Genomic DNA, 137,009 nt, shown 5'->3' with positions numbered 1-137,009 from the left:
GGCGGCGCTTGGCCACGCTGACGATGCAATGAAGATCGCTGAGGTCAATGCGGAGAAGGTGGAGATTCTCTCAAACGAAGTTGTGCGTTTGAAAGGATTGCTTGATTCGAGTGCAGCAAGCGAGGAGAGTAAAAACCGTGAAACTGAGGTTCTTGTCAAGAATCTGGAGTCTGAAGTTTCATCTCTGAAAGGCAAACTTGAGGAGGCAAAAATCATTGAGGGGAGGTTGGCTGAGGCGGAAAAATTGATTGAGGAGCTTAAGTCAGAGATAGCTGATGCACAGAAGGCTGAGACAGACATCCGTCAGCAGTTGGAAGAATGGAAAGAGAAGGCAGGATCACTTGAAATGAAATTGGAGGAAGTTACTTTATCTGAGAAGTTCAAAAGTGACTCTCTTGCATCTACAACTGAAGAGTTGGACAAGATCCAGTCTATTTTGCAGGATAGAGAATCAGAGATTGAAGTTCTCAAGGGAAAGACAACTGCCTTGGAGATTGAGGTGGCAAGACTTCTAACAGATTTAAATGATACCAATGAGCACTTGGATGCGTCACAGCAAGAGGTGTTTGGACTGCAGACAACAATAGATGTTCTGAGGAACAAGCTTGAGGCTGCGGAACAAGCTGCTTCAGAGGCTTTGAACAATGAGAAGACTGCGAACACGAAGATTGAAGGTCTGACCGATGAGAAAGCCAAGCTAATTAGGGAGCTGAATGATGCTAGAGATAGAGAAGAGAAAGAGAAGAGGGCAGTGGAGGATCTTACTGCTGCATTGAATGAGGCATCTTGCGAAGCACAGGAAGCACACAAGAGGTTTCAGGAGAAAGAAGATGATTACGAGCATGCTCTTGCGCAGATTGGTGATCTGAAGATGGCTTTAAAGAGTACCAAAGAGAGTTATGAAGTAATGTTTGATGAAGCGAGCCAGGACATCGCTTGCCTAAGGAAAACCGTTGAGAAACTGGAGGCTGAGGTGAGCAAGTACAGAGAAGAATGTGAATCTAAGGAGCTTGACATTATCACGGCAAGCAAGCAGTCTGAGCAAGAAATTCAAGCTCTTAAAGTAGAAGCAGACCAGGTAGTTGCGTCACTGCGAGGCGCAGAGCACGAGCTTCAAGTTGTCAACGAGGAGAAAGAGAGGCTTCAAGAGAAACTGTTGTACATGAAATCAGCGGTTGCTGAAGCCAACGAGGCTGTACAGGAGGCAAAGACCGAGAAGGAGAGGCTTCAAGAGAAACTGATGTACACAGAGTCAGTGGTTGCTGAAGCCAACATGGCTGCGCAAGAGGCTAAAACCGAGCTAGAGAGGCTTCAAGAGAAACTGACGTACACGGAATCTGCGGTTGCTGAAGCCGACAAGGCTGTCCAAGAGGCGAAGGCTGAGAGTTTGCAACTGAAGGAGAGGTTACTTGACAAAGAGAATGCATTGCAGAGCATAACCCAAGAGAATGATGAATTCAGGATGCGAGAAGCTGACGCCATGAAGAAAATAGATGAATTGTCCGCTTTGCTTGCTGAAGCCATGACAAAGAAGCATCCTGAAGAGGAAGAGAAACTAGTGGTCGTTGATGAGGCGCACAATTCTGTGCGCGAAGAAGATGCCCCTTCAGTTGCCGAAAATGAAGACACGGAAGGAGGTTACGGTAAAAAACTGAAGCTGGACATCAATGCTGTCGATGGGGACTCTAATGGGGACATGCATCATGAAGAGAAAGATGGCGCTGGGGTTGGGAAAGAGTCAGTGAAAACTGAGTTCACCTTACAGGAGAGCACGAAAGTTGTCGAGAAGAGAACAGCGACAGACAAAAAACAAGAAACTGAATCATCCAATGATGAATTAGACTCCAAGGAGGAGGATAGCGGCACTGAGAATGCAAATGGGACGACAGTATCAGACGATATGAGTAAAGTGGCAATGTCTCTGACAAAACCGCAGCAGCAACAGAAAAAGAATAAGCCTCTGCTAAAGAAGTTTGGGAGCTTACTGAAAAAGAAAAACAGCAAGTAGCCGAGCACGCCTGTACTATTAGTGTTATTTCGGTATGTCTTTGTTTTTTGATTGACGAGGTATTGTACCTGTGGTGATTGCAGAAGTTTGTGGGTGTCTTGAGTTTCCTTTTTTTCTCTCTCTTTTTTACTTGGAACTCTCGTTGTTGCCCTATGGTGTTGGCTGTTATCTACACGTTTGTGGCAGTACCCTTGTGTGTAAATGGAGTTCCTCCAAATCAGAATGGCTATTCGTTTCTGAAACTGTGCAGCTCCTCCTGATAGTTCATGTAATGTAATGTAGTTGTACCAGTGAACAGGATTTGATTTTATTAACTCTTTTTGCAGAGAATGTTTGTTTTCATGCAGTTGATATCATAAGGTTGTGCCAGCCATTGAAATGACATGAGTTGGCTTATTATTATCTTGGTGTGGTTGCAGCCTCCTAATCTCGTTTGGTTGCTTAAGAAGGTGGCATCGATCGATCAAATCAGGTGCACAAAAGGTAGGGCAGAGCAGGTGTGACTCGATTGGAATCATTAGGCATGGAGGTTGGTTATCTTACCACACTGTCGGCAGAAGTATCATATCATGTCTGGCCATTGTTTGTTTAATCTGAGCTCTTGTCCGATGCATTATGAGCTTGTGCATGTCCTGACGCACGCCATTGATTGGCTCTCTCTGCCATGAGCTGTTCCAACTGCATACAACATGGTTCATCATGTGAATTTGTGTGTTTTAGATGGTTGGAGTCACAGAGGAATCATGCATGGGCTTGCCTTGCGCCCCTGCGCTTTGTTTGGGCACCTGTTCTTGTCCGTGCGTCGTCTCGTGCAACACCGATGATTTTTCGACAGAAACATCTCAACCGGAGGGGAGGAGCTGTTGCCTGAGACGTCGCTGGCAGAGGCACTGTGTTGGCAATAGCATGAATCGTACGAATTGATCAGGGAGAAGGGAGGGCCCCGGCCTAGATACCCCGATGCTGATGGTGACCGGCAATCTGAAAAAATATGGCATCGCCAACCGTTTTGACAGACTCGTGGGATCATCTGGATTCTGGAATATAATCTTCATACCTTGTACTGCCATGTCCAGGTACAGACAGGGTGTGTGGCCATTGTAATTGTAATCACCTACTCCTGACTCTTGAGTTGAGTGCAGCATTCAAGCTCTCATCCGGGATTTTGAAGACTTTTCCCACGTAACTTCACTTCACCAGCAGAAAAGCAGAGAGAAACGATGGTTCAGTTGCAGAGGTTTCTACTTTTACAGGAGATATATAGGTAAGTTCCTGTGTCCTGACACGAAGCTTTAGCACTTGGTAGATCATCGTGCACATGTCTGTATAGTGTATAACGTGGTCTGGTCCACTTCAGTCGCAGGTGCCACATTGGCATCAAGTGGGCACATTTTATTTAGCAGCCATGGAGGCGACCCCCCAAAAAAGAAAGGAATGGTGCGGGCCATTGCTGATAGGATAGCAGACAACTGATCAACTGTATTTGGAGTTTTGTCTTGTACCCATCTCTGGACGGGTCTAAAGTTAAAGCTAGCGACTCCTAAGGTGACTGTACCTATCGTTGGCGTCTCGTCGATGGCCTTCCAACCTTGAGGCTAATCTAGCTCCCAACCCTACTGCTTTTCACCCCACTCGCCAACCACCTCCACAATCCAAGAGAACTCTCGTGTCCGTAGCTCGATCGCCGCCCCCATCCCTCCCCAAAATCCAGATCTGGTCCACTGCCTCGATCTGCCCCATGAGTTTGAATCTTGGAGCTCCGAGAGAAGAAGACGAGGACAAGGAAAACAATAGGGGGGCAGGGTGGCATGACATCTACCGCGGCTCAGATCTGCAGGGTAAGGATCCCACGACGAATATCCCTTTGAAGTCTGTAGTTGTGGGCACTGTTTCACCCAATGGCTCTCGCTCTAATGACCGATTGTCGCTACGGCCCGTGCCTAAGAAGGTATGTGTAGGACAACGAGCCATCTCCGATGCGACCGCCAAGGAGGACTTTCGCCATGCCGGTCGGATAGTCATCATTTTCTAGGAGGACAGTAGACTCAACCAGGACATTTGGTCCTGACTCGGGGCATCGATAACGCATCGGTAGGTACTCGAGGATTCTACCAGTGAGGTAGAGTGGCATGTTGTGAAACGGCCGCATTGGTGGTGCAAGACTCACCCCATGATGCCTCGTCGGGCATGGGATTTGGAGGAAAGGTGTGGTACTCCTGCTCTGCATGACACCTATTTGAAGTAGCTCTGGGGCCGCTGCTTCAACTGCCTGGCCTGTGACCACCGCTCTGCTCAATATTGGAACCCATCGAAGTGCTGGGAGTGCAGCAGGTAGAGCCACTGGGTGGCGAGGTGCCCACAGCGCGCTCTGGTTAAGGTGCTCAAGCACTAGGTGGCTCCTTCTTTCAGGTTGGCCGCTGCGGCTTCTGCTCCGATGGCCCTCCCCGAAGATCCATGCCCTCCGCCCAGATCTAGAGGCCTTCATGCTTCCAATGTCTGAAGAAATCAGGGAGCGTGTTTTCCTCTTTGAGCGCTCGGCCTTGCTAGTCTGGATTGGTCGCAATCACCCCGCGACGGAGCCTTACCACATCATCGACGCGTTCAGGGCTGAGTTCAGCGTCCACCTCATGGACAACCAGGTCACCAAATACCACCCTAAAGGTTTCATGGTGTTGATCTCCGACCCGGCGGCCTTCGAGAGGGCCAGCTTGCGCTCTAGCTTCATCTCCATCGACCGAGAATTTTGGCTCCGGCGCTAGTCCGTGCGTAGCCAGTCCAATGGGGCCGCTCTGGGGTCCACGTCACGCTCACCCTGGAGGGGCTGCCAGTGCATTTGTGGACCGAGGAGATTGTGGTGATGATCATTGGTCGTACATGTGCGATGCGCTTTGCTGAGGAAGCTTCCTGTCGTCAGAACAAGACACACGAGTTCACGCTCTATGCCTGGTCACCAGACTCGAGCGCCATTCCAAAGGCAGTGCAGGTCACTATCATGGAGCCGGAGCTGGAGGGACCTGTCTCGCATGTCCACATCCCTTTACCGTAGACCTACATTGAATGGGTCGAGCCGTGGGTGTTGAAGCGGGGTCACATGTACAAGGTGCTAGTTCACTTGGTGTGCCTCAAAGACCAACAGCCAACCGAAATTGTAATCAACCCCAGGAGATGGATCTTCATTTGGCGCCAGGGCATCTAGGATGGAGATGTGCCGATGGAGGTTGTCTAATCCAGAAGCTCGTGCAGCTCTTTTGATCGGCCTCATCTCTCGTGCCACAGCGATGACGAAGACGAAGATGGAGGCGGGGGAGGGCATTTGGATGAAGGCGATGGGCGCCCTCGCTTGGAGCACCGAATGGGCTGGTTTGGTCGCCTCCACTGGGGTAGCAACCATGGCAGTAGCTCGTCCTCCAGACGTGATCATAGTGGCTACAACGACACCAACAGACGCCATGGCACTACAGTGCCATCCACAGATAACTTGCTGCGGCAGGCTCGTGGCAACTTCGTTGACAGGACAATGCTCATCCCCTTTTATCCAAAATGGCTAGCCCTTGGCAAGCCCACTCATGCAAAGCCCCCAACCATGAGGGAGACTTTTGTTGCATGCTCCTGAGCTGCACTCATGATGCCTGAGCCTGATCCGTTGGTACAGGAGATCTGGCCTTTCGCACTGGTTGCCCCTGCGCAATCACAAGGGGGCTTCATGGAGGATGATCCGATGTCTGTCGAAGCCACTCTTGCATGTGGCGTCTTGCTACACAATATCCCACTCCTGCCTGAGGCTATGAATGGAATTTCCATGCAAGGTAGCCCGGTGTCTCTCCCCGCGCCGATGGCTACTAAGCCAATTGACATTGATCGCTTCATCAATGACATAGCTATGACAACCGATGGAGGCCTCCTTTCCATGCCCAAGAAGATCAAAAACTAAGATCTGAAGCTGGTTAAGGAAGACATGGTACGACATAGTGGCAAGATTGCTGACAAGAAGAGGACCCAAGGAGACAAGTCCTCTGAGGAATTGGCCATTGATGTGCTTGCGAGGAAGTTAGGAGCATTACCTCCGACTAGCTGCAACAATGCTCAGACCAAAGAAAGATTGATTAGGATGTTTTAGGGCCCCCTCCTGGCTATGGCTCTTGATGCAATTGAGAGTCTCATCAAGGCGATGAACATAGATATGACTGCTCTGCCAAAGGGGGGGGGGGCACAAGAAGAGGGTCGAGATGTATGAGTGATGCTTTCGCAGTGGATGGTCATAAAGCACGATCAGAGTATGCAACTCAGCATGTTTAGTTCAGTCAAGCTCTGTAATATGTCTAGTTCCACCTAGTTGGAGGTTTTCACTCCTAGGCAAATAAGTGTTGCTAAACTCGGCACGGATCTGCTGTCCATCTTGTGGGAGAGGATGACAGCGATTTTGATGCCCCTTCTGGTCTGGCTCTTGCCACTTTGGTTTGACAACGGCATTCTTGTCGTCTGTGCAGCTGCCATATGCATGCCAGTTGCATGTGCCCCCGGGTTTCCAACCCCCGGTCTTCATGTCTGTTCACATCTGAGTCTCGTTTGGTGCAAGTCTATGTGTCGTCTACCTACATGGTTAGTTAGGCATGGCTGCTGTATGTAAAGTGTTCTCTATCCATGATAACCAATGTGTTAAAGCTCTTATGTTGGAATGTTCGTGGTTTAAACGCGACCATAAGGAGGGATGTAGTACATGAAATGGTAAGTGATGTTTGGGCTTCAGTTGTTTGCCTACATGAGACTAAGTTGGGCCATTTTGATGATGACATTGTGGCCTAATCTTTGGGAAGGAGGTTTGCTGCAAATTACTCATATGCGCCGATAGATGATACTTGTGGTGGCGTCCTAATCTACCAAGACTGCCAACACTTTGACTGTGACTACAAGATTATTGGATGATGGAACTGGGTGGAGTCTGACAACTATGTATAGTCCTTAAGGCGATGCGAACAAAGTGAGATTCATGGATGAGCTTAAGGAAGTCAAGAGGGTTGTGGGAACTCAATGGTTAATTGCTGGAGATTTCAACTTAATCTACAGGGTAGCAGATAATAACAACTCAAAGCTTAATAGAGGGGTAATGAATAGGTTCAGGGCCACCATCGATGAGCTACACTAGAAGGAAATAGATCTATAGGGCCGCAAATACACTTGGACAAACGGGCAAGACATCCCTACCATGTCTCGGATTGATAGAGTCTTCTGTTCTAGCGAATGGGGCCTGCTTTTCCCCCCTCATCCACTTTAACTGTTGCGGCTTCTACTCTGTCAGACCATTGTCCACTAGTTCTACATGGTAACCCAGGTTACAGAAAGCATCTTAGTTTCAGGTTTGAGTCCTTCTGGATTGCAAAGTCGGGGTTTCATGACGTTATGCTGGAAAGGAACATGCCAATCCATTCTGCAGATTCCATGCAATCCTTCCGCATCAGGCTCTCGCGCACGTTTAAGGCTCTCAGGACCTAGAACAGAACCAATATCGGCAACATTAAGCTACAAATGGAGATTCCTAAGTGTGTGCTTCTCTTACTGGATGTTGTGCAGGAGTCTAGGAACCTCACAACTATGGAAACACAGCTCAGAGATAGAGTGAGATGCAAATTCCCGGATCTGGTGGCCATTTAGAAGATTTAAGTGCGGCAATGCACTAGATTGACCCGTATTAGAACTGCGGACACAAGCACCAAGTTATTTTACCTGCATGCCAATGGAATGAGGAGGAAAAATTACATCCATTTGCTGCAAACAAATAGGGGGTCATGGTCACGCATGAGGAAAAAGAGGAAGAAATCCATAGACATTTCAGCATGTTATTGGGCACTTCTTTCAGGCGGGTTAGGGCTATAAATTGGAGTAGTCTTCAATTTCAAAGACCGAACCTTGTTGATTTGGACATAGATATTGATGAGGAGGGGATTAAGCAAGATGTTATGGGGTTACCAAAAGAGAAGGCGCTGGGTTCGGACGGCTTCATGGGGTGCTTCTTTGCATCTTGCTAGAACATCATCAAGAGTGAATTGGTAAAGACCATTACGTAGCTTGCAAACCTAAGAGGCCAGCGGTTGAACTTGCTAAACTCAGCCAATATCGTTCTCTTGTCCAAAAAAGAGCAATCGGGGTCTGTTGTAGATTTCAGACCTATTAGCCTATTACATAGCTTTGCAAAGATCTTCTCCAAGATCTTATCTAACTGGTTGGCGCCACATTTGCATAGCATTGTTTCTAATTGCCAAAGCGTCTATATCCGCGGGAGGAGCATACATGATACTTTCCTCCACATGCAGTTCCTCATAAAAGGACCTTCATAAGAAATGGAGACCAGCACTCTTCCTCAAGCTGGATATTAGTAAGGCCTTTGATTCTGTGCTTTAGCTGTGCCTCATCGAAATCTTATAGCAAGTTGGTTTTGAACTGAGGTGGAGAGATTGGATTTGTCTCCTCTTGGGAACTACCTCCTCAAGGGTTCTTCTCAATGGTGCGTCAGGTAAGCCATTTCAACACAAAAGAGGACTCCAGCAGGGGGATCCTCTCTCACTAATATTGTTTGCGATAGCGATGAGACCCCTTCATAGAATCTTGAGCTTAGCAAAAGAAAGGAATCTCCATGCTTCGGTTCATCCAAATTCCAACGTTCTCCAATCTGCACTTTATGTGGATGGTGATGCCTTAGTGATCAAGCCAAGGGTGCAGGAGCTAAGGACTGTTAAAGAGATCCTACAGATTTTCGTTGAGGCATTGGGTCTTCACACAAACATTCATAAGTCTGAACGTTATCCGATTAGATGCAATGGTATTGACTTGGATGAGATCTTGCAAGCTTTCCCAGTCAAAATTAAGTGTTTCCCATATATATACCTCGACCTGCCTTTGCACTTACGATAACTCCGTAAGGTTGATTACCAATCTCCAATCGATAAGCTAGCTGCAAGATTGCCTGGATGGTGGGGCAAATTCCTTACAAGAGCGGGGAGGATTGAACTGACGAACTCGATGCTAACTTCTACTGCCATCTACCATGCCACAGTTTTCAAGCTTCCAAAATAGCTTATTAAGATGATCGACAAGATCCAGAAGCGCTTCATTTGGTATGGAGGTGATGTTCCGGAGGGAAGAGGCTATAATTTGGTTAACTAGGAGGTCATGTGCAGGTCAAAATCTCTTGGCGGTGATGGCATCGTGGACTTAGATTGCTTTTGTTGGGCGCTCAGAATGCAATGGCCATGGCATTCATGGAGCAATCCAGATCACCCATGGAGCTCCTTCTCGGTTCAGTTGGATGGAAATGAAAGAGAGCTATTCGCAGCTTCAACAACTATTCAGCTTGGAGATGGAAACAGGGCAAGGTTCTGGATAGATAAGTGGTTAGGCCAGTACACGCTAGCACATCTTGCGCCAAATCTCTACAATATCACCATGCACAAAACCATTCTGTGAGTCAGGAGCTAACCATTCTGTGAGTATAAGGCACATCTAGAATTTTCAGCAATTGAAGGAATTTATTGATGTATGGTCTGTGTTAGAGGAGATTGCTTTATAGCCGGGGTAGCAGGACATGGTCACCTGGCGATGGTTTCCAAGTCGAATATACACGGCGAAATTTGCTTATGAGGCTCAATTCATTGGTGTGAGTCTACCGTTTCGGGACACATTCTTCTGGAGGGGGGAATGTTGAGCCCAAGGTTCGTTTCTTTACGTGGACGGCCATGCACTGCAAATTTCTCACGGCCGACAACTTGGAATCGAGAGGAATGGACAATTGAGTGGTATGTCCGTTGTGTCATCAGGAGACTAAAACAGCGGAACACCTCCTCCTTCACTACTCTTATGCCAAGCTTCTAACCGCCTAGGTATGGATGTGGTGCCATATTGTAGGGAACTATGAGCTGGAGCAGTAGGAATCTCTCACAGATTGGATGCATAGGTGTGCTGGTGTGCAGTAGCTGGAACAAGCAATGAGCGCAATGGGAAGACTGGTAAAATACTTTATGCTTGGTGGAACTTATGGAAAGAGCGAAATCGTCGCGTTTTCGAAGGGCACGAAGAAGTTTATATGAGTGTTGCACTCAGGACCATGAAGGAGATCAGGATCTGGCGTACAGCTATGTCCAGTGACGTTTAGTAAATCTGGTTTGTTCTTGCTTCATTTTTCTTGTGGCGGCTCTTGCTTCTTAAGTCTCTTTTATAATATTTCTGTAGGCAGCTCCTAGCTGTTAAAACTTGATACTAAAGTCTTTCCTTCGTTTCTAAAATGAATTGGTAGAGTACCTGCCCTTTGCTTAAAAGAAAGTTTTGTTTTGTACTATCTGCTTCCGAGTTGTTGGCCTGCAGTGGAGTATGTGAAGCAACCGCGACGCCGACAGCAATGCAGCAGCAGCAGCTGAAATTGATGCTATTCCATCTTTGCTCAACATGCACAACCATCTCTGAAACTGAACCTTCGTTCACATTGACATTCCCAGGGCCAGTAGTATTATTCAGCTTGAGTAGCCAGTGACTCTCTCTCCTCCCTTCAATCTGAATGCAATTCCTTTAGAAAAGCTAAGGCAACCCGAAAGATTAGGTTAGGTTAGGTTAGGTTCGGTTGGTAACATGCACTCATCACTCACTAGCTAGCCATGCATGCGTCTTCATTTCCTTTATATATATGCACGTATCATTTTCCCCTTTTGAGAGCATCATTTCGTTTCACCCCATCCCTTCTGACCACTTGCTTTCTTAATCATATTTTCTTTTTCTTTGGCTGGATCGATCTGAGTGACAGTTGAAGATGATACAACAGGCTTGCTTGCTTGGTTGGTTGTAACCGCAACGTACGTATAGGACAGACAGATTCTGTAGGTGTAGCATTAGCTGAATGAGGTAATCAGTAGCACTGGTTGTATGTGCTAGCGCCTAAAACACGAGTTCGGCGTTCGCAGTAACGAGCCTAAAAGAAATAGAGTAAGTGTAAGCTACTAATAAATATAACGTGACTGTTTCGAAATCAATAAGAATTGCTAGCTCGGCTGAAACGGGAATGGAGAAGGCCTGGGAATCTTTGTGTACTGAGTACTACTAAAGTAACTAAACAAGTGGTATGATGTTGTGCATGTGCTTGCTTAACAAACCTAGCAATTCTTATCTTGTGAGCATCATATCTGCACCTCCGACAAGAGGAACAGGAATGTCTCTCTCACATCAGAGTTACCGCAAATGTTGTCCTTTTTGACTCCATTCCCCGGTCGGATCTGAACAAGGCTGAGACAGGACACGGGTAGCCTTTTCTCATAGAACCACGCAGGCGAAGGCCTCCCTTTTTGAGTTACCTGCTGCCCTGAGATTGAAGGGACGCAGGGCAGGCGCCGGCAGTCGGCCGCACAGCACGGGGTTCTCCCGGCACAAGTCATGCGCCAGCCTGCCCAGCTTGTCAAGGTCACACGAAAATGGCTCACGGGCGGGCAATTTGCTCTACCCAAACAGCTAGCGATTTTCCACAAAAAAATCCACTTCTCGACTAAGGTACAACACATGTTTTGGGGCACCCCTAGCGGCTTTTTGGGGTCGCCGAGGCACCCAAGGTGACTCGACCGTTCAAGTACATATTTCCCGTTTTGGGTCATTTCCACGAGGCATGTTAAGTCTCTAGGTGTGAGCTACAACACACATTTTTGGATGACCAAGAAAAAAGGCCGTTCAAATCGAAGCTACCTAGGCCCAAGCAAGTACCATGCATGGGCCTAAAAAACTTTTCTTCTGGACAAATTAAAGGGAGATCCAGTCCACCCAGCTGGGACAAAACAAGGAAGGAAGGAAACACCCAGCATGCTTGACTGAACACGAGAGAGATGAACTCAGAGAGGTTGTAGTGTAGTGGGCTGCCATTTCAGGTGCTCCAGCTCAACTGAACAGCGCTGCACGTCCGTTGCATTCCCACACTAACAAATGATGGATCGATTGATTGTCTGTGTCTCTCAACATGCATGCGCTGCACGACCACCACCTCGGCTCCAGTCCATCGATCCCTTGTTATATTATTATAGCTGCTAGCTTCTTCTTCCTCCTCCTCCTCCCATAGCTTGTTTTATCGTCAACATCCCTCTCTTCCGATTGCAAACCTGAAACCAGTCTGCCTCTCATTTGCTCACTTCAACGTTGCTTGCTCGTTAACTCTCTCCGCTCCGCCGCTGTACAACAATGCTGGCTTCCAAGCCCAAGTAAGCTCCCTGTTTCTTTCTTTCCTTGCTAATAATTACGACTTCTCCTCTGCATTCATTTCCAGATGAGAACCTTTACAGTACATCATGATACTAAATGGTGGAGGGTATCATTGTTGTGATCCAACCGTTCATTTTAGTAGGTATTATTGTAATTATCTTAGTACCCTTAGGGGTAATTACGTCATTGACTGACCGGACTTCGGACCTTCGTCACCTATATCAGCCGACGGAGGGTGAAAACCCTAATAAATGAAATGAACATAACAAGTGAAAGCTTATTCGAGGAATAAACTAACATTTTAACATTCCCTAATTAAACATATAATTTACAAGTTTATTATGGTTTTTTTTTCCAATCTTACCCTTATGATACCCATGATACTCTTTTATGATACCTATGATACTGGTGGGCGATAGAGTATCATTGGATCAATCTAAACCACCGGATAAAGGAAATGGACGGCATGCACTCATTTAGGTGTACCGTAAAAGTCTTCTTCCAGATTGCTTGCTAGCTCTTATGCATGCTGATGAATTTCTACGTATCATCATAACTTTTATTTTTTTGCTAATGAAAACTTGTGCTTGCGGTTTCGGATTCAACCACCGTGCCAAGACCTGATATATATAGAAATGACACTCGATGGCAAAACACTAAATCAATTGCATGATACGTATAACACTAATAGACGGTACGTGTGTTACTGAAAATTAAGCAGGCCTGCTGCTAAACTCTCTGAAGCTTCCAACCACAAAGAAGCATCCAACCGCAGGGCTACGTCGGCACCTCGAGTTGGCAGGCCAGTAAAACCTGCAGCAGGAGGAGCAGGACCGAGCAACACTTCCCCACTGCACCGTGCCTGCATCCCGCTCGACAAGTCCATCGACCTGCCAACAAAGCCATTGCCAGGAGCAGGAGAACGCCGGTCCTTCAAGGCCGCTGCAGCCCGAACCTCGAGTGAGGTAATAAGAGAATTAACGGAAGTCTCAAGTTCTACATTCACTTATGTTATGTACCACCTGATGCTAATCCGTTTCACGTCTTGCTTTCAGAAACAGCCAAGGACTGCAAAGACATCGGAACTGCAGGCGCAGCTGGATCTTGTGCAGGAGGACCTAAAGAATGCGAGGGGGCACCTGGCCTCCATTGAGCAGGACAAAGCCCAGGCCTTCGAGGACCTGGCGCTCGCCAAGATGCTCGCCGATGACGCCCACGGGAAGCTCGAGGAGTCGCTCGTCGCGCAACGGCGGGCCGAGGAGGCGCTGGAGCTCGAGAAGTTCAAGTCCACCGAGCGCGAGCAGTCCAGCATCGAGATGGCGCACAAGATGGAAGAGGAGTGGAGGAGGAAGTACGACAACGTCAAGAAACGGCACGCCGAGGACGTTGCCTCTCTCATCGCGGTGGCCAGGGAGCTTGAAAGCGTTAAGGATGAACTGGCAGCGACGGTGCAAGCCAAGAACTCAGCTCTCAGTCATGCTGATGAGGTGCAGAAGATTGCGAACGACAACGCGAAGAAGGTGGAGATCCTGATGGCTGAACTGGCCAGGCTGAAGTCTCATCATGGCACTGAACTGGAGATCAAAGCGAAAGAAGCCACAGAAATCATCAAGAAGCTGGAGCGCGAAGCCTCTGAGTTAAGAGCTGAGCTCCACAAGGCAAAGGCGTTCGCGGAGAAGCTTGTCAAAGCAGAAGAACTGGTAGAGGGGCTCAAAGTTGACATCGCATACGCCAAGAGGGCGGAAGTGGATGCCAACCAGTCGGCACAAGAGTGGAAGAAGAAGGCGGAGTCGCTGGAAACTCGCCTTGAAGAAGTCTCACTGTTGAACAAATGCAACGAGGAGTCACTCGCGTCCTTGACAAACAGCTTTGAGGATTGCACGTCCATGCTCCAAGATAAACAATCACAAGTCCTCCATCTCAAAGAGAAGGTTGCATCCTTGGAGAAGGAAGCAAGTGGATACAAGGACGGTTTCCTTGAGACGAGCATGCAGCTCGACAAAGCAAGCAAGGAAGCATCTGAACTAGAGGAGACCATTGATAGGTTGAAGTCTGAACATCAGCTGCTGCATGAGGCACATCAACAGATTGTTGTAACCGAGAAGACAGCGAGTGCGCAGGTTTCCCATCTCACTGAAGACAAGAAAAAACTGCTCCAAGAGCTCGATAACACCAGAGAAGAGAGGGATAACGTCAAGAAGGCTGTCGGAGATTTAGCGGCTGCGCTACGTGAAGTATCATCAGAGGCAAGAGAGGCCAAGGAAAGAGTCCTTGCAAAACAGGCAGAGCTAGACAATGCACAGCTTCAGATATCAGAACTGAAGGAGGCAATGAAGAATGCAGAGGACAGGCACCAGTTAATGCTAGATGAGTCAAACTATGAGACTGCCTGCCTCAGGAAAACAGTTGAGAAAATGGGTTCAGAGGTCAAGGCATCAAAGGATGGATGGATATCCAAAGAGGCCGGGTTTGTCGATATGCTCAAGAGATCGGATGATGGAATGAGCTCTATCAATACAGAGATGAACAGGCTGACAGAGTCGCAGAGAATTGCAGAGAAGGAAGTGCAGGAGCTCAAGGCAGACAAAACCCAGTTGCTTAATAAGCTGCAAGAATTTGAATTTAAGGCGATAAATACTAGCTCGAGAGCTGAAGAAGCAATGGCAGAAAGCTCGCAACTCAAAGACCGGCTGTCCTTTAAGGAGAAGGAGGTGCTTTCTCTGAATCATGAAGTCACCGACCTGCGACTTAGAGAGCAAGCCGCATTAGAAAAAGCTAATGAGCTCTCAAAGTTGTTTGCAGAGGTGACAGCGAGAAAAGCAGAAGAGGAAGAGGCAGCAAAAAACACCGAGAAGTCCAAGTCCCTGGTCACCAAGCTGGAAATGGACAAGGTGCTAGAATCGTTGAAAGCCGCAGAGTGTGAAGCCAAGGCTGCAAAGGACGACAAGGTGCAACTGCACAACAAGCTGAGGCTACTCGAGTCCAAGATCACCGAGGCCAACCTGATTTCAGAAGAGGCAAAGATCACCAGCCTGAGGCTGAAGGAGATGCTGGAAGACAAGGACAACGAGCTCGCGAGCATTGCACAGGAGAACAACGATATGCGGGCAAGAGAAGCGGCTGCTCAAGCAAAGATCGATGAACTCGCCACGCAGCTTGCAGAGGCCACAGCCAGGAAAGGAGGAGGGTTGAATGGAGTCGTTGCAGCCAGGAGCCCAGAGAAGCAGCCCAGTGTGCTTCTGAAGCTGATGTGCTCGCCCATGCATAATGTTCGAGATGATGAACCTTGCAAGAACAGTGATCAGAGCATCCAAATGGAGGACATTAAGCATGTCGAAGTGGAGATAGTCAAGCAGGTGAAGCATGAAAAGGAGAGTGTATCAGCAGTGGACGCCAACTCTTTGGAGAACAGCAAGATCATAGAGGATGACCTGGCAAAGGAGAGGGACGATGATTCCGAGTCAAGTGACGACGACATTGAGTCACCGGGGGACGATGGACTTGTAGATCAAATGAATGGACTGCTGATCCATGGTCCGACATCATCATTCAACCAGGAGGAGCACATCCATAAGAAGAAGAAGGCTTTGCTGAAGAAATTTGGGAGCCTACTGAAGAAGAAAGCTCACTTCACCAAGCTGAGCAATCATTCCTAGCTACCAGTCCTAAGGTGACTTCAGTGAATGCCTTTCTTTTTCCTAATGAGCCATGAGTATGTGATTCAGGCTATTGGCGTTTGAACGATTTTTTGGGTTGTAGCAAGTGCTGCTGTCATTCTTGTAAACCATAAAAAGGGCACATGAGTAGTTGTATTTTCCAGAGATGCAAGAAAGCTACTTGCATCCCTGCCAATTAGTTTCTTCTGCGCCATTCAGCAATCATTCTTTTGTTGTTAATGTCAACTCAATTATTATCAGAGTTTGTACCGTTGCTGAATCATGTTCTGGATTGCTGTGACAATATCCATCTGAATGCTAAGGTCCTACGTATCTCTGGGTCCCTGACGTAGTCCTTCGTACTTACGTTGTTGAATCATAAAGTTGACTTACTGGTGCCTCTTGCAAGGGGGGTGCGACTCTATATAGTACAAAATGTATCATTAGGAAGTGTTGCCATCTAGCTAAAACGTCTTATACAAAGGATGAAATTTCAGTAACCAATAGTCCAATATCTAAAACGGATTCCTCCAGTACCATAGGTGTTAACCCAAGGGGCTTCAAGGTAGTAAGATTCACCAGGTAGCTACGTACACACACAGAGAAGTGAAAGGAAGGGAACTATGTACAGGGGTGGAAGAAGGTAGAGCTTGAGGTGACGGATTATCATGGCATGTATGGCCACATGCTGTCGCTGTTCTGGTCCGTCTGGCACTTGGTGTCGTTGAGGAACCGTTCTCCAGCATCCATTCCAGTCAAAGATTTCTGCATCCTCTACATCGCAATCAGGCAGCCCTCGACAAGCTGAAGAAATGCTAACAATCACTCATCATCTGGCCGCTGCGTTGGAGGCACACGAGACGAGATATGGAGATGGATGGAACGTCCCTGTCTCTCCAGCATAGACATTTGCTTGAACTGAAGAAGATTGAGATGCACCGGAAGATAAGTCTTCTTGAAGATCCTCAGTGGATCATGGGTGTCCATAGTTTCTCCTCCTGTTTATAGTACCTGCTGTATTCACGTACTGATCCTCAATCTTCCTGAATACCACCATATCAGGATTAAGAGATGTTAGGTACAGTCTACACAAAATTAGGACTGCTATATATCAATGCTTAATTATTGTAGGTTGTCAGTCAAACAACAGACCAGTAAGCAACAAAGCAAGCAGACGACCTGGACCAAGGAGGCACATCGCCATCATTCCCATCCTACGCTTTTCGCTATATTTTTCGTTCTCTTTTGCAAGTGCTCTCTGGTTTGATTTCTCCACAATAACAAAAGAAACCAAGAGAAAAGTAACAAGGTCGTAACAAGCATGATGATGAGACCATGATAGCCACCTGCTAGTGCCAGATCAACAGATTTGCTTGTGCTGCAGGCCTCCCTGAGTGGAGTTCGTTTCAGATTTTACTGACCAGATCGAGCAGCAAGTCTACCCTCCTCCACTCACGAGGAGCCAAATTGCTTGTTTCCAAGTCAACGGTACAACAAAGATAATATTCGATCTCATCAAATTTAAGTAGAATATGCCACATCATTTAAGTTCCATGCTAGACTGCAGAAATGTCTACGCAAGTGCCGAAATTTTCGGCTGACTTAGAGAGCTCCTTGTTCTACACGCGGTAACGCCACAATACAAGCATTACCATCCACCGGATTTTCTTATATAATCGAGCAAAGCAATCAGATGCCTTTGTCATATTCTTTTTCTGAGGATACAACTTCTAATCCTAATAAAACTAGGACATGAGCATGAAGCACATGGCTGGTTGATAATCAAGAATAGTCTAGAGAATACTTCAAGCATATCCATAACATTCTCAATGCTTGTAACTCAACTAGGATAAAAGGCATGCAGCGCATGCTTGCTAATCGGAAAAGAAAAAAAAACCTTCAAAGTTCATATTTCATACAGACAAAAAAACAAATATCAACAGAAAAAGGCACTTCAGGAAATTATCCTGACTTATTCCAGCTAACTGGAGGAGCACAGACAGTAGCAAACCGAAAAGGCACTTCATGAAAATATCCAGAATTGATAGGCCTCAATACAAACCAGACACAGCATGGAAGTGCACGTCAACAGCAATAACATGGAGAAAGTGCATAATATTTATGAGTTTAAAGTATTCCTTTCTAGACCTAGCTAAGCTAACTAAAGCATATACTTTTCCATTCCAGTGGGTAGAATGGTGAAGTGGTGTAACACCAAACATTAGATATTTAGATCTTAGGACTGACGTCTGCAATTACACTACAAAGTATATAGACATCAGCAGAATGATCTGAACAGCATAACTAAAACTACAAACACTGAACAGTGGAAAGGTCATGTTCGTACAGCATTGGTTTCTTGGGATGGCACATCATGGATATAAAATGCCATCACAAAGTGCCTAATGCGAGAACATGGCACGGAAGAACTTCGACCATGACACTAAAACAACTCACACAGGAACCATCAATAGATATACAAAGATCCAAAACTTTCAGTCTTGAATCTTAATTATAAGTAGCCATTTAAGTATCACAATTGTGCAAGGATTTCGCTTGGTAACTGCTCTAGATTCAGTAGCAAGCAAGCCATAGAGTCCAGTCTACATAAACATTTATAGATGCAGGAGGAAATACCTCAAGCCTTTTAACCGGAGTTATCTGAATTGACTTGGCAGATAGAAACCATGCATATATTCACACAACGACAAATTAAAAAAATGAAACAGAGCAGTAACAAATTCGCCACTGATTTCTACAATAGTAATTTTATAGGACATTTGTGCAAAAGTGATGATTACTTAGAAGGAGATGCAGTGCACATATAATACTAGTTGCTTACAGGAGAACAATAAGAACCACGCTTTAATTATTCCCTCTTTAGCATTGCATACCGAGGGGGTCCAGCAGAATAAGTCATATATTAATTTCTAAACAGAGGACACAAGCAAACTATAATATAGCACACAGCACATAACTATAAGATCATTTAGACAAAATGAGAATCCACACTTGGAAAAAAAATGTGTTTTGAGAACTCATGGCATAGTGTGCATCATAACCTAGAAGACCATTCCGATAGCCTGAGTTCCTACTAGGAAAAAGACTTGAACTTGGGGACTCCCATCATAGCGTGCACCAAAGGACACCACTTGAAGAAAAATCAAACAATCCGGATAATTTTTGGGCATTGAAAACTTCAAACATAAGCTATATAAGTAGTAGTATCTCCAATCATGATGTTGCATAAACTTATGGGTTCATCACCCATTGACAAGGTAAGGAAGAAAATAAGCTCACAATGTATACAAAGTCTGTACCAATATGAATAGATCTCGTTTTATATCCTGACAAGGGAATGGACCAATATTATCCTATTAAGTCAAAATTGTGATATCATAGGCAGTAACTAGGAGCCAGTTGTTTCTATGTCAAATTTACAGCAGGAATCCTGTGAAGCTTTCTGTCCAGTTCAAACACTAAAGGTCATGTAGAACTGCATATGGCCAGTTTGGAGATCAGAAAATGCCATTGCCACAGTGCCAAAATAAGCCAAAAAGCAACCTTTATCTTCCATGTGAGCACAATTAGCACATGATATGCTGTGAGTAACTAATAGTCACAATAATGATGCACCAATCTTAACACTAAGCTCTTCCTACAGTTCATGGTGTGAATGACAACATTTGTTGATAGTGATTCTCCGACCAGCTGATGTCTAGGAAGTTTATCTTCTTAGTCAAAAAGGAAAGAAAAAGGAACAGGGAAAATCATTCCATGCATTGAGAGATAGACCAAGAACAAATATCAGTTCGAGATTTGTCAGAAAGAGCTAATCTTTCTTGAACTACGGGTGTACAATTACAGGTTTCCAAGCTTAGTCACTCGATAATCTAAACTAGAACATGCCCAGTTTTACCTGTCCAACTTTTGCAGCTAAGAGAAGTGAATGAATTAAAATTTTCCCCAGTTATACAAATACAAATATATAACCAATATCCTTTACCGAGACATTACAGACAGACAGACTGACTAATCAATCACACAAGCAGTAAGTAACAGCAACAAATATGGGTGTCCAAAGTTACAACCCACCTGTGTCCTCCTGCCAACTCTGGCCGACGACCCAACTGACCTCACCGTGGCTACGCCCCTACCGTCAAATGTTACACAGCCGCCTTCACAGGGACAGCTGCTGCCGGACAGCCACCATGGCTACATATCTCTCCACCTTGGGCTCAGGATAGGCAAGAACCCTGATGGAGAAAGAAGGCCGGAGGGCGACTGCGGGAACCAGAGCCCCGGCGACGGCGGCGGCATGGGGCCTGGCCCAAGGATGCCAGTCCCCGGCAGCGGCGACAGCGCAGGGAAGTTGGGCGTGAACGGCGGCGGGTGCTGGAACCCTGGGGAGAGAAGCGGGTATGGCGACCTGGGCGTCGGCGAGAGGAGGTTCAGAAAGCCGCTTGGGGAAGGGAGTATCCCTGGAGACGGCACCGGCGGCGGAGGCGGGTGATGAGGGTGGTGCGGAGGAGGCGCCTGTCCCGCAGCTGCAGCCGCAGCCGCTGCGGCGGCCGCGGCGCCCGGCGGGGTGGCGCTGAAGAGGGAGTTTTCGAGGATGCGCATGTAGGCGGAGACCGGGGAGTCGGCCCAGGCGGGGCCGGGCGCGGGCATGTGCTGCTGCGGCTGAGGCGGCGGCGGGCGGTAGAAGACGGGATTGTTGTGGTTAGTGTTGGGGACGGTGTGGTGGGGGTGGACTGGCGGGGGGCGCGCGACGGGCGTGGCGATGGGGGGCGGGCGGATCCTCTGGAGACGCATGGAGGGGGGCTTGGGCTGCGACTGCAGCGGCGGTGGCGGGCGGTGTGATTGATGGTACTGAGGCGGCGGAGGGGACGGGGATGGGGTGCCGGCGGTGAGCTGCTGGACGATGTCGCGGAACTGGTTCTTGCTGATGTTGTAGACCTGTGGCTGCGGCTGGGGCGGGCGGGCGGCGGGCTGGGGCTGCGGCGGCGGAGGGGGCGTGGCCTTGCGGATGGAGCGGCCGAGCTTGTTGACGCCAAGGTGCGGGTTTTGGCTGGCAGCGGAGGTGCTACTGGTGCTGCTGTTGCTGGTGGTGCGATCCATGGAGTCGGATCGAGATCAGGGCGAGGTGGAGCTGATTGGGTAGTCAACTTTGAGGGAAGGAGGAGGACATGGGCGGGGCTGATTGGGTGTGGGTAAGCGGCGGAGGGGACGACGGGACGCACACGGAAGGGGAAGACGCAAGTGGAGCACTGGAGTGTGATGTGAATTCAGCTGCCTGCGCCTGCGCTTGACTTAGAGCAACTCCCAAAGCCACGTTATCCCATTCAGGGTTCAACTTATCGATTGGGGTTCGGTTACTCAGCCCATCCGGTAACCAAACATTCATGATTATCATGATAACCGTTTAAAATTTGATTAAAATTTGATTAAAATTTATTTGCTAAAATTTGAAATTTGGTTAAAAATTTATCAGCATCGCCTCTAGGTAACCGGTCGAATCGAACCGATTACCGAGTGAAATTTGGTTCAATTTTTTGAATTCAAATTCGGTTACTGTTCGGTTTCTAAAACCGGATCGGAGCAGTAAGCTCGGTAACCGCGAATTTTGACCAGTTACCGTCGATAAATTGAATAAGTGAATCAGAGAGTCTTTACTAATATGTTTACCTTTCTATTTGATATTTTTTTAGACATGCAGTTATTGGTTGGGTACTTACTTTCTCGGTATGACTTTCCAAGAATGCAGCAATGAGCGCTTTGTAGAATCATACTCTAATTGGTTTGATAAGATTGAAAGTAACTTGCATGTAATGCATATAATTTCTTACAGTTTATATAGAAGTTATGTGCACAGATTTATAACTTAATATATAAGCTATTTGTTATACAAACTATAAGTTGTGTCAACGGAATATGATATATTAATTCAGAAAAACTGCATATATCATCATACATAATTTGAAAACACTATAACTTTAGAAATATCCGTTGAAAAAATAACCGTAAGAAATATAGCTGTTACAAAAATATAATCGTTACGAATATATTGTTAGTTATAGAATACTATTAAAAATGTGTGAGAGAGTATGATGAAGAGTGAAATATGGATGTGTTGTTGGAGTAGTGGAGTAATATGGAGGGAGAATCTTTATTGATGGAAATTCATATGAGGGATATGGAGGGTGAAATATGAATGTGATGTTGGAGTTACTCTTAGATGGCAGAGGTGACGGATCGAGTGGCCACCTGTTGCTGCTGCAGCATTGGCTATCTCGCTATTTAACTTTTTGTCACTCTACCAGAGTGATAATTCCTCGTTGAGGATGACAAATAGGCCTCCTTGAGTCTATGGTAGTGGGTTGAGTGGCAAATTTTTCACTCTACCGGATGACAGAGTGGCAAAAAATCAAATACTCTCGCTGCAAGGGGGAGTCATCAATTACCGACCGACTGACTGACTGCCTGTTGAGAACACTTGTCTTCTCACTCATGTGCACACACACATCCAGGTTTTCATTTCCCGTATGATGACGGTGCTGCCAGGAAGCTTGATGCCATGATGATGATGACGAGGATGACGACAGAGACTAATTATCATCATCGGCAATGTGAGAGTATGAGGATGGGTGTAATGTTGTTGTGTATATTGTATTGAGTTTTGAGAGCTGAATATAGAGAGTACAAATGGGTTAGATATCAAGCAACATTAGAGATAGAATATGGTAGAATCTAATCCTAACCTTCTATAATAAATAAATCCTTGTGTATCCTATACCATATACTTTAATATTCCCCATAGTCGCAATAGGAGCGACGCAGATGATGATACTGGAGAGAAAGACAAATAACATCCCCCGTAGTCGAAACAACTCAATGCAAATGCTATGACTGGAGAAACCGACGAGTTGCTCATGCAGATGGTAGCCATTTGTGTCGAAGTCAAGGTAGATGAGAGCAAGGCGAGTAGTCGTGGTCAAGGATGCCGCGTGTGAGATAGTCGCGATCGACGTAGTCGTAATCAGGGTTGTCGGGTTGAGGGAACTGCACTTGAAGCCATGGGCGCCATGGAGACGGGAGCAGGGAGGCCCGAGGGAAGAAGATTGTGACGTAGACGAGACAATTATTGAGGAAGAGGGTGATGCCAAAGTCAATGCACTCGAGGTTGTCAAGGATGACACGTGCATCGAGTTTGCCAAGCTCGAGAATGCATCGGGGACGAAGGCACGTACCGGTGTTGCCAGTACCGAACGCACGAAGGTAGGCAGCCCAACCATGCGCCAATATCCGAGGGACCAACAGAGGAGGCCTCCGAGACGGTTGCGGTGCATAGAGCGGTGAGGAGGAAAGTGCCGATGTAGCCCGCGGTTGCCGGAGTAGATGAAGTGGTCGTGGAGGAGACTACGACGTTGGCGACAAGGTTATGATGAACGAAGGCAATGGAGGGAGACGGAACCAGCAGCCTGGAGCGGCGACGTTGATGACTGAGAAAGAGTGGCGGTGGTGTTCCAAGAGACACGCGTGGTCAGCTAATCAAACCGAGGGCGCGCAAGATGGTCGTGGCGAAGGCGTCCTGAGTGGTGAAGGCGATGATGAACCGGTGTGGAGCACCATGCGAACGGAGTGGCGGGGCAGCGACACGTAAGGGCATCCCTTGGAGCGTCGCGCGCCTAGTCGTGGTCGAGGGTGCTAGCCAAGGACAATTGTGGTCGAGCGACATGGTCAGGGTCGATGGTCCAGCGCGTGGTCATGGTCGGGCGGTGTGATCATGCACGTGGAGACAGAGTGGTCGAGCGCGTGGAGTCGTGGATGAAGACCACAAGTAGGTCACGGGTAGACGTGCGCAAGAGCGTGTGGTCGAGGTGGGCAGGTGGCGACCTTGCGAATGGAGACATGCGAACAAGCAATGTGGTGACAAAGACGCGCACACGGGCTTGCACCGCAGCAGGGAGTCCAGGAACGTGGACGGACGACGTGCAGGAGACAGGTGCCATGGTCAATAACGTGCGTGTGGAGGGTGACAGTGCATGGAGCTGGGCACGGGACAACGTGGATGGGCGAGGATGTGCAATGTGGTCGAGGACGTCGAGCGCACGCGCGAGGACGTCCAGACGCATGGACGTGTTGCACGTTGCACGGGAGCTGTGAAGGCGTGGCACATAGTGGACCACTGCACGATGCGTGGAGACGGGGCAGCGTGAGGAGACGGGCGATGCGCGAAGTGACGACGCGTGAATGGAGGGAGCCGGTGTTGTCATGCCGAGGTCGGAGACGCGTGAGGACTACAGAGGGTGACGGGCGATGCAAACCAATCGTAGATCAGAAAAATCAAGAGAAACGCCGATTAACGATCGGCGAGAGAGAGAAACTCGATCAAGAGATAAAAAAAGACTCTCTAAGGTGGTCGATCAATATGATCGGTGACGCGAACCCTAGGTACGAACAGCACTGCCCTCGATGAAGATCATGAAGATCGATCTCCTCAGGGGCGCGTGGTGCGGAAGCTGGTGGTGTCTAGAGTTTGTGGCTTAGGTTTAGAACCTAAACTCGTAATAACATGTGAGAGTATGAGGATTAGTGAAATATTATCATGTATATTGTATTGAGTCTCGATGACTAAATAAATAGACTATATATAACTTAGATATCAAGTAATTCTAAAGATATGATAAAATCTAATTCTAGCCTACTATAACAAATAGATCTTTATACATCTTATACTATATACTCTAACAAGCAACAACAAGTATTGCGGAAATGCTTACTGCTACTACGTACTCCACTATGGATGGTATCCCACTATCCCTACCGCATCTGGTATCTACACTGCATTGTTGAGGTGCACTGCTGCTGATGGATTTGCTGGATTCTCCACGACGACACATCGCACTCATAATCATACACATCGCACTCATAATCATCAGCAGTGGATACATGCTATTTAGTGCCGGTATCCATGTGGGGCCTTACAAGGAGAGCAGACTAACCACAACAGGTACAGCGACCGCACGGATTAATTCTACGGCGATTGCGCACCATGCATCTGTATATTCTCACTGTACAATTGCGTGTGTACTCGCTTGCTGCATACATCTGCATCCCGGCGAAGGGAGGGCGGCTCGAGAAGAAGAACCGTGCGCGTTTAGCGGCCACTTGTTGCCCGTCCCTGCCTTATATACTTATTATAGTATATAATTAGCTTCAACTCGCTAGCTCAATGCCAAATTGCCAATCGATCATCCATCTGGTTTGTAAAATCTCATTTCATGGTTTCAAGGTTCAATTTTGCTTTGCTATAGCCCACTCTCAGACGCAGATTCTTGTTTCTTCAAAAATGAAGTCATAATTTGATGGAGAGGAGATACCGAAAGTGGTGTTAGCAAATGGAAGTATGCGTTGCCACTCATGGTTTTATGCAAATTTATTTTTAAATTATCATTTTTAGGGTTTCATGGTCAAATTTTGGGACGATTTTGGTTTCTTAAAAAGCAAAGTAATAAGTTTAGGGAGCACTGCCGGATTTGGTCATAGATGCAAATGCCTTGCTGCTCAAGGTTTGACGGAAATTTATTTGTAAAATTTCATTGTACATTTTCTGGTTCAAATTTGCCTTGATATGCTCATGGTTTGATGGCAATTTCAGCTTCCTACAACGAAATCATAATTTTAGGGCGAACCCACCAATATCTTTCACAGATGCAAGTACACCTTGATGCTAAGAGTTTATGCAATTTTATTTGTAAATTTTCAGTCTATGTTTTCATCATGAATTTTCCCTTGCTATATTGAAGTCCATTTCAGTTTCATATAATTAATGAATTTATAATTTTAGAGGAAAACTACCAATTTCTTTCCCAAGTTGCAAGTACGGATTGATGTTTTTCAGGTTCAAATTTGCCTTGCTACTTACAGTTTGAGGCCAATTTTGATTTCCTAAAAGAATAACATAATGTATAGTTTAAAACTACCAAACCTATTCCCAGATGTAAGTAAACCTTTGTCACTCATGGTTTGATGCAGTTCTATTTGTAAAATTTCGCTCCATGGTTTCATGGTCAGTATTTGCCTTGCTATAAGCCCACGCCCCACAGTTTAAAGCCAACATTTGTTTCCCAAAATGGAAGTCTTAATTCTTGGGGAACATTACCAAGACTATTTCTGGATGCAAGAATGCCTTGTCGTGATATGATACAAGTTCATTTGAAAACTTTTACTTTATATTTTCAGGGTAAAATTTGTCTCGCTACAGTTTGAGCCCAATTTTTCGGTTTTGTAAAGTGATGTCATGTCACACCTGATTGTTAAAAAACAAACAAGATGTATTTTATATGTATATCAGGATCAAGTTTCCATACATACAGTAATTTTATAAATGATAACATAACAGTGTAATTAAATAACGATAATATCCATTACAAAAGGACCCGCAGTTCTTAAAGAAAACACTAAGATAGCTTCCAGCGGCAGTAGGTCTTCCATCCATCCACAGGCGTTGTCCGGGGGAGCACCAGCCTATGACATGGTCTTCAGGTCGACGTCTTCCTTCGCCTAGAACTCGGCTCCATCATCCGAAAGGTCTTCGAAAACTTTATCTTCTGAGCAGCATCAAGAAGTTGGGAGAAAGCAAACGTGAGTACATAGAGTACTCAGCAAGTGTGAAAAAATATGTTATGAAAGAAGACAAGAAAAAGCTTGACTCGGGCTGACTGCAACTATGCCAAACTAATCTATGAACCAAAATACATAGCACCCTATTTACTAGGTGATGACTCCAACATTAAAGGAGACAACTCATCAGATTCTATCTGACTATCAGGCTCACCAGATATCCCATATCCAGCTACCGACTTATTGGGGTTCCACCACCCGACTACCCAAAACCAATCATTCAAGACGCCCACTAATTATGAAGAAGTCCAAACCCGCTCTTAACCGTGAGCACGGTTAGTCGATCAGTTTTACACTCTGCAGAGTTTGCACACTTTACCCACGAGTCGTGATTCCCGTTTTGCTTTACACTTTTAGGGTGTAAAGTCGAGGTCTCACTACAAGGCCTTTATAAAGCGCCTCCAAATCCGTATGCACCCACTAAGGTTTCACTGCTAACAGAGATTTTATCCACTGCAGAGGCCCCCTCTTGTGCCACATAACTGTCCACTGGTGCGTACAGATATAAGTCTCATGGTTGCGTTGTTATGCCGGGTAACATGCTTCACAAACTGATCCTTAGGATCCCCCACAGGAACAACCACAAACTTACTGTACAACACCACCTCAAACTAACCATCCAGTTGGGATCCCTATACCATGTTACTACAAGATTACCATACTCAAATTTTTGTTGTATAAACATTAGTGTAGATTAACCCTTACCCCTACCATAATAGCACTAGCATATATATCCTTTATTTTCCATAACTCGTCACCGACGATAAGGATAGTCAAACAAAATCTAGTAAAACTCTAACTATATGATTCCATATTAGACCAGTATGCATCTAGAAAAATAAAAGCTACACTTTTCTACAATAGGGTCAAAGTGATCAAGAACACTTGCATTCAAATGCGGGTTGATCAAATTCCTCGAACGTCTAGTCCTGCAAGTTAACACACTACTCGTCTCCTAAAGCAATCACGCACACCAAAAATAAACAAATATAACATCTAATAATAGTACATAAAACAGTAGCAATGCACTATAAATGTTACTAATGGATAGTACACGCTGCTACGATCGCGGGAGCGCAAGAATCGTCTAAATCGGAGCTCGTATGAAAAAGTTGTTAAGGTTTTAAGCTACATAGGCTTTTCTGAAAAGGTACAAGGGCTAAATTATAAAAATAGAAAGCTTCAGGGGCTTATTTGTAAAATTTAGAGACATATTTGTAATTATACAAAAGTTTAGGGGCTAAAAGTAAATACAGTACTACCAGGGGCATATTTGTGAAAATAGAAAAATTTGGGAGCTTAAATGTAAAATTACCTGATTTCAGAGAATAAGGGGATTATTTTTTTGCTAAAAACCCTATTTATTGCGTCACGCTGACCTCATCCTGCTGACCGGCCTCAGGTGGCTAACGTGGTGGCTTACGCGGCTACTGACTCGGCTCAGGAGCTGACGTGGCGCCTACGGGGCCGCTGACTGGGACAGTGGACCGGCGCCGTGGACTGGGTCCACTGGTCCATGGTAGACCGAAGGGGTATGGGTTTGATTGATCTAATCTGGGTCATCGATGGACGATCTAACAGCTCACAGCGGTTGGGGAGAGACTAGCAGCCAGTGGTGATAGAGAAGCGGTGGCGCCGCCTCGAGTCTCGCCGAAGCTTCGCCGGAAGAACGCAAAATCGAGCTACAGCCTACCAAATACTGTGTGAGACGGCGCAATCGAACGAGAAGGAGGCGGGAAGTCTCACCGAGGGCTTCATGGTGGCCGGAGAGGTCTCTGCGATGGTTGGCGACGGAGAGATGCGACGGCAGAGGTTGGAGCTCGACGGGATCTCGGCTACGGTGACGAAGCAGTGAAATTGGCGGGCGAAGAAGCTTCCACGGGGTCCTGCGGTGTCGAAACGATGATCAATTGGCCACAGGATGCAGCGGTTAGGGCTGTCGATGGCGAGGTGGTAGCGGAGCTTACCGGTGCTCGGTAGGAAGGCTCGTGCAGCGGCGGAACGGCGACAATAAGCGGCGAAACGGGGTCCCCATGCTTCGATGAAGCTAATGGCGGTCTCGGGTGCGTCGGGGAGGGTTCGGACGTGGCAGAACAGTGCTCGGCGAGCTTGGCGACAGCAATGGCGGCTCGGTGATTGGTGAGGGAGTGCAGGATGAGGGAGGCATGGGGCTGCAAGCACATCTAAATAGGGGAGATGACGCTCTGGCCATTGCGAGCGGTTGCGGACTTGAGCGCAGGTGCAATGCGGAAGAAGGTGCTGACAGGCGGGGTCCGACTATCAGAGAGGGGGGGGGGGATCGAGCTGGGCTACGCTGGCCGCGAGCTGGGCTGCGAGCTGAAGAAACTGACCGGCCGGCAAAAAAAAAAAACGGACGTCACATGTCATAATTTTAGGGGGGAAACAAAATTATCAGTCCAAGATGCAAGTATGGCTTGCTGCTCATGGTTTATGCAATTTTATTTGCAAAATGCTTCGTTTTTCAGGCCAAAATTTGCCTTGGTTCAGCTCATGGTTTTATTTTGATTTCGAATTCCTAAAGGGAAAATTAGTTAAAATTGTTCCCGAATGCAAGTATGGCTCGCCACTCATATTTGATGCAATTTTGTTTGTAAAGTTTCACTTCATGGTTTCCGGGTCATTTTGTTTGGAAAGTCATAACTCTACAGGAAAACGAACCAAATTCTTTTAGGATGCTAGTATGCTTAGCTGCTCATGGTTTAGTGCAATTTTAATGATAAATTTCACTTTATGTTTCTAGGGTCATAGCTCACGCTCCAGGACCATTTTTTTTTAATTTTCTAAGACAATCTTATATTTACTAATTGGAGGTTCTTTTTATGCCTCCACATTAATTCTAAGAAAATTCTAGAAATTCTTATAAAAAAGCAAAACATCTAACCGTCGAATTAATCGATTGACTAACCGTAATCATTGATCAACAACTAGACGAAACAATATAAAAGGTTAAAAAACAAATCATAGAGTCCAGCCTCAAGACTACTTCTTGCCTTGACAAATCATAGAGTCCAGCCCCAAGACTACTTCTTACCTTGTCTTTCCTTTCCTCTTTTTTTTGATATCATTTGTCCAACAAATTTACATTAGCAAACTCCAACTTAGTCATGTTAGAAATCAACACACTTTTCTAAATCAATTATAATCAAACATTACAAAACTAAAACAACAGAACGCAAACATATTACGGATTATCACACAAAAACAATATCAAAGAATTTATAAATGTATTTAAAAATAATAATATGAGATACGGTGACGACATTAAAAATAATAATAATTTCAAAAAATCAAGAAACAAGTAAAAATCAATTTGCATAACACATAAAATGAAAATTATAAATTAGATCTATTCACAAATAATAAACATGATTCCAATATTAGAAACAAAAAAATTACATTTATATTTTACATTCTAATATTTAAATATAAATAGTTAATGTATCTTAGCATACAGTTATTATTAACATAAATATCTATAATTCAGCCGTAAGCTAAATTTCTAGCCTGTGCAGTCGCACGGGTTAATGTGCTAGTATTATAATGTTATGGTAAAGCTACCAAAATTATTACTAGATGCAAATATGTCTTGTCCTTCATGGTTTGATGTGATTATATTTGTAAAATTTCGTTTCATGCTTTGAGGGTCAAATTTTTGTTTTGCTATAGCTCACGGTTTGATGCAAATTTTTATTATTTAAAAGGATGCGATAATTTTTGAGGAGAACACCAAAGCTTTCTCCCATACGCCTTGCCGCTCAAGGTTTGACAAAATTTTCTTGTAACTCAAGATTTTGATTCATGGTTTCAGGGTCAAGTTTTGCTTTGCTATTGCTCACGCTTTGAGACCAATTTTGATATGAGCACGGTCGTGATCGATCTTTGATGTGGTCTCCACGATAAGACCGAACTCTGTAAAGTGCAGGACAGATGAAATGACGTTTTAAACAGGGTTAGATAGACTGATGGCACCATGCAATGCATAACAAGATGTCTGCGTGAGCATGCAACCCACACGGTCAAATCCCTATTTTTCTTCCCCTTCTTCTCTCTTTCTCTCTCTTCTTCCTCTCTCTTCCATCTCTCCCGTCCCCTTCCCGTGACCCCACCGCCTGCCAGCGCCGCGCCGTGCTATCGCATTGCCGCACCGGCAGACCTCGCGCCCCATGCTGTTGTCTCGCGCCCCTCGCCGCCTCGTCCCTCATGCCCGCCTTATAAAAGGAGATGAATAGGGCAGACTCCCCTCATCCTCACCTCCATCCGCTCTTTCCCTCCGAGCACCCCGCCGCCTCCCTCCGAGCACTCCACCGCCTCCCTCCGAAGGCCACCGCCGCCGGTGAGCCCCCCTGACCCTCTTCTCTCTCTCCCCCCCTCTCTCTCCCCCTCCCCCGGGGGACGTACCTGGCCTTCCGTCTCCGGCCACCGCCCTCCCAACGCCAGACCGCCGCCTCCCCGCGGCAGGCCGTCGTTTTCTCGTTGCTGCCCAGCTGCCCCCATCGCCTGCCAGCCAGATCCGGCCGGCGAAGCCCGCCGCCATCCTCCGCCAGTGCGCCGCCGCCGCCCGATCGCCCTCGCTCTCCCTCTCACCCCTCCCCCTCGTCCTCCCCGCTGGGAAGACCCAGGCTGAGCCGACCCTCCTCTCCTCTCTCTCTTTTATCTCCCTCTCTCTCCGCAGCTGGCAGCTGGGTCCCCCGAGCTGTCGTAGCTGAGCCCAAAACCGAGCCACCGAGCTGCCGCTAACCCCACTCCCCCCCCCCCCCCCGAGCCTGAGCCTGAGCCAAGCCTGAGCCGCGAGGCGAGCCTGAGCCCAAGCCAAGCCCTGAACCAACCCAAATAGAATATTCCAGGAATATTCTCTTCTTTTTCTTTTTCTAAATTTCTCTCCCGGTAAAACTTCTGAAGCCCATTTCTCCTCCGTCCTAACTCCATTTTCAACGATTCTGCCACCAATATTCATCTAAATTCGAGATCTACCTAATCATGTCAATTTCATAATTTTGGTAAATTTTTTAGTCATTGTTTTAACCGTTTGATTGATTATGTGCGTCTTTGTCGTTGTTGCGATTATTAGAGGAAGGAGCATTCAAGGAAGACCCCGAGGATTTGGAGTTTGAAGAAGGAGCTGACAAGGGTTTCAACGAAGGCAAGTCCTACAACCGTTGATCATATTGACCCTATGTTTTTAAATACAACCCGTAAAGCCGTTGTTTCAAACAATAGGATTATGCATGATTAAGTTAATAGTGGTGATTTTAAAGAAATGCTAGAATAGTTATGACCTAGCTTATTTATACTATGCCTTGTTATTATTACCTTTATTCTGTTGAAAACCTAAAAGGTTCTCAACATCAACTATAATGATTGTTTAGATAAATATTTGTTTACTAATATGCTTAGGATTGTTTTACTCAAAAGAAAGAACTAAATTATTTACATATGTTAATCATGCTTTTCAAAAATATGAAGTGATGTGTGCTTGGTGCGTGTGTGTAAAACTTGTGTTCTTGAAAAAACTCTAGAGTAGTGTTGACGAGGGTGAGTAAGGTACCCATAAAGGTGAGAACTATTTTGGAGCAAGGTTCGTCTTTGTGGTGTTTTTGTTGGGAGACTCTTGCCTCGGTCATATAAGAGCCGGTTCGCTGTGACATCTCACCTAGTATCCATTCATACAACCACATGGCCTGAATGAGCAGGACTTAACCTAACCCTTCTGACTTAGTTCGGTACCCACTCGGAAGCCGGTAGTGGCAATGGGGACCAGGAGAAGATTTGGGTGGTGCGTAGCCTAAGGTCCGTCTGGTGATATTGTTAAGGCTACGTCAAAGCCTTGAGATTGCTAAGTGGTCATTCCTGTGGATCTTCTAAGGCCCGTGGTATCTTAGTGCCCCATGGGTGGATATTGTGACTACGTTGTGAGGTCGATGTGTCTCGTTATGACAGCTCCACCAGTTGTTAAGGTGAGAGTCTATGCATATCTTGTGGGTAAAGTGTACAACCTCTGTAGAGTGTTAAACCTATTCGGATAGTCGTGTCCTCGGTCGAGGATATGCTATTGTTTGATCACAATGATTAGCTTTTCGGCGTGAGTACCTCCTTAGTGTGTGAGTGGGCAACGTGCCCGTGTTTCTGAAAAGAAGGGTTTTGGCTTTGTGCCCTAAAACTACTGGACTATGTGTCCGCCGGTAAAAGACTTGTGGAAACTAGCGGGATGAAAGTATCTCCCCGAGGACCGTCAACCCTTATAAGCTCAATTTATGTGTTCTCTTCGAAAATATTTTTATTAAAGATAGTCTTTGCAAAATAAACCTTGCATCAACAAAACTAGCTTTCCGCGAAACTAAAAGACTCTATAGTCTTATTCTTATGTAAGCATCTAAATTTACCTTTTGAGATAGAGCTTGCTGAGTACCTTATGTACTTACACTTGCTAATTGTGAACCCAGATGATTCAGAGGTCGACTTCGTTGAAAGAGAAGCTGAAGATTAGAGATGGTTTCGTCTGCACTCAAGCTGTCTGTAGGGTATGGATCGCTTTTGCGTTGTTTTCGTTGTGGTATGAGGATTTGTTTATTTATGTCTGCGGGCCTTTATTATAATGAACCCTATTATCATTCGTAATCGATATATATCTGTGATATCTATTTCTATTAGAATTCGTACGTATCAGCTACTGATCCAGAACTGATATGAGCTATACGAGATGACCAAAGGAGAGTCCGACAACACAATTAAGAGCCAGTTTAACGCGATCCAGGAAAAGAAGCGCAAGAAAACAAACAAGAGTCAAGAGATCGACCATCGGAACACTTCGCTTTTGTCCTATCTGTCGATCCATCTCTTCGATTTCTCCTCCTCCTGCTGCTGCCTGTCCTCCTGTTTCTATTCTTGGAGCGGAGAGAGAGAATTATTTTGATCCAATAGCGTTTCTGTTGCTTTTGCTCGACCGGGTCTGAATAAAATGGAAAAGGACTGCACAACACAAAATATTACGTCGATTACACGGAGGGCAAGCATAAATAGTCCATGGTCCAAAGAGACAAGAATAACTAAGGCAATTCACGCATTCGGCAGATGTACTTGAGAAAGTGAAATAAACAACCAAGCGACATAAACTAAGGTATTGCTTGAATTACTGCTGCACCTAGGAGTATTTTTCTTTCTTTCTCACAAGCGTGGTAAATACCTTTTTCCCTACTTGTGTGGGTTGAGGCTGATTTACCAAGACAAGGCTCCAATTTATCAGGAAAAAAAAAATCAGACAGTGAAACAACACAGTACCAGAGAATACCACAGCATACTGTTCAGTAGCCTGAAATATGTTTAATTCAGAAGAATTGAATTTGTAGGAGAGACAATGTGCCACTTGTTGTGGAAGCAAATTCTACACTATTCTATAGTGTCCACTCTCTTTGTTTTCTCTTCAGCTGAATAAGATCTCATGATGATCTTTTAATTTGCTTTCGGATAGTGTCAGGGGGTGACAACCATTGCAGCTGGTCAGGGAGTGATTCGCTTATTCCTCGTCCTCCTCGTTGAAGCGCAGATGCCTCCCCTCCGGCACTGGCAGGCCCCTGAGCACCAAGGCTCCAAGCTCCGCCCTGGCCTCAGCTGCATCCACCACCTCCTCCCTCTCGATCTCGTCGTCGCTGTTGTAGATGAACCGGGTGTGCCACCCCTCGAACTGCGGCAGCCCAGCATTCTCCTCGTCATCAAACACAGTCATCCTGCTCATGTCCTCGCACAGATCATCGAAGCAGTCATCATCACTGTCTTCCCACCGCTCCTCCTCCTCCTCGGTGTGCTCTCCCAGTTCCTCCTCGTCCTCTTCAGTGTGCTCTCCCAATTCCTCCACGGCGAGGTCCTCTTCGTCACCCTTCTCCGAGCTGGCATGGACCTGAATGGACCACGCCGAGGAGCTGTCGTCCTCAGGCGATGATGACTTGTCCATGTAGCTACCGCTGATGCTGTCCTGGAGCGAGAGGGATGACGAGACGGCCGACCCATTGGACGCATCGGATTTCCCAGGGGACTCGTCGAACACCAGCGCATGGTTCAGCTGGCACTCGCCGAGATTGTCTTCAGGCGGCGGCACCGGCAGTGAAGCTGCAATGACCTGCACACGAAGGGGAGCAAAGCAGCTCAGGACCAAGTTGTTATTGCCTGATTAGAGTTTGCAATTCTGAACAGAGTTGGCATGGCATTCAGGCTAGATGCAGCTAATAATGCAGGGATCAGTTATTACAAGTTGCAGATACGGTCTGACAATGCAACAAGAAATTGCAGCAAATGTATCATATGCCAAGCTATCTAATTGCAGTAGGAATCCCATAACAAGTATGCAAAAATCTTTGCATCAAACTGACCACACACCAGGTGAAGCCTAAAGATATATCAGATTCTACACAACTTCTGCATCATTGCGTCAAATTCAGAAGAAGAAAAAAGAGAGATCTTTCTTGATTGAAATTGGAAATATACTACTGGGAACAGATATATCTTGGGTCACAGATGCACCACCCATGATGAATGGAAAACTAAAAAGATTTCAGCTTTGGGTCCTTGTTGAATGGACAATTAAATTACCTGCAGCTTAGGAAGCAGCGATTCCTCGTTCTCGAGGACGCAGGGCATCAGCGTCGATCCATCGGGCATCAGGAGGCCTTCCCTGACTGCGGAGACGGGCCCGATCTGCGGCGTGTTGGCCGGCGTGGGCGAGAGAAGCTGGGCCGGCGACCTGGAGACGCCGAGCAGGGCCTGGATGCACGCGGGCCTGACGATAGCTGCGGCGGCACAGCCCTGCTCCTCCTCCTGGAGCTTGTGAAGGAGGGCCTTGACCTGGCCGCGCAGGAGCGCCTCGCCGGAGCCGGGTGTGCGGCGGGGGGCTGCCCCTGCCCTGCGGCGGTTCTTGGCTGCGGTGGAGGCTGGGGTCTTGTCGTGGAGGCCGACGATGGGGGAGTCGTTGGTGATGTCGTGCAGGGCGGCGGGGTTCTTTGCCCGGGAGAAGTGGGCGGCGGCGCTCTTCTCTGGGGAAGGGAAAATTGAAGATGGCATCGTTAGGGAACAAAGACAAGAAGGCGCCAAGAGCGAGCCCATTGCAGGGTGAGGTGAGAAGTAGAAGACTCACGTGCGGATGGGGCGGCGAGCGAGCGGGTGATCCTCCTGGTGGACAGCGGCGTCTCCATGGGTTTCTTGCGGATCGAGGAGAAGGAGACGATGGATGGGGAGGGGAGGCGAAGAGGGTGGAGCTTTAAAGGGTTGGAATGGGACGAATTTGTGGCAGTACAACGGTCGGTAATATGACCGTTGTTCCGACGGTGGCAGCCGCCTCCACCGCTTCTCTTTCTCTACGACTACTAGCCGTTGGTTGACTTCGTGTGGGCCCTGCGGGTCAGGGAGAGGGGCCTTCTGCCTCTTCGTTTGCATTGCAGGCCTGAGTGCAATCTCTGTAAATTTGTGTTCTAAGCTAGTGTGTGTAAAAGTGAAACAAAACCTGTATGTATGTATGCATGCATGCATGTAATCACTGATTGATTTGAGTGCGTCTCTACATATACAACCTCGATCGTGCAATTTAATTCATTCTCTAATGGCGACGACATCGATCACACCTCATCTCCCCGGCCATATTAGTCTGCACGTAGGGCTCCGATGGGCCACGTGGTCGGCCGGTCGGCCTCGGCCTTGGCCTTGTTCCCGCGGCGGCGGCGCGGCGTGACGCGCTTCGACTCGCCCCACATGTGGAAGTCGTCGCTGTCGGAGCCTTCCACGTCGCACTCGGGGAAGATGGTGCCGTTGTACCGATACCTGTCGTGGCAGACGGTGTAGATGAGGTATCGGCGTCGGAAGCGGCGCATTGCGGCGCGCTTGCCCGGGGTCATCACGGCGCACTCCGCAGTCATCACCGCCACCTCGCACTCGGCATTCGCGGGGCCGTCGCTGTTGTTCTCAGCGGGGCAGCCGCGGAGGATGAGGTGGGAGAAGTCGGCGGCGAAGGGCGCGTAGGCGTAGTCGACCTTGTACCTGCCGCCGTCGGTGGCCCATGCGGATCCGTCCCAGACTGTGGCGTACACGGACATGGGCTTGGCCGGGAAGTCGCCGCCCATGGCCGGCACACGGACCACCTCGCGGATGGGCGTCCCGTCGACGTAGAAGATGATGGCGGTGGCGGTCCAGGCGACGGCATAGGCGTGCGGCCGGAGGGTGGGGTCGAAGGGGAGGAGGTACCGTTCCTCACGGCCGCGCGCGGTGCTGCCGTTGCCGTAGATATTGGTCTGGACGCGCCACTCGTGGCCGCGGCGGTTGCCCAGCAGCTCGAAGTCCACCTCGTCGTGGTTGCGCGGGAACACGTCGCCGTTCGACAGCTGCATATGCATCCATCCATACATACGCCGCAGTGTTTGGTTAATCAAGCTAGTGATCGTATTTGAAACCAAAACAAATCAAACCAATTAATGGAGACAGCTGACACAAACAATATCAACAATAATTCAGCTGCCACACACGTACTTGGCTAGTTTACCAGATATACTGTATATCTATTGTGGGCTAAGTTGCACTGTAGTTCACTGTTACACCACTCTATAGTTACGATTAAAAACAGTATAGTTACGACTTATAAGATATATCAGTTACTGTAAACTGATATGGTTGTAACTTGTTACCTTATTTAATTATAATTATACACTCTTTTGTCATATTATCGTAATTAGGTCACCTCTGCGCACACCCTCAGTTACAATCCAAAAAACAGTATAGTTGCTATCGTAACTGATTTTTTATCATATGATCGTAACTCAACTATCTGTGCTGTTATAACTGACTATTTTCTTAGTCGTAACTGTGATCACAACTAGATCACCTCTGCGCACACCCTAGTTACGATCAAAAAACAGTACAGTTGCTATCATAACTGATTTTTTTGTTATGTTATCGTAACTTAACTATTTGTGATGTCGTAACTTACCATTTTCTTAATCGTAACTGGGGTGACGTAACATTAAACTACAATACTTCTCGTAATTATACACTTTTTATCGTATTCTCGTAACTCACCTGTATGTGTTGTGTGTGTGTATATATATATATATCCTACGATGGGGATGCGGCTCCCCACGTAGCTATCCTCCTCACCCTCAGCATCTTCCCTTTCCGTCCGCTCTTGTTTTTGAGAGGGGTTTATGGCTCGAGCCCCACCGCCGTTTGCCCCACCAGTAGTTGCTCACAATGTCACCGACCTTGTTACTAAGGGTAAGTGTATATTTTTTATGGATCAAATGGATGTTAGTGGTGAGGAAGAAATAAAAATTAGAAGTATTGGTAAATAAGAAAGCTCATTTCGTGAGATGGCACACAAAGAATTAACTTATTTTTCGATGATAAATAAGAAATTCTCTCTATGTATATAGGGCATCAGCAACGACACGACACTTATTTGGTAGCTTAAGGATATGTACATGGATGCATACAAAGGCCGGAGACTAGAGTTATGTAGGCGCCGTCGTCGCCGCCCCATTTTGTCTTTGATCATGAAGCTACTACCTATCGTCTATGTGACGGGTGCATGTCTCCTACCCATTCCACTGACATTATATTGAAAATCATGGCAATTGCAATGGACATCGTCATTCAATACATATGATGTTTTTTTTTCTTTGAATAACAACGTAACCACTCAAAACTAATTAACCATCAACTACTCATAACCACTAAGGCAATGATGCACTAGTTAGTAATATTTAACCTGGCAAAGCAAGATATGACATGTTGACGTACGTATATATGGCTGGAGGGCCAAAATTCTCAACCCAAGTGCGAGCCATCCATGTCGAGTTTGTATACCTGCGTTTCTTAAAAATTCTAAAAAGAACTAGATGCAAAAAATTGAGAAAAAATACAATCATTTGTTAGCTGTTAAAAAAGGTTAAAAGTTCGCATGCAAAAAAAACTATGTAAAGTTCTCTTTTTTAAAGCTCACAACTGATCATATTTTCCCCAAATTTTTGCAAGTGATCCTATTTCATCATATTCTACACCTAGGAATATTTTTGACATTTTTTGTGAACTCACAAATATACAAACTTGAAATGGATGCGCAGGCACTTAAGCTGAGAAGTACATTTCACTGGCTAGGTAATCATCCGTCCATCCATATTGCCGGGCAGGCAGGTGAGGTGACTACGACACAGGGGGGGCAGTGAAGAAATTGTCAGAGACAACGTTTTTTTTTTTTTTTTTGTTAGGACGGTGCGTTGAAGCGATCGATTCCTTCCTCCATGAAGGAAGAAAGGAGACTGAAATTTCGTTCCATGCGCGCATCTTGTAGCCGTATAGGTTGCTTTCTGGTCGCCAATTTCTATGGCTCATCGTGCAATTCATTCGTGGGCAACCAAAAGGAAGAAAACAAAAAACGAGCAAATGGCCGGGTGCCATTTCAAAAAGGCTTGTTTAGGATTTGGCTTGTTGAGGATTTGTATTCATTGACAAGTATGGTCTTCTTCTTCTTCTTTGGCGGGATCGGAGTAAACAATTATAGCAAATGGCCGCCAAAATTCACACAAAAAAACTTTGGAATATATATGCATGTGGACGAAGAAAATTAACGTTGAGCATGCTCTTCATGCAGTTAAGCAATGGAATGGAACAGGGGCGGTTGAAATTACTACTCGTATAAGAGAGAAATTAACGTACGTAGAAGGCGACAACAACACCAGCGGTGTAGTCGTCGGGCAGCTTGATGGAAGCGCTGAAGAATCCGTGGTGGTACGCCGACTTGGATACGAACCCAGAGCCTGATGGATCGATATGCATTTCCATCGATCAGGAATTACGTACTACTTATGCATAGATATATAGTGATGATGATGAAGAAGAGGAGGAAGAAACTTTTAAAAGCTACTGCAGAAAGAATATATAATCCCTACACAGTGCTCTAATTATAATTACCGGTGCGGCCGTCGAGTTTGAGGCGGACGGCGCGGCCGTCCGGCGACCGGACGAGGTTGTCTCCGCCAAACAGCGGCATGTACCCGGCTTGGAACGGCACCGGCAACGTTTCCAGCGCTGCGGCCGCTGCCCAGCTGCTGAGCATCAGTACAACAAGAGCAGCACTTGCCATGGCTGCTACCTAGCTAGCTAGCAAGGTAGCGCGTGCGTACTACAGTATATCTGTCGAAGCTCCTCACAGATCCCTCGCTTTAATTTCTTTCTGCGAGCTGAACTGAGGTGCACCTATCTGTGTTGGTGTCGTGTGTGTATCTCTCTTGTCTTGCTGTCTCTTTTAATTTTCGTGTGATGATGATGTGTCCGTTGGCGTGGGATAGGGGGAAATGGCTTCTGTGGTTAGAAAGGGGATGGGATGGCCAAGGACGGACGGCGTCGGCCTCCTCCAATCCACTCAACACAAAATTTCCATGCATCCAATTCAGCACAAAAGTTTTTTTTTTGTGGAAGAATTCAGCACAAAAGTTTGACAGCTAACATATCAACATTTAGCTGTTGAGGTATATATTGGCAGCAGGGCTCGAATGCTCCACCGATTACGATGCTAGTGTCCGGAAATTGAAGGGAAGTGGTAGCTACTCCACGGACAGATCAACGACTCATTCTTGGTTTCTTGTTAATCAAAAATCAGTGACATCGATCGATCAGGTTGAGTTATCAGAGCGAGCTGGAGGTTAATATGTCAACACATTACACATACAAAGAAATTAAAGAATATTGGGATCTCATACAATTCAAAGACGGAGTAGTACTACATAATATGTTGTCTTCTGCAGAGTAGACCGACCGAGCACTGGTGCGCGTGTGCATTCTAAGACCATCTCCAACAGCTACCTCAAATTTTCATCCCCAAAACACTATTACAGCATCTCTTATTTTTTCTACTATAACAACACTGTAGCACTGAATAGAGTAGCTACTGAAGATGAATTTCTAATGCTACAGTAGACCGCAAAACACTGTAGCACTGAAAAAGTGGAAACGTGAAATTTGAGGACTCTCTTGGAGATGGCCTAAGCTTGAAAAGTATTTCCATATTTCTACGTCGATCGTCAGCAATATATATAAAATGCATCCTGATCTATTCAATTATCCTATCCTATGGTTGTCAGCAATACTATTGCTCTAGTCTGAAGAACTGACTGACTCTCGTCTGTGTTTGGGTGTGGTGATCACTTTCTTGCATTGTCACCGTGCTTGATTATATAGTCCGTGCATGATTACGATGTTTCACCCTCCGATGAGATCTCCTTGTTATCTATCTAATCTAGCTAGCAGCTACCTTTTGTTCGATCAGATGCGACGATCACGCAAAGCCATACGATGATCACCTCGATATGAAGTAGTAGTGTCTGTCATCTGTTCATGAGTTGGTTAATGTTTGTTTCCACGCACACCCACACCCATCCATTGTATAGGTAGAAATAATAATGATATCATGAATTCTGTTATTTCTATTAAAGATATAGAAATAGATCGACTTACAGTTACGGCTAAAAAACTTAATTCAAAAGGTAATGCTAAGTCTCTTCTTTGCCCTGATAATATTGAGAATGAAGATGATATTGATGCCCTTGATGCACACCTCACTCACATATGTCGTGATTTAACTGAGGTCCTTAATGATGAGGGTCTAGATCAAATATGTTATGATCTAGACGCTATGCCAAGAAAGAAAAAGTCTAATTCTATAAGAAAGCAGGGCAAAATAGAACGCACTAGCAAAAAGCCAATCACCCTTTCGAAATTAGTTATCCAATGAAAGGACTATTCTGGAATAGCAGAGGTCTGAGAGACTTGGCTAAACATAATTTTATCTCGAATACGGTAAAATAACACCACCTAGATTTCCTGCTATTATGGAGATAGGAAGAAGTGTTTTCCATGATTCAACACTTCGACACCTATGTGGTGGGCTTGAGTTCTTGTGGCATACTATGCCTCCGCGAGGACGATCTGGTGGAATTCTCATCGGAGTTAATACATCTATATTTAATATTAGCTCTATCGTTGAAGGAGATTTCTATTCTAAGTTCCTTCTGAAAAATAAAGAGGATGGTTTCACATGGGCTCTATACGCGGTCTATGGACCAGCCCAAGATGAGTTCAAATCTGAATTCTTAATAGAAATGGCTAATGTTTGTAGTGCTGAAACTCACCCAATTTTGATCGGGGGGATTTCAATATTATGCGCAGACCGGAGGATAAAAATGATGACAATTTTGATTCACGTTGGCCCCGTTTATTCAATGCTGTAATTGAAACATTGGATTTACGGGAGATCAAGATGAAAGGGCGCCAGTATACATGGGCTAATGATCTTGATCCTCCAACCTTCGAGAAACTTGATGGGTTCTGATGAGTACTGAGTGGGAAGATAAATATCCGATGGTCTCTGTTGAGGCTATGGATAGGGCAAGATCGGATCATACTCTGTTATTGCTCAATACAGGAGCTTCCTCTCATTACGGAGGTCGACCTCCGTTCAAATTCGAATTAGGAAAGTTAATTAGAGAGGACTTCTATGAGATGGTTGCTAATATTTGGCAAAAGGACCATCGGGGAAACAAAGCCATTGAGATATGGCAAAATAAAATTAGAGCCCTCATGCAATATTTGAGGGGTTGAGCCAAACACACTGCTGGAATCTTGAAGAAAGAAAAGAAGCAGCTGACCAATAAAATTGATGAGCTCGATAAGAAGGCAGAAACAACACCCTTATCACCAAATGAGGTGGCTCTCAAACATTACCTCAATGAGAGGCTCGCACATCTACTACGAGAAGAAGAGCTCAAATAGTATCAGCGTGCCAAAGTGAAATAGCTACTTGAGGGTGACAATAATACCAAATATTTTCAATTGTTAGCTAGTGGTAAACACCGGAAACAATGGATATACAAATTAGAGGATGAGAATGGCTCCCATATCAGGGAACCTAGACTCAAAAAGCATATCACCAAATAATACAAGGGTTTATTCGGCAAGCCGGAGTTTAATACTTTTGCTTTGGATGAATCAATTACAAATGACATACCCCAAGTGAGTGAACAAGAAAATGCAATACTCACTGCACACTTCGCTGAAGACAAGGTGCGACAAGCAGTCTTCCAGATGGAGCATAATAAAGCTTCTGACCCAGATGGCTTCCCGACTGAATTTTATTAATTATTTTGGGAGGTGATCAAGGGTGAACTCCTGAATCTATTCGCTGATTTTCATCAAGGGCGACTGGCTATATATAGCCTTAATTTCGGCGTTATCACTCTTATCCTAAAAAAAAAAAGGAAGCGCTGAAAATTCAAGAGTACCGCCCTATTTATCTGTTAAATATCAGCTTTAAGATATCCACCAAAGTTAGCACTAACAGAATAAGTACTGTTACGAAGAAAATTATAAGGCCCACACAAACCGCTTTTATGCCGGGTAGCAACATAATGGAGGGAGTAATAATTTTACATGAAACAATCCATGAATTGCACAAGAAGAAGCAAAACGGCATAATTTTGAAGATTGACTTCGAAAAAGCCTATGATAAGATTAAATGGTCCTTCTTACAATAATCTCTTCGAATGAAGGGTTTCTCGATACAATGGTGTGGATGGATCCAGGATTTTATTTCAAGGGATCATGTTGGAATCAAGATAAATGATGACATTGCTCCCTATTTTCAAACAAATAAAGGATCGAGACAATGAGATCCTCTTTCCCCTATCTTTTTTAATATTGTAGCAGATATGCTTATATATTAATATCAAGAGCCAAAAGTGATGGTCAAATAACAGGTGTGGTTTCACATTTGGTAGATGATGGGCTGTCAATTTTGCAATATGCAGATGACACTATCATTTTTATGGACCATAATATGGAATACACAAAGAACATTAAACTACTTCTATGTGTTTTCGAACAACTTGGGATTGAAAATAAACTTCCATAAAAATGAGTTGTTTTGTTATGGAGAAGCAAAGGAATGTGAAGAACAATATGCACAGTTATTTGGGTGTGATATTGGTACATAACCATTTAAATATCTTGGCATTCCAATGCATCATAGAAAGCTTCGAAATAGCGACTGGAAGGGGGTGGAGAAAAGATTTGAGCGTAAATTGAGCAGTTGGAAAGGGAAGATGATGTCAGCTGGGTGCAGATTAGTCCTCCTTAACAATTTTGAGCAGCCTTCCAGTGTTTATGATGTCCTTCTTCGAGATCCCTCGTGGTGTCCTAAAGAGACTGGATTATTTACGATCTAGATTCTTTTGGCAAGGGGGTAATCACAAAAACAAATATCAATTAATTCGTTGGAATATACTTTGTCAACCAAAGGACCTGGGTGGTTTGGGAATTACTAACCTCTCGGTCAACAATATTTGCCTCCTCAGCAAATGGCTGTTCAAGCTCTTTAATGAGGATGGGGTTTGGCAAAAACTGCTCAAAAAAAAAGTATATTGGTTCTAAGGCACTCACACAAGCACAAGGCAAAACAGATGATTCTCATTTCTGATATGGCCTTATGAAGATTAAAAAATAATTCTTAAAATGGGGTTCCTTTCAGGTACAGGATGGAAAACTAGACTCGATTCTGGAATGATATCTGATTGGACAATAGTTCATTCAGCACGCAATTTCCAATTCTTTATAAGGTTGTGCGGCATAAGCAGGCCACAATCGCGGAAGTAATGCGAAGCATACCGCTTAACTTATCTTTCCGGCGACCAATTGTGGGTGATAAACTAATTGAATGGCAAATATTATAATCTCACAATTAGTCCACATAAACCTCTCTAATGAGAAAGATAACTTCTGGTGGGTTCTTAATGGAAGTGGATTATATACAGTCCAATCCATATATAAGCAAATGATGCATCAACCCATTACGAACTCCCACAAGTGGTTATGGCAGCTGAAACTCTCTTTAAAAATAAATATTTCCTATGTTATATAGGCCGTGTGTTATTTTGACCAAAGATAATTTGGCAAAAAGAAAGTGGGAGGGTAATCTAAAGTGCTGCTTTTGTAATCACAATAAAAGTATACAACACCTCTTTTAGGAATGTCCCATAGCTAATACCATTTGTCACATTGTCACAATAGCCTTGGAAATAAAAAGACCAAGGAACATATCTCATATTGTGGGCAATTGGCTACAGGAGTTGGTATCAAAGATAAAGAAAAGAATTTTGGTCGAGGTTGTCGCTATTTTTTGGGCTATTTAGCTTTGTCGCAATGATATTGTGTTTAATAAAAAAAACAAATATGTCATTAATGCAGGTTATATTCAGGGGAACCTACTGGCTAAGGTTTTAAAAATTACTAAAAAGGAGGACCAAAGGGAAGATATTTTGAAGTTGTGTCACACTCTGGAGGTGGTGGCAATGGACATCTTTGCAAAGCGTGGACGGCGTTGTAGCTATAGAATACATGTATGACATAATTTACCATGCTTTGCTTTCGATTTGTTGCAGACTGCTAGCCAAAACTTTATAATAATAATATAGGCTATATACATCTCAGATGAAAAGGCCGGAACGATTTTCATTTTCTAAAAAATCAGGGAAGCCATGGAGAGTGAAGTTTCCTTCCTGCAGTGCAGCATAGAGAACAGAACTGAACCCAGGGACTGCATGCTTTTACTTAGGTTTAATTTTGTGTGTGTTATATACGTGCGCAGCGGATAAGATGTTACCGATGGAATTAATGCATGTATGCATTGTATTGCAAGCTGGGCTCTAGTGCATAGCTCATCTTCTGTATACATGTCCGTCCTTTTCGTCCTCCAAACCTCTCTCTCTCTCTCTCTCTCTCTCTCTCTCTCTCTCTCTCTCTCTCTCTCTCTCTCCCTCTCCTGCTTACATCTTGTGTGTGTATGCGCATATCTATCTAACAGTTGTGGTCACGAATCAGCTTCGGTTTCAGCTTCAGCGGCCCTACCCCGGCCCTACCGGGAATCCAGGGAAAGTATTGGATGAACCTTTTTTCTCGTACAAAGTAAGTTTTCTTGCACAAACCAAGTATTGGTGTTGTCTTGTTGTGCTATATAACTTGCAAGGCAAACAAAAATATTTGGATAATAATTAGTGCTGCTGTGTAGAGTTGGGATATGATAGGAGAAGAAAAGGAAGATGTAAATGGGCCGAGTGAGCCGAACTAACTAAAGCCCAGTTGCGAATACTAAATATGCCGGACACCTCTACATTAGAAACGGAGCCCAATTTGGCCTAGTAACTGTACAAACTTACCAAGCTGAGATTAGCCTGTTATGATGGATCAGAGAGAGGTAAAATGGTTGGGCTCGGCCTAGAACATAAGGTATCTATGTTAGGTGGGGCAGGGGCATGTCGATATATACACGGCAAAAACAAGAACTTTTTTTATTTTTATATTATTAAATAAAAATTGTAAATATATGCGTCTGTTTAAAAAATTATAAATCTAGAACGCCCTTCCAATGAACGACAGCTTTAAAATAAAAAATTACGTTATAATGCTCTCAAAATTCAAAACAATATCGAAATAGTCATGAAAAAATTTGATTTTTTTTACAAAGGAAGCTATTATATAGCTCTCCAAAAAAATTTAACTTAAAATATTACTTGTGCGATGAGAAACAAAAAGGACACCTTTTTTATTTCTCATTGTACAATCATATTTTTTGTCTGAAATTTTTTTAAGAGCTAGATGATAGAATTCTCAGCATCACATAATATTTTTATAAATTTTCATGACTATTTCGATAGTGTTTTAAATTTCTAAGCAGCAAAATAAGCTAGCTTATTTCACATAATATTTTTATATTATATGGCTCAGGTTTGGCATAGCTTATTTTGCTGCCTTCTCCTTTTCAAAAGCTATAAGCGGAAACAAACAGGCTGGCTTATTACTGACTTTTGAAAGGTTGAAAAGGTCGATTCTGATGAAATGAACTAAAAGCTGGTAAGCTGGCTAAGAGTGGCTTTTTTGAAAAGCTGATGTGATGAGAACCTAAAAATTTCTCATAAAACCAATAGCTTTTGGTATAAGTCAAAAGTAGCTTCCAACAAAATCCACTTTTCAGCAAAAATCTATAAATTTCAAATGTACCAAACAGGGCAATAATAATGGATTAGGAAACCGAGGTAACTAAATGGAGAACCAAACGTGTTGAACCTAGTAGTGGCACTTGGCAACGTCCCAAAAGGCACGGTGGGCTAAATCCAAACCTAAAATGAATCGAGAATAGCCCAATTGATTAGAAATATTTGTGGTGGAATTTGCTCATCTGAATTCAAGTTATAGACTTAATATGGATGCTCACATTTATAATATATATAACAGGACCTTGATGTCTTAAAGTCCTGTTATGGTGTGAAGGCCGGAACCCTGTTGCGAATAGACCGGCCGGAGCAGCTGTTGACCGGAGTTGGACCACTAGCTAGAGTACGAGCTATAGTATATTGGAAGCTTCTACTTGAAAGGGTGGATCGAAACATACGTCAGAGTGACACATGCATGGCTCAGCTAGGAATCAATCAATCAATCAATCATTGGGCATAGGATAGGACACGACTGCAGCCTCTCCGATCTATCCAGTCTGCAGGTAGGGTCAAACAAGTCTCCAGCCTTGGCATGCGTTCAGATAATGGCGCTGACCGACGCTCAACAACCTCGATCGAGTGCTAGCCACATCGCTTCTGATTGATACAGTACCTTTGTTGAACTACTCGTATATACTCCATATAGCTAATAATTGGCCAGCCAATCAGGCAGGCAGAGAGACAGAGATAGAGTTACTTGAGGAGGAGGTACAGGTCTGTGCTTTACATGAGTCAGTCATCACTAGCTGCTACTCCAGTTTGCATCGCAACCTCACAAGAGAAGAGAGCAGATTCTGTGAGCACCACAGGCAGAGCACAAGATGCTGCGCTGCTTTCCTCATGCATGTTGCAGTTGGAGAATCTTGCTGGTTTCTGTAGCTAGTATCTTCCGGAAAAGATTCAGGGCACGGGGAAGAAAGAAAGATGATATTCATGCATGCATCACCAATCATCCTTAGCTGTGCGGCGACCGATGCATCCGTCCTTAATTTCCTTTGCCAAAAAGGTTGAAGATGGATCACCATATCGATCGGGATCGAAACCTCAATAAGCAGCCGTGCAGGTGATGGAATCGAATGTACGTTGGTGCCTGCAGCCTGGATTCTATCTACAACCTACCGGTAGGGCCATACACTGTTAGCGACCTTCGCGGCCTCAACGACCAGTCCGTGCATGTCAAACCTCCTCCTCCTCCTCCTCCCGAATAGCTAGCTGCTCGTTAGTTAGGATTAGCTGACTCAATCCATGTTGTACATGTATAAATACTTCACTCCCTCATCAATATCGGAAGGGACTGATACGATGCAGGCAGCATGAACAAGGAAACCTCTCCTCTCCTATCACACACAAACGGATCGGACTCAGAGTTTAGTCTGGTTTGTACGAATTAAGGACCACCAAGCGGACTCAGAATGCTGCAGACAAGTAAATTCAGTACTAGATCTGCATCGATACTGGTTTGTCGACAGGGAGGGAGGGAGAGCCCCGGAACTGAACACTCCATCGCAGGAATTCAGTACTAGTACTCCTACGGTCGGTGGCAGCTACTCTAGCATGTCGTACTAGCTGCTGCATGGCAGGTGCAACAGCTGCAGGTTGAATTGACGATGGCGCGCGGCATGGCGGACACGTCCGATTTCGCTCCCTACTCCCTAGCATGCAGCTGACGCAGAGCAGACACAGACAGCCATGCCACATGACCCATCACCGGTCTGCAGCTCCACTGCTGCATGCACTTCTGCTTCCACAGTAAATCCACACTAATCATGCGTTGTAGCAGTGCTGCCGTGCTACAACTATACAAAGTACATATCGTAATGCGATTTCTTAATTTATCAGCACCGTACCACTCCGGTTGTGTTGTGTGTCGGTTGAGGATATAAAGGCTTGGAGATGGATCGAAGGAGACGCACCAATCAGACAAGTGCGTGCGTGTTTAGCCAGAAAAAGAGCCTCTGCTCTGCTGTGGTGGCATTCCTCCAAAGAAGACGACGCATGGGCATTCAGCCTCAGCGGCAAAAGTAACGACCACAGTTTTGGCTATTTATTCCCTGTGTGTGTATGTAGGTATCTGAACCGCACTTTCTCCATCACAAAGGGAGGGCCAACACCAACGGATATATTCTCTTCTTCTCAAGCGGTCTGAATGAACTGCCTCCTCGATCGTCCGTCAGACTACTCCAATACGTACGTACTACAGTACGTAGTAGAGTACTACTGTAGTACGTGTTTCAGCTTCTGGTTTCTCAAAAAAAAAAAACTCACAAAACTCACGGCCATAATTCCAATAGCTAGGAATAATAATATCAAAGGAATAACAATATCATTAGTGAGGTACTGGAGCTAGCTACCTCGAATTGATACATGAGCATGCAATTACTAGTGTCACCCACAAATTAAATTAAAAGCGATGGAGGTGATGAGCAGAGCAGAGCAGAAAGCAACGGCAATACCGCGGCAGGGGAGGACATGACCGGACTGAGAAAACCAACAGCGGGAGGGTAGGAGATCGAGTTGACGCAGGCAAGACCGCGGCGACCAACAGCTAGCCACAACCCACAGGTGGGAGGCCGCCCAGTCTGGTGTGAACCGGGGAAAGATTGGCACGACCGTTTGGCCCTTCAATTAATAGCCTACTTCCACATATCTTTGTGTTTTAAACTACTCCACAAAAAGATTACCAGTAAATAGTTCCAGCGGCAACAGAGCCGGATTGAAAGAATCTCCATGGCTTTTCTCCAATCAGGGCTAGTCCTAATATATACATAAACTAACATGACGTCTCACATCATTTTCATATATAAACAACAAGTTGTACTTCTTTGGTTAAAAAATCAAAAGTATCACATAATAACTACTCCCTTCGGTCATAAATAAGTATCACATTTTTAAATTTTAGCTATAAATTAATCTTTATATATTGAATTTGGATATTTAAAAATAATACAAGTAAATTTATCTAAAAATAATTACATAATAGTATAATTTTGTTATATTCTATAAATCACGAGTTGATTTCCCGCGTCACCTACTTACCCCTTCCCATAATTTTCTCTTATCTAACACTAGTATAGTACCCATGCGTTACAACAGTATCTAAATATTTTGAACGCATGTACTACTATAACGATAGTATATCGCTAAAAAAATGTGATGTGCAAATATACTTAGTCAAAGATAACATACATCATAGTAATATTCTCAATTATTTTGCTTTAAACATGATAGTAAAGTATCCGTGCATTACCATAGTTTCCAAATCTTAGCTTCAATATCTATTTTGTTCCTCACATTACGAATAAAATATGGTGTTGTTGAAAACAATACATAAGTTCGGTCAAAAATAAATAAATAAATAAATTGAGAAGATAATATTCATAAAATTAAAAAAATAAAGAATACCCTGCATGCCTAAAATCTAAAACTATAAATACTTATCCAATACCACTTGTTAATACTTATCCAATACCACTTGTTAGACTCGTCACATCATCTTTTTTCTAGATAGATAAACTAGTGTCTAGTACGGTACGGTAGCTCACCTTTCCATCCCCTATTTCACCTCTCCCCTTTGTACCACCATTTTCGACATGACGCTACAAAATTATGGGACTTCTAACCTGAATGAGAGCAATCAGGACGAATGCAGTCGGGTCATGCGTTCTAGGTGTCATTGATCTATTTCACTGGGATTGGGACAAGAAACGACAAGAAACACCGAAGTTGTAATTGGCACAAATATCTTGAGCCTGCAGTAATTGGTGAAAAATTCTATTAATGCAGAGACATTGGAAGAAATGAATAATGAGGATGAAGGATGTTAAGCACACATAAATTAAATATAACCATGTTAAGTTGCCCAACTATCTGTTCCAACGTGTGTGCGAGACAGAACATCAGGAGTCAAAAATAAAAATGTGCTTGGTTCATAAAATTGAAGGATATAATTAAAAACTCAACTGATATGATCCCACGCCATTGGATCTGGTTGTTCTCCAACTTCCCCGCTGCACAGAAACAACACAAATGGCCAGCGTTCCAGATAAATTAGCATTTAAGATTTGGTATAATTTTGTTAGAATATATAGACTTAGCCTATTATATTTGTATAATTTTAAATAAATCTTAAATACTCAATCATCACATACTTAGTATTTATGGATGAGAGTACTTAGAAGAACACGTACGCTCACTCGTCTCACTAGGGGGCGTACGACACCTGCATAAATGGTCCGTCAAAATAGGGTTTAGTTACTTGCGTAGGTCCGGATTTATTTTGCGCTTTTATTGTTTTTGTTGTGTAGGCAAACGGATAAATATATCTAAATCATGTATCTGTCAGCCATCGTACAAAGGTGAGACACGAGTTACATATTCGTAATTAGTGTTTTACCAATTTCTCTATGCTACGTCATCACACGTAGACTACTCTATCCCGCTGCGCCAACGTGTACCGACAAACGGGAGAGCAGGTCTCCAGAACCTGTTACTTGGGATCGTACACTGAGAGAGGGCGAATAAGATTTTTGAGAAACGCTCGTCACGATTGCCCATGATCTGTTTCCTCTGCATCATTATGTGCTACTTCATCTACATTGCCACCGTTGTTGCCGTCTGCTACATCGAGATCAACTTCGGCTACTTCATCTTCATCATCACCTACTACATTAATCATGGGGGCTTCTGCATCTTACGTCGTCATCAGGTAAGTACACTACAATCCTACTCGAGTGTTTAATCAAGTGAACTAGTCGATATACCACTCGAGTGTTTTAGTCGATACATTTCTCGAGTGAGCTAGTCAAGATCCTTCTCGAGTATTTAGTCGAGGCTGATTAGGGTTGGTCAAATTCTAGTCGATTCTACTCGAATCTTGTCAGGGGTCGTCTGATCTAATAGATAATTGATTATTTGCATCTATTCATATTCATGTTATATAAGAAATTGAATTAAATTAAATCTAAAAGTGCTATTATTATGTGTGAGTAGCAGTTCAACTACACACACATTTGGACCTAGAAGAACTGGAGCGCGACCCCGAGCACGTCGTCGTATTTGGGGTCAATAGCCCCTGGTGGTCCTGTCACGGGGAGCGGCTCGATGTGGCGACCCTCGAGCTTCTACTTCATGATGGTGAACATTGCTACCGTGGCCACCATCGTCACGATTAACTACCCGTAGCACCCCCGTGTCTACTTGGACCCCATCTCCAAAGCTCTGGGGCAGCATTTGATCTACCAGTCTCCATTCAGTCCCAGAGCGGATTGTTCTCGTCGTTTAATGTGAGCTACATAAGCCGCTGAAATGGATCATCATTAACAATCGACCTGATGCCTATATCCAAATTATTCTGTATTCTCATGTTGTAAGACATATACCAACTTATGGAGTTTCTTGTAGCTTAAGCAGTTGCGAACTTTCGTGTGGATAAATACAAATATACGCTAGTTCCTCTCACACCTACTAGTTGAAACGTACTGAGACACTAGGCGCCTGGCAAGCATCGTTAATGTAGGTATAGACGAACCAAACATAGACCGCAATTGCTGCAAGTAGGTAATGTGATATAACATTTGGAAAAGTAGATAAAGTGATGCAATAGTTAGATATGTCAACGCAATTCGGACCAGGTTGAATCCTGCCATCACAAGCCATCCATGAAACGAGCGAACCAACTAACGACAGAGACTTTGTCCGATATATTTCAACCTCAATCGCTAGTAAATGCTCGATAACCGAGCGAATCAAAAACTAAATTGTCCTAATCAACCACACAATGAACTACCGGCCTCCTAAGAACGATTGCCGAACGAATTACATGAAAAATCGCTAGTTAATGGGCGGTTACTGAACAAGGATCTTCAAAAATCGCTCGGCGTCAGGCGCTCCGCGTTGCTATTCCAAGGTGGACAGTAACCCCTCAGATGCGGTCGATTACCGACACTAATCGCTCGATAAACAAAGCTTCAACGTCGGATTTCCACCGGACTGTCGCAGATTTGGCCGGCTGGGCGACGATTCTTAGATTTTTGCTGTGGACGAACGCGAAGGGAAAGTGAGCTATGCAACGACGCAAGCTGAAGCCGGCTGTCCTTATCCATTTGAGCTGGGCCGAAACGAGCTGATTTCACTATGCATTCGACCTGTTTCGGCCTTTTTATGAACTTTTAATGTTTGAGTAGCTATTTGGTGATGCAAAAGACATTTATTTTTGAAAATTCTTTTCACAGATATTCTTAGAATTACCTCTAGTTTTTTATGAAATTTTTTCTGAGTTTTTTCAAAATTGATTTAAAATTTTTAATTCAAATTTGGTTACCGAGCGCATTATCAAACCGAGGCGGACCGGTAAGGTCGGTTACCGCGCATTTCGAGCGGTAACCGATGCATTTTTGAACCTTGACTGCGGCATCACACCTGACATATTCGTTTGATGCCACTCCTATATTTGGTTGGAGGGTTATCTCTAGAGAGGAGATGATCATCTGGTTTTTTAATGTATTTGGTTCGAGGGATATACTTGAATAGGAGATGACTATCTAGTTTTTTTTATGTGTTTGGTTGGAGAGCAAGCTGAATGAGATGTCCATCTAAAAAGAATATTTTTCTCGGATACTGAATAAGCATATTCGCAAAAACTACTAGACAGAGTCATCTATGTTCTGGATGAGTTTCTGTCCCTACTGATGTGATATATTCTGGTTGATTAGAGTATATTCATTTTTTGTTAGCATGCTTTAAATGATCACTACGTAAAAAACAGATAAAGGAGACACTACATAAGTGACGGGTCATACGACCCGTCACTAATGCCAGTCAATGGTGATGGGTGAAAACTTGATCAGTCACTAATGATGACTCATCACTCACAGGTCATTGTAGGTCAGTCATTGGTGACGTGTCTCGTAGGCCTGTCATAAGTGACGGGTCAAGTTATGACCCGTCACTAATGATGATATTCAGAAATATAGAAAATGATCCAAACATTGTATTTTTTTTCTTATTTTTTCTCACTTCAGAAGCACTAAAATATGAATCATTGTACATTTTTGCTCAAGTTTGATGTAAGGGGTAACGGCTATAGACACAAACACTTGTTCCGAAAACGGTGCAGAAACTTTCGGAAGCAAGAATTCAATCTTCCAAGCAGTTTTTGGTCTCAAAAAATTCATTGAACCCAACAAAGTATGGGAGAAACGGATGTAACTTTTTCTGTAAATATCCGTAGAGTAAAAAAAAACGTCAAAATCGGAGTACGTATGCAAAAGTTATAGTCATTTAATCGAAGGCACTCCGAGTCAACTGGTTTTTATGTCTATTGTAAAATTATGACCCTCGGCAAAATAGTTGAAATGATCTTTTATCCGAGTCCCTTCAGGACGCACACGAGGTTTAGGTTGTTAGGCAGCTACGTGCGCGAGGGGCCTTCGCGAGTTCGATTCCTACGGAACGCACATTCTAAAAATAGCCTGGAAAATAGGTAGAGACACGTGACGAGTGACGATATGCTTAGTTGGATTGTCTTGGATGAAAAATATATATTTTGACTTTTTTTCGAGTCCAAAAAGCGCAAAAACCGTATATCAGTTATAAATAACAGGTCACAGTTGTGACCCGTCACCAATGATCTTATTAGTAACGGATACTTACCCGTCACTTATTACATATCATCAATAACACGTTCGGGGTGACGGGTGCGAGACCCGTCATTGAAAATGGTTATGACCCGTCTCCTTTGTCCATTTTTCACGTAGTGGATATTATATTCTAAACTGTTTATTTGATTTATGATGAATTGTATATTGTATTTATTATAATTAAATGAACAAAATAAGATATAGCATACTTATATTTTGATAAAAAAGTAAATAAACGACAAGCAAATCTTATAAAATTTTAACTAATCCATACAAGTTATATGTATCGAATCTAATAAAAAATTGAATCGCTGTATCTATATTACTGAATAAAAAATTAAATAGTTATAACCAATAAAATATAGATGAACATATCTAATCCAACCTTATCATGCATGTTTATGTTTTCGACAGTTAGGTAATACTCAGGTATTATCCTGTGATCCATGTTTATGTTTTCAACACTTAGCTAGTACAGTACTATATTCAAAACCACACTTGTCCTGTGACGGGAGGGAGCAGTACACCAGACTGCGCTTTTAGGGCAGGTGGATAGGATAGGCTGTAAAAACTGATGCACATGCAGGCAGGTGGCAACCATCCTTCCACGCATCATCTCTTTGTTCTCTCTCCATGAATACTAGTAAAACGGGAGCAACCACCATCCTGGCTGGCGCTGCCCACGGACGGAGGAGAGAGAAACAATCAAACAGACAGCGCTTCTTTCTGCTGTTCTGGCTGCCCACGCGGTTCCGTTAGCGGTGGCGTTTGGTGGAACAAACTCCGACGACCTCTCTCTGTGTGTCTCTCTCGTCCCTCCCGCGGCCACGGCGACGGGACGGACTCCAACGACCACCACCACCACACATACGGCAACACAACAGCAGGGGTCTCTCCTCTTACGGTTTGGTTTCCTTTTCCCCATAACAACCCAACCCAACCCCGGCTGCTTTGCTTCTTTGGTTGCTCCAACCTCCCCCACAAATACTAACAACCACCCACGTCGTCCCCCCCGTTCCGTCCCGTCCCGTCCCGTCCCGTTCCCTCCTCCCCCCCCCCCACCCCTCCTTCCGGCGCCGGCCGACCTCTCGCCGGCCACCACTGCCCCGCCCGCCGGTGGGACCCACCGCCCTCCCCATTGCTGGCCCTCCTCCTCCCTGTCCGGCGCCGCGCGGGAAACTAACACGATAGAAAGGCTTCCTGTTTGTGGCGCGTCGGATCCCCGGCCCTCCAGCTCGTCGGGGCCTCCAGAGGGGAATGTGGGACCCGTGCCGCCGGGGATTTCTCTAGTTCGACTCGGCCGCCCAGCGACATGGTGAGTCCTCCCTCCCTCCCTCTCTCTTGGCACATACAGTTCTAGATCTGCCTGCCTCTGCTGCAATTCCCTCCTCCACACACCCGTTCCTGTTTCGCGCGCCTTTTCTCATCTTTCTTTCTTTGCCGCCGTAATCAATTGCTACTACCACGTCCTCATGAATGATTACTGTTCGATTCGTCTCCTCTCTCCCTGCTTTTTCTTCCACAAACTCATTTTTTTAGTGAATTTTCTCTCCAGCTCCCACCATATTTAATACGTAGTGACCTCAAATCGCAACAATTTCGAAACTTTTCATGATTACTCCTCAATTAGTGCTGTTAATTGCTTATACTCGTCCGTCGATACTTTTTCCTACCCAATTCGGCAATTTCGTTGATTTGCCGCGGTCACGGTGAATTCCCGGCCCGTCAATGTTGGAAAAGTAGGAGCTTTTTACCTTTCCTTTTTTTTCTTTTTTGTTCCATATTTACGTCGTCAAATCCGGCCTGCGTTAGAAATGGATTTACGCGGACAAGGAGAACAAGTCAACACGTCCTAGATTTTGCCCCCATTGGCCAGCACCTGTCGTAACATGGAATTTCCACCCCCTCTCCGGTACGGCGATCGCTCTCTCTCCTCTTCTATTCTTTTCCTTTCTTTTGGATTTCCTATGTATATACTCCTGCTCAATTACTAGCTAGTAGTAGTACAAGTTAAGGTTGTCCTATTCTTGCCGTGTGGGGTTCAAGTTCAACCCATCCATCGTGTTTCTGCGGCACCTTGAACCTTCCTTTTAGACAATTTCTTCTCCTTCAGCTCAATGGTCATAACGCATGTGCGTATTGCCCGCTTTGACCGCTTCTGCTTGGAAGATTTCTCTTCTTTTCTTCTCCTTTTCTTTCTTCGCAAAGGGCCGACAAGCCGCCTTTTTCTATGTGTTTTCATGATCCTGAATCCATCCCTGTTCTTGCTTGCCAACGTTTGGGTTAACGACGTGGAATCAGATTTTGTGTATTAAGCGGCACCTGGCAATGTTATGAATTATGAGTTATATACAAGTAGGACTTTTTGGTCGTCTGCTGGAAAGAAAAAACCTAATAGGGATAGCTGCAAAATCCGATGGCCGACTGATTGTGACTTATGGCCGTGGTAGGGAAACAACTCCGAGAATATCAATGTGCCGTGTTTGATTACAATACCAGCTTTGTTGACTTGGTTGCGAGTTACTGCTCGTTTGGTACTACCTGAGACCAGTTTGTGGCATCCAAACTGTTGGTGCTCATTGAGTCTGCTGTCTTTGTTAGTCAATGCCTACTTGCGATGCTGCAATAGATGGTGCTCTTGTTCAAATCCAAAATTGACGCGTTCAGCTATGTCACAGGTGGAAGGTAGGAGCTACCTCCCTGCAGAGGTCAGGAATGGCCTTGAGACCCTGAAGCGGCGGAGGCTCGAGAGAATGCGTTTGAGTGCTCAGAACAAAGCAGGTGACAATCCTGCGGTGCCTGCAAGAAGCGGTGGGGATGCGTTGCGGAGCCCTGCAAACTGCGGGGTAAGATTGCATTCGAAAAACGGTACAGGCTTATCGGGACATGTTCAGGACAAGGATCCTTTTGCAAAGCGCAAGGTGGAAAAGTTCGATATGTCCAACCTCGAATGGATAGATAGGATACCAGAGTGTCCTGTTTATTGTCCCACCAAGGAGGAATTTGAGGATCCCATTGCTTATATACAGAAGATTGCGCCTGAGGCTGCAAAATATGGTACAGCTCCCTTTTAGCATCACCTCTTTCATAATAATGTATTACTCATTGTTCTAACGGCCTCACTAGACTATTGCTTTTTTGAATAATGACCATTGCATTGCTACTATATCAGGTATTTGCAAAATTGTGTCTCCTGTAAGCGCTTCTGTTCCTGCTGGTGTCGTGCTGATGAAGGAGCAGTCCAATTTTAAGTTCATGACTAGAGTTCAGCCCCTTCGTCTTGCCGAATGGGCTGAAGACGATACAGTCACTTTCTTTATGAGCGGAAGGTATGCCCACTGTCTATTTCCCTTACTGGTTTAGCTTATGTTCCTAATCTCATCATGAATGGCATGACTCTGCAGAAAGTACTCATTCCGAGACTATGAGAAAACGGCCAACAAAGTGTTCTGTAAGAAATATTCCAGCGCAAGTTGTCTCCCAGCTAGGTACGTGGAGGAGGAATTCTGGCGTGAAATTGCTTTTGGAAAGATGGATTTCGTAGAATATGCCTGCGATGTTGATGGGAGTGCCTTCTCTTCTTCTCCTCATGATCAACTTGGGAAAAGCAACTGGAACCTCAAGGTGAATACTCTAGCGCCCTCACTCGCTTTGTGTGTGTGTGGTTGTTGTGTGTTATTTTTGCTACATAGTCCTTATCGATGTTCTTTTACCCACCTATAGAATTTTTCACGGCTCCCCAATTCTGTTCTGAGACTTCTTCAGACGCCAATTCCAGTAAGTAATTTAATTGTTCCATATTTGTGTTGTATATTCTTTACCATGGCACACGTGTCTAAATACTCTGATTCAAAACAGGGAGTAACAGATCCAATGCTTTATATTGGGATGCTCTTCAGCATGTTTGCATGGCATGTGGAAGATCACTATTTGTACAGGTAAAAATTCCGAGTCTCGTTGAGAATGATTGCCTAATTGTTTTTATGGCTGACATTTTGATCATTTGACCAGCATCAATTACCATCATTGTGGAGCATTTAAGACATGGTATGGGATACCAGGCGATGCGGCTCCTGGGTTTGAAAGGGTTGCTAGCCAGTATGTATATAACAAGGACATTATGATTGGTGATGGAGAGGATGCAGCATTTGATGTTCTACTGGGGAAGACGACGATGTTCCCTCCAAATATCTTGCTAGACCACAATGTTCCTGTATATAAAGCTGTGCAAAAACCTGGAGAGTTTGTTATTACTTTCCCTCGTTCTTACCACGCGGGCTTCAGCCACGGTATGTCTGACAATTTTTTTAAAAAAATCTTTGCTGCATTATGTATCTATACATTCTAAGAATGTGTGAATTATTCAGGCTTTAATTGTGGAGAGGCTGTTAACTTTGCTATTGGTGATTGGTTTCCTCTTGGTTCTCTGGCTAGCAAGCGCTACGCACTTCTGAACAGAACTCCATTGCTTGCACATGAGGAGCTACTTTGTCAGTCTGCTGTGCTTCTGTCCCAAAAACAGTTGAGCTGTGATCCAAAATCCTTGGATAAGTCGGAACATCCATACTCCCAATATTGTGTGAAATCCTGCTTTGTGCGGTTGATGCGATTTCATCGACGTGCACGAGGCCTCCTTGCTAAAATGGGTTCTCAGATATGCTATAAGCCAAAAACATATTCAAATCTATCCTGTAGCATGTGCCGGCGTGATTGCTACATTACACATGTGCTGTGCGGGTGTAACTTTGATCCTGTCTGCCTACATCACGGTAATCAATGCTAAAAATTGCTGCTTTTATAGCTTTCTGTTTATTTTTTTTTTGGCTAACAGTTTGTTTCAATTGGAATGCAGAGCAAGAACTGCGGAGCTGTCCTTGTAAGTCTAACCGCATTGTCTATGTTAGAGAGGACATACTGGAGCTAGAGGCACTATCAAGAAAATTTGAGCAGGATATCTGCTTGGATAAGGAAAGAAGTTACACTGTCTCATATGAGGCTGAGATTTCTGATATTAATGTCGAGCATGTCCCAAAATTTGGGACTACACTGGATTTCAGCAACAAAAAAGCTGTCGTTTCGGTCTCAGTTACTGCTGATGATGGAATGATTTCTCCTGTGGCATCAATTTTGACATCTTCTATGCATCATGAGGAACCCAGGCCAGCACAAGCAAGGGTGAGTTTACTAGGCTTATATTGAAACATCTTTCCAATTGCTATCTTCAGTAAAGTAATATTCTTACTCTTTGAGGTTCATACCACACAAACTGATCAGATTTACTCCACTGCCAAGCAGGCCATAATCACATCAATGACCAAAGGAAGTTACACTGTGGATGAGGCTTCATCTGGCATGGATGATGCTTGTAATGAACTCGGATCGTGTAATGCTTCAGCCATGGAATGCAGTGACAATTCCGAATCTGAATCTGAAATCTTCCGAGTCAAGCGCAGGTCCACCATGCTTGACAAGCCTGCTTGTGACACAAAGACACCAAACTTGTCCGAACAGCAGGTATGTTGCAATTTCATCCCATGGACTCTAGAATTTGAATTGGAAGTGAGGAAACCAATTTGTTTCAGTAGCTACATTTTTCTACTTTTGCCATGGGTTACAAATTTTTTCAGGTAGTTTATAGGTTCTGTTTGGAAAAGTATAAAGCATGGTGAACTGTTGGTTTAGTGAAGTGTGATGCCTTGACTACCTCGATGATGTGTCATACAGGCATGACCAGTTTATATATATATATATATAAAATAATAATAATAATAATAATAATAATAATGGAATCAGTCATATTATATATCATTTAGCACAGTTTCCAGTTGTAGCAATTCACCACCTAAGTTCTTTAAAGCCCAAAGTTCGTAACCCAAGACAAGTTTGGAATTTGGACTGACGAACTTGAATAGGAAGGATGCCAATTGAACCCACAATATTCTAACGTGTTTCATTTTCCTGCTTTCCATATAGTGCGCACTTTGTTTGTAATGTAAATACTGACTTAGTTTCATCAGGTTCTGAGGCGGCTGAAGAAGGTTCGTCCTGAAGTACAACGGGTCAGTAAGAGACCGGAAGAATCTGACAATTCTGATAATTGTTCAGCTCGTTCTGTCCGTATGAGCCAGAAGAGCTCAAATTCTGCTTCTTCTGATGAAGAAAGAGAGGACACGATTCCCATTTCTTGGAGGATAAGGCGACGCCAGTTGGAAGCTCAGCACGATGAGACTAGTCACGGTCCAAAGCCGAAGTTGTATCCAACTTCCAGCAGTTGTAATCGTGAAGAGTTTGTGGAGACGACTAGAGATGCAGCAGCAGAGGTCCGTCCAAAACGAGTGAAAATCCGGCTACCTTCTAGTGCAAATAGACAGGCAGAACAGCGCAGCTCCTGGCAGAGATTTGCAAGGGATGACAAGTTTTCGCTTGGTTGTCCGCGTACATTTTAGGGTAATCGCTGACCCACAGGTGCTAACCTCAAGAGATGAATTCTTCGTGTTAGGTGTGTTCTTAACTACACTGAGAGCTGGGACCAATCAGGCGTGTGGCAAGGCTGATTAGCACAGGTGCTGACCGACTTTAGAATTGGCAGCAGAGGAGGTGGTTGGCTAATCGATTCTTTGTGCAACAGGGCCTCCAATTTGAGGCCTAGGTGCACGCTTGCTTAGAAGACAGACACGTGTGACAATATTCTTGTTGCTGGAGGTTTTCTCGGTCACTGCCGCTCGCTCTTTGATGCCTGCCTGTGCAAGAGAACCCCGGGCTACCCTTACTTGATTCCTCTGCTAGTGTTTAGCATTAGCCTAGCTGTATTTCTCTCTCTGTACGCCCTTTACTTTTTGTTATTTCTTGTCAACAACCTTAGCTGCTACACTACGGCTAACTGTATTCTTTTGTTACCTTAACCTGCTCCTTCATATTCAATCCAATATTGAATTATTTTTCGGATGTTTGGTATCATGGTATTGTGATGTTCTGGTGGTACTGCTGATCTTTGCTGTGGACAATTGTGGCTTGGGACAGTTGGGACCTGTTTGGAAAGCTGAAAAAGGTAGCTTACGAGGAAATGAATAAAAAATGAGAAGCTGGTTGAGATGAGTTTTTCTGTTTTTTGTGTGCCAAGAAACTAAAAATTGATTATAAAAATCAACAATAAAATGTCAAAAGCCAGGAGACAGGAAAACTAAAAGGCATTAGGAAGGATACTGATAAATAGGAATGCGAGTCAGTTGTTTGGGCCAAGATGCCAAGGCCTATGAAAAGAGAAGGATGGGCTCACCTCAATGCACAAATGCAAAATATAGGCCCAGCCCAACACACACATCTGCACCTTAATATCAGCATCTTCTCCAGTTGGTCAGGCAGAGGCGAAGGCTCCAGACAGGCTCTCTGGGAGTCCTACTCTACTACTGTACTGCACCATGATAGATGCAGGCGGCAACTCCCGTCTCCGTCTCCTGCCCCTCACAGCCCTCCGCCTCCTCCTCCTGCTGCTGCTGCTTAATATTCATTTCTTCTTTTTTTTCCCGGAACACTCAAATTTTGATGGAATTTTCTGTTACAATTTGGGCATGAAATTATGAATGCGGGTGATCACAAGCACAGAAATTATCAGTACTAGTTACTCTTGACGGTCAGCTGTTTATGCCAAGCCGATGAAAAGAAAACAACGAGGGCGCAGCTCAATTATGAAATGGAAATAAGAGAGGCCCCTTGCACCATCAATCTTGTTGACAGGCCTCAAGACTATGGCCGCGGCAGCTTGCTCCTTCCCTGCAAATGCAAAGCCCTCACCAGCGCAGCCGCCACAACCTCTTCAGCCCTGGAATCCCTCCCCGTTTCGTCAGTCTCGCTCCCTCTTTGCCAGATTGGGGATTGCTTACTTGTTCGACTGCTACCTTGTCTGCTCGTGCGCATACGGCCGCGCGACTGGCCCAACACTCTGCTTGCGCCAAGCGCCAAAGATTGCTTCATTTTCTGTTTACCAACACCAATGTCTGCATAATCTTGGAGTGGACTCTGTAGCTGAAGCGGAATCTCTTGTCCTGGAAAGCCTTAGCAGGTTGTTTATTGAGCCCTGGTTGATCATTTTGCAAAGAATGTGGCTAAAGGGTATGTCCGTTGCAGCCATGTCCGTAGCGTGTTGCCGACAATAGGAGGCAAGCAAGGAGCAACCAGCAGATTTGACAAATGGCAATATCTTCATTCTGGGTTTACGGTTTGGCTGTCGGTGTCCGATGCTAGTAGCAACAATTACATTAATCTGATCGACCTAGAGACCTCGAGAGCTTCTCATCTCCTGGGGTGTGTTATCCAGATGAAGCTTCTGTCAGAGAGGAAGCCCGAATAAGTGCAGTTCTGGAAGTGCAAAGGCGGACGTAGTGGTGAAGCTGGGTGGATGGGACACGCGAGCTGTTGCGCAGGGCTGCCTTGTCGCCCTCAAGCACCTAACCTTAGCAGATGACAAGCTAGCAGGTACATATATATGAAAGATTACCATGCCATAATAATAATATAATTAGCTGGATTAGATGAACATAACTTACATCGTATCAACAACAGCAAGGCTGTCCACGAGCCAGGGACAGCAGGGAAGATGCGGAGACTTAACACGGAGCCATCTCGTGCTACCAAATGATGAAGCAAACGTTAGATTTTGAAGTGTTGTAATCCGTATATAACATAACCACACCATGGGCGTACTGGGAGGCACCTTCTTATAATCTCCCAAAACTTTCAACTTACTCTCTTCTTAATGTATGGGCAGCGCTCCTGCCATTGCCATGTTTCGTCAAAAAACAACAGCAGCAGCAGCAAGGCTATAACATCTAATCTAGACAAAACTATGTACCAATGGCATGCTGGTTTGCTGTGATGGCAGGAAAGAAGAGCATGTACATCAATGAGGCTAGGCTGCGGAGGCGTTTGGCCGAGCCTCCTGGCTGGCTGGGACCCTGATTCATCGGACAGGGCCCCACCCACCCGGATCATGCAGTGGACTCAGCTAGCTTCTTTTGTTAGCCTCACTTGAGATAATAATCCTCTATATTCGTCATTTTCATTCTTGTCATGCTCTTTGTTTGAGGTGTATTAGTTGTTGTAACCTGTGACGGTGATGCTTCGCCTACGCTACGGCTGCAGCACACAAGGCAGCCAGTAAGCAAGAGACGGGCTACGGTACAAAAAATATCCATATTGCACGGCCCAAACTCAAAAGGATAATATATAGTATATAAGACCAACATTAACAATATCCAACTCGATCTTTCAAAAGGGTGAACGGGAAGGTAACAATATGGGGACTCTTTTTTTTTTTTCCTGATAATCATTGATTCCACAAGCACGGGATAGCTGCATAGCTTCCATTTTGCAATAAAAAACAGATGATCGAATTCTTCACCAGCATAAACTCCTACGACAGAAAGAACAAACAGCAGCCAGCCATATACAGACGCAAAGCAACTCACGAGGCTTCATCGTGCCTCCAACTTTATGTCAAGTCGGCCAGTTCCTTCTCTCTTGGGAGCATTCCGAGACTTCACGATTTCGCCACCATCTTTACCGATGTGTTGGGTGCCTCACGCCTCCCCTTTGGAGGTAACTGCCGCCACATGAACAAGGAGTTTTCCTCAGAAAACAGCGTATAAAGAAACAGATGATGGAACTAAAATACTGTTTTCATGCTCTTGAAAGGAAGTTTTGCGCTGGAAAAAGATAAAGGTCTTCAGAGCGTGGCGGTCCATCCCATAACACCAGCTAACAAACCCTTGGCAAACAGGGTTTCCACATGAACCAAGACCTAAGAGCGCATCAAGAAAGTAGACGGAAGTGGAAGGGTGCACACCTTGTCTTGATGCCGCATTATTGCCGATATCAGCACTCTGTCACCAACTATATTCCTCAGCTTCTTTACTAGTTCAGCTCGGCTTATTTTCTTGCTCTGGCAAATACACATTCATGCAAATGTAAGTGAGTACGCAGAAAGGGAAGGCAAATTCAATTGAGAAAATAATACCAACGGACTTGATATCAGACCTTGAATTCTTCATAACAACTAATGACCAGGTCCATATTCTCAGGGGATACTTTGGTAGAAATTGCTGCAAACAACATGGAGAAGGGCATCCAAGGTGTACTTGGAGCCCTTTCCATTGAATCTCCTAGCATGGGGGCTGCGCATTGACCTCCCAATGGTGGAGACGCCTGGAGGCTCATCTCCTGGTTTGTGCATAAAAGTAAGTCGTTAAATGACGCTTTGCTAACTCCAACATAAGTAACATAGCATGGTTTCAAAAGGAAACTTATCATATTTGGAGGTTTCTATGATAGATAAAGACTAAAGTCAGCTCGAAGTTATAATCTCAATAACACAATCACAAGTCAACTGTTGAGTCAAGTCGCTCAATTCAGAATTACTGCACGCTCTTGCTGCTCCAACAATGGAACTTGTCTGTATGAGAACAGAAGTGTGACAGTACTATCTTGTTAATACCCTATGTAAAGCATCTTACCACTGGCATACAATCAGGTGAACTAGAATTCAAGACCAGTGAAACTTCAGATGAATTCTGACAATCTTCTTGTCTGACAAGGGAATCTGGCACATAAAACACTAAGTAATGAGAAATTTGGGTTGCCATAGATCAAGAACTATACGAGCTAAAAACATTCAAAGAAACAATAGTTGCGATTAGTTACCTTTGGGCAATTTGATGGTGACAACAAACTCAGAATAGACGTGACTATTCAGATTCATATCCCACACAATGTAATGCTGTGGGTTTTTAAGGTCATCTACTCCACTATCAAAATAGTCACTACTAGGTCGGTGCTGCTTAGATCCATGGTGAACTATTTCTACGTTCCCCATTATAACACGGCACAACATCATATGGACAATGCCATTTTCATCAACATCAGAGTATTTCACACTGCAGAAAGTAATACAAATATTGATTTTTGCTACGGTTAGGGAAAGGGAAAAAACTTGGTAAGGAATCAGAATAAGAAAATGAAGCTGTAACAAAAGCTGCCATCTAAAAACGTGTAGACAACATGTAGGTGAGAAGAAAATAATGAATCCAGTGACGTGTGAGCAGCTATGAGACATATATGTGGAGATAACAGAACTTGTGAACAATTAAGAAACATAGATTTGGAGATAACAGAGCTAGGTGTCCACAATATTTAGAAAAAAAGGAGGATCCTAACAAAGAATATTATGTTTTGGGTAAGGAACGCTACACAGATCAAGAACATACCACAGATCGGAGTGACTTGCTGGTGCAAGGAGGGTGCCATTTCCATAGGCAGGACACTTAATGGGCTTATGAACTTGTAACATGCTGTTCAGCATCAATTCATGCACAGTGCTTTTGGAGCAAGCAAGCCATGCATAACGGACATTAGCACTTCCACGGTGACATCCAGTAGCATGTACCTGCTTTTGATGAAGATGGTAACGGACTTGTCCACAGTCATTCAGTAACGGAGTTCTGTAGATCCCAATGATGTCCTTGGATCCAATAACAGCACCCATCCCATGCAGCAACAATTTCTCCACGGCTTCAATAGTGCGCTGAGCACGTGATAGCTCACCCAGATTATCTTGGTGTGGCAGCATATTAAAGGCTGTAGGCAACAAAGTGCATGGCTCATTTTCACCAGTAGCTTCTCCCACATCACAATAATTTTTCCCCATGGCACACTTTTCAGCCCTAGCTCTCTTAGGACTGGAAACATCTTCAGTACTGGACTCAAAGTTCGAGCTTTCTGCAGAACTTTCTGATGTTCTGAGCTGGCCATTCATTTCTCGTGTCCCATTTGGCTCAACACTAATGTACCCTTGATTTCCATTGCCAAAATCTTTCTTCTTAAATAGTTTCTGATCTTGCAGAAACGTTTCCGGGAAGTAGCCCTTTCCATTTTCATCAATCCAAGCTATCGGCCTCTGAAGATCTGTCTTTGAGTCTATGAACGTCATATGCACAAAATCCAGCAAAAAAAGCTGGTTCTGATATCCTGTTTCTGTGATTGTCTTTTTTGCCCTGAAGTCAACTTGGGCCAACTTGACAATTTTTTCTGGGAAGTCTTTCCAGTCAGAACCTTGGCGGAGTAGAATACGCTTAGGTGGCGCGCTAGTCATGAAGTTCTTATAGCTCTTCAAAATCTGCCTGTTGAAGTGGCACAAGATTTTTGCCTTATGGTCTTGATCAACATGAAACCTAACAGCAGAGTCGTCGGCAGGACACTGATGCAGTTCAGAGGTGCGGCAAGCATCCGCATGGTATGCAGCGGGGCTGTCCCGCTTTCTCTTGAGACTACTTATGTTCCTTCCACATTTACCCAATACCTTTTCGTTCATTGCAGCCATTATTGCTAGCAGAAATGAACACAAACCAGAGACTAATTCCTCTAGCCAAACTAAACCTGAACAAAAGTCTACTATTTACACTAATCTAATAGAAAGGCTTCTGAAGATACTTAACATCACTATCGACAAGGCTAAAAATAATAGTCGGGTCAGAGAGGAGAAAAAGCAGAGTGATCCTGAAAAAGGAAAGTTGGGGGATATTAGTAAGGAATGCACAATATATCGCTGCTTTATTTCAAAGATACAACGGGGAAAAATCAGCAGTACAGCAGACCGCTCAGAAAAGAACTACGATATTAATGTGCCAGTCATTTTTTTACATCTTTTATATTAAGCGTGACAAATAGATCATAAATGTGGAGATTTCTTTTGTTGTGTTTGCGCAATAATGTCCTTCCATGCAAAATAAGTCAACCATTGAACAACAACAGCAAGGGCGTGTTGCACATATCAGGATAGGTAGAGAGGCTGCAATTTCTTATCGTATCAATCATTGACACAGCAAGTGATGCTTTTACTGATCTATGGATAACATGGTTCTTCAACTAATCAATTGAATATTGAATTTAAATAAGCTCTGGTGTGTCACTTTAACGCCCCGAATTGATAGTTAGACCTTGTTTCGTAGAGCTCTTGCTCCGAGATCCATACAAGATTTGGAGTTTGTAGATAAAATAAAGTAGTTTAAATTCAGTCCAAAATAAGAACAAGATGCCTAAACAAAAGTCCCTCAATCTATCCACAGCTCTAGCTCTTAGAATTTCTAGAGCTAGGGATGACCTGCTCCAAGAATTCTTGGAGCTAAAGCTTTGCCAAACATGCCCTTAATCATCGATTTAACTGAACAGCGGGCGAGACAACTTGTCCCATAGCGTCAGATGATGGAGCGGTAAGCAAGTAGCGTAAAAGTAACAAGGGCACATGCTGGATGGAGTGAAATTCACCAGAATTATCATGCAATTAACACCGTCGGTAACCAAAATCCACGTGGAAAGTCAGCCACACGCATGGAGAAGCAAAAATTTCGGAGAATTTGACTGGTAATTGACCAGAATTGCAATCGCAGGCCCAAAAAGTTATAAATTGGACAAGTCAATAATTCATCTAATTAACTTGGGGATATTAAATCTGCTATAAAATTGTAATTGTAACAAGTCAAAAATACATCGAATCAACTTGGGAATCTTAAATCTGCTTTACCCCCAACAATCCGCCGCATCTTGGTCGCACACAAAATCCACATCAAACATGATAGGACGTACAAAAAAACAAAAGAAAACATACACGGATCATATACAAGGGGATCCTCTCCCCGGAGCAATCAAACAGTCAAACGCGCAGATCTCTTCGGATCCAACGATCGGCGAAGCTTACCTAGGGTTAGTAGGAGCGATGGCGTTAGCAGGTGCGACGGCGGACGAAGAAACCGTAATCTTCATCTCTCCCGATCCGATCCCTAGTGCCCCCCCTAGCAGTCCCCTACCGATTCCACTTTAACCCCGGCAATGGCCGGAGTTGTGGCGGTCTGCTGCTGCTGCTGCTTCCCTCGGCGGCGAGAGGTGAGAGCAGAGCGAATCGAAGGCGGCGGAGGGCGAAGGCGAGAGGAGGAGGAGCCGTGCGGCAGTGGAATTATTGGAGATGGGGAGGTCCACGCACGCCTTTGCCGCTTGGTATTATTATTACGCTCCACCCACCGCCCTACGTCCCCCATTCACTCACCGACAGGTGGGCCCAGGACCCACCTGGCCGCGAGCACTGACTTGGATGCCACGTTGCCCTGCCTCTTTTCTTGCGCCGTAAGCAAAATGGCGACGCCCATCGGACGGTCACCGGTCTCTGAGCCAACTGCAGCCGCATCAGGCCGTCCATGTATTGCAGCTAGCTATTCCTTTCTTTTTAATATTATATATATATATATAAACTCCTTGTTTGCGTGCGTTACTTGCTGGGGTGTGTGTATTATATACTACCTCCATTTTCGTTTACTTGTCATTAATTTTTTACTATAATAATTTTGATTTTGTATTTTTTTTTCTGAAAAATTTATAGGTACCTAAAATTTATAGATATTTTTAAGTATTCGTAATTTTTTTTAAAAACACAAGATTAAAAATACTATAGTAAAACACTGATGATAAGTAAATAAAAACAGAGTAGTATATTATTACTACTACTCTATGTTTCAGTTCATATTTGCCTTCGGCTTGGATCTTGAAAGTTGTGATCCAAACTACACCAATGTTTCTTTGGTGGTTGCCTACCTTCTCCATTGCTAACTAGATAGGCAGCTAAAGTAAACCAAATCCATCAACATCTTGTTGACACCAAACTTTCTAAAATGCTATATATTGTGTGCGGGCTACAAAACGTTTATGCGTAGTTACTATCTGAACTGACATTAGGGTCATTACCATTGACTATATTTGGGTTTATATCTTGTATAGGCGTAGCTTTTTATTTGCATATACTAAGTCATAATTTACCTAACAATAGTTGATTTCGGGGACTACAATTCTTAGCTTTAGAAAAGCAACGGGTGTACATATTCCCCCTCTAATAAGTGTTTAGAAATGAGTATATACATCTTAATAGGTAGTATATATATTTTAGAAAAAAATATATGTTGAGAGTCGTTGTTAAGGACTCTCGACAGCCTCATGGCTCAGTTAGCCCATACCCAAGGAGCCATACATCTCGAAGTTCCTATCTTTCGAAGCCATACCTTCTGAAACCCCAATCTTCCGGAGCCATGCCTCTTGAAGCCTCCATCTTCTGAAGCCATGCCTCCTTTGGAGCCTCCATCTCTGGGGCTCAGACAGGCTTCCCAAAGCTATAGGGTAAGTCATCAAACCTCAAGAAAGATCGGTTAGAACTTAGAAGGAGAACGCCAGTCATCCTTTATATGCAAGGAAGTGATTAGCATTAAATACATAGGTTAGTGGACGCCGTCCTGACACTCCAATACACTGAAGGTTATCCTGATACCCCTGACAGCGCGACACCGGGTCGCAATTGGCGACGGGCTCACCCCTCAAGGTGCAGGTATCACAATAGTTCTTATGATAAATATTTATGCTCTATGCAGGGTAAAAAGTAGTTATCCGGAATAAGATCTAGTAATTCGATCAGATCCTAATATATTTGTATATCGTGATAACTTATACAGTAAGTTATGTATCACCCTATAAATAGGGGTAGTGGTCATTTGTAAACAAAAAGTCACGAGGAGAACGCTCAAGGTAACACACAGTACACAAAAGGTGCCCAAGCACTAAACCACGTTATGATACTCTCCTCAGATCGATCCATTTTTCTACTATCAATATATTTGCAGTGTTCTTTTATCTCAAATTTCGTCTCCAAACTTGAGTCTTCTCTTTAGAAGAAACTCTCGTCGTACTTACTGGGACAAGACGAACTCTTACGCCAACAATATACATTTCACTTATAAGTAAGTATACTCATATAAAAAATAATATATAGATCTTAGAAAGTAGTATATGTATTAAAAAATATTATATACTTCAGCTCTTCTAATATGACCGAATATAGATTAACTGGAATTATGTATTTCTAAGAGTGCATACTAGTTTATATATAGAGATGTGACATGGATAGCTAATTCGTATAAGCACACAAGGTCACGAGCAATGGCTTCTCATAGCTAATATTAAAAAATAACCTGGTCCACCAATAGATGGATGGTTCATACCATGTACCGATTTTACGTGCGACACAATATATATAATAATGAAGATATTTTGCTATAGATTCTGGTACTCTCTCGACACATGTTCTCATTCATCAAATCAATGAAAGTTGGATTGAATAGCAAATATACACATGTCAACAACTCCATACAATGCCAGAGTTTGCTTACTGATCACAAAATGTGTAAACCTCTCCCTTATATGAGATTGCTACTTAACACTATCCGCTTTCGTTATATAATGTATTAGAATGATGATCTCCACCGCATACCTATTATCCGGTTCAAATACGTACAGAAGCTCTTTTGTTGGAAGAAAGAAGAAACATGGGCAACATGGCCACCACCCCAAAAGATCAACCGTTGGAATGGCTAAAACAACCATAATTTAGAGAGAGAGAGAGAGTGTGTGTGATGATAAAACGAAGCATGAAAAACAAAGATTCTCATGATTCATAACGATGCACATTTTATTTGGAGAGAGAGAATGATCATCTCTTGTTTATGAATCCTTACCACCATCCTTTCATATATTAAGGTCAACGTAATTGGTATGCTTTGAATCAGAGGAAATCTTTGGACAGGATAGAGCATAGACAAGGACGTGTGCGCAAAAAGCAATGGTTGATTTAAAACACGATGCGCCTATAAATATCATCACCTTTTCATTTAAAACAATTTTTTTCCGTGGAGATGGAGATGGGGGTGAAAAAGCATAAGGCGGGGGCGTGTGGATGCTTTTTTATTTTTGGAAACAAATTTTATCAAATTTAATCTTATAAAAAATTCTTTCTTCTGTGATGATTTATTTTTTTTCTTTTTAACTTAACTATTAAATCACAAGATAAATAATATAGATAAAATCTTCTAACCATATTTCTAAATAAGGTCATTTGCTTTGCTCCTTGTCCCTCTCCGGTGCGCTGAGAAAAAACGCAAGGCAGGACGTGTGGATGCTTTTTTGGCGAAAGCAAGTATTATCGAATTCGGTACTATAAAAAATCTTTTCTTCTAGAATGGTATATGTTTATTTCTCTTTTCTTTTCAGTTCAACCACTTAATTATCAGATAGATAATATAAATAGAATCTCCGGTGCGCAAATCCTAAGGTATCACTAGAGTTTTCGGATTAGGTTTCTAGAACATTCCGCCCCACACCATATTGGCGGCGCCGGCGAGGCTATTGGGGTCCCGCCGCGGGGCACTCCGGCTGGAAGCCAAGGCCGCGGCCGGAGGGGGACGGGGCCCGCCCAAGGGCGCCGTGCTCGCCTCCTACATGGGCGCCGAGGAGGTGGTTGGGCCCTCGCCACTGCTCGACGAGCGCGACGACGAAGGTTTGGTTTGCTGCTTCCCAATGCAGTTTGCCTTGCGCTTATACTTGCTCCTAATTTTTTTTCCTTCTCATTTCACACTAATGACTCCATTTGCGTCAATATCCTCTGTTACTGCTTACTACTGATGGATTTACTCTAGTAATGGCGCAGCTGCGTTGTAGCAGTACTGCATGCAAAATTGCCTGCGCAGTCACGATATAGGAGATGTATCTTTCGCTCAACAGATAAAGGACTGTTTGCTAACATATTTGAGTTTTACTTTGTTACCATTGCATGTCAGGGAGACTTGTCTATTCTTCCATATTGTTTAATTGGATTATCATGTTACTACGTGCGTTATATATAATTTTACGTTATTTTCTTTCAATGTAATGTGATTGTTAACAAACTAAGTGAGATAGTACCTGCAGCTTTTGACATGGCTGAAAAGAAACGTGTTTTTAACAGACGATGCTTGACAACTCTGTAGCTTTCGTAACTTAAGTCGCCTTATGTTCACCTTCTACTGCTTGCAAAAACAAGGGCAAGCGCCATTCGATGCATCCTCAGTGGACAATATGAGGAGGCTTCTGGAGCATTCTGGCATTCCTGGGCATATATATCCGCTATCATTGCTGTGCTATGAAATTATGCCTCCACCACCGCAGCTATTGTTCGTTGCTGCATCATAGCAGTTTAGATATATTTATTTATTGTGTAACCTCCTTGACTTTTTTCTCTTTAAATCGAATAGGTTCAGAAAGAGATTGGTGAGCGAAGGGTGATATCCTTCCACGGAGTAGGCCTATCAGTAGCTGCAGAAATAAAGTATGGGGATATTACTGCTCATACCAAGAATGTTGATGAGGTCTGATCTGAATGATGTTTGTATACATTCCCATGTTTAGTTTCTCTATAGCGCTGATGCTCTGGCTACTAGTTTTATGTGGTAACAGGCTATTTGTTAGCAGGAGCCAACATTCCAAAATATTTTGGTGCCTGTAAATGGCTGGCTATACTTGTGAAGTTGTGCGAGGCTTGAAGCTGATTTACTCAAAGCTACTTTTGTATCCTTTTTACTTGGGGGGGGGGGGGGGGGGTAATGGGGTGCGGTGTGGCCGTGGGGGAGCCACTATCCAATATTCAGTTGGACAATAGATTTTTGGTGTTAGATATACATAAGCATCCATGGCTCTAGTTGCCTTCTTTCTGAGAAGTCCTGGTAGGATCTAGACCAGTTGATGGCTCATTGCCAAATGCTGTATACTCATATATGTGATCTATTTGGTGGAATTGGCTGGATATTCACACTGCTACCAGAGTTGAAATTACTTGGCTGGCCTGTTAATGCATCAGTTACTTAGGATGAATAGAAACTGGTTCATCTATCTTTTAGCTCCATGGTATGATTCATAAACAATTTCTCCATTCTCATTTAAGTTTGAAGATGGAATTCCAGTTGCGCTTGCATCAATTTGTTCCATGTCCTACTTGTTTTCTTTTAAGATATATGTTCACCAACCTTATCAATCTCACTAATAACTGGTGGTTGGGTTCCCTTGTTGCACTGTTAAGTTCCCCATTTATGTTGGTCTTTAAATTCCTTCGCCTTTAGCCAAAAAGTTTCTTATTTAGCGATGAGTGTACAGGATACTTAGCTTGTAAGTTTTCCAAGTTACTGTCAGCTTGTTGCTCACTGATGGCGTTTCTTTGACTCATTGTACCTTGCCTTTATCTGCTTAATATTATTATTTATTTATTGGAAATTTTGTTAGTGAATATGTCTCCCCCTCTTTTCCTTTATGCAGGGCAGGGAGCTATTCGCAAAGACTTTGTACGATTCAGTTGTTAATCAGTAGAAGGTGCTCAAGTCTGCTATCTTTAGAGAACGTGGAGCAGCTGCGTCAAGCCCTATCATCTCACTTTCGCAGCCATGGCGATGAGCTTTCTCAGTTTTGTTCGATACCAATTCTAGTACGGTAGGATCCGTTAACCGATGAACCAAATCTCCCACTTGAGAAGTATGCCACACATGCCATTCCAGCTAGACTTGTGTACATAGATTTCATTTAGTCAAGTTTATGCTTATTAATCCATTGATCTGGTTGGTACTTGGTTTTATGCTAGAAGACTCCTTGCATGTTATTCATTTGATGTACTAGGTACTTTGTCCATTGAATTTGTGCATTAGTACATAGTGATCTCATACTTTTGCATGCTATGTCTGGTTTTGTAGTTAACTAATTGTAATTGTAATTTGGTTATTATGTCCACAGCCACAGCAAGCCACTCATTTCATCCCTCATTTACAAGATAATTTGTTCACTGACGAGAACTATCTGATGGATGGATGTCATAATAAATGTTCGACAATTTTCAGGTCTGTATTCCATTCTTCTCGAAAGAGCCGATGAACTGCTAAGGTGCAACTTTGCAAATTTTGCTGGGAGAAATTCTTAAACTTTGATATCACCGCAATCATGGAGTAGCCCAGTAATGTCCCACTGATCCTGTAGGCTGTAAGCTCTTGAAATCATGGGAAAACCTGTTTTGTTCCCTTTGAAGGTTCCTGATTACTGTATCATATGCCGTACTGTGTTTTTTTGTCGTTGGCAGGTCTAGGGCGATGATTTTGCATAGCTGAATGGGATCCCAGCAGCACACGGTCATCGTTTGTGCACAAGTATTACTGTGTCAGATGACCATCCTGTGCCAGTAAGGACTATGGATCTGACTAGTTGCGTATGTTGTACCTGCTTGTGAACACAAGCATTTCAGCATTTAGATTTCTGCGGTTAAAGTTGTTTTTGTTTTATTATATGTATATAGATTTGATTCCTTTTTACTCCAAATTTGGAGATAAAAGCAGGATCTATGATATGTGCCCTTGTTGAAAACTTTTTGAATGGAACTTGTCTCCTTTTCCGGAGGTCGCATTGAAGTCAGGTTATAAGGCGAAATATCTCGTGTGTCATCTGGCATGGTCTGCATGATGTATTAATAGATACGGCTCTTGTCTTGCTCTAGTGGCGGAATTGTCTTGTGGGGATGCATTATAATTTGTTCACATATTTCCTGTTTGGAAATGCTCTTGGATTTTTATTTTATTTTTGGTTAAGAATAATGCTCTCGGCATTGTGATGAAGATATATTCTATAGGGAGGGCGACAGGATGATGTGTGTGTGTGCGGGATGTAGTTTACACGGAGCAGGTGCAGGTCAAAGAAGAAAACAAATGCCCGTCGCCGTCAAGAGCACGCGGTCGTAGACTTTTGATCCATGAGATGCAAGAATCAATAACAAGTGTCGACTTGGGCTCTGAAAGAGTCGGTCCAAAGTAGGCTTCGATTTCTCTCTCTTGAAGAGCCATTCTTAGTGCTGTAGTGGAATATATATTTTTTTTCACTCTGAGTAAATGTCAATTGCTTATTTACCATAATATCTAATATATATATATATACATATATGTATACATATATATATATATACATATATATATATATATATATACATATATATATATATATATAGACTTAGAGCGATTTGCATGCTATTTTCTGCAGTAATTATCACTTTCTTAGAATGACAACTGAACAATTATCTCTGTTGAAGGTTATTTGATGCACAATAAATTTTTATACCACCATTTTATTAATGTGTCGTGCATATATCTTTTTATGTAGAAAAGTTCAAATTAAATTCCTGAACTTTCATGCTTGTTTAATTTACATAGGCCTCATTTAGATAGATTAGTTTTAGAGCTTCTGTCTGGCTAAGGAGATGACTGTGATGATTGAATTTTGGTTGTTGTCTTTTATATTAAACTTTTAGCATATTAAAAACCAGAAAAGCTCATCGCAACCTGTTTTCAACTTTTAGCTCATTTCAATCCCAACTATTTTTCAACCAGCTAAAATTCACTGAAATTAGCCCCCAATAATTTCCAGTTTTTTTAGAAAAAAAACAGAAAAAAAAAACCCTATCCAAACAAGACCATAACTATGTACGAAACCATCTACCTACAATCCTCAACTCTTTTCTTTCGGTGTTCTCTCTCTGGTCTTGTAATTTTGTTGCGGATTCTCATATGATGCTAGTTGTTTGTCGTTTGAAACCACGGTTCAGGTGCTGAGTTTTGTCCATGTTTTGGCTGGAGTCAATGGTTCATGGAATACAAATTTCGGTTTCTGCGGCAGTATCCAGACGTGCGAATGTAACTTGCCCCTGCTTGATGTCGCCGCGTCAGCCAACAGAAAGGAAAAAAACTAATAATGTATTGGACCCTAGATGATGCATCGAGATTGACACAGGAAGGAGAGAAGGAAGAGGTAGAGAAAAGAGAAGGAATGTGACGGGCATAGAGAGAGAAAGGGAAAGTAGGGGAAAGAAAGAAACCGGGAGGGAAGGAGCCGATTGAGCCGCCGGAGCCCCGGAGAAGAAGAAGAAGAAGGGAGCAATCCAGGACGGCCGCCGTCAGGTACTCAGGTGCGATCCACGCCCCACTCCCCGGTCTCATGTAACCTCACACTCGCAGCGATCGATCAGGAGGTGGTTTCTTCTCTAAGTCCGGCGCCACAACCTAACAAAGATTAGATTTTTCTGTCAAATACTACTGTTGTTGTGATCTAAGCGAATGGAAGGGAGGGGCTTGCGCCCCGTCAATACTCTCGGATTCAATCCTAATAGATTGCTCTGCTTGTCTTGCTGCTGCTGTATGACTGTATCCAACTGCTCAGGCCGTACAGCTTACTCCTAGGAGTATACCATAATCTCCATCCCCGGGGGTTTCGTTTTTCCAGATATTATTACCTAGGAGTATACCATAATCTCCTAAATACCTAGACCAGTAATTATTATCATCACTGAGATTTGCGGTGCTCCGTTCTACTATCTTCTTTCTCTGTCTATGGGAATCGAGCAGTGGTATTTTTTTTTCTTGAAACATAGAGACGGACAAACAGTAAACTGTTGTTGTCTTACAAGCAGCAATTCTGGTTTCAAAAATCCTCCTACCTGCATGTAGAGTATCATTATTTTGAGCAGATTTAGGCATAACATCTTCTCTATCTGTTTTTTTTTTAATTTTATTTTATTACTGTTTGTCTGCTCAGACGTACCCGTGTCCTAGCCACTAAAGCCGATTCTATTTATCTTTGTTGCTGTTATCAACGATTTATTTTTGCCCCATTCTAACATCACATTTTACTTGCCTCCGAAATCAGATTGGTTTCTACTAGCGAAGACAAGATGAGTGACAATCTGATGGATAAAGTCAATGCCTTGGGTGAGCGGCTCAAGATAAGTGGAGCAGAAGTTAGCCGGAAGATGTCAGTTGGCGTGAGCAACATGAGCTTCAAGATGAAGGAGTTATTCCAGGGCCAGAACATGGCAGACAAGGTTGTCGACGAAGCCACGCTGGAGGCCATGGATGCGCCTGATTGGGCTATCAATCTTGAGATATGTGACATGGTCAACACGGAGAGGGTCAACAGTGTTGAAGTGATCCGAGCCATCAAGAGAAGAATCATGTTGAAGAATCCACGGGTGCAGTATCTGTCTCTTGTCCTCCTCGAGACCATTGTCAAAAACTGTGAGAAGGCTTTCTCTGAGATTGCTGCTGAGCGGGTGCTTGATGAGATGGTAAAACTTATCGATGATCCACAGACTATAGTCAACAACAGAAACAAGGCTCTTATGCTTATTGAAGCATGGGGAGAGTCGGGAGATGACCTCCGCTACCTTCCGGTGTATGAAGAAACTTACAAGGTAAATGAATCAGCTTACTGCAATTTGACCTGAAACAGTGGCTTGCAACTAATCTGACAAGAATCAAATCAAACTGTTTTCTTCATACACTTACAAGGTAAATACAAAGTAATGCCTTGCTGTTGAATCAGCTTGTTGCAATTTAACCTGAAACAGTGGTTTGCAACTGATCTGACAAGAATCAGATCAAATTATTGTCATTCTAAATGACATTTGATGGTTTATTGATATGGAATTGTTTCTTCCTGTTACACTGATGAAGAATTGATATGTATTTTTTATGAACATTGTTATATTAATGCTTTGTTCTGCATCCATACAATATGTTGTGCCTGAAACAATTAGTACATACAGGGAACTGGTATTGCCAGGCATGTAGATTTCTATTACTTGAACTCATGCAAATTAACTTCTTGTATTCTTTGCAGAGCTTAAGATCTAGGGGAATTCGCTTCCCTGGGCGTGATGACGAGAGCCTAGCACCAATATTCTCTCCTCGTTCAGTACCTGCAGCTGAACCGTATTCTGTGGCAGCACAAGAAGGGTATCAAGAAATTCCAGATGAGAGTTTTGCTCCAGTTCGTGCTGTTCCCGCTGTGCAAGTAAATGAGGCTTTTGAGGTGGCTCGTAATAGCGTTGAACTTCTTTCCACGGTGCTATCTTCTTCTCCTCCAAAAGAGGTTCTAGAGGTGAGTCCGTTCTCACTCTCGTTGATTGATTCCTTTGGCTGAGGTGACTTGGGTTGTTGGGCAATTCTTTTATAATATTCAGTATGTGAACTCATTCCTCCCAAAACACAGGGTTGAAGTTTTGTTGACGATCTTGTCAAGGATTTATACATGAGGAAATTATATTATAATTGTTAGCATTTGTGTGATCATATAATGTGCCGCTGCAAGGACTTTCACTGACAAGGACTTCACTGACAAGTATCTTGTTGTGATCTCTCTTTTTTTCCTGATTACAGTCGGTGCATAGCAACATCTGAAAATGACTGACAATAAGTGAATACTGAATAGGAACTTCCTCCCAATCATTTCCTATCTGTTTGTTTTTGCAGATATCTAATTCAATACAATATTAGTAGTGTTCTATCACCACCTCTCTGTGTTGATTATTTTAACTCATGGGCATGCAGGATGACCTGACTACCACCCTCGTTCAGCAATGCCAACAATGTCAGTACACAATCCAGAGAATCGTTGAGACGGCTGGTGACAACGAGGCTCAACTCTTTGAGGCACTGAGCATCCACGAGGAACTACAGAAGGTCCAGTGCAAGTACGAAGAGCTCAAGGAACCTGTCCGTGTTGAGCATGAGCCAGAACCAGCGATGATTCCAGTTACAGTGGAGCTTGAGGAGTCTCCGCGCACTGTGAGTAAAGAAGACGCCCCTGCAAGGAAGCCAACGGTTTCTGGATATCGGTCTAATGGGGATGACTTGCTTCAGGATATTGACGATATGATCTTTGGTAAGAAAGGTGGCACCTCGTCTCAGCAGGACAGAACTCCGAGAAAGGAGCAAAAGGACGACTTCATCAGCTTCTGATGGTCGGATAAACCAGGCTGAAACCTGTTATAAGGTTTTGTGTTAGTATGTTACCAACAATATTAGTTCTTGCAGATGTGTGATGTGTGCGTATTTCGTGTCCTGTATCTCAGGGCCTTTTCGGTTAGTTCACTTGACCTGAGGAGTTGCTAGCTCGATGTACAGGAATGGAATGGACGTGGCAGTTGTCTAACGTAACATATTGGCAGATCTGAATTATGCTATCGAGTGTTTCGTCTCCTGTTACGCTTCGCTCTCATATTAGCAGTAGAATAAAGTGCTAATTACATTCCATATGAAATGTCTCGATTATGCTTTAATTGCATCGTGTTCACAGTCCATCTTCCTTTTTGCATTCATTTATTTTCCAGCTATTTATTTAATTACAACAACTAAAACCCTTGCATCCCTATGTATTTTTTCCTCGCAGGAGGACTAAACAAGAAGTTTGTGATTACACGACAACCAAGGACCATCGTATGCTAGGATGACCCCGTACTCTTAAGGGCCATTTACGACCCAAAATAGGGAAAACGTGCTGGAATGGAAACGTGTGCTGTAGCTAACTTGAACGAGCCGAGCAAGATTGGTCGTCGTGTGCGCAACACAGGCAAAACATGCATGTGGAGTGATCGATGCCATTCATGATACTGCTACAACGTGCATGCATGCCTACCATGGTGTGACACAAGCAAGTGCACTGATGTTCTGCAGGGGTCAGCAGGGCACATAGATTAGATTTAATCAGGAGATGCATAAATCTGAGTTGAATTGGGAGCAAGATTGGTCGTGTGCGCAACTCAGGCAAAACATGGGGAGAGTGATGCCATGCCATGTTGTGTATGATGCCTTCTGTCTGTGTCTGTCACCGTGCTTGTATCAAACTTTGTGAGCTGGAGGGAGTTGACGTCTGGAAGGTTGGTTCAAAGTTGCGTTGTGTTGGTCGTCCTGGTCGTTGAATTAATTAGTCTGGCACTCTGGAATGGCGCGTTTTTATTTAGCGCAACAGACAGGACAAGAGGAAACGAAAAGATGGAGAAACTAGTAGTAATTGGATTTATGAAGCAAGGTGGAATTAAGAGGCAATTGGAATACTCCTAATAATATTTAACAAGATTAAGAAGCAATCAACAAACGTCGTGGATAAATCATGGCAAAATCAACTAGTATTGCTCTGCTCTTCTCTGCTCTGCTGTTGGCGTTCGTGCGCTCCACCTCTGTTCCTCTCCTCCTCCTTGGCGCCAAAACCAATCACCACCGCATTAACCCATTGTCCTTTCAAATAACCAACGATCGAGGCAGCTGGCTTGCCATGGGCGCCATATTCGTCTCAAACTAGGAGCATTCTCAGCTCCTTTGAACTGCAATATTGACAGGTTGAAGCTTCAGCTTGATTTGGCTTCCCCCCCTCTGCATTGCTCTTGGTCTCTCTCCAATGCATCTGCCGGCAAATACTCCCATCGCCATCGCCCGCCGCCTGGAGTGGATGCATATCGATCTCCTGTCAGATGATGAAGATAAGGTGCCATGATCCATCCATCATTCTTTCTTCTTCTACTTCCCCTGATTCTATCTATGCATGTAACTCCTAATGATTGCTCGTTACGGAACTTGTCTTACTCTGCCTATTTGTTGATCTGCAATCGTGCTTTTTTTGGTGCACCATCTCATACCATAGCAAGTTTTCATCATCACCAAATATCCATCACCACTTTCCTTTCCTTGTAAATTTCATTACATGCCTGTCTTGCTCGCAACGGCTCATGCCAAAAGTTTCCCCATTCTTTGTTTCCGCAATCTAATTCTGCAGACCGGCAAGAGCATAACAGCAAAGCGGAAGAGCTTTCAAGTTTGAACAAGTCGACGACCAACAACAAGCAGTAGAGTAGCAGCAGCAGCAGTAGAAGAAGAAGAGGAAGAAGAGTCTTCGCGGGGCATGGCGTCCAAGGGGATCCTCAAGAACAGCGCCTCCAGCCGCACGGCGCCGCAGGGCGCCGGCAAGCCGCCCACAGCACCCACGTCGGCGCCGACGGTGGTGTTTGGGCGCCGAACTGACTCCGGCCGGTTCATCAGCTACTCACGCGACGACCTGGACTCTGAGATCAGCAGCGTCGACTTCCAGGACTACCACGTCCACATCCCCATGACACCGGACAACCAGCCCATGGACGACGACAGCAGCACCAAGGCCGAGGAGCAGTACGTCTCCGGCTCCCTCTTCACCGGCGGCTTCAACAACGTCACCCGCGCGCACGTCATGGACAAGTCCGACGTCGACGGGCGCCGTGGGGCCAAGGGCTCCAGCAGCTGCATGGTCGAGGGATGTGACGCAAAGGTCACGCGCGACCGCCGCGGCGACGACATCCTCCCCTGCGAGTGCGAGTTCAGGATCTGCGTCGACTGCTTCACCGACGCCGTCAAGGCCGGCGGCGGCGTCTGCCCCGGGTGCAAGGAGCCTTACAAGAACACAGAGTGGGAGGACGTGGCCGGCGCGGCGGAGGTGACTCGCGCGCTGTCGCTGCCCCGGGGGTCTGCAGGTGCCAACAACCACAAGATGGAGAGGCGCCTGTCGCTGGTGAAGCAGACGACCGTCAATCAGTCCGGCGAGTTCGATCATAACCGGTGGCTCTTCGAGACCAAGGGCACCTACGGCTATGGCAACGCCATCTGGCCTCAGGACGGCGCAGACGATGACGCCGAAGGTGACGCTCCAGCTGGAGCTGGGCACCCCAGGGAGCTCTTGACCAAACCATGGCGGCCGCTCACCCGCAAGCTCAGGATTCCAGCTGCCGTAATCAGTCCTTACAGGTGCCGTCTTTATCATCTTGCTTGCATTCTTACTCCCAGAAGCCAAACTGTTCTGTTCACCTGCAGGCTAGCTCTTAAGTTGAATAGTAGTACATCACGAATATATACATGGGTTCATAATGCCTAACGAACAATAGAACAATGCAAATAGCATGCTTATCCGCCACGAGAAAAGCACGAAACTAGACACGACTCACAGGATGTACGGCACTACATTTTCACTCTCATTGTGCTCCAGAATTATCACCTTGTTCTGAATGCTAACAGAGCGCTAACAAAGAGAATTACGTGTGACTACAAACACAAGTGCAGAAGAAAATCCAATGAATAACCGTACCTTCGATTTCTTCTTTCGATATGAGCAATTCATTTCACTTCATGCATACATGTTGTGGGCGATCTTATTCCCGTCAAAGATCATAACCGCCTGTACAGAGACTAGTTATTATTATGATGTATATGCACCTAGACTATAGTCATTATACAAAAAAAAACTTAAAAGAGAAAAAAATACTATTTTTTCCCCAAATTTGCATGGTACTGGATATTGAATTCTATTGCTGCATTTGAAAGAATAACGGCAACTTCTATTACCGCATTGCCACTTTGTTGCACACACCATCCTCTTTGTCAAGCTCTTCTAATTGTTCCTCCCATGCAGGCTCCTCGTCCTGATCCGCTTGGTCGCACTGGCTTTCTTCCTCATGTGGCGTATCAAGCACCAAAATGATGATGCCATTTGGCTCTGGGGAATGTCAATTGTCTGTGAACTCTGGTTTGCATTCTCGTGGGTGCTGGACCAGCTTCCAAAGCTCTGCCCTATCAACCGTGCTACAGACCTCTCTGTGCTGAAGGAAAAGTTTGAGACGCCAACGCATAGCAATCCAACAGGCAAATCCGACCTCCCCGGAATTGATATCTTTGTGTCAACTGCTGACCCAGAGAAGGAACCAGTGCTGGTCACTGCAAACACAATTCTCTCCATCCTCGCAGCAGACTACCCTGTTGAGAAGCTTGCATGTTACCTATCAGATGATGGAGGGGCACTCCTCACCTTCGAAGCGATGGCTGAAGCAGCAAGCTTTGCTAATCTCTGGGTGCCATTCTGCAGGAAGCATGACATTGAACCCAGGAACCCAGACAGCTACTTCAACTTGAAGAGAGATCCGTTCAAGAACAAGGTGAAGCCGGATTTCGTCAAGGATAGAAGGCGGGTCAAGCGTGAATATGATGAGTTCAAGGTCCGTGTTAATGGCCTGCCAGATGCCATCCGCCGCCGCTCTGATGCATACCATGCCCGTGAAGAGATCCAGGCAATGAACCTTCAGAGGGAAAAGATGAAGGCTGGAGGTGATGAGCCATTTGAGCCAGTGAAGATTCCCAAAGCAACATGGATGGCTGATGGCACTCACTGGCCCGGTACATGGCTCAACCCCTCACAGGATCATGCTCGAGGTGATCATGCAGGAATCATACAGGTGCTGCTTCAATCACAACCATGTATAACAGTATAAGCTCCATCTGGTCTAGAACTATACTAACATACACATTCTTGTCATCTTCTGTATCTCAGGTTATGCTGAAACCACCGAGTGACATGCCAATGTATGGGAACATCAATGAAAAGTCACCTCTTGACTTTTCAGGAGTGGATACACGGCTTCCAATGCTGGTGTATGTGTCAAGAGAGAAGCGCCCAGGATATGATCACAACAAGAAAGCAGGCGCCATGAACGCACTGGTCCGTGCATCAGCAATCATGTCCAATGGTCCATTCATTCTTAATCTGGACTGTGATCACTATATCTACAACTCCAAGGCCTTAAGGGAGGGCATGTGCTTCATGATGGACCGTGGTGGTGACCGCCTCTGCTATGTGCAGTTCCCTCAGCGGTTTGAAGGTATTGACCCTTCTGATCGTTATGCTAACCACAATACTGTTTTCTTCGATGTCAACATGCGCGCACTTGATGGTCTGCAAGGACCAGTGTACGTTGGTACTGGATGCCTCTTTCGTCGAATTGCCCTTTATGGCTTTGACCCACCTCGTTCCAAGGATCGCAGCCCAGGATTCTGTAGTTGTTGCCTCCCACGCCGCCGCAAGGCATCGGCTTCCAATGCTAACTCCGAGGAGACAATGGCTCTTCGCATGGGTGATTTTGATGGGGACAGCATGAACCTCGCAACGTTCCCAAAGAAATTTGGAAATTCGAGCTTTCTGATTGACTCCATTCCAGTAGCAGAGTTCCAGGGAAGACCCTTGGCTGACCATCCATCTGTCAAGAATGGGCGTCCACCTGGTGCTCTAACAATTCCACGTGAAATGCTGGATGCATCCATTGTGGCAGAGGCAATCAGTGTGATCTCATGTTGGTATGAGGAGAAGACAGAATGGGGGGAACGTGTGGGGTGGATCTATGGGTCTGTCACTGAGGATGTTGTGACTGGGTACCGCATGCACAATCGTGGATGGAAGTCGGTGTATTGTGTCACACAGCGTGATGCTTTCCGTGGCACTGCTCCAATCAACCTTACAGACCGCCTTCACCAAGTGCTTCGATGGGCTACTGGTTCTGTTGAAATATTCTTCTCCCGCAACAATGCATTGTTTGCCAGCTCCAAGATGAAGGTTTGCACTATATGCCCCTCAAGCATTACTATCCTTCACTAATGTAATGTGGATTCTTCATTAGAAAAATTGACAAATCTTCTATGTGTCAACAGGTGCTCCAGAGGATTGCATACCTTAATGTTGGTATCTATCCCTTCACATCCATCTTCCTAATTGTCTACTGCTTCCTTCCAGCACTCTCCCTCTTCTCAGGACAGTTCATTGTGCAAACACTCAATGTTACCTTCCTGACGTACCTACTTATCATCACCATCACGCTTTGTCTCTTGGCCATGTTGGAGATCAAGTGGTCTGGAATTGCACTTGAGGAGTGGTGGCGAAATGAACAATTCTGGCTCATTGGTGGAACTAGTGCTCACCTGGCTGCTGTGCTGCAAGGTCTTCTAAAAGTGATTGCAGGGATTGAGATCTCATTTACACTCACTTCAAAGCAAGTGGGTGACGATGTAGAGGATGAATATGCAGAACTCTACATAGTGAAATGGACATCGTTAATGATACCACCCCTCACCATCATCATGATCAACATTGTTGCCATTGCTGTCGGTTTCAGCCGAACGATTTACAGCACAATCCCACAATGGAGCAAGCTTCTTGGGGGAGTGTTTTTCAGCTTTTGGGTGCTTGCTCATTTATATCCATTTGCAAAGGGGCTCATGGGCAGGAGAGGCAGGACACCCACTATAGTGTATGTCTGGTCTGGACTTGTCGCCATCACCATCTCATTGCTCTGGATTGCGATCAAGCCTCCATCACAAGCTGCCAACTCGCAGTTTGGCGGGTCATTCTCTTTCCCTTGACCCAGTATGTGTTCAAACTTATAGCTCTTACTGGATTGATACAGGAAAATACTCAAAACAACCAAACAACATTTGGTTTCTGCAGCAGACCTAGAGAATACCCTGTCCTTTCGACAGTGGATTACTTTGCAGCTCAGTCTCATTATAGAGCAGAAAAAATAGGATATATCTGGTACATCAAAAGGTGGTGTCACTGTTTTGGTTCTTTCTAATTTTTTATTTTTTTAGAGCTCGCTCTCATTTGAATCATGTGCCTACAAAAAAGAAAAGGTGTAATGTGATGTTAGCATCTTAATAATGTTACTCTACAAAGTTTTTCCCAGTTGAGTTGAATTTAATTATTTGTCACAAGTCTTGTCTTTTTTAGAAAATATGGCTATTGTGAAGATAATTTAGAGTGCGTAACTGAGAATTAGGGTGCCATCTGACTTATAATATGATTCCCTACCATTAAAAATCGGAGCTAAACCAATCCAGAGTTTTCAATCTGATTGACTTTACCTAAGCAGAACTAACTAGCAGTAGCAGTTGCGTACTATACTGATCTTTATTCCGTGGGGCCAATTTAAGCCAAAATGAAAAGAAAAAAGAACTCTTGACACTTTCTTATTAAATAAACAATAATAGAAATCTATTTCACCATAAAAGTGCTGCAGTGAAAGCTGCAAGACATCAGCGTACCTGCCTACCTGCACTTTCTCTCAGATCAAGTACATGGGCCATGTTGAGAAATCATTTAAAGTGTAAACCCCCTAATTTAAACTGCAAGTCTGCAGAAAAATCCAATATTTATAACACCAGACCACTTCATTTCCTGCACTAAATAAAATCTATTTCACCAACCTGTATCAGAGTAGAACCAACATTTTCTTATAAATTATAACCATCGAACAATTATTTACCAATAAACAAGGTATGAACTACCTTGGGAAAGATAAGAGAACCAGATAGAGCCAAGCATGCCAGCTAGAACCAACAAACAAGTAAAAGGAGTTGTTCTGCAAATTCAATAAGATACTCAGTTGAACTGCAGTTCTTGAATTATTAAAAGTAGACATACATGTAAGATAAAAGGACACATACGCCAGAAAGTTGTATTGATTGCCACAGGCACTTCACCCCAGTAGATGTTCATCCAAAAAGAACACCCGCGATTGATAGATGGACTCTGGCAGATAAGTACTGCAAAAACAAAAAATGAAACAAGAATTAGCTCCAGCACTAAACATGCGAGGATCCACCACACGGGTGAGGCCGGGCGGCCACTTGACCTAAGCAGCAGGTGGAATCCCCTTCCCCAGCAACTAGTCATTAGCTCCCTTCTATGTACAAGATTATAAAGTATGGCGAGCATAACTATACTTAAGCCATGTTTACTAAGGTGTTTCCTTCTCAAGCTTTGTAATACAATAATAATGGGTGGTTTATCCCTGTTACTGTTAATTGAGAAACAATCAGAATGATTGAGTAATTAGTACAATGGAATGAGAATGGATAGCAAAATCAGAGATTTGTTATATGTTTTATTCATGTTATATCTTGGAAAGTACAATAGAACAAGATAGGATGACAAAATCAGCTATTTAGTGCTATGCCTTCCTTCATGTTTTGGTTTGGCAATGTGCAAGGACAATTGAATTTATGACCATAGCATGAATCGGTCATCTTATGATCCTATAGAATGCTAGTGCTAGTTCTAGAGTGATGGCAAGTGTTTGGTTATGTCTTTGTTGGATATTTAATGTGTTCACGCCGCCGTACCAAAGATTTTGTCCTGCATCTGGCATTAGAAACTGAGCACATTCCATACCTAAACATTAACTTGAATAGCTGATGATACAAATTAGAAAAAGGAGCCAAACGTGACATAATAGCAGGACATTTAAAAAGTTCATAGTTGTGAAGTAAACAGCTATTGAATAATTATGATAGATGCTGTTAGATGTCACAAGGAAAATGGTATAGCACCTATGGAATGCAAAAAGTCATTGAGGATTCACCATCCTTTGGTAGTTTGGATCTATATGCAGCTGTGCAAGACCAAATCGGAGAAGGTGAGAAACATTATGCTTGTTCAGTTGACATAATATGGTCTATGAAGTTGAGCATATAAGCAGATCATTGGATGAGTCAGACCCATCACTTTCAACAGTGGCAGTGGTATTATCCTCCAGAACAAAATCATAGCCAACGGACTGAGAAAGTATTGAGCAGGTTTTGGTACTAGGTTTCATGCCTAGATTAAGCATTTCTCTGATCACTGAAGCAGCTGAGCCAATACGTCATGACTTAATTAAGAGCACAGCTACTGTTTTAAATGATATACTGTCCATCCCAACATCAGCACATTCCATTTCTGTTAGCAACTGCTTGACAGCATGCAGATCCCTGGTCCTACAAAGTCCGCAAAGCATAACATTGTATGTACAAGTGTTGGATGCCATTCCTGAACGTTTCATCTGGTCAAACAACCTGCAAGCCTCTTCCACCAGATGAGCGCAGAAAAGACCATGTAAAACAATAGTGTAGCATACAGCATCAAGAGCATAATTTTCATATACAGCATCCCTCAAAATTCTTAAGGCCATAACATTTTGGCCCTGTCTAACAAGACCACAGAGGATGACTGAATGGACATAGGCATTTGATTCAGGATTGCTCACAACAATAGTGCGGTAAAATCTGATTGCATGGCTTACCCTTCCCAACTGGCACAGGCTATCCAATAACCCAACATAAGTGTAGTTGTCTGGCCAGATACACTTGTTGATCATACCAATGTAGAACGAGATGGCTTCTGATGGAAAACCTGACTTGCACAGAACACTCATCACAGAATTGCAGGCCACAAGATCATAAGAGATGTCTGAGCCCAGAATCAATCCGGGAAGAAGACCTCTGTTAGACGACATCCGTAAAACCCGAGCTAAAGTAGATAAAGTGTATGCATCCGGCTTTATTGGCCTGCCATGAATACGCCTGTAAACGTTTAGGGCGTCAACGTGTCTCCCCTCCTTCGCCATGCAGTCCATCAGCACATTATACAAAACAAGGTCTGGGCTGGAACCAGTGGACAGCATGGATCCCCAAAGCTCACGGGCCTTGGTACGCTTCCCAGCTCGGAAGAATTCTCTGACAAGCGGTGTGTAAGTGACCACCGTGGGAAAAGAACCCGAATCCACCATCTTTGATAGCATCCTACATGCCTTGTCCAGTCTCCCCTCGCGGCACGTACGAGCGATCAAACATGTCCACATGGCCGAGGTGAGCTTGCAACCCGAGACGTTCGCGAAAGACAGCAGCTGTAGAATCTCGGGCAAGGTTCCAACCTTACTGCAGCAAGCAAAAACTGTCGTAAGAGAAGCAGTGCTTGGGAGAAACCCTTGCTGCAGCATTTCTATGAAACAGCTCCGCACCCCAGGCCAATGCCCGGCTCTGTAGAGATGAGTGAGCACGATGGGATAGGTGAGGTAGTTGGGCGACGGGTTGTCCCGCAAGGCACGCCGCGCGTCGTGGGCATGGCCTGTCCTGAGCAGGACGTCGAGGACGACGTTGCAGGCGAAGGCGTTGGGACGGAATCCCCAGAGGGGCATTTGGTCGAACAGCTCGAGCACGAGCTGGTAGAGCCCCCCGCGCCAGTAGAGCCTGAGCAGGAGTAGGAAAGTTTGGGGCCTGATGGGGCAACCGAGGCTTTTGAGCTCGCGGAGGAGCGCTGGGGCGGGGAGGAGGCGGTCGAAGGAGGAGGGCGGGTGGAAGTAGCCGGGGCTGCGTGCGCAGCAGAGGAAGAAGGGGAGCGCGAGGGCGTCGGAGGGGCAGCGGGAGACGGCGGCGTGGACGAGCAGCAGCGGTGGGTGGGGCTTGGAGGCGAAGAAGGCAGGGAGAGGCGGCGTCCGCCTGCGCGCGGCGTGGAGCATAGAGGCGAGCGGACGGGGACGGAGGCGTCGTCGCTGGCATTGCAAGCGCAGACGACACGCGGGAGGGGAGGGGAGGGGGGGGGGGGGGGGGCGAGCAGCAACCGTTGATTTAAGCAACGGCGCCGCCGGTTGGCTGCCGCACCGCACGGCCGCGTTACTTTCGTGAGCGGCGGCGGCGGCTTGGAGCAGCCCAGCCTGAGTCCACTACGATGACATCCAAATGGGCCGGCCATGACTAGCATCAACGGAAGAGCAACGAACGATGCATGTCAAAAAAACTAGTCCTACGATCGATCAAACACATTCTTCTATCATTGGAAACTGCAAGGATGAGCGGCGAGGTCGTGCATGCTGCAGATTTCTTGGATGCATTCCAAGCTCAACTCATGGCTTTGCATGATGCTCAAGATTGCACTGGAAAAGTACAGTAATACTTTCAATCTTGCACAGATGGGAGGACTTGTTCATGAGATTAAGAATTTAATCCGGCTTAATTTCATTAGGTTTTCAGTTAATTTTTGTTCTCAAGTTAGCGCAGCGTTGGGATGTACAAGTGTCCTCATACCGACCTAAGTCGGGACGGTACCACGATAGGATACCGTTGAATCTTCGGTTTCATGAAATTTTATTCCTCTCAGGAAAAAAAGGATTCAGTTACAAGTACTGCTAAAAACATATTTCTCTTGCTAAAATAAATACAAATAACTTAGATCATATTTGACAGAACTCTAACTCCACATCATATCTTAATTTGTAAGGTAATATAAAATAATTTAAATATTTATTTTTTTACTAACATAGAAATAAAATAGTTCACCTAAACATCATCAATGAGCTAAAAATTCTTAGAACTAAGTATTCTTAACTTTTTAAGTTAAGAATACCTAATTCTAAGAATTTTTGAAGCTAAAACCCTACCGAATAGACCCTTTGATCAAATAACATTCCAAATAGCCAAATATATACCATATTCGTCACAATTTCGAATATGAATAGAAGAGATTGTTAATCAAGTAGAAAAATCTATACCTCACGAATAACCTATGGAACATGGCAGTCAAATACCATTCCTACAGCAGGAGGCGCTTGCTCTGTGTAACCACGCCACAAGGGGAGAATGCCCAAACAGAGCACATTATCATCCAAACCTACAATGCAATACCAGAATTCGCAACAAATCAAAGCTCACGGTTTATGATGCAAACGTCAGGCACAACAATTTTTCAAAGACTAAGAAAATCAGCAAGATTTTCCTGCATCCATGTCCAATAAACAACAAGCATAAACTCAGTTACAAATTTAACTCAACGGGGACACTACAAACACCCTGCCAGTACGAAATTTTCAATCCATTGGATTCGTCTCCGTGATGCTGTGTGAAGTTCTAACCATCCATGTCCAGAGGGCAAGAAAAAGAAAATTACAGACCCCGATCAGCAGTATGCAGGCAGGCAAACGCTCAGAGCATCAGGTTTCCAAAGTCCACAATGGGACTACATGAAGCAGACCCAGATCATCTCTCGTTTTGCAACACAACCTTGCTGACCAAAGCTCTTGCAAAAGATTTTTAGAACAGCCACTGACAAGTTACGCAGCAACAAGATCAGGGGTCTCCGCCTCAACTGAAAGCAATGTAGTATGCACCTTTCCAACCCATGCATCCAGCCGCTCACGCAAAGCCTTGACCTGTGGAATTCCAAGTACTCTAGGCTGGACCCACGAGACATGAACTGTACTGTCCACTTCATCAATTATTCCCTCTATAAGATGAACCTGCATTGGAAAAGAAAGCCAGAAATGTTACAAATGGATTGCCAACCATGTCGCAGCCAAATGAGACAATGGAAATAAAATACCCAGGACTCCAGTGTTACTTCAACGACTAAAGAAAAAGCATCAACAAGTGACTCTAATAAAAACTAATCATACATAGAAGACTAAAGAGATGGAAACTAGTACAAAATATTACCACATTCAAGGCCTTGAAGACTAAGTCTAGTTGATGCATCAAACAAACACTGCAGACAGTATATGGCGTAGAAATAGGACAACAAACAGGTCTGTGGAGATTGGATCAAAATCATTTACAAACATGCAGAGTAAAATGTGCCTCCCGCAAGACTAGTAAACTTTAAAGAAATGAAATAATTCAATAATGGATTTTCACAAAACCAACCATTGAAAATATGATCACATATAAGAACAACACAAGAAAGTAAGGGAGAACTGAAGATAGTAATGTGCATCACAAGTTAATTCTTCCTGTTTCAGAACCACTAACCAAGTTGACATGCATTGAGTTTCCCAAGACCAAGTAAATAACGGGGGAAAATAAGCCAGGAGGAGGTAGCAAGAGTCCACAAAGACCAGTCCATCACAACAAGATTTCACAAAAACATATCTTAGGCCAGAAAGAACGTCGGAAGTGAAGTTACCGAGAGGCTCTTCATAAGGAGATACTCCACATCACTGATAGAAAGCTTAGTCTTCTCAGCAATAACACTCAATGGGATAGTTCTATCTTCTGACGGACGGCTGCAACATGAAGACGGCCATGTCAAAGGAAAGGAAAATGTAGCTGATGCTAGAAAAGTAATACTATTCCACAAATGTTACCTAAAGATTATCTCCATCAGACACAGAATATTGATCTTCTCAAGCAGTTTCCGTTCATTCTGCACCAAAGCTGGCTGTGCACTAAGAGCAGCATTGTGAACCCTGCAAAGTTCTTGGTACAGAGCAAGGTTGCCGGTGTTGAATGCTTGCAACATATGATAGACCCACTCCACCTTGGTTCCAATAAGACTATTGATCTAAGGGTACATATTAAAGAACTTTTAGACCAAAGAAATATCAAATCAAACAATTTTTTTTGCAAGAATACTCTAATTTCCACTTTAATGATGTTACTGTTAAATTAGCCAACTTTCCTTACTTATAGTTAATTTTGTCCAGAAGTCCAGATGATTTACTATAATTATGCTAGTACCATATTGACCATCTTCCATGTCAACCAAATAAAAATGTAAAGAAAATTACTCTGCAGTGACAATTACATTGTTTAAGTGACTATAGTACAGATGTCTGTATATATGCACTTTAGATTAAAAAAATTACATAGCTATGTGGTACGTTTACAGCTTAAGTTTTATTATATCCTTGATAAGTTAAGTACTTAAAACATATGCAGTTGACCCTGATAATTTAATAACTATACCGCTGGTATTTATGCATGGAACTATGAAAGTCACAAAAGAAGTAGCAAGTGCAATGGATATCATGACAAGAAAATTACCAATACATCAAGAGTAGGATGAGAAAAGAAGTCATGCACATGCAAAGCATTACTTACAATAGGGTGGGCTAACAATTCCCCAAAGTTGTAAATGTTATCACCCAGCAAGGCTGCAAGGGAAAGATCAAATGCCAAGTCCTGACAGAATTGAATATCATGTAGTCAATATCATTAGAAACAGCATCCAATGGATGCTTGGAACAGATAAGAAAGGAAACAAACTAGAACCAGCTCAACTTGAAAATGAATCATTATTTTACAATCGGTGATGTTTTTAATAACAGAATATACCAGTTTGAATGACTCTGAGAGAGATTCCACAGTAGTGTAGGCCAGATAGAGAAGAGCATTCTTATAGAACTCAGCAAATTCTTGGCGAGCCTTATGGTACTGAGATGATATCCAGTAAAAGCTGGCATGAACTGTGGGATCAACATCAGTCATACTATCCAGAGTGGTTTTTCCTTCCTCCAACAAGTTCTTGCACTCCTTTTGGTTTCCCTTCTCAAGGTCAATTGCTGCAATTTGCATCTTGACGTAAAGAATAGGTTCATTGATCCGTAGTTCCCTTGTCTCACGCAACTTTGTGATTACACCCTCTAAGAAAGTAATTGCAGCATCCTTGTCAGGATACTGGCGTGAAGCTATCACCGCAAAATGAGCAAGTTTCAGCAGATTAATCTTTGTCTCGAAATCAGTAATGAAATTGTTGTACAGCTGGATGAGAGTGTCGCCAGTCTGTTGAAGGAACAATGGCATTAGAATTGTGAAAGAGAAAGACAATAACTGTTGCTAGCAAATCAAACTGTGATTGGGTCAGCGAGGTTCATCACATTACATTGAAAGAAACTAAAAACAAGCATGAAAACACTTCTGTACGTTACAAACAACCAAAGCAATCAGCACAAATGAAATAGGAAGAAGGAACTCACAATAGCATATCCAATTGCTCAACCATCACGGTTAACGGCACAAGCCAAGTCTAAACCGCATAACACAGAAGAAGGTGCAAGAGACATGCATATAAAGGTTGGCATGCATGTATCAAACAAGACAAGGAACATATGGAGAGACTAAGCTTCCTATTGAGATCTTCATTTGACATTATTCTTCAGTAGCACATGAAAACCAGCAGTCCAGCACTCTTTATATGCAAGTTTAGTTCAGTGAATTTTTCTTAGGCAGAGTGGCAATTCATGCCCTATGTTTGATGAATATTGATCCTATCGTCATCTGAGACCATGCGTGTTGGCAAAAAAAAGGACCAAAACTATTCCTTTGATAATTCTAATTTGCTGCGACTATGTTGGACTCAAGCAAGTAGGAGCTGCAGCAGGATACTTGAACGAGACACATACAGTTTTGTCGATTGAAGATGCAAGCTGGTGAATTGAATTCAGTTGAGAAGCATAAGCAGCACAACATTCAAGTCGAGATAAACATTGGTTGGCTCAATTAAGCGTGAAGTCCATCAGGTCAGCAAAAACAGCACATTCGTGTGCAATTTTCCCCACATAATAAGTAACCCAAAACGAATAGGCTAGCAACAGTTATCCAGTGACAGCTCTAAATCTTAGTAAAGGAAGGAACTCCCTAGAAGGTGAGGTTGCGGCGAGAATAGATCCGCCCGCCGTATGAGGTAACCCATCTGGAAGAAACCTAACCAAACCAAACCCTAAGAGGAGGAGGAGGAGGAAGCGAAGCGAACCTGTGCGGGTTGGAGCTGGAGGAACTGGTCGAGCTTGAGGGTGAGCTGGTGCCATAGCTTGCGCTGGTAGAGGTCGGCGAGGGAGTCGTACCAGTCGGCGAGGTCCGGGCGCACCTGCCGCTGCGCGTCCACGTACTGCAGCGCCATCCGCAGCTCCCAACAACTCGGCTAGCCGGATTAGTTGTTAGGGTTTGAGAGAGATCTGCGGCGGCAGCGGCGGCGGCGGCGGCTATTCTATTCTCACTGGAGGGGATTGCAACCCCACAACGGGGGGAGACGACGATTCACGGCCAATTGCAATGGGCCGTATTTACTGTTGGGTTGGGCCATCTATATTCGGCCCAATATGTCCAAAGTTATTTTATTTTGGAGAAAATCCAGTTCAAAAATAAACTGAATGAATTGCTACAAATTAGATAGGTAAATAAAAACAAAACAAAACAAAACAAAACAAAACAAATTACAGTATTTGATTACTCTGTCTGGTCATTGCATTGCATCAACGGATATTCATTCCTTCACTTCACTCGATATGCCTACGAAATTGCATGCATACGAACGACACCACACCATGAGAGGAGAGGAGAGGAGAGGAGAGGAGAGGTGGAGAGGAAAGGAGGAAAGGTGACTGCTACTGCACTGCATTGCATTGCGTTGATTTGATTGATCGATCAACTATCCGAATGGCTTCTGCAGCAGCGCGGTGAGGTACACCTCGTCCTTGCCGACGGTCCTGTCGCCGACGGCCCACTTGATGGTCTTGTAGCCGAGCCTCCGCAGCATGGCGGCGTAGACGCCCTCGAGGTCCGCCCTCCGGCACCAGAAGTGGTCCACCCAGAGCAGCCCGCCTGGGCGCAGCACTCGGTCCGCGTCGTACCACAAAAACTCGAGCGCCGCCTCCGGGATCCACCGGTTCACGGCGTGCCCCGCTCGCACCACGTCCATGGTCCCGTCCCCTACCGGGAACCGCTGCTGTAGCGGCGCGTGCAGCGGCACCACCCCGCGCGCCGCCGCCGCCTCCGAGTAGGGCGCGCCCAGGTTCATTGTTGTAGTTAGGACGGTGGCGTTCACTAGCTTCTTCAGCCGCGCCGCCAGCGTGCCCGTGCCGCCGCCGATGTCGAGCCCCAGCCGGATGGGCCCCGCGCGGCTCAGCGACGCCAGCCTCAGCAGCTGCGGCGCCGTCAGGTCCAGGGGCCCCCGCGCGCGGAGGAACCGGCCGGCCTCCGTACGCGCCACGTCGAAGCCCAGCGACGGCGGCAGGCAGGAGAAAGATCTGCACTTTCCGTCCTTGGGCCAGCGGACGGCGCCGTCGGGGAGCGGGGAGAAAGGGTCGGTGGGGAGCTTCAACATGGATGCGGACGATGCTGTGGTGGGAGCGAAGCACCTGCGGCGAGGGAGCGGGTGGCAGCCGCGGAGGAGGAGGGGCTCGGCGAGGGAGAGGGCGTCGTCGGGGCAAGGCGCGAAGGGGGCGTAGGACATGTAGCGGTGGAGGAGGTCGGGGTGCGCGGAGCAGGCGGAGGCGACGGGGGCGAGGTGGGAGTAGAGGAGCAGCTCCGGCGGGGGAGGCGGCGGGGGAGGGGACGAGGAGCGGAGGTGGTTCAGCTGCGACACGCCCGCGCGGATGGCGTCGAGCTGCCGGATCAGGAGGTCATCGTCTCTGTGGCTCAGCTGCTGCTGCTGCAGGAGGGGAGGGAGGAGCGGCGGCGCGGTGACGGCGCGGAGGGAGAGTTGGTAGAGGGACACCAGGTTGGTGGCCACCACCGACAGCAGCAGCACCACGTTCAGCTTCACGCTGAGGTTGAGACCACCACCGCACGGCCAGCCTCCTCCTCCTGTGGCTGTGATTTGGGAGGCGGAGGTCACCGTCGTCTTCCTCATCGCCGGCACACTTGGCTAGGAGAATGTCAGCGGGATCTGGGGGTATTGCTACAATGCTACTGCTGGATTGTAGCCAGTGGAGTGTGGACTGTGAGCTGAGAATTTTGTTGACCTCCGTCTGCCTGCTGGATTGGTGGTACCTAGAGACAGACCAGCGGTGGCCAGTGAGTGATGTGTCCACTACCACTAGTAGAGTGTGCTCTACTCTGGTACTGGATCTGTGTTAATTTTGCATACTGTAAATTGCCTCTACTTTGAGAATGACCTGGTATCTCAAGCTGTCAAGCAGCATAATGAATCCATCTTTGTATAGTATGGCAACCGGCGAAATGCAATACAGGGGTAAACATTTACAGGCACGCAAATGTTGTAGGTAATCTTACACCTTTTTTATCACTGTATTGTTCAACTTCCTCTATACACTCTGACCCAAAAATTTCACATTGGCATGTTGTTTTCCCCATCTTCTGAACACATGTTTGTTGCAGAAAAAAAAATACTTATGTTCTCTGAAGAACATAATCCCTCAGATTCGGACCAACAACTAGCGATGCTCCTCACAATTCATCACGAGCTGATCTCAACCAGCTATGAATATTAAGCTTTGCCTCACTGCTGGAACCGAGCAAATCAGCGAGCCAAAAATCCCCGTGAGACCATAAGCGATGGCGCAGAAGGGGAGCGCTTCAGGTTCCTTAGCTGACAGTGCTGCTGTTCCCAATCCATGAGCGCTGCTCCATCAACCAAACAAGATTAATATTCCATTCAGGGCTTGATCATGCTCACAGAGTAAAAGAGTGACCTGGACCGGCATATTTCGAGCAAATTACCTGGAAGCTGTCCCTATTCCTCTGGCGATCGGGTCGTTCAGACCAAGTTTATCCATAACTGCTTGGACAAAATTCGCACCAATGAGCCCGGTAAGGACAACCACGGCCGCGGTTAGCGAAGAGTTTACACCTGAGCCACCAAAAAAAGCCATGTATCATCATTGCCAAGCACCAAGCAAAGACAGGTGGAAGGAAGATTCAACTCTTTTTAAGGAACTGAGTCAATTGACTACAGGTTTAGGTGAAGTAATTGACCTACTGTTAACTTTCCTGTGAAATACAAGGGGACTCATCATGATAACTCAAGATTTAACAGAAAAAAAATCCTCACCTAACCCACTCTCCTCATCTCTAGTATCGGAACATAATCATTTCACAAGAGAATGGTGGCCAAGGTTTACCTTCGAAGAAAGATACTATGCTCAAAGCCAGCGCCACAGTAATACACCTTGGTAGTATCGATATGGTTAACGTCGGCTCTAGCCCTATCAGGCGCCCTATGACGGCAGTTGAGTACAAAGAGAATGTCGATGCAATGGCAATTGATGTGAAAATCTCTGCTGCATGCCTCTTTACAAGCTGAAGTCCAAAACATAACAAGTTAGTGGTTAGGCAACATCCACTTGCAGCAAAATTGAACCGACCAAAATGATGTCACAAAATAACCATGCTAGCTAGTTGCTAGTTCAGCAGTAATACCTTTCTCTGCTTGAACATCGAGAATGCAAATGAAATGATCACAGACCCAAGGAAACCCATTAGAACGTCACCAGCTCCAGGATTAGAGGACCTGGACAGCCACTTTTCTGAGAGCAGTTTGATATTCCATCTATGCACTATGTTACTTGATGGTAATCTCTACTGTCACACTTGCAACAATGTTTTCAAGGCAACTCTTCTGAAACTAAATAATTCGCAATTTAACTGTAGGACTATTAGGGTTTAGTTATAAACCTAGCACAGCATCAACTCCAGACCCGGATAGATACCTATATGCTATTGTCGCCAAATCTGTAGAAAGTGCACAGGAGATGATTGGATGCAACACTTTCTTGACACCAGATGGTAACCTGAAACATACCCAGATCGTTAGATAAATTGAATAAACTGAGAGTGCATACTTTGGATCCTATTGAGTTTATATAAGCATATTTACCCAGAACCAACCATGTATCCCAGTACAGTGGAAGCCAGCAGGAAAGGAAGGCATGTTCGTGCTGTGGTACCAAGTGCGGTGGGATTCAAGTATGCAACACCGAATGATGCAACAAAGATAGCAGCCCATGCCCAAATCTCGAATGTCGAAAAAGGAGATGGTTTGCTCATGGGCTCTGCTGGTATAAGCTGTGTCTTCACAAGTTTTCTCACAGCTAATGCTGTGTATCCTGCGACCGCGAGTGAAGCAAACCAGCCACCGACTAGAAAAGAAAAGAAAGCAAAATGAAAACCATACAGCAGTGGATTGAAGGGTAAAAAGATATTCAGAGTATATTATGAATGTTGTCAATCTAATTCCTTCACTAGCATGTGGAATCTAATTCCTTCACCAGCATATGTTTCAAAAAAAGGATTGGCAGTGTACTTTACAATTTTTATTACTAATTACTAGTGGTTACAGGTTGCCAAATTGATGTTGTAATATTTGATATATAAGAAATATATATATATATATATATATATCCCAGATGACAAATAAAATGAGCAGAAGAAACCTCTGAACAAATACAAGAATATAGCAATAATTTCTGTCATACTGAAATAACAGAACATAATAAAAATGTATCTGAATCTGAACTGAACTTGATGCATTATTGAAATGGCTCTCAGATCATTATTATCAGGTGGCCTTAAATCTTTAAAGATTTGTACCATAACTGATCTAGATAACATTTCATCAATTAAATTAGAACATGAGATCACATCTAGATAGTATTCTTGATCTATTGAGCTCTGAAAATTGCATACACTTGGGCAAAAGAACAGTACCAGAATAAACTGATGACAGAACAGTATATTAACCAAAAGGTCTCTCAACAGCATAAGCCATAGGCGCATGGAACATACAGGTGACAGAGATGAATCCATGATATGCTGTGATCTAAAGCAAGATCATCAAAGCTCATATCACAGAACAGAACATATTATGATGTTCCTGTCCAAGTGTATCTCTCAAGACAGTGACAACAATTGAACAAATCAAGATCTATAGACAGATAGTGATCTTGACAACCAAACTCAAAACAGGTCACTGCATATGATTTAAGCAGAGCTTCAAGAATACATCTATTGTACTCAACATCCTAATTTAATCTCATCAAATTAAAATCATCACAGAGCATGGTATATATAGGCATCCAACAGTTCAGATCTGAGAGGAAAACTCACAGGGAGAATGATGCAATCGAATCAGTCACAGAGGATAAGCACAGCGAGGAAGCCGCTGCCCCAGAAATCCAATTCGCCGACGTAGACGCCGACGTGGAAGACGGAGGTACAAATCCTCACCGCACCGCGGACGGCGCGTGCAGGCGAGCCTTGACAATCGCAGCACCAGAGAGCACCAATCAAGGAACTCCCTCATCAATTCCTTCCCGTATCACAATCATCAACACACAGCCCAAGCTTCACTCGGATTGTGCTCGGGAGATGATTCCCAGGACCAAAGAGGAGAACCAGTGAGAAAGAATAGGAGTATGGAGGGGAAAAAACTCATCTCCGCAGAGGAGTTCGGTGCCCCTTTAAAGCAGCGACAGCCACGGCGCCCTCCAGCCCTCGTTCCCGAAGGAATCGGAGGCAGTTGCGCCTTCCGCCGCCCCTGCCAAGCAGCCGCCAGCTCTCTCCCTCGCGCAACCCTCATCTTTCAGGGATGCCGAAGGTGCTAGAAGCCCTAGTCAGCTCCCTTTAGCAGGCCATACAAAGAGCTCGGCCCAAATGGAAGAAGAAAGCCCGCCGGTCAAAGCAAAATGAGCCCATGAAAGGAATTTTAAAATTTTCAAGAAAATACAACAATTGAATCCGGAAATATATTTTTAGAACAATACTGAATCTGGAAATGCTGAAGCATCAGAAAATTAGTAATCAGGAGAGGCTGACTAGTGCCAGGCTGCACCGAGGCTAGGATGCACAATTCTGGTGACTTGAAATAATATTACTCTCTTTCATTTCGGACATTGAGCTAATTCATTGTCACACCCTTGATTCTCAGAAGAAGAGATAATAAATCATTTTCTCTCCCCCTCTCATTCTCTCCCCCACCACCTCATGACCTGGCACCCCGCGCAGCTGTCGTCGCCCCTATAAATGTAAACAGTACTTTCTTGTTCCTCCCCCCATCCGCACCGCGCCACCCTTCTCCCTCACCTTCGCCGCCTCCCTCTCTTCCTCTTCGAGCACCGCAACCACCACCGGTGAGCTCCACCGTCCTCTCTCTCTCTTCCTTCCCCCAAGAGGAGCATACCTGGGCCTCCTTCGTCGTCGCCGGTCGCCGCTTTTCATCACAGGCCGATGCCCTCGCCCCCTCTCCGCCGATCAGATCCGCCCCGCTGAGCCGGATCCGGCCATCGTCGCCTCAATCCGCCGACCGACTGGCCGGCGAAGCTCGCCGCCGACCTCCGTCGGCGTGCTGCCCCATCGTCTCTCTCTTTCCCCCTCTTGCCCTCTCGCTCTCCCCGACAAAATCGGGTTGGCTCCCCTCTCCCTCATTTGTTTTCTCTCCCTCCCTCGCTAACAGGTGGGCCCGAGCCGAGCCGCTGAGCCGATCCCCAAGCCGAGCCGATTCCAAAACCGGAATATTGTTTTCTTTTTTCTGATTTTCTCTCCCGACAAAACTTTCGAAGCCCGTTTCTCCTCCGTCCTAACTCCGTTTTCAACGATTCTTCCACCGATATTCATCTAAATTCGAAATCTACCCAATCATATCAATTTAATAACTTTTTTAATTTATTTAGTTTTTAATATAATCATTTGATTGATTGATTATGTGTGCGCTTTGGTCATATGTTGCGATTGTTAGAGAAAGACGCATTCGAGGAAGACCCATAGGATTCAGCTCTTGAAGAAGGAGCGGACGAGGACTTCAACAAAGGCAAGTCCTACACCGTTGATTATGTTGATCATATGTTTTCAAATACAACATGTAGAGCCATTGTTTCAAACTATAGCGATATACATGCTTAAGTTAATGATGGTAACTTCAAAGAATATGCTAATATAGTTATGACCTAGCTTGTTTATGTCATGTCTTGATATTGTTACCTTTATTCCGTTGAAACCCTAGAAGGTCCCCAACATCAACTATAATGGTTGTTTGGATGAATGGTTGTTTACTAGCATGCTTATGATTGCTTTGCTCAAAAGAAAGAACCAGAATATTTACGTATGTTAATCATGCCTTTTCAAAAATGTGAAGTGTCGTGTGCTTAGTGTGCGTGCGTGTAAGATTTGTGTTTCTGAAAAAACTCTAGAGTATTGTTGACGAGGATAAGTAAGGTACCCCACAAAGGTGGGAGCTATCTTGGAGCAAGGTTCGCCTTTGTGGTGTTCTTGCTAAGAGACACTTGCCTCGGTCGTATAAGGACCGGTTCGCTGTGACATCCTACATAGTATCCATTTCGTACAACCATATGACCTGAATGGGTAGGACTTGAACTAACCCCTCAAACTTAGTTCGGTACTCACTCGGAGGCCGGTAGTGGCAATAGGGATCAAGAGAAGATTTGGGTGGTATGTAGCCTAAGGTCCGGCTGGTGATATTGTTAAGGCTATGTCAGAGCCTTGGTATTGCTAAGTGGTCCTTCCCGTGGATCTTCTAAGACCCCTGGTATCTTAGTGCCTCATTAGTGGATATTGTAACTACGTTGTGAGGTTATTGCGTCTCATTATAATAGCTCCACCTTTCTCTAAGGTGGAAGCTTGTGCATATCTTGTGGGTAAAGTGCACAACCTCTGTATAATGTTAAACCTATCCGGATAGTCGTGTCATCGGTCAAGGACATGCTATGATTCAGTCACAATGATTAGCTCTTCGGCGTGAGTACCTCCTTGGTGTGTGAGTGGGCATTATGCCCGTGTTTTCAAAAAGAAGGGGTTGGCTATGTGCCTTGAATATCCTAGACTGTGTGTCTACCGATAAAATAAGTGTGGAAACTGGTGGGATGAAAGTATCTCCCTCAGGACCAACGCCCCCCATAAGTTCGACTTATGTGTTACCCTTAAAAATACTTTTAAGGTAGTCTTTGCAAATTGAACCTTGCATTAAAAACCAGCTTTCTGCAAAACCTAAATACTCTACAACCTTATCCTTGTTCTACCCATGTGCATCTAATGTCTCCACTTGAGGTAAGACTTACTGAGTACTTTATATACTCACACTTGCTATTTGTGGACCCAGATGATTCAGAGGCTGACTTCATTGAAGGAGAAGATGAAGAATAGAGAAGCTGATTTTGTCTGCACTCAAGTTGCCTATGGGGCATATGTCGTTTTTGCCTTATTTCTGTTGTGCTATGAGGCTTTATTTAATTATGCATACATGCCCTTATTGTAATGAACTCTGTAATATCCTATAATATCGTACTTAATCATTGTATGCCCGTGATGTCTATTTCTATTGGAAATATGTGTGTATCAACTACTGATCCAAGGACTGTTATGAGTTTCACAAGGTGCCCGAAGGAGGGGTCCGACATTCATTTTGCAATTGTGTGTCATATTTATAATTTTTAAGCTGATCCTTATTATGAAGAGAAACTATGAGTGATGTATATGGTTGGGAAGTATACATACAAGTGATTGCGAAAATCTTGAGACCTAAAGCCGCCGGGACATCCATGACCGCAAGCGGCACCACCACTAGCGAAGGGACGTAGAACAAGGGCAGCCACCTCTGGATGAACAGAGCGGCGGGCTCAAAGAAGTCCATGAATCCCTTGGCTAGAGCAGGCACGAAGGTGTCGAAGATGACGAGCACGGAGAAGACGCAGAACATGCCGAATAGGGCGCTTGGGAACTTGATGGACGCGGCAACGAATGCCTGCTTGATGAACTTGTCCGTGGCGAGCACGATGCCTAGCGACACGAGCAGGTGCGCGACGCCAAGAAGCTACAGCGAAATGATATCACCAGTTCCATTCAGTTTGAGATGTGCCAATGCATACAGATATGAATTGAATTGAATCAAGAAGAGAGGGAAAGGGATGATTTTTGGTAAGAGCATGAAAAGAAAGAAGCTTGTGCGCACATTAGGCAACAGGCCACCGGACGTGGTGCTGGCATCTCTGGTGCCGGTGGTGGAGTTGGGGACGATCAGGGGTGGGATGAAGATGATCGTTACAGTATGGTCGCGCCATTGAGGGGACCCATGAAGTTGGTGCTGCTGGAACAGGAAGCGATGTGCCGCAATGTTGCTAGTGTTAGGCGACCACGATGCGAAGAGACATAGTAGGCCGAACAGGAAGAGTGGGGCGTGAGTAGTCAGCATCGGGGGCATTGAGAAAGCGTGCCGGAGGCGACGGGTGACATAGCACGGGAGCAAGCGGAGAGCGGGTGGTGGCTACAGGGAAAGACGGGAATCCCAATCACAGCGGTTGTTGCCATGGCATGGAATCTGTATGCGGAGGCGGACTTGCCCTCCCTCCCGACTGATGTTTTGCTCCTCCCGCGTCCGGAGCAGTTGCAAGGTAACGGATTCGATACGATGGAGATGTGGCCAGAAATCATGGGCAGGATGGGGTTGGCATTGGGATCGTCGGGTTCAGAGACCCCTGCTGCATCTTTGTTTTGATTCCCCTTCTCAACAAGTTCATCGGCTCAAGGTTATTCGTCAATGATCTTGAGCATCAAACTTTCGTTTACACCACAGAAGAAGACTAGTACCAGCCTGCTAATCGGTACACCAAACAAGTACAACCATATATGCTGTGCATTTGCCACACATGGACTGTGCTGCTGTGTGTCCCATTAGGGAATACAACCACATATAGCAACGAATGAACATCAATCTCGATACAAAAAAGGTAAATCTAACCCCTACAAGGCTTACAAAGATAGTAGTAACTCTCAAGGAGTCAAGGGTAAACTGTGACAACAGGACCATGACACCATGCCCAGAACAACCAAACGCCTCTACTATAGACATTTGTAAACGGAAAAATTCCCTTGCATCACAAAGCAAAAAACGCCTCAGCTGCGGTTGCACTCGTACAAGAATCGCATTCCATGCACTACACTCATATAACCAACTAGTAATCCTCACACCACCAGTACAGGACGAGCAGGCATCGGTCCATTTCACGCACTGACATGACCACAGCACCGAAACTTACATTAGGCTGCCACCGGTTGCTGCACAAGACCAGCATCACCTATTCCTTTGCTCAGCTGCCTCCGCAGCTTCTCTTGTATCCGGTCCTTGATGGCGGTTTCCTGAGTACAGTAATTACAAGGCATCAATCAGTTTGAGCTGAAATACCAAAACAGCTAGCTGCAAACAGGCCTATCACTTGTCTAGAATCTTCTTTTCATGTTGCTAACTGCGGCAAGACTACATTCTCAGCAAACTAGATTACCATGTTGTGGCAGTGTTGCTCAAACTTCTCAAGGAAGCCAGCAACCCAGCGATCCGCATTGGCAAGCCATTCGTCATGATTTATCCCAGCTGTCTTTGCCACTGTTTGCAACTGCAAGGCATAATTGCACCAAGCTCTGCATATCAGTACAACTGCTTGCCATAACCTAAACAAACCTAATCTTCGATGTCAAAGCAAGTGGTAATAACTAGTTTCTCAACAGGTATGAATCAATCTTATAACAATACAGTTACCTTTTCTTGATGCGCCTTCACAGTCTCTCGTAGTTTATTTATCTTCATATTGACTTGCAGTTGTTTCTCCTGATTGGATAATAGCATGTTATTACTTGCAAAACCATGAGACTTTACTCTCTCTTAAAATATCACCGTTCCTCCCAACAACGGATGTAGTTGAGGTGTAATCCTTTAGTTACAAATCATCAATTGAAGAATGAGACCATGTATTATATGTCGCGAGAAAAAAGATCCTAACCAATCCGAAAGGAAAAGGTACAGAAGATCTTTAGCCAGTTAGCCTTGATCTGTCGGTGGAGCGTGGCTGCTGAGGAAAGTGTCTAACCTTAACATAGCTCACGCCTAAATCCTTCCTTGAGTATCCCCGTGCTAAATTCCTCATCACATACTGATTGTAGTCCTTCAAAATCCTCATTATGAGGTCTGAAGTAGATACCCCATCAGTCCTTTTTGTTTCCTTGAATTTTCCAATCTTTTTGACCTAATACACACCAAGGTAACTTTCAGTGAGAAAGCAAAGGAAAAAGAATAACCTCTCCTCTAGTTACACTAGCTATAGGCAACATGAACTTACAAATTCATAGACGTCATTTGCAGCTCCGCTAGTATCTGCGTAACTGTACAGGAACAGAGATCGTGTAGTTAATTGAGCTGAACAGAGGGAGTAAAGGGAATATCTGAAATAGTGCAAGTCATGCTTACGGTAGAGCGTCATGGGCAACATAGTCAATCTGATGCTTATCAATGAACTCTTGAGTGAGCACCCACGGAGCATCAGGAATGACCTCATCGACCCACCTAAAAGCAGCAGATATATGGTTAGACGATCAGTGCAGCAGGAAGGAGAAGGAGCACGGTTAAATTTAATTCGTGAAACAGCAGAGCTTTAAAACCTCCCAGTGGTGTTTTTGTCAAATATTCTCCAAATCTTTACAGCAGTCTAAGACAAGTGTGACAGGTACGGCAATTGAGAAAGATCAAAACGAGCAGCAGGATGCAGCAGCCTATGCAAATTGTTGGACACTCCGGTCTACTGAACATAGGCTTAGTAATGTAAATGCCTAAGGTATGGTAGTATGAAAAAGAATTGAGCAGCTGCAGTTGAGGAATAATTTGTTAAACATCTATTAACACCACCAAACCCTTCAATATACAGGGATTAAAAATATACTTTTAGAAACCTTGGTTGCATAGAGGGATCTGTTATGTAAGGCCTCGACCACTACAGTAAGGGAAAATAGGTGCAACATACAGACAAGAAGAGTATACTAGCTCACAATGAATGACATCCTGTTGCGCTGGTAGATGCTTACTAGTGATAATAATCGATCGACATATGGTACAATTAATACTTGTGATGCATTTCAAGAGAATATGATTATATTCGGCATAATAAAAAAAGAAATACAGCAGTAGTAGTAGTACAAGTAGAGACTGACTTGCAGTGTCGCAGGGACTCGTATCGCTCGTCCTCTGTCATGACGGTCTTGCCCTTGTAGCGGTTGGTGAGGTCGTCGTTGCAGCATCCGACGAGCAGATAGGTGTTGGGGAATCTGCGTGGCAAACAGAGGAAGCGATTGATAATGAATCCGACGAGCACGCATGGAATGGCAGGAGAGCAGATTAAGCGAAGCGCGTAACAGTAAAGGTATGCATGCAGATCCAGGTGATGAAGGAGATTGAGATGTCAAGTCTCGACGGAAGGAAGCAAGAGATTAAGCAACTGCACACGCTTGTATTAGATCTGATGTAATGGAGGGAAAGAGTAATTGTAAAATTGCAATCCCGGTCCAGTGCGGTCAATTTGATTTGATGATGGATCTAAATAATTTCCCCGATCCCCGATGAGGTGGGGGTGATGGAGAGAGAGACGGGCGTAGCATAGAGTAGAAAATGATACATACAGCTTCTTGGCCTGCTCGAGGGCGCGGGCGTGGCCGAAGTGGAAGAGATCGAAGATGCCGTCGGCGTAGACGCGCACGGGGCGGTCCTTTGGGTGGTTCCCGGCGGAGGCTGTCTTGTTGTTGGTGTTGTGGTTGAGGGGGGGATCTGAGCCTGAGGGCGGGGAGGTGGGCTTGCCGTGGCGCTTCTTGGCATTGGAGGCGCGCGCCATCTCTCAGGTGTCTCTCTCTCTCTCTCGACGACGAGGAGGAGGAGGAGGAGGACGAGGAGGTGGCCCGCAGCAGGGAGAGGAGGGCACGTCAATAAAAAGACAGGAGGCGGGGGCGGTGCCGACTCGGAAACCTGCCGTGTCCGACTCCGCTCCGTCTACGAGAAGTAGTACCCACTGCCAGCGACAGGTCTCCGTCGTCCTGCGCGCTGCAGTGCAGGATAGAGTCCGACGAGGGAGGCTGGCTTCACATTCACTTGCTTGCTCGGTCAATTTAGGGACTATTACTATTTTTTTCTCGAATACATAAAAGAACTATGTATTTTTATATTAAAACAAAAGAAAAGAATTGAAAATACAAAACAAACACAACGACCCAAGAGATCAAGAGCCCTGAAATAAGCAAACTTGATTACATGAAAATGAACAACCCAACTAAGGACTACTACTCCTAGTTACTGCTAAAAATTAGTCAAATCTGGTTGTGTTTAGTTGAGCTGCCTGCAGCTACAGCAGATGGGATTCATCATCCACACACACTACCCTAGATGATCAGTGACTTGACTGATGGTATGCTTAATTCGGGCGCCATCTTACCTATCACCACCAACGACCAACAAACACCTGCTCTGCCCTGCCCGGCTTTCAGTCAGTCTGAGAACCAGTCCGGCTTTGCGTTCCAACCAAAGCCTGCAATGGCACATTCCCCACTACGACCGCATATTCTCTCTCTCTCTCTCTCTCTCTCTAGCAGAGGCAGAGATGGAGTCATCCATCTACTATTTTACTCGGTAAATGATCCATTCAGCAACAACGCGCACAGGCAGCATTAAGTCAGTCCGTCGCTGCCTGACATTTGCCGTCCGTCATCTTCTTCTCTACAAATGGCTCATTGATCCAACCATCTCACAGTACAACAAGAATCATCCCCTGCCTGGAGATTTAGTCTAACTAATTCAGCTATGGAGACCCCTCCCCTCCCCTCCCCTCCCCTCCCTGACGATCCAGAACAACTCATGCCGCAGCAGCTAAACAAAGCTGAAAACGCTAGCTGCCATAACTTGACTCATCCTGCCTGCCTGTGGTTACAGTCTCGAATGGCAACTGGAATTGGAACATTTTGGAGAAACGCCTCTCAGAGAGTCCTTGAGGAGCCTCCTATTAACTTTTCCAGCAGCCGACTTGGGTATTGACTCCACCAACACCACCTTCCTCACCTTCTTATACGGGGACACCTGCACCATAACCACCACCTCCACAAGCTTCAGAGAAACAAAAAGGAAAACTCTACTACTGTCTACACATGTCATCACAGAGTATTCGATATACATGGCATTTGCAGGCGTCAAAATACATGCGAGTGCAAGCTAAGCTTCTTCATGCAATGCAGATATCGCTCATCCTATATTCTATCTTATATTTTTTTTATCGGAATCGGAACCTGATACAGATATTGTCGTATACAGATACAAATAGTCTCGATCACGAATATGGATCGAATATGTGACAAGTTAGATACAGACAATGTCGGTTATAAATATTTATTCGGATATTGAGTAAAAACAACAACCATATATATATCGCATATGTTATGATTGTTCGACCATTCCGCGTATCTAAAACTCAACTATATTAGAAGTTCAACAAATAGATCAGCAATATACTCATATGGAAGGAGTTATATTAGAGCGAAATTGGAGAAGTTACGAGTACCCAATATGCTGGCTGAAGCTTTTATTAATTATTTGAACATATTAATAACTTCAAATAAAAAAACATCAACTACAAACTTGTAGATCTCATCGAGAGTTACAATTTTCATATAAAGATTGATTCAATCTGACTTTATATGAAAAAGTTACAAGCTCCGAAAGATAGACTCGAATAGTTTTCGGATATATCTGATTTTATTCTCAAATATCCGATATCTGACGGATACCTGGCTCCCTACATCCGAATCCGATATATCTATCTGAGATCCAATCCAATATCCAATTAACATCTAAAATGGTTCGAACGATCGGATGGACGGAAAAAATTCAACCTGTTTTCACCACCACAACTCTCTATGAAAGGTCTCCAAGGAACAACTAGCTTTGTGTGTGCGTGTTTTCTTTCTTTCTTTCTTTTTTTGGCCCACAATAGATTTTTGCGCAGCTAGCGCGGCATCATTCCTGAAGGAAACGAGAATTTAATTCTCAAGTCAACAAAGTTACAAAGGGAGGAGTAGATGCCAGCCTGACCTGTTACTAGACGTAGACGATATGATAATCACTCGATTCTTTGGAATAGAAAGCCCAGAACGGGATATGATATGAGGCTAGCCTACTACTGCCAAACCACCTGACGTCCTCTCACACTACCAGTTATACATTGCCATCCGTACAGATAGATGGTGCTGGTGAGAGGGAGACAACAGGCATCGCAGTTTCTAGCAAGAGCAGGACAGCATACAGGTGGGGAGCATGCACAGCAACCACAAAGCACAACCTCATGTATGGACATTGAAAATTGCTAATATCTGCCTCATTAGTTACTAGTCCTTATTTGCTGAACGCAACACATATCTGTGTATATGTCAATTGGTAGAAGAAAGCTTTTTCTCTTTCTGTTCTCTCCTATATAGCTCGTTTTTCTTTTTGTTGGTCCTTGTCCTTGTACAGTTATTTTACTTATTATATTAATATATACCACAATACTGTATTCCCCTCAAAAAAAAATTATGGCTATTATGGGACGTGGTATACCGTTAAATTAACATGACAAGCTGAAGAAGAAATAACAGCGTGTAGTGTGGTTTAGTATCTTCCTTACCTGCTTGGCCGCATACTCCATCACTTGCGTACAGGAAAGGGTGCTTCCAGATTTCCTCACCACAAAAGCCACCGGTATCTCTCCAGCTTCTTCATCTTCAGCACTATCGAACAAGAAAATTCAAAGAACAACATTGAGGCACACGACGACGGATGAAGTCAAATTAGATTAACCTGATCAGACTGTTTCAAGCTTACGATGTCACAGCAACATCAAGGATTTCAGGGTGCTCGATCAAAACTGCTTCTAAGTCAGCTGGAGCTATCTGATGGTCCGAAAAATGGAAAAACAATTTGTTACAACTTACAACCAAGGCTTTCTTCTGTACAGAGTAGTCCTTTAGCTTCTTCTTGCTGTACAGAGTAGTCCTGGGGGTTCGCCCTCCTGGGGCTTTCGACTTTTTCATGTCGTTGATTTGTAACCTGTAACTCCCTCCAATCTTAATGAAATTTGGTCGGCCAATCTTTCGGCCGACCCGGCAAAAAAAAACCAAGGCTTTCTCGCACAATATGTACAAGAACAATGGCAACAGTACTGCACTCCAGGGCCCGCTACAGGAAGCCATACCTGAAATCCTTTGTATTTGATCGTGTCCTTCAAGCGGCCCACTATGTACAAGTACCCATCTGAATCAAAGTAAGCAATGTCACCAGTTCGCAGCCAGCCGTCATTTACTGTACATGCATCCTCATCATTCAAGTAACCTGTGAAGAAGCAATTTTTCAGGATCCAAATACAAATGAGCAAAGAGAAGAGGTGCTCAATATAATAAAACGTAATTCATGTTGAATACTAGGACAGCATAATGTTACAGACTGGATCTGAGAGTAGGTTCTGTTCAAGGGGAAAATCAAAGTATGAAAGCTAAACCAACAGTCCAATCGATCCGAGGCCAGTAATTGATAAAAGCAGGCAAGTCCAAAGTATTAAACATCAGTTTGACAACAGAGTGCATGCAAAATGGTGCAATTTTTTTTTAAAGTGACGGAGTAGCATAGTTAAGCTCGTGAAATTGTACCTTTCATTATAGCTGGCCCATGGAGCCACAGATCCCCACAAGAGCCTGGAGGCAAATAGCAACCAGTTTCCAGATCAACGATTCTGGCATGCATGTTTGGGGCCAAAAGTCCTACCGAGGAATACTTCTTTTGCTTTGAAGTATTGAAGCCGCGAGTTCCTACGGCAGCAGATTCTGTCATGCCATATCCCTGCGCGCACATATATGTTGCATGAAGGTAAGAATCCGATGGAAAAACAACTTTTTTCGATACGGGATTTCCCTATTTCCCATTCAAGAACGGAAAACAAGCTGTTGTACAGAGAAATAAGAGAAGTTCCGCAAACGGAAAGAAAATCTGCTGAGACTAGATCAGCAAAACAAACAGCAACGCAGGCAGGAAAAATAACTAAGAACATCTCCTAGGGGCAACAAAGCTTAAAAATAATCACTACTCCAACAGTTTGTATGTACTGAAAGCGAGATACAAATGCCGGTCTGCCATTCAGTTCTTTAAACTTAAACACCGTTGTAATATGGCTACACGTTCAGAACACCTAGAGTAGATCAAGTTTGTGACTTGAAGTGTTTTCGTCTGTACAGTCACTTTCAGTAAGTACTTGCAATGAATAAAGAATAAGTAATTGCAAATGAAGCTATTTTATAAAACCAGGTAGTCCCTACACACCGAAAGACTTCTTTCGGAGTAAAATCTCTGTAAAGTTCACTGGTGGACTCAACGGTACCAAACTGGGAAACTGAACTTTGATATTCAGAAGAGGCAGATGGACCGAAACGATTCGTTGATCCTTGTCTTCACCTAACAAGAATATTGACACTCCAGTGCCAAAGCAGAAAACGCCGGTGACCCCACCTCAGCAGACGAGGGTGTGGACGAATGGAGGAGTGAGCTGAAGCTGGGGTACGCCTCCGCACCTGAATGAAATCGACGTGGGGGAAGGCCTTGAGGAAGTCGTTGATCAGCCTGCCGCTGGACGGCGCTGCACCAGTCGACACCTGCACTAAGGAATCCAATGCCAGTGCCGGGGCCTTGGCCGTCGCCACCAGCGCCGCCATGATGGGCGGCACGAGCGGGAAATGCGTGACCTTGTACTTGTCGATGGCCGTCACGGCCTCGCCCGCGTCGAACCTCTTCATGACCACCACCGTGGAGCCGAGCGAGAGAAGGCCCACGGCTAAGAGCGAGAGGCCGTAGACGTGGAACATGGGCAGCGCGGCCAGGTAGACATTGTCACAAGCAGGTGTCGCGTACTGCGAGGCCTCGAAGCGCACGAAGAGCTCCACCGTGGCGATGAGGTTACGGTGCGTGAGCACCACGCCCTTGCTCCGCCCGCCCGTTCCCGACGAGTAGAGGATGGCGGCCGCGTCATCCTGGCCCACCGCGGGGGCCGCCGCCGAGTCGGAATCCAGCAACAGCGCGCGGAAGGGCGCGAACTCGGGGGCGCCGTCGTCGGCAAGATGGAAGCTTTCGGGCACGAGGACGACGGGGCCGCGCAAAGGCGGGAGCTTTCCGGCGTTGTCGGGCGCGGCGAGCACGAGGGCGGGGCTGGTGTCCCGCACCCGCTCGGCGATCTCGGCGGGGGCGCTGGACGGGTTCATGGTGGTGGCGACGCCGCCGGCGGAGAGGACGGCGAGGAACGCGACGGGGAAGGCGACGGAGTTGGGGAGGACGAGGAGCACGACGTCTCCCACGTGGAGGCGGAGGCAGAGGCGGAGGCCCGCGGCGAGGGAAGAGACGAGGCGGCGGAGGTCAGCGCGGGAGAGGGATTCGGAGGCGGCGGCGTCGAGGAAGGCCGGGGCGTGGGGGCGGGTGCCGGGGAGGCGGGCGAAGAGGTGGGGGATGAGGGAGAGGGAGGGGTTGGCGGGGAGGGGCACCGGAGGGTGGATGCTGGCGTACACGCCGGTGGCGGCGGAGTAGAACGCGCTGCCTGAAGTGGCATTGCCATAGCGATTGGCATTGCCCGGCGCGGCGTCTTGCATTGTCAATGTCCCTTGTGCTCTCGTTTCTCCCCTCCTGCTGTCAGTCTTGTCGGTCTTGTACTATCAACTAGTTACAGTCAACGTGTATTGTAACCAGAGTTGAATATTGAACAAGTGACAACGAACTTATACTGCTGTCCATGTCGGGGACAAGCGGCACGACCTCATATAGCCGCTCGATGCCTGCGCTTTTGGGAGGCAGATGGTGATCCCTTTCTTAGACACCGGTATCATAGGTATCGCATGACACGTGGCAACTCACGATAAGAAAGGGCGAGAGACAACGGAAACAGGGCCATCCATCAGTTATAAATAAAACATAATTATGAGCTACAAAGGAGTACTCACGTACTTAAGGTACGAAACAAGTGCACAATGTTAAAAAAAGTATGGATCATCGATCAGTTATAAATAAAGCACAATTATAAATTATAAAGAAGTACTCGCATACTTAAGGCACGAAGCAAGATGCATAATGTTAAAAAAAAAAAAGAATGCTCACCAATTGCTCTTATCAAGTTTAAACTTCTATTTATTCATCCCATATAGATAAAACCCCGCTCATTTAGTATTATCTCTCTCGACTGCGAGCTCTGGTTTGTGGTCCCTTGATAGATTATATGTCTATCATAGATGTGACACAGAGAACACATACTCAGGCTATCAAGGATATCTTCTTTACTAACTAATGGAAGAGCAAGAATACAAAACCTGCCCACCCCTTGAAATTACACATCGGGAATCACCAGCGTTTGCCACAACAAGTTGGCTATTTCTTATTAGGGCTACACATGTTGTACTCCCACATGTTAGCCCAGCAAAATCAGAGTGAGACCCCTAACAAAAGATTATCTATATGAGATTGCATAACTAAAACAATCGTGACAAACTGCAACATATAGACTTCATAATATCGAAAAATTGAAACTTCATATTTTATAATTAGCTCATAGTACATCATTATTGACAACAGAGCCTTCATGTTTGGGTCGCATGTGTTCTATTTACATAGGTTTTATTTTTCAACATAAAGTTCAATTGTTAATGCAATTCACAACTGACACAGCTTACAAGTATTTAACAATCTGAAATAGATAAAATCTATATTTCAATGAGAAATGAAATTAGTTGTACATCTATTTTTAAAAAATGAAAATGGTTGTTGCCAGATGCATATATACCTCCTCAAATGCCCAATCATCTTGTTGGTTATCACTGCCCCTTGGAGACCAAATCAACCCTTCTATCATACCACTAAACTTGTTTATGTTATCTCCAAGTGCGAATAGTTCTTTCCAACCTCTCTGTCCTTACATTATTTCATCAATTCTGAAGTAGCACAACCATAACATTAGAAATTGTCATCTTCATGATGACATTGATGTTAACAAATGTTGAAGCTTTACACCATTTAATGTGGAATCTGATTTGCTATATACCCAAAGAAAGCTCTTGGACAGCAATGCCTAGGTCACCAGCTGAATAGGCTTCACTTTTGAGAACTTGACTGTGCAGATATTTTGCACAGAATTTAGCAACTACTGTTCCTGAGTAAAGTGATCCATAATGAGATACTATTAGTCTCTACAAATGCTTGGCATGGCGGTGTCCCTCATGAGTAATCTAGTACAATGAAGGAACATGAAAAGCACCAATCGTTGCGAGTATACGTACCTCCATAGCCATCAAAAACACCAAAGAATGTTGTTTGGCTATCAAGATCTAGCAATGCAGAGTGCTACAGGGTTGCACAAAATGTTAAGCATTGTACCGAGGAACAATTTCAGAAATGGCATGATTGATGAAAATGCTAAAACCACACTCTTGAAAATTTACTAACTATGTATGTAGCGTGACATTGAACAAATTAAAATCATTGTACGAACTAATTAAAATCACTGTACGAACTAATTAAAATCACTATGTTAAAGCACCATGGCAACTACGAAAATCGCTGTGCAAACTGAATAAAATCACTACATCAAAGCACCATGGCACCATGACAGCACACTAAATTTTCTCCGTCAACAATAACTGAATGAAATTTTACATGGTTTCTCGTATGTAGAATGTGTTCTAAGTTTCATCGCACCCACGGCAACTACAAAATCGTGATATAGCTTATTCTCTTTAACTTATGTTTACCAATGCATAGGAGTTAAGATTACCAAACATTTCTAGAAAGTAAGTCACTCAATAAATAAAGAGGTCAAGCCACTAATGTTAGCAACCAATGCACCTAGTGAGTGAAAACATAGAATGAAAATTTCTTTTGGAAAAAAAGATAAGTCAGCTTATACGGGAGTCCAATAATATATCCTCTGTCCAGGCACAAGTACTCCCAAATCTGCTCCCTTTCTTTGTCACGTCAAACTGGGATCTATATGTTGATTAAGAGAAATCAGTGCCTCATGTGAGAAGAGTAAGAATTGCTGAATTGAAATAAAGGTGGAAGGAAACATATTCATTGAATAATTAATTGTGCAAAATCGGAAATCTACCAAACAAATCTATGAACAATAACATGCAAAATTTAAGTGATATCATGCAACACATATGCAAACATCACTTGTGACATGATAAAATTAAACAGTCAAAGCAAAAACTCGAATTGATTCATCAATATGCTCCTTGAGGGTAGAAAAAAGAATAGAACCAGCCTTTATCATCTGTGGGATACCATTGATCATAATGACACAAACTAAAACTGTGGTTACAATCTATCACTAAGTTTTTTAAGCACATCTTACTTAAAATTTTCCTTAAGCACATGATGACGGTGATATAGCAATGATAAACAATGTTAGAAAGGTGACACCCCAACAAATATGATGAGTTAAAAGCCATAATGACATACTAAGTTACTAACAGATCTGTACAAGTGAAATATGGCCACATAATTCTCAAACAATTTAGGAATATTTTGGTGAAACTTCCTACACTATTGCACCAAAGTAACAACTTTTTTAAACAAAATCGAGAATCACAACTCATAAATAAATAAGATTAAATGTATATCACGTGTAACACACATGTAACCCATAGATGCAATGCTTTAATTCCTAATCAGTTCCTTTTTTAACATGATTATCCAAAGAGTAGATACAATACGTGAAATTTACTTTCGTCATGTCATTCCACAAGGCACCATAATAAGCATAATTCTAAATCTGTTTATCCTATATACCAGAAAAAGAAATAGCAAGAACTATCACAACAACTCTAAAATTACTAAAATATTGTACATCATGGTGAATTGATTATACACATGGAACTAACGTTTCCAATAAGGCCAAAGGTAAAAAGAACCACACTATACTTGATTTGTTATTTTATCAACACATTATGGATGTGGGGAAAATAGGGAGGGAATAACTTTGAGCTCTTGTAGCTAGTTTCTCTAAGCACCACGAGGACGTACTGACCAGAACCGCCTTGAGCGATGTTGAAGTAGCGCGCGCGCGCCGGTGAGCGAACGTCGATGACAGCCCGGGAGATGCCCAGAACCCCAGTGTGAAGTAGGCGGTGAAGCTGGCGCCACAGTACTCGGGCGTTGCCGTCTCCCCCAGGAGCGAGGTCGCCGTGAACGCTGCGATGTTGTCGGTGAGGATGACATCGAAGTCGAGGTACATGACGCGATGCAAGCACGACAATAGCATGGAGGCAAGGTAGGAACGCGCGTAGTTGAGCGACCAGTCGAGCGCGCCGCCGATAGAGGTGCTGATGAGCCCCGCCACGCGCTCCTTGTCGGTGAACGGGCACACCGGGATACCAGCGAAGAGAATGATGCGGATGGTGTCCATCAACTCCACTAACGCCGCAGACCCCGTGGTTGAGGGCGACAGCATGGCGGACCCTGCCGCGTGCGACGGCAAAGCTTACGGGCTCACTTTGGTCGGCAACGACGCGGTCAAGATGGTGTCAGTGGTGTCAGTGAAGGGCACGGCATATGTCGGGGAGGCAGATCTGGTCGGTGCTGGCTCGAATCCGGTGGCGCGCATCCACCTGGTGCAACAGCTCATCAGCGGGGCATGCTCACCTCGGTCCGCAGCGGTGCAGTCGAGATGGTGACAATAGTGTCGATGAAGGGCAGCGGCAAGCATCATGGAGGCGGACCCGGGCGGTGGCTGCTTGGATCCGGTGGAGCGTGGATTCAAGAGGTGGCGCCGCGAGATGAGGCGGAGGCGAGAGGCGGCGGGGAGGTGGCACGACCAAGGCATCGTGTGGGGAATCAGGTGGGCGGTAGGGAGGCAGCTGAGTCTCAAGGTGGAGGGAAGGAGGCAAGGAACGCGAGGGGGTCGGGGAAGGGGGAGTGAAGGGAGAGCGGGGGTAGCGTCGTCGGCGCGGCTCGAGCGCGGAGGAGGAGGAGGCGGTGGCTCGGGAGACTGGAGAGCAGAGGCGCAGATGGGGTGGGCGAGCGTGTGGAGTGCAGGCCCCACCTGTCGGGGCGTGATAGAGGAGCGGGATGGGGTGGGATGAGCGAGGGGAGAAATCATTGGATGGACACAGAGAGTAGGCGGCCCACATGTCAGGAGCGAGGGATTCAGGGGTGGGTGCGAGACTCATTACTTACTTTTTAAGTAGAAGAGATCTTAAAGCTGGCTAATTGCATCGGGTTAAATGGGTCAGTATGAGGCATGATGATATTGCCCTTGCCCAGGCATGACACGATAACCTGAGTTGTACCTAGGCTGACACATCGACATAGCGTGTCGGCACGACTCGGCCCGGCTAAGCCAGCACGCTCTACAGCTTCACCCTACCATCTTGCCTCGCCCTGCCACGGGCTGGCACGACACAACCCGACCTTAAGTGGGTTGTGCCTAGACCAAAAGCTCGACACATGGGTTTGCATGGTACGACCTGCTTGGCTAACGGGTCTAACCGGTCCATACCTAAACGGGCCCAGGCCGTGCCAAACGAAACCGCCCATTTGGCCAGGTCTACCGAATCTTACACCTTGTTTGTTTTTTATTTTAATTATAAATTCTAGATCTAAAAAGTAAAAACAAAAATAAATCGTAATAATATAAAAACACAATTCACAAATCAAATTATATTGTAAAATCTCACAGTTAACAATCTATTAAAAAAATATTCTACAGATTCTCCGTAATAGACTATATTCTCACGATCTAAATTAAAACAAGCATGTCCTTAGTGCAAAAATGTACTCTGACCGATGGGCAACGCGTTCATCTATCAACTGCTTGCTACTTTTCAGTGGATTATGGCGACGGCTTGAAGCTTCGGAAAAGAACAAGGACGGACAGACGGGACGGAGGAATCTTTTGCTTCATGCAACAAATTATTGACTGGGCTGCACTGGAGGAATGCCAGCCAGAAAGGCAAATGCAGTGCAATGCTATGCTGCCTTCAGTTCATCTTCTGCATTCTAAAAAAAGATCATCTTCTGCAGACCTGAACTGCATCTGCATGCGTGGAAAAAATAAGTCGAAAACAGCTTCATCCAGGCGTCACGCTATCTCAGCACCAACGCATGACGCAGACCAGAATGCATGCCATGCAGATACATGACCTACCTACCAAAAAAGGGATACTATCACACACCGCATACCGTTTCTTCTACTGTACTACCTGACCACTCTACATTTCTGTTCTGCTGTAACCAAATCAAACACTGAATAACAATTCAGTGAGAGACTATCATCTAGTTAAGAACACTCATGGTAACTGATTCCTCATCATTTTGCTGGAGGGAGGGAATCAATGTGTTCAGCCACGACATAGCAGGTTTTACAGTTCCTACCACACTACGCACTCGCATGTACATCGAAAAAATTATCAATTATCAGCAGTTCAGCATCCTCTTCCTCTGGGGGTGGTAGGGTAACTAAGAGAAGCATTCACAAAACAACCAGAAATACCAAATCAAGTTAGAGACGACTGCCTCTCAGCATCATCAAGGCTCGATGTCGTAGTGATAGACGAAATGCGGTGGCGATGGCGATGGCGAATCCGTATCGCTCCTCACGTGAATCCCCTCATGATAGTGGCTGCTCCGGACATGGCTCTCATCATGGTACTGCGTCTCATGTGTGCTCCTGAAGTGAGTCTCCTCGTGATACTGTGATGAGCTTCTCACATGAGTCTCCTCCTCCTGACGATAATGGTGATGCTGTTGCTGCTGCTGCTGGGCTTTGTCAATTCTCACCTCTACCGTCTCCTCTTTGTCTGCTTCCTCGAAGAGATGGAAAATGGGGTGCAAATAAGCGTTAGCCAAGTAGGACTTAAGGTTCAGGTTAGGTTCTGACGCACGCTCCATGTTGTCCTTCTCCATTGCTTCCTGGCAAAAAACATCATTGCAATAATCAGAAGTTTATACCATAGCAGAGAGAAAGAATGCTGCTGCAAAGCTGGCTGACCTCTAGAGGATACTTCCGGAAAGCAGGTTCGAACCGGCTTTTGCAGTACTTGTGGAACCATATCGTCAGCAGTGGCAGGAAGATGAGCAGAGGGGTAGAGTAGGCAGCTTTCATTGTGCTCAGCAACCCAAACAGAGTTACATGGGAGATCAAAAGGCTCGCTATTATGCGAGAATGCACCTGAGGCCAAAATGCAGCTGCGCTCTCATATTCCTGATTGTACACATTGATGATCTGACACCAACAACAAACCAAAGAGGAGGACAAAAGCATGGAGGTTAGTGAAATCCAACACCAGTGCCATCATAATTTACAAGGTGAAAGTGGCATCAATCAGGTTAACTGACCTGGTGTCTGTAGACAAGGAAAGCAAAGGTGAAGAAGATGATTATGAACGGGAGGAGAATGGGTGTCACAACAGCGTATACGAGTCCAAGGAGAAAATACAACTGCAGGGATGGAAGGTTTTCTCCAAGTCCGATGCTGCCCGGATCCATTGCCTTCTCCCTGTCCCTCTCCGTCTTCACGATAAACATGTTCTTCAGATGGTATATTACCAGTGGCTTCACTCGAAGAATCTCGTTAGCGATACCAGCCCAGCCATCAACCATTATGTACGTCATGAAAAATGTAGCCTTCATTGGTATAGCCACTCCAATGGTCCTTGGTATTCTGCATAAAGGAGATGTGTTGTTACAGTTTATGATTATACATCCGAAAACCTTTTGACCCCCACGGCTCTGAGAGGTTAAGAAGCAGCAGCAGTACTGCGATTTACTTGTTTTGCATAAATCTAATAACAAGCAGAAAATACTTTATGTTCATAAAATATGTGGAAAAGATTAAGTCACGAAATTTACTGTGTAGGAGGCTCGTGGAGAAAAGAAGATAGCTGTTCAAATGCTGTGCCAGCGATTATGCTTCCAAGGAATACATTCACCAGCATGAAGTAATAATATTTCGAAGCAGTCCTTCTTTCCAGCGATGATAAAGAGGCATATCCTTCAACTTTTGACATAATCATCAGAACTGTAGGGAGGATATAGAGAAAGATCTTCAAAGCCAGACCGGGAAGAAACCCCTGCAGGAAAGATTTTACAACTTTTCTGCAAATTAAACAATAAACATACGGATCAGTAGGAAAATGGAGCCGTCTAGGTAGAGTTGATGGAATCAAGCAAGAGAAAGAAGACTTACACATCTATTACTGGCCTCAGAAAAGGAGCAACTTTTTCAAGACCCTCGAGATTGGCCAGTGATTGCACGAATGCAATTGGTATCATGTAGAAGAATACTAAAGCAAAGACCGCAACAGATATCAGAAACCTGCGGATACTGAGAGAGAAAAATGGGATGGCAAGATTCTGCCAATAAACATCCCGCGGTTCAGGAGCCCAGTCAGTTAGCCATTGGGTCGGGTTCTTCGACTGCTGTGTCTGTGCACATACAGCAGCACCCCATCTTGAGTCAAATGTCACAAAAGAAACTGGCATAATAGCTTTTGGGTCATTGAGAACTTTGTGACGCTCGGATGCCATCTGAAAATATCATAAGTATGATGAAAAAGAAGCTTCATTCATGAGTAGATATATGCATGGGATCTAGAAGTACAGCCCGCAAAGTTAAATGCTTTGTGCTTATCATTGATAAGATATCATCAAGCCAAGGCTTGCAGACCCACCCTCTTCTCAAGTTCGCTGATTCTAGCCCGGTAGTAGTCAATTTGATCCACCTCCCTGCCACAGAAGCCAAGGCATCCTGTCTGAAACACCAAAAACATCGATGTGCTGGGGAATTTATTGAAGAACTTAGCAAATGTGCAAATGAAAGAAAGAACAGAATCAAGGTTGATAAAAAATACCCTTCCAGTTGGTCTTCTGTCTGGATGCCTTTCAAACTTCAGCTGGTAGTAATCCAACCAGTTTTGGAGCCTCTCCCTTTTCTTCACGAGTTTAGCGTACCGGTTTGCATTGTAAACAGCCTGATCATCCAAAATAAGGTTAATTTTGTAATTAGCACATTTATCAGCAACAATCATTTGTGAAGATTGGTTCAAAATAAGGTAGAATGTATGAAAATCATACCTGACTAACTGCAAGGTGAAAGAAACATAAGCAAAGGAGAGCGTCATGTTACCTGCTGACCAAGATAGTGATCTGGATGGTTCCTACGGAAGAACTCGTCCACCGTTTCAGATGTCGAATGGCTTGAAACATGAGGAATGTTTCTAACAATCACCTGGCATTGTAAACAAGTTATTAAATGGTATAGTAGGACTAAAGATCTCAATTCCAAATGTTATCACATACAGTTATATCACAACTAAAGTACACGATTCGGTCAGCAAATCCGAAGTACAGATATTAATCACAGGCATTTTTTAATTCACTATTCTCCTAGTTCTTTACCACAATTGCAGTGGAGCTTGGTTGTGATGGCATAGGTTTGCAGTGGGAGTAAAGATATCATAGCATACTTTGTTAATGTACTTACTGTGAACTGATCGGCACAACGCTTCTGAGAAGCCAAGAAATGCAATCTCATAAACGCCACGTTGCTGTATTCTTTGTACAGCATAAAGCACGTCCAAAATGTGAACACATATGCCATTAAAAGATGAATAAAGAATCTGAAATGAAACATAATGACAATGGTCAGATTGTTTAAAACAGTTACAACTTACAACCACAACACTGTAAGTATAGTAGGCATCGAAAATGTTCTGAGCTTTGTATAAGTAATTTTTTTTTTGTATGAGTATAATTGTATAAAGTTCTCGCAAAAATAATTGTATAAAGGAACAACTGAAAATGTTAGAAGTCATGAGATTCTTACCTGTTGGATCCAGGGCTAACATTTGATATGGAAAGCTTATCGATATCACTGAAAACAACTTCTTTTCTTATATCAAGTAACGTGCCGCCAGACACATTGACTGGAATAAGAACCAGCAATGCAACAACGGCGATAGGCAAGAATATCTTAAGGCTGCCAAGGAGATGACAAAAAAGTGTTAGCGTACAACACGTAAAATTGCATTGAAGCATAAATGAAACTATAAGATACAAAATATCAAACTGAATGAACTAAAATGCAGACTTTGAATCCTTCTCTTGGAGCACAGTTACAAATATTCCTCCAGATAAGGGGAAGGGGGGAATGCCACAGGGCTACTGTCTCTGGAACCACGGTCCAAATTACCCACACATTTTGAGTCGATGCAAAGCACTGACGTGAACTAGAAGCTTGAGAGTAAATTAATGGAGGAACACGTGATGGGTGGAATTATTCGCCGTTCAGTCTATGATAGTAGTAGAGGCGTGGTGAGGACCGGTGAAATTTGGAACATGCCGCCTTTGGTCACATGTGCAATCTGATTAGGGAAACCTTTTGAGTGAATTTTCATCCAAAGTTCCAAACTAGTACCAAGAAAAGCATCTCTAGTTGTAAACCGGTCCCCACAGATTGAGAGATTTCTGTTTAGTGGAGGAGAGAGGTGAAGAAGAGAGAGAAAAGTTAGCTCTTAATTTGTACTTAGATGGAGTAGATTAGTATAACGCATGAGGCATTAAATACAAGACAAAATGCACATGGTGATTGGTAGAGAGAACAAAGGGGGTGGACTAATTAAAACTTTAGTTGTGCTATAGATCAACCATTGGAGAGGTAAACTTTTGCACTGTCTGTGAAAGAAATAGTACTTCCTCCGATTGCAAATGTAGGTCGTTTTAGATTTGTACACAGAGATTAAGAAAATAGATTAAATGATCTTATTGCCCTTTATTTATTCTGCATTAGAAAAAATAACACATTCATTTGTGAGAGTAGTAGCATTTATTAAACAAGGGTAAGAAGGGAACAAAAGAGAAAAAATACATGCAAATGAAGTAATAGATAGGAACTAGCTACACTTGTTGGAGATGCTCTAAATGATTAATACCAGCCAGCTAGACGTCTCTAGGAAGATTGAATAATGAAACCACAGAAGTTTGTGCCTTCCTGAAAGAAAGCCAGGAATCGTGCAGATCAAATCAAGATTATTTGACGACACCATTTTCAACGCAGGACTGAATTAATGGGATAATAGCACATCACAGCCAAAACGTGCTAAGGACAACATTATCACCACCTCTATCATCAAACACAAGCAATGCTCCGGATAAGCAATCAGTGTGGTCAAGGGATTTTTTACCTTCTCTTATGAGATAAAATCATTATGGATGGAAGTGACAAGTATATTGTTCAGAAAAATAATCTGTAAAAGTACAGGACTACTCTAAAATAAGTACATGACTACTCTAAAATAAAACGGTAAAAGCTCTATTTTCTTTCTCTTTTTTTATTTGAGGAAAAAATATTTTCTTTGTTTCGGCACGCAATCTCCAGAGCACCTGAATATGGCGTCTTTCTTTCCTTTCCCGTGAGACTATGATACAAGCACAAGTGCCTCCAAAAGCTTGCATTTTTAATCATGGAAACAAGCAAGTTGTAGAAAGGAATGCAGTACTGACACGCAAAAGGCAGGCAAAGTTGGCAAGGAAAATCTTGAAACCAGGAATTCAGCCACCCCCAAAAAAATGTTAAAGCGAATTCGGCGGTTACGATTGAAAAGAGGGAAAAGATGAGAGGAATTTAATCCCTGGGGAGTTTGCTCGAAGGGGGGGGGGGGGGGAATTGCATTTTTACTGGTGCACAATGTCATAACGAAATAATGGCATCTGCATATACTGTGAGTTGACACACAAACAAGACAAAAAAAGTTACGGCTTTAACCAACCAAGAAAGAGTAAGATTAAGGAGAATTGCAGGTCCTGGTGGCGCAATCAAGCACATAAGAGTATGAAGGGCATTCAAAATAGTAATGAAGCAAGCACTTGGAAAAAGTGAGGAGGAAGAATTGGGATTGACCCGAGTGTGTAGATTCGAAGGTAGACGGCGGAGTCGAGTCCAGCGTGGTGTATGAGGTCGGTCTCGGTCATGCGAAGCGCGCCGGGCACCCAGCTGAGGAACCTGATGTAGGTGCAGAGGTTGAGGTTGACGAACCTCCGGACGGCGGAGCGGGAGGAGTGGTCGTGGGCGCGCTTGTGGGCGAGGTAGAGCTTGGGGAAGTAGACGCGGTCGTTGATGGGCTGGATGCGGAGGACGGCGAAGAGGATGAGGAAGACCAAGGCGCCGAGGATGTTGATGAAGGCCGAGACGCCCAGGTCCTCGAGCGTCGCCATGGCCGGCCGGTGTCCTTGGTCTCTTGGCTAGCGGTACCTACCTGCTACGTAGTAGTGTCCTTGGTTGAGGAATCAACAGTAGAGAGGAGAGGAGAGGAGGCGCTGCAGCTGCGTTAGTTTGTTGGGAGGGAGGGAACGAGGGAGAGGAAATACGAATCCGAGTGGTGGCGGGCGAGCACTCTTGCAGCACTCAACAGTTGGTTGCGTATAAAATGGGCATAGAGTAGCAGCACTTACTACTGATGATGCGTCGGCATGACAGCATGTCTCTCTCCGTCTGTTCCCATCCCTCGTCACGGCCTCTGGCTGATGAGACAGACATGAAAAGAAGAAGCAGCAGCAGCAGTCAGGCAATAGGCATGACACAGGGGCAGCCGCTAATCAAGCAATTAGCCTGAGCCTGGCCTGGCACCTAACATAATACTAGAATATCCCTGGCTAGCTTGGCTACAAGGAAGGAATGGGGGAATCACATGCACATGCACATGCACATGCATTGCTTGCTTAGTCAACGGCTCAACATAACATACCGTGAAGTGGAAACAAAAGACGAGGCTGCCAAAGAGTTAGCCGCCTTCCCAGTGAGAATTGAACCGACTGGGCCGGCCTGTCAATCTGCCATGACCATGCATTGCATGTGCTTGCACCCAACTCAACAAGGCAACCAGAGAACCGCATCCACATGGCATGCACGGACTCTGGAGAAGGCAGATGCAGTTGGTGCCTGCCTTCTGGCTTGGCTTCATGTGAAAATGTGGTGTGATGGTTCACATGGGGAGGGGAGGTCGAGGGATCCCAGATTATTCCCAATCCCATCGGATGTGACATTCTATCGTTTCTGCTTAGCTGAAATAGTAATACTGCTACTTCAGCTCAGCTTGCAAAAACTCTCAATAATAATACAGCCGTATCCCTGTGCTGCGGTCCTTTACCCATCCAGCCGATTCGTATCCATCTTTCGCTGCTACAGGGAAGAGAGGAGAGGGAGGACCGCATTTCGCGGGAGGGAGGGACTGTATTACTTTAAGAATGGATAAAGTAATGAAAGATATAAAATAAATAATTATTAGAGATAAAAAAATAGTAGATACTGTAATAGTGCTAGAAGATGCTAAAATAATATTATAAATAATAAATTTTTAGAATATTTATTAAAGAGCGCAACGGACTGCAAAACGATACCAATGCTCCCGACAGCAGTCCACTCCAGTGAAGTGAAGTGACGAAATGGTATGATTGTTGCACGACGGGCCTACTACTACAAACTCGCTTCGATCTCTTCCAGGGTGAGCCCTTTCGTCTCCTGGACGATGCAGAATATGAACACAAGAGACGCCATTGCAATCACCCCGAATCCCCAAAAGAGCACCCCCGTTCCAATCAAATCCTACACCATCATACATACAGTTACCAACAGCCAACTGACTTCATCTTGCAGATGAATACGCAGCAACGCGCTGTGGCAATAAGGACAGGACAGGCAAAGTTCACCAGAACAGCAACAACGCTCAGTCCGCGGCCTCGCAGCCTCAATGGGAAGACCTCCGAGATCATAAGCCAGTCAATAGGACCAAGTGACAGCTGCACAGCAAGTTTTCTTCATCAGACAGATAGCCAAATATAAACTCACAGATACAAAGCACAAGATCGAATACAAAGCACAGGCAAGCCAACAAGCAAGGAGAAAGTACCTGGTAGCACAAGATCGAATACAAAGCACAGGAAAGCCAACAAGCAAGGAGGAAGTACCTGGTAACAACATACAGTAGAAGTGCTATTACAGCCACATAAGGGGCATCCCTCAATAAGGTGTAGTACGAGGACAGTAAAAAGAAACAGCCTGCACGTAATAACCATTGGTAAGTAAATTCAGTAACCGTAGCAACATCTCCATGAGGATATTTGTATGCTACTTAAATGTTAAACAGATTGTCAAGTTGATGATTTATTCATAATCTACTTGAAGGCCGACTTACGATTCCACTGACACCTCCAATGAGAACGGTCTTCTGCCAAGTCTGTCGACCATAAGGATTGCTGTCGGTCATGATCAACTACAGCAAGGAAACCATCACATCGTCACTGGGCAGTAATAAGAACAGTACTAGTTTGAGGGCTATACTGTCACCATGGGTGCAGATCATACTGAGAAACAGTAAGAGTGGTTTCCCTTTCAGGAACGTGTGGAACCTTAATTCCTTCGTTATGTAATGATGTAATTTTATAGTGAATTGCTGCAAAAGCATTACTGGGGGCATCTATTTAAACGAAGCTCATGCAAAAGTATAGACATGTACCTTCAGTAAGCCAAGAAGAATTGACACACGAGTAGCATCAGATTCTCCAGAAAATCCAGTACTCTGCTTGCAAACAATGATAGCAATGAATAATACAGGTATGAAGAGAATAAAGCTGGCATTTTAAAGGTCCTGACAATGCAAGTTGGCCTTTCACCCTGAAAGTTAGATTGACAGTATTTTGAAGCCTTGAACCCCCTATACTGGGGAATAGCACATTTTTACATGAAGGAGCTTCCATCTAAAAACAAACTAACTGTACCACCACACTAGGGCATGCTTGAACTGGCTAATTACAAATATGAAAGCAACAATACCTGAAGGATCGTAGCAGCATAATATAGCACGCTTGGTTGACCAGTGACCTGACGTATACACATAAAGCAAGATCAGATAAAACATGATATATATTTTTTTTTTCGAAAAAAAACCCTGACATCATGGAATCTGTCAGCAGAAGTACAGGAGGATATGCCAAATAAAAGATATAGAGATCACCTGCTGAAAGAACACCAGGCCACATCCAATTATCATTGCTTTGAGACATTTTCCTTGAAACATCTCACTGAAGCCTGCTTGTTTGTCTTGATCAACATATGAAAGTTCCTCTAGAATCAGGTTAACCTGCTCTGAGACCAAATCAGGCGAAGCTTGACCCCTCAATCGACATAAGCACTGGGTCGCATTTTCTTTAGTCTCCAGAAGATTTCCCTTCTCTTGTATGGCACATAACAGGAGCCACCTAGGCGAAGCGGGTAACCAGAACATTCCAACTCCCATTATGAGGCATAATGGTGTGCTGGTGGCATACATGTAACGTCAACTGGAAACCACTTCAACATAGAGATTGCCTGCTATATAACCAGGCTGAAAAAAGAAATGTAAATAAGAAGACTAAAAATGACTGAAGAGAATAAAGAGCAAAAAAAAAAAAAATCTAATATGCATTTACAAGCATCCCAAGAACAATAAAGAACTCCTTCAGAGAAATGAGCATGCCTCTTATCTGACTTGGAGCAGTCTCTGCAATATACATGTGTGGTCATATCTTTTGCAATGCCAACTATGACATGAAGGAGAATGCCGGGTTCCATTACCAATCCAATTCCTATGCCATATAAAAAGCAGCCAACCACCATGGTAACAAAGTTAGGTGCTGTTGCTGTCAGAAGGGCTCCAATCAAATATGAGATAGAAGCAAGGATAAGCTCTTTCCGTCGCCCTGTGGAGAGCAATAAGCATAAACAATATCAGAAGAGCAGGATAAATTGCACCATAAATCCTCGATAACACGGTGACGACGAATAAGAAGAGGGATAGACCTAAAACATCCGCAATGGTAAACGCCAAGACAGAGCCGATCGAAGCACCATACAGTGAACCACTGACCTGCATCATGCATAAATGAATCAGAGCATTTAGCAAAATCATGCTAACTAGTCAAACCAACCTGGCCAAAATAGATGAAATTTTTTATGTGATGAAGAGCAAGGCATTACCACAAGGCCAGTTTGCACAGATGATAAAATGTACCATGTTGTACCACTGAATGTCTATGACTGCAAAATGGAATTGATGAAAAGCTCATTAGCAAGCTATATTGATAAGACAACATTTCTGATAAGCAAGCAGGCACAAGATTTGCAGTGTTGAGATACCTTGAGCGATATGGTTGCGCCAGATGTCGCCCCGATGTCATAGCCATAGAGAAGGCCACCCAAAGCTGGAAAGAAGAACCTACACACAATTCACCAAAGTGGGGACTTTGGTAAGGTATCCTGTTCATATGTGAAGCAAATCTGAAAATATGTCGCAAGGCATTGAATCTAGATGTGAAGTGATAGGAAAGAACAAGTATTTGAAAATCTGTCAAATATCAGGCAAAGTAAATACTTTGAGTGCGGAAGATTGAGAAAATGACTCTGCCGAAGAAGTAACAGTTAGGCTTTAAGCAAAGGAAATTCAACTACTTAAGAGTATCGAATAATCCAGCGGCAATTAAAGAGATACTGCATAGAGTCAGTATTAATCCATTCCATTGAGAGAGAAGCTAGATTTTTTTTAAAGCCACCATGTGGACGATTATATTAGAAGAAGAGAAAGGCAACAGAGGTGCCAAACAATGATTGATTACAAACCCATAGGGCCAAGCCAAAGGGTGAAGCCCATGGAGAGAAGCTAGAAATTGAGCGAGCCTTGAGAGCAAGATTTGGGCTACTGACTGACTGAGAGAGAACATGGCATGAGAGGTAGGGCTACTGACAAAGAACAATTGAGTGGAGAGGAGAAGAAAAGAGCTCACGGGAGGATGGCGGCGGTGACGGAGTAGCACTCTGCGGTAGCGGGAGTCCTGAGCGGCAAGGGGCGCCTGCTCTCACAGTCGTCGTCGTCGGTATGAGCCTGAGCGCCGCCGGAAGAGACATGGATCTCTTCATGCTCATCCCATCCCTGGTCCAAGATGATGGAAACATGAATCAACCGGCCATCGAACAGATTAGTCGTAGTTCAAAGTGGAGTCCATACCATGTTTGAGCGGGAGTTGGAGTTGGGAGGCCATTGGAGGAGCTGAGCCTGAGCTTGGTCTTGGTCGCGTTTCTCTGGTACGGTCGCCCCGCCGGGTTCGAGCTGCTCTCGACGTGGCTCGCGTGGGTTGGGGTTGGGGTTGGGGTGGGGTGAAGGAACGCGCGGCACTCGACGTGGTGCAGCGCAGTGCCGCCTCCCATCCCAGGCACGTGTTCAGTGAATTCAGTGTTCAGTCAGAGCAGGCAGGCTCTGCAGTTACCATACCAACCATCAAGCCAGGAGATTCTGTCAACTCTTCTCCCGTTCACCCAGCATCTTCATTTGGATCATTAAAATCGCCAACAACCAATTCGATATAAACCCACCGCAAATATATATCAGAGATCTCTCATACATTTCAGAGATCACACAAAATGCACGAGATTCCGCAAAGCTGATTTAACAACAGTAACAATCTTTCACAATTAAACAGAGATGATCGAATTATACAGTATTGGTGTCCAGCACATTATTCAGGTTCAGTTCACGAACCCAAAGCCCGGTGACTGACTCATCCAGCCATGCAACACCCAACGCAAGCAAGAAAACACAAACAGGATCGGATTGGATACAACATTTTACCATGTCCATCAGTCCATGTACTCAGGAAGAGGCTTGCTCTTTCTTTGGCTCCCAAGGCTGGTACCTTGTCCAGTCCCTTTGCCCTGGGTTTAGAGCGTGCCCCTTGGAGTGGTATATCAATTCCTCACCCTCGCCTGAGAAGTTCTGCTTGTGTTCCACAAGGTATCTAGCAGTCTTCTGGTTCAGCAGCTGCCAAACAGGGAAAAGAAAACGAAGCCATATCAGATAGCCAGTTTCTACTTTCAAATACTATGCATGATCATCGCCTTGAATCTCCTTGTACCAAAGGGAAACAAAATAAACCTCAATGAACACCCACATCCCCACCACCAAATATATATAAGGAAACAGTAGCTTAAAAAGGGTGATAATGTTTCTCATCATCATATTGCACAAACAAATAATTAAGTACAAAATGTATTCATGGACGACTGAAGCTTGAACAGTATACACGAAAAACTGCAACCAGCAACTTGCCTTATCCCCAGTGTTATCTGTGATGTGGTGCAGCCATCCATGCCATTCAGGAGGCACTTGGGATGCATTGTAGCGACCTTTATCTGCATATTCTACCCACCTATGCCTTCCTGCAAAATTTACCAATGCTTAGTGTTCTAGTGTACTATCAAGCAAATTTACATATCTCATAGGATGGATAAAAGAAAACAAGAATATTATCGCTGTCGGTTATAGAGTCTGACTCTATTCTTTCTAACACAGAAAAGGCTAACACTTTCGTGCAAGCATGCAGCAGAATGCTAATGCAAGCACGCAGCAGATTCCACATAAAAACAATAGCAGTGGATTAAATGGCAGAGGAGAGTATTACTAACCATATTGAGTGTCATGTAGTTTCTCATAGTACTTGTTTCCAAACTTGTCAACCCCTACAAGTGTTGCGCCGATATTGTGAATTTTTGTTTGCCTGAGAAAAGTAGATTAGTCTGCGCTGAGACACATTGCCACATCCATTCCTTCAAAATTGGATGGAGAGAGAGGAGGGGGTCACTTACAACAGGTTCCCATCCAGAAGGCATTTGCTGTAAATTACACCATGTTAGAACATCGCAACAACTCATTAATAAATGTGAATTTAGTTAACAAAATGGTGTCCAAAACTGGAGAACTCGGTATCACATGTGACAAACAGTTTTACTTGGTGTCGCTCCTTTGCAGAAAAGGCAAAGAATTATTGTTAGCATTTACAAAATTGAAACGGGTGGCAGTACGTCTTTTAAAGGGTTGCAGGTGAAAGTCGTGATCAGTAAGCTTTCATCGTAGTGAGCAGCACTATGTCACATCATGATCGGTTGCATTAATCGTTGGCACTTGGGGCAGCAGATCAGGTTGTTTTCACGATAAATTCGCCTTAATACGGAATATTTACCCAAGTGGATTGATCTGATTGCATAAGTAGGTCATACTGAACTAACTAACAGAGGATAAAAGATTGCATGGATACTGGATATTGGTCAGAACTATGGCGATATACTAGACTTAGCAACAGTCTGAAAACATTTAGTTTCTAGAACGCTAGACTCCCAATTCACTATGTTATTAGGAAAGGTATATAAAAGCGCGTCTTGAATTTATCAATATAATCTAACAAGCAGATAGTACATGAGATTATAAGTACACGCTGATGGAAAAAAGTGGATCTGTAATCAGTTTATCTCAGGACTGAAGCCACGCTTGCATCACTATCTCATAACAGCCGAATGATGGTTGTGACCAGGTTGAGTAGATTATTGGCATTATCCCACCGTGGGCTAAGCTGCGATTCTAGTAGCCGTGCAAAGGTAGGCAGGTAGGTATGTATGTATGTAGTGAGGCATGTACGGATTTCAGCAAGGAACCCTAATTTGCCACGGCGCAGACCAGACCGCAGGAGCGGAATTCGAATCGAAGGAAAGCTTATGTAAAACTAGTCCGTCAGATCCGCAACAAACAAAAACGAGCGGTGAATGAATAAAACAAGGAAGGAGGAGAGTTATCGCTCGCGCTGGCAGGAGAGAGGAGGGATCTGGATCGAAATCGGGGCAAGGGGATGGGGTGGAGTCTTAACAAGTATCCTTCGTCGCGGGCGTCGCGGAGGAAGTTTGTGAGGCCCTTCTCCCTGATGCCCCTGAGTACGCCCCGCACCACCGCGGCCATGGATGCCGGCGACGACGACCCGCTCGCTCGCCGGAGGTGTGGTGGAATGATCTGCCTCGGCTCGTCGCGGGCCTCAGGGTCCCAATCGCATCACATAGAGTGTGGGCCGGCCCATCTAATATGAGGTAGTGATGGGCTGGGCCTGGGCTTCATTCATCGTAGGGGTGGGGTGAAAACGGTGAGTTTTTTTATTTTTATATTTTCTAACATAAAATTTTATTTAAATATATCCCAAATAAAAATATTTGTAAAAATAGGCGCCTACCGCCCTTTCATAGAATGGTTAGGCCCTTACCACGCACTGAGAGGGCGGTAAGCACTCCGTCCGTAGCCACACATTAACCCGTGGTGAACAATACTCCGAAGTTCAGTTTTGCTGCTATCTTATCTGTTCAAAATAGTGATATTTTGTTGCTCTAAAAATTCTAAATTTTTTTATACGTGTTCCATAATCTATGTACAATCCATTTTAATTGAATTCACCCAAAAATCCTATGTAGAATTTAAACTAAAATTCTCCAAAAAAGACTACTTTTATAACTTCTAGCGATGGTTAGTGTCTTAAATAAATTTCTAAAAAACTGGTAAATTTTACTAATATTCTACTCATGTGATGTGATAATTTCTAAAATTATTTTTAGCACTAGGTTTATATATGTTTGAATTCAAATTAAGTTAAAAGAAGAATATCACTTGAAATTATAAAAATACATATAAATAGTGCATTACAAAGGAATCCACTTTTTTACCATATAATCTAGGGATGAAAATAATTTCAAAAATTATCACATCACATAAGAAGAATATTAGAGAATTTTACCAGATGTTTAGAAATTTATTTGAGTCCCTAACAATTGCTACAAGTTATAAAAGTAGTCTTTTTTTTTGAGAATTTTAGTTTAAATTCTACATAGGATTTTTGGTTGAATTAAATTAAATAGGTTGCACATGAATTATGGAATACGTACAAAAAAATTTAGAATTTTTGGAGCAATAGAACATCACTGTTTTGAACACAAAAGGTAGAGAGGAAATTGAACTTCAGAGTACTGTTCACCATGGGTTACTGTTTATACACGGGGCCCGCTCCTACCGCCTCATGAGATGACGATAAGAATCTTTGGGTTGTTTTCCGTCCTCTCAGGAGCTGGTAAGGGTCTAATTGTTGTATGAGAGGGCGATAGGTATCTATTTTTGTAAATTTTTTCATCCGGGATATATTTAAATAAATTTTTATGTTAGAAAATAAAAATAAAAAAACTTGAAAACGGTAACAGAAATTCACTTTCGACGAGATCACTTTCATCTAAACTGAAAAATGGTAACTCGTATCCGTTTTCAGTATTTCCTAACAATTTCCAGACTTATATTTCTATTCCAATTCCGAGAGAGAAATATGATAATAAAAATGATTTGAGCAATTTCTGATCATTTTCAACCCTTTTTATTGCTTACCCTACTGGCCACCCAACACCTTACTCACCCCCTCACACCGTCTTGGCTTCTACCCTATACACAGTCTTGTCATTTATGCTACACATTTGAACTTGTGTCATATTGGTAGTATAATGTTAAAATGGTTTTGCTAACATTTAAACGCATCCTCGTAGTGTAATCAGTCGGGTCTTGATGTGACTCGTGAGATGTCGATCTTGTACATTATGTATGAATTTATCATTTGTGTTAAACACTTGGATTGAACTTGTCTTATGAAATTTGTGCTTTGTTGGTTGTCTTATGAGATATGTAATGTAAGACTTGTGATACATCCATCATATATTCCTATGTATGGTGCTAGCTCCTATCGCTACGGTTCGGTGTTTTCGGTTCTGAATTATCGATTTCCGGTCAACATCAGCATGTTTTTGTTCCAACAATATCGTATCTGATTCTCTCGTAGTACCGATGCCATATTTGTTTCCAGCATTATTGTTTTCAACTCCGTTTTCATTTCATCCCTTGTTTCTACCGATGTGAAACAAAAGTGGTTTAGGCTTTTTCTGATCATTTCCGAACCGTTTTCATTTCATCCCTTTCTACGGATCCATCAATCTGTCTCTCCCACGTCCTTCTTTGTCATCGTCCTCCTCCTCCTGTTGCTGCTGGAGTCCATTAGACCATTGCTCCAGCTCACCAGCAGCATCCATGAATACATGATCCATCCAATGGCAATGGGCATAAGAAAGAGAGAGAGAGAGAGAGAGAGAGAGAGAGAGAGAGAGAGAGAGAGAGAGAGAGAGAGAGAGAGAGAGAGAGAGAGAGAGAGATGATTATACTACTCGTTGGATTAAAGGCATGTACACATGCAGCAATCACGAGCTATATATCTATTTTTCTAGGAGTAGTAGCCACTAGTTGGATCATATTTTGATTAATGTATAGTGCGCAGTCGGCCGATATGATATGATGGATGGATCATGGATCGATCGATCGCAATTCAAAGTGCAAGTCCTATGTCATGCGGAGTACGTGGTAAAGGGGAGGCCAGCCGTGAATCCGGCGCACATCATCCAAACTTTTTCTTCCTAGCTTGGATCCGTCTAATCAAATCCATCGCCACTATATATATCTAGCTAGCTCTTCCATCGATCATACATATACAAGAATATGGGAAGCGTATAACCTCCCGTAGGAGGCCGCGCGCATACATATTGCCATCACAAATTGATTACAGAATCACATCGGTTGCAACTTGATCTCCAGACACTCTATACAAAGTTACTAATCCAAGAGATAAAAAGGCAACCGATCCTGGAGATTACAATATATCAATACAATCTAAATATTTTAAACCGAATATTCAACAGCCCCCTCAATCACAAGTTCAGATTGTTCCTGAGTCAAAGGTTTTATAAAGCCATCTACGATCTGATCTCCGGATGGTTGTTGACGATGGCTACGCGCACAATTAGATAAAGCGCACGGGTCCACTCTATACAAAGTAACTATTCCTAGAGATAGGAAGGCAACAAATCCTAGAGATTACAACAGTTCATTACAATCTAAATATTTTAAACCGAATATTCCAACAATACATACCTGCTCCTTTCCACTAGCTTCCTTTCACACAATCTCTACTATATAAAACACCAGTTGATTCTTACTTCCTGCGTCACCCCCTCCACTCCCACCCATACTATCTCATAAAAAATCATAAAAAAACATGCCGAAAACAAAAAAAAAATAAAATCAGACCTCTTTTTATCAGACCGGTCTCAACCCCCTCGCCCAAATCACAATATGCTTCTGCCCTCTCTCCCCACTCGTTTCTTGAATCCAAAACAAAAGTGTCTACGCCCCCGAGACCAAATCCTCGTCTTTCTCATGGGACGAGACGCTGGGCCTACTCCCTCTCTGCCTGTCTGGCGCCGACGATGACCAAGATGATGAGCAGAGGGAGGACCAGCCATGCCACCACCGACTCCTGTTCCAGTGGATCATGTCTCGTGGATCTGAAGGATCTCATTGCCGACCTCTACTGATCTCAGCCGCCCTCGGCCACCAGCGCTGCGAACACGGGTAAGCAAGAGGAGGCGGTGGAGGACGACATTTTTTTTTGGCTAAGTTACTTGCCTACAGTTCACGAAAAAGGCTTACTCCCTTTCGAGATCTGACATGGCATTGAAATTTCAGGTAAACTGCTTTTGCATTTGTGCATTTGTATATTACTAGGGTAAAATCGCTAGATGCTGGTGCATTTGTGCATCTAAACTTTTGATATCAAGTTATCAACATTTTCGTTTCCCAGTTTTAATGTGAATGCAACTAATATATCTCGGTTTTTGTTCACGGATACAGTAATTGTTTGTTATTGATTCATAGGTAGGTGAGGTGCCAGATAAGGAGAAGCAAAGGAAGGGAGGCAAGTTATTTGGTTCCTTGCCTTGCCATCTCCTTCTTTTCTCTTCGTCCGTGATCACTTGTCAATAGAACAAGGAAATAAAGGCACCACGAAACTCAATACAAGGGAGATAATTAACTTACATGAATCACAGTCCAAAACTGAGTTAAAATTGATCAAAGTCTGCTACTAAATTATTGAAACCGCTACTAATTGCATCAAGCCGGGAAGAATATTTTAGAACGTATCGCAATATATAGATACTTAACTAGTATATATTTACATTACATCGATCGATCACATTACATGTCGTCTCACCATCACCATCACCATCGATCTTGCACACGATCCAACGCTCCTATCTATCAGTTATTTTCAGAACTCATGCATACATATATACTTCCATCAAATCACCCACCATATATATATATATATATATATATATATATGGGGTACTCCCGGATATGTACTCTCACATATGTATCTGTCGATGACACAGAAACCAGGGGTCCCCAAGTCCCGAGGCCAGATCAGCAGATTGCCACGTAGCGCCCTCCCGCGGGGATCATCTTCGCGAGGTCTGAGAAGACTAAGTCCCGGGAGAGGGTGCTCGGGGCCATGAACAGTGATCCCCGAGTATCCAAGTTCCCCGATGACTCGAGAAGACTAAGTGCCGGGAAGAGAGTGCTTGGGGCTGCGACAGTGGCCCCCGAGCACTCAAGTCCCCCGACGACATGAAAAGCCAAGTACCGGAAAGAGAGTGCTCGGGATGTGAACAGTGGCTCCCAAGCACCCGAGCCCCCCGAGGACCCTAGGAAGTCAGTTCCGGAAGAGAGTGCTCGGGGCCGTGAACAGTGGCCCCTGAGCACTCGGTTTCTCGAGGACCCGAACAGCCAGTTCCGGGAGAGAGTGCACGGGGCCGTGAACAGTGCCCCCCCGAGCACTCGGTTCCCCGGCACGACAGGTCCTTCCCGCTCTGACAAGCAGGAAAAGAAAAAGAGAAGAATGCGTGAGGCTGTCCCTGTCGTGCCGGCTCAGGGCCCAGCCCGTAGGCCGGCGGAGGAGCCTGACGTCGGCCGACGCGCCGGGCGCTCGTCGGCGCCTGCGAGGGCTCCAGCTCCCGCCAGGGCCCCCGCTCCTGCGAGGCCCGAGCTGAGGAAGTGGTGCCAGATCCACTAGACTGAGTGGCATGACCTCACGGAGTGCCGCTCAGTCAAAGGCCTCATTGAGCGGCGCCGGAAGGACTGCGAAGAGCACCGAAGGGACGACGGCGACAGAGCCGCCCGCGACAACCAAGAGCTCGGCTTTCAGGAGCCTGCCGTCACCTTCATCAACAGAGGCGCGTACACGCCCTCCT

General features: G+C 44.4%; 17 protein-coding genes, 3 long non-coding RNA genes and 2 pseudogenes across 29 annotated transcripts in view; 6 read left to right on the top strand and 16 right to left on the bottom strand.

Annotated features, from left to right (window-relative positions):
• LOC133907510 (WEB family protein At3g02930, chloroplastic-like) overlaps window positions 1–2,322 on the top strand; it is a 21,634-nt gene extending 19,312 nt beyond the window's left edge. For both annotated transcript variants that reach the window (XM_062349565.1, XM_062349564.1), the window contains one exon: window positions 1–2,322. This exon is cut by the window's left edge and continues 401 nt beyond it. In XM_062349565.1, the coding sequence (XP_062205549.1) occupies window positions 1–2,008 (2,008 nt within the window). In that variant the 3' untranslated portion in view covers window positions 2,009–2,322.
• A 9,768-nt stretch (window positions 2,323–12,090) lies between these two features.
• On the top strand, window positions 12,091–15,882 carry LOC133907967 (WEB family protein At3g02930, chloroplastic-like). Its single transcript, XM_062350107.1, has 3 exons — window positions 12,091–12,225; window positions 12,948–13,191; window positions 13,282–15,882. Exons 1-3 carry the CDS (start codon window positions 12,206–12,208, stop codon window positions 15,880–15,882), a joined length of 2,865 nt encoding a protein of 954 aa, XP_062206091.1. The 5' UTR covers window positions 12,091–12,205.
• A 426-nt stretch (window positions 15,883–16,308) lies between these two features.
• Window positions 16,309–21,200, bottom strand: LOC133907442 (protein HAIKU1-like). 3 transcript variants are annotated; one of them, XM_062349490.1, is made up of 2 exons: window positions 17,035–21,200; window positions 16,309–16,925 (listed from the first exon to the last, which is right to left on the bottom strand). In XM_062349490.1, the coding sequence occupies exon 1, from the start codon at window positions 21,001–21,003 to the stop codon at window positions 20,098–20,100; it is 906 nt and encodes a 301-aa protein (XP_062205474.1). In that variant the 5' UTR covers window positions 21,004–21,200; the 3' UTR covers window positions 16,309–16,925; window positions 17,035–20,097. The 3 variants fall into 3 exon arrangements, with proteins under 3 accessions (XP_062205474.1, XP_062205476.1, XP_062205477.1); XM_062349492.1 differs by having other exon boundaries at window positions 17,062–21,200; XM_062349493.1 differs by having other exon boundaries at window positions 19,978–21,200.
• A 12,661-nt stretch (window positions 21,201–33,861) lies between these two features.
• LOC133907003 (uncharacterized) lies at window positions 33,862–35,909 on the bottom strand. Its single transcript, XM_062348974.1, has 3 exons — window positions 35,711–35,909; window positions 35,170–35,609; window positions 33,862–34,699 (listed from the first exon to the last, which is right to left on the bottom strand). Exons 1-3 carry the CDS (start codon window positions 35,766–35,768, stop codon window positions 34,100–34,102), a joined length of 1,098 nt encoding a protein of 365 aa, XP_062204958.1. The 5' UTR covers window positions 35,769–35,909; the 3' UTR covers window positions 33,862–34,099.
• A 156-nt stretch (window positions 35,910–36,065) lies between these two features.
• LOC133907005 (probable xyloglucan endotransglucosylase/hydrolase protein 27) lies at window positions 36,066–39,842 on the bottom strand. The gene is made up of 3 exons (XM_062348975.1): window positions 39,529–39,842; window positions 39,274–39,374; window positions 36,066–36,947 (listed from the first exon to the last, which is right to left on the bottom strand). The coding sequence occupies exons 1-3, from the start codon at window positions 39,698–39,700 to the stop codon at window positions 36,213–36,215; spliced, it is 1,008 nt and encodes a 335-aa protein (XP_062204959.1). The 5' UTR covers window positions 39,701–39,842; the 3' UTR covers window positions 36,066–36,212.
• A 15,115-nt stretch (window positions 39,843–54,957) lies between these two features.
• On the top strand, window positions 54,958–61,237 carry LOC133907110 (lysine-specific demethylase JMJ706-like). Of its 3 annotated transcripts, none has more exons than XM_062349135.1 (11): window positions 54,958–55,607; window positions 56,971–57,349; window positions 57,465–57,621; window positions 57,697–57,916; window positions 58,016–58,069; window positions 58,151–58,230; window positions 58,304–58,581; window positions 58,660–59,061; window positions 59,145–59,467; window positions 59,588–59,806; window positions 60,310–61,237. In XM_062349135.1, the coding sequence occupies exons 1-11, from the start codon at window positions 55,605–55,607 to the stop codon at window positions 60,736–60,738; spliced, it is 2,544 nt and encodes an 847-aa protein (XP_062205119.1). In that variant the 5' UTR covers window positions 54,958–55,604; the 3' UTR covers window positions 60,739–61,237. The 3 variants fall into 3 exon arrangements, with proteins under 3 accessions (XP_062205119.1, XP_062205120.1, XP_062205118.1); XM_062349136.1 differs by lacking the exon at window positions 54,958–55,607 and adding an exon at window positions 55,631–56,204; XM_062349134.1 differs by lacking the exon at window positions 54,958–55,607 and adding an exon at window positions 56,395–56,424.
• Window positions 61,238–63,496: 2,259 nt separating this feature from the next.
• LOC133907881 (inactive poly [ADP-ribose] polymerase RCD1-like) lies at window positions 63,497–68,317 on the bottom strand. 2 transcript variants are annotated; one of them, XM_062349981.1, is made up of 7 exons: window positions 68,037–68,317; window positions 65,551–66,838; window positions 64,988–65,220; window positions 64,801–64,886; window positions 64,325–64,507; window positions 64,134–64,229; window positions 63,497–63,890 (listed from the first exon to the last, which is right to left on the bottom strand). In XM_062349981.1, exons 2-7 carry the CDS (start codon window positions 66,660–66,662, stop codon window positions 63,828–63,830), a joined length of 1,773 nt encoding a protein of 590 aa, XP_062205965.1. In that variant the 5' UTR covers window positions 66,663–66,838; window positions 68,037–68,317; the 3' UTR covers window positions 63,497–63,827. The 2 variants fall into 2 exon arrangements, with proteins under 2 accessions (XP_062205965.1, XP_062205966.1); XM_062349982.1 differs by lacking the exons at window positions 63,497–63,890; window positions 64,134–64,229 and having other exon boundaries at window positions 64,325–64,717.
• Window positions 68,318–71,441: 3,124 nt separating this feature from the next.
• Window positions 71,442–72,786, top strand: LOC133907647 (uncharacterized). Its single transcript, XR_009907995.1, has 3 exons — window positions 71,442–71,705; window positions 72,439–72,552; window positions 72,656–72,786. It is a non-coding gene; the product is annotated as an uncharacterized LOC133907647 (long non-coding RNA).
• A 3,112-nt stretch (window positions 72,787–75,898) lies between these two features.
• LOC133907646 (TOM1-like protein 1) lies at window positions 75,899–79,245 on the top strand. Of its 3 annotated transcripts, none has more exons than XM_062349720.1 (4): window positions 75,899–76,169; window positions 76,927–77,450; window positions 77,879–78,139; window positions 78,589–79,245. In XM_062349720.1, the coding sequence occupies exons 2-4, from the start codon at window positions 76,932–76,934 to the stop codon at window positions 78,997–78,999; spliced, it is 1,191 nt and encodes a 396-aa protein (XP_062205704.1). In that variant the 5' UTR covers window positions 75,899–76,169; window positions 76,927–76,931; the 3' UTR covers window positions 79,000–79,245. The 3 variants fall into 3 exon arrangements, with proteins under 3 accessions (XP_062205704.1, XP_062205701.1, XP_062205700.1); XM_062349717.1 differs by having other exon boundaries at window positions 75,900–76,169; window positions 76,922–77,450; XM_062349716.1 differs by having other exon boundaries at window positions 75,905–76,169; window positions 76,907–77,450.
• A 1,000-nt stretch (window positions 79,246–80,245) lies between these two features.
• Window positions 80,246–85,239, top strand: LOC133907643 (cellulose synthase-like protein D1). 2 transcript variants are annotated; one of them, XM_062349714.1, is made up of 5 exons: window positions 80,246–80,521; window positions 80,810–81,807; window positions 82,469–83,285; window positions 83,381–84,436; window positions 84,532–85,239. In XM_062349714.1, exons 2-5 carry the CDS (start codon window positions 80,936–80,938, stop codon window positions 85,237–85,239), a joined length of 3,453 nt encoding a protein of 1,150 aa, XP_062205698.1. In that variant the 5' UTR covers window positions 80,246–80,521; window positions 80,810–80,935. The 2 variants fall into 2 exon arrangements, with proteins under 2 accessions (XP_062205698.1, XP_062205697.1); XM_062349713.1 differs by having other exon boundaries at window positions 80,246–81,807.
• On the bottom strand, window positions 81,730–82,540 carry LOC133907648 (uncharacterized). The gene is made up of 3 exons (XR_009907996.1): window positions 82,402–82,540; window positions 82,145–82,234; window positions 81,730–81,867 (listed from the first exon to the last, which is right to left on the bottom strand). It is a non-coding gene; the product is annotated as an uncharacterized LOC133907648 (long non-coding RNA).
• A 122-nt stretch (window positions 85,240–85,361) lies between the features above and the next one.
• On the bottom strand, window positions 85,362–89,325 carry LOC133907645 (putative pentatricopeptide repeat-containing protein At1g16830). The gene is made up of 5 exons (XM_062349715.1): window positions 87,208–89,325; window positions 86,323–86,421; window positions 86,164–86,237; window positions 85,921–86,053; window positions 85,362–85,493 (listed from the first exon to the last, which is right to left on the bottom strand). Exon 1 carries the CDS (start codon window positions 89,151–89,153, stop codon window positions 87,522–87,524), a length of 1,632 nt encoding a protein of 543 aa, XP_062205699.1. The 5' UTR covers window positions 89,154–89,325; the 3' UTR covers window positions 85,362–85,493; window positions 85,921–86,053; window positions 86,164–86,237; window positions 86,323–86,421; window positions 87,208–87,521.
• A 995-nt stretch (window positions 89,326–90,320) lies between these two features.
• Window positions 90,321–94,437, bottom strand: LOC133907863 (26S proteasome non-ATPase regulatory subunit 13 homolog B-like). The gene is made up of 6 exons (XM_062349959.1): window positions 94,157–94,437; window positions 92,740–93,186; window positions 92,506–92,586; window positions 91,770–91,966; window positions 91,589–91,688; window positions 90,321–90,926 (listed from the first exon to the last, which is right to left on the bottom strand). Exons 1-6 carry the CDS (start codon window positions 94,301–94,303, stop codon window positions 90,741–90,743), a joined length of 1,158 nt encoding a protein of 385 aa, XP_062205943.1. The 5' UTR covers window positions 94,304–94,437; the 3' UTR covers window positions 90,321–90,740.
• A 162-nt stretch (window positions 94,438–94,599) lies between these two features.
• LOC133907862 (probable methyltransferase At1g29790) lies at window positions 94,600–96,337 on the bottom strand. Its single transcript, XM_062349958.1, has one exon. It carries the CDS (start codon window positions 96,032–96,034, stop codon window positions 94,832–94,834), a length of 1,203 nt encoding a protein of 400 aa, XP_062205942.1. The 5' UTR covers window positions 96,035–96,337; the 3' UTR covers window positions 94,600–94,831.
• A 44-nt stretch (window positions 96,338–96,381) lies between these two features.
• LOC133907966 (plastidal glycolate/glycerate translocator 1, chloroplastic-like) lies at window positions 96,382–103,332 on the bottom strand (the record flags this gene model as incomplete). The annotated part of the gene is given in 9 exon segments (XM_062350106.1): window positions 96,382–96,765; window positions 96,865–96,994; window positions 97,266–97,443; window positions 97,564–97,670; window positions 97,819–97,934; window positions 98,021–98,282; window positions 102,649–102,964; window positions 103,103–103,173; window positions 103,176–103,332. Coding segments are annotated over 9 exon segments (1,488 nt in total), but the record flags the coding sequence as incomplete, so codon positions are not given.
• A 413-nt stretch (window positions 103,333–103,745) lies between these two features.
• On the bottom strand, window positions 103,746–106,932 carry LOC133907864 (choline-phosphate cytidylyltransferase 2-like). Its single transcript, XM_062349960.1, has 8 exons — window positions 106,591–106,932; window positions 106,126–106,239; window positions 105,389–105,484; window positions 105,261–105,303; window positions 105,012–105,167; window positions 104,684–104,752; window positions 104,430–104,540; window positions 103,746–104,286 (listed from the first exon to the last, which is right to left on the bottom strand). The coding sequence occupies exons 1-8, from the start codon at window positions 106,797–106,799 to the stop codon at window positions 104,188–104,190; spliced, it is 897 nt and encodes a 298-aa protein (XP_062205944.1). The 5' UTR covers window positions 106,800–106,932; the 3' UTR covers window positions 103,746–104,187.
• A 197-nt stretch (window positions 106,933–107,129) lies between these two features.
• LOC133906969 (4-coumarate--CoA ligase-like 3) lies at window positions 107,130–112,625 on the bottom strand. The gene is made up of 6 exons (XM_062348938.1): window positions 111,544–112,625; window positions 110,629–110,818; window positions 110,178–110,314; window positions 109,808–109,875; window positions 109,611–109,713; window positions 107,130–108,031 (listed from the first exon to the last, which is right to left on the bottom strand). Exons 1-6 carry the CDS (start codon window positions 112,606–112,608, stop codon window positions 107,882–107,884), a joined length of 1,713 nt encoding a protein of 570 aa, XP_062204922.1. The 5' UTR covers window positions 112,609–112,625; the 3' UTR covers window positions 107,130–107,881.
• On the bottom strand, window positions 112,611–116,456 carry LOC133907965 (probable protein phosphatase 2C 11; annotated as a pseudogene).
• A 1,840-nt stretch (window positions 116,457–118,296) lies between these two features.
• On the bottom strand, window positions 118,297–124,383 carry LOC133907596 (CSC1-like protein At1g32090). The gene is made up of 11 exons (XM_062349668.1): window positions 123,903–124,383; window positions 121,830–121,982; window positions 121,488–121,623; window positions 121,131–121,232; window positions 120,856–120,975; window positions 120,676–120,756; window positions 120,192–120,532; window positions 119,855–120,100; window positions 119,342–119,666; window positions 118,995–119,228; window positions 118,297–118,915 (listed from the first exon to the last, which is right to left on the bottom strand). The coding sequence occupies exons 1-11, from the start codon at window positions 124,214–124,216 to the stop codon at window positions 118,532–118,534; spliced, it is 2,436 nt and encodes an 811-aa protein (XP_062205652.1). The 5' UTR covers window positions 124,217–124,383; the 3' UTR covers window positions 118,297–118,531.
• A 999-nt stretch (window positions 124,384–125,382) lies between these two features.
• Window positions 125,383–126,027, bottom strand: LOC133907598 (uncharacterized). Its single transcript, XR_009907986.1, has 2 exons — window positions 125,966–126,027; window positions 125,383–125,797 (listed from the first exon to the last, which is right to left on the bottom strand). It is a non-coding gene; the product is annotated as an uncharacterized LOC133907598 (long non-coding RNA).
• A 138-nt stretch (window positions 126,028–126,165) lies between these two features.
• LOC133907963 (D-xylose-proton symporter-like 2) lies at window positions 126,166–129,340 on the bottom strand (annotated as a pseudogene).
• Window positions 129,341–129,459: 119 nt separating this feature from the next.
• Window positions 129,460–131,906, bottom strand: LOC133907597 (probable NADH dehydrogenase [ubiquinone] 1 alpha subcomplex subunit 12). The gene is made up of 5 exons (XM_062349670.1): window positions 131,723–131,906; window positions 130,671–130,697; window positions 130,491–130,582; window positions 130,135–130,244; window positions 129,460–129,846 (listed from the first exon to the last, which is right to left on the bottom strand). Exons 1-5 carry the CDS (start codon window positions 131,809–131,811, stop codon window positions 129,679–129,681), a joined length of 486 nt encoding a protein of 161 aa, XP_062205654.1. The 5' UTR covers window positions 131,812–131,906; the 3' UTR covers window positions 129,460–129,678.
• Window positions 131,907–137,009: the final 5,103 nt, after the last annotated feature.

The sequence above is a fragment of the Phragmites australis genome, chromosome 24 (genome assembly GCF_958298935.1).
Source record: "Phragmites australis chromosome 24, lpPhrAust1.1, whole genome shotgun sequence".
NCBI lineage: Eukaryota > Viridiplantae > Streptophyta > Magnoliopsida > Poales > Poaceae > Phragmites > Phragmites australis.
The sequence above is the reverse complement of the archived record's forward strand: the minus strand, read 5'-3'. Positions and strand labels throughout refer to the sequence as shown.

What these genes read in the sequence shown, in the direction of transcription:
- LOC133907967 (XM_062350107.1), top strand. Translation starts at nt 12,206, where the DNA reads ATGCTGGCTTCCAAGCCCAA. An exon ending in ATGCTGGCTTCCAAGCCCAA is followed by an intron (nt 12,226 to 12,947) that starts GTAAGCTCCCTG and finishes AAAATTAAGCAG; the next exon opens with GCCTGCTGCTAAACTCTCTG. An exon ending in CAGCCCGAACCTCGAGTGAG is followed by an intron (nt 13,192 to 13,281) that starts GTAATAAGAGAA and finishes TCTTGCTTTCAG; the next exon opens with AAACAGCCAAGGACTGCAAA.
- LOC133907442 (XM_062349490.1), bottom strand. Translation starts at nt 21,003, where the DNA reads ATGGATCGCACCACCAGCAACAGCAGCACCAGTAGCACCTCCGCTGCC.
- LOC133907003 (XM_062348974.1), bottom strand. Translation starts at nt 35,768, where the DNA reads ATGGAGACGCCGCTGTCCACCAGGAGGATCACCCGCTCGCTCGCCGCC. An exon ending in GCTCGCCGCCCCATCCGCAC is followed by an intron (nt 35,610 to 35,710) that starts GTGAGTCTTCTA and finishes TCCCTTCCCCAG; the next exon opens with AGAAGAGCGCCGCCGCCCAC. An exon ending in CGCTGCTTCCTAAGCTGCAG is followed by an intron (nt 34,700 to 35,169) that starts GTAATTTAATTG and finishes CTTCGTGTGCAG; the next exon opens with GTCATTGCAGCTTCACTGCC.
- LOC133907005 (XM_062348975.1), bottom strand. Translation starts at nt 39,700, where the DNA reads ATGGCAAGTGCTGCTCTTGTTGTACTGATGCTCAGCAGCTGGGCAGCG. An exon ending in CAAACTCGACGGCCGCACCG is followed by an intron (nt 39,375 to 39,528) that starts GTAATTATAATT and finishes TCGATCCATCAG; the next exon opens with GCTCTGGGTTCGTATCCAAG. An exon ending in GTGTTGTTGTCGCCTTCTAC is followed by an intron (nt 36,948 to 39,273) that starts GTACGTTAATTT and finishes ATGCATATGCAG; the next exon opens with CTGTCGAACGGCGACGTGTT.
- LOC133907110 (XM_062349134.1), top strand. An exon ending in AAAGCAACTGGAACCTCAAG is followed by an intron (nt 57,917 to 58,015) that starts GTGAATACTCTA and finishes ACCCACCTATAG; the next exon opens with AATTTTTCACGGCTCCCCAA. An exon ending in TCCTGTCTGCCTACATCACG is followed by an intron (nt 59,062 to 59,144) that starts GTAATCAATGCT and finishes ATTGGAATGCAG; the next exon opens with AGCAAGAACTGCGGAGCTGT.
- LOC133907881 (XM_062349981.1), bottom strand. Translation starts at nt 66,662, where the DNA reads ATGGCTGCAATGAACGAAAAGGTATTGGGTAAATGTGGAAGGAACATA. An exon ending in GTTGTTATGAAGAATTCAAG is followed by an intron (nt 64,230 to 64,324) that starts GTCTGATATCAA and finishes TGTATTTGCCAG; the next exon opens with AGCAAGAAAATAAGCCGAGC. An exon ending in TAATGCGGCATCAAGACAAG is followed by an intron (nt 63,891 to 64,133) that starts GTGTGCACCCTT and finishes ATGTGGCGGCAG; the next exon opens with TTACCTCCAAAGGGGAGGCG.
- LOC133907646 (XM_062349720.1), top strand. Translation starts at nt 76,932, where the DNA reads ATGAGTGACAATCTGATGGATAAAGTCAATGCCTTGGGTGAGCGGCTC. An exon ending in TGTATGAAGAAACTTACAAG is followed by an intron (nt 77,451 to 77,878) that starts GTAAATGAATCA and finishes TATTCTTTGCAG; the next exon opens with AGCTTAAGATCTAGGGGAAT. An exon ending in CTCCAAAAGAGGTTCTAGAG is followed by an intron (nt 78,140 to 78,588) that starts GTGAGTCCGTTC and finishes ATGGGCATGCAG; the next exon opens with GATGACCTGACTACCACCCT.
- LOC133907643 (XM_062349714.1), top strand. Translation starts at nt 80,936, where the DNA reads ATGGCGTCCAAGGGGATCCTCAAGAACAGCGCCTCCAGCCGCACGGCG. An exon ending in ATCATGCAGGAATCATACAG is followed by an intron (nt 83,286 to 83,380) that starts GTGCTGCTTCAA and finishes TCTGTATCTCAG; the next exon opens with GTTATGCTGAAACCACCGAG. An exon ending in TTGCCAGCTCCAAGATGAAG is followed by an intron (nt 84,437 to 84,531) that starts GTTTGCACTATA and finishes ATGTGTCAACAG; the next exon opens with GTGCTCCAGAGGATTGCATA.
- LOC133907645 (XM_062349715.1), bottom strand. Translation starts at nt 89,153, where the DNA reads ATGCTCCACGCCGCGCGCAGGCGGACGCCGCCTCTCCCTGCCTTCTTC.
- LOC133907863 (XM_062349959.1), bottom strand. Translation starts at nt 94,303, where the DNA reads ATGGCGCTGCAGTACGTGGACGCGCAGCGGCAGGTGCGCCCGGACCTC. An exon ending in TCCAGCTCCAACCCGCACAG is followed by an intron (nt 93,187 to 94,156) that starts GTTCGCTTCGCT and finishes TTCCTTCAACAG; the next exon opens with ACTGGCGACACTCTCATCCA. An exon ending in TCCTTATGAAGAGCCTCTCG is followed by an intron (nt 90,927 to 91,588) that starts GTAACTTCACTT and finishes TTTCCAATGCAG; the next exon opens with GTTCATCTTATAGAGGGAAT.
- LOC133907862 (XM_062349958.1), bottom strand. Translation starts at nt 96,034, where the DNA reads ATGAGGAAGACGACGGTGACCTCCGCCTCCCAAATCACAGCCACAGGA.
- LOC133907864 (XM_062349960.1), bottom strand. Translation starts at nt 106,799, where the DNA reads ATGGCGCGCGCCTCCAATGCCAAGAAGCGCCACGGCAAGCCCACCTCC. An exon ending in GAGTCCCTGCGACACTGCAA is followed by an intron (nt 105,485 to 106,125) that starts GTCAGTCTCTAC and finishes TGCTGCTTTTAG; the next exon opens with GTGGGTCGATGAGGTCATTC. An exon ending in TGAAGGCGCATCAAGAAAAG is followed by an intron (nt 104,541 to 104,683) that starts GTAACTGTATTG and finishes TATGCCTTGCAG; the next exon opens with TTGCAAACAGTGGCAAAGAC.
- LOC133906969 (XM_062348938.1), bottom strand. Translation starts at nt 112,608, where the DNA reads ATGCAAGACGCCGCGCCGGGCAATGCCAATCGCTATGGCAATGCCACT. An exon ending in TGGGCCAGCTATAATGAAAG is followed by an intron (nt 110,315 to 110,628) that starts GTACAATTTCAC and finishes GCTTCTTCACAG; the next exon opens with GTTACTTGAATGATGAGGAT. An exon ending in CTTGATGTTGCTGTGACATC is followed by an intron (nt 109,714 to 109,807) that starts GTAAGCTTGAAA and finishes CTTGTTCGATAG; the next exon opens with TGCTGAAGATGAAGAAGCTG.
- LOC133907596 (XM_062349668.1), bottom strand. Translation starts at nt 124,216, where the DNA reads ATGGCGACGCTCGAGGACCTGGGCGTCTCGGCCTTCATCAACATCCTC. An exon ending in GTTGTGCCGATCAGTTCACA is followed by an intron (nt 121,233 to 121,487) that starts GTAAGTACATTA and finishes TTACAATGCCAG; the next exon opens with GTGATTGTTAGAAACATTCC. An exon ending in ATCACTATCTTGGTCAGCAG is followed by an intron (nt 120,976 to 121,130) that starts GTAACATGACGC and finishes TTGGATGATCAG; the next exon opens with GCTGTTTACAATGCAAACCG.
- LOC133907597 (XM_062349670.1), bottom strand. Translation starts at nt 131,811, where the DNA reads ATGGCCGCGGTGGTGCGGGGCGTACTCAGGGGCATCAGGGAGAAGGGC. An exon ending in GCCCGCGACGAAGGATACTT is followed by an intron (nt 130,698 to 131,722) that starts GTTAAGACTCCA and finishes TGTAATTTACAG; the next exon opens with CAAATGCCTTCTGGATGGGA. An exon ending in ACTACATGACACTCAATATG is followed by an intron (nt 130,245 to 130,490) that starts GTTAGTAATACT and finishes TAAATTTTGCAG; the next exon opens with GAAGGCATAGGTGGGTAGAA.